Source organism: Mesoplodon bidens (assembly GCF_964165515.1).
Source record: "Mesoplodon bidens genome assembly, chromosome: 5".
NCBI lineage: Eukaryota > Metazoa > Chordata > Mammalia > Artiodactyla > Ziphiidae > Mesoplodon > Mesoplodon bidens.
The window spans coordinates 100,117,095-100,251,950 of record NC_138161.1 but is presented as its reverse complement, the minus strand read 5'-3'; the positions used below and the strand labels follow the sequence as shown (position 1 = coordinate 100,251,950).

The window sequence follows — 134,856 nt, the reverse complement described above, 5'->3', positions numbered from 1 at the left end:
AACGGGGAGAAGAAAGGGGCTGGCAGACCCATCCTGGAGGGGCAGGCTCCAGATGCTGGAGGACAAAAGGTGCCTCATTCTTCCCCAGAAGCTTCAACAGCTGGAACCAGACGAGCCCCATCTTATCCTCCCAGGGGAGCAGGGACCCCACTGAGGAGAGGGCAAGCGCCTAATTCAGGAGATCTAATTCAGGTGGACTAGATCTAATTTCAGGAACCCTGTTGGCAAACGTGTCTCTGCACCTACTGACCAAAGATCCAAAGGTGAGCAGATGGGGAAAGAGGGAAAGACACACAGCGCACAGGCTTCCAGCTAGCCTTGTGGGGAGCAAATTCGCACAGTTGGCCCTGTGTATCTTTGGTGGCCCTGCGGACAAGGAGCAGCTTTCTCTACACATCTGTGCTCTCACCCAGCTCAGCAGGGATCTGGCCAGGCAGACATATGACTCACACCAGCGGATTTCTCATGTGTTTTTGAGGCTTGAAAGAATGCCAGCTTCATTATAAAAGAAGCTCACTCCCAAATATCATAATTGAGATGTCACTCCATTGTGCTATTTCCATGGAGGAAAAAATAATATTGATTCATTTTTCTTCTGCTCACAAAAGTAATAAAAGTTCATCGGAAAACAGCTGAAATCTCAGGAATGTATGAAGAAGAAAATTAAACTCACTCACAGGCTGACCATTCGTTCAGTCAACAAACACGTACTGGGCTCAGACCTTTTTAATGCCAGGTCTGCTCTGGGCTGCGGAGATGAACAGAACTGACAGAGCCCTTGTTCTTGTGTCACGTCCATGCTAGCGGGGAAGGCAGAAAAGAGACAATTCAATAGGCATAAGATATATCAGGTCGTAATAAACAGCATGAAGAAGAGTAAACAGGGGAAGGGGAACAGGGAGACTGGGGGCGGGGGCGAGTGCAGACTTCATATTTGGAGAGTCAGGTGACATTCTACCCACAATGAAGCAAAGTGAACTTGGAGAGGTTTTTTCCTTCCCATCTTTTAAATATATGTTAACATTTTTATTATTGTTTACAAGTTTTCAGGTGAACATTTTCTAAAATCAACATTTTTTCCTTAAAAAAGTAATATTTGTTCACTGTAGAAAACCTGGAACATATGGAAAAGTAGAGAGAAGACAAATCTCCCACAATAGTACTACCCAGGATAATCCTTCTGGGTGTGTCGGTGCATTTCTCTCCTTCTGTGTCGATTGCTAAACTCACAATAGTATTCACATTATTGAATCCTGCTTTTCTTCTCTTAATTCTCTCTCGTAAACATTACCCCATGGTGGTCAGGGTCTTGAGAGGGAAAGTACCTCTGTGCAGGAAAAGGCCTTCATAGAAACCCAGGTTCCCGGCTCCCCTAGCTGGCTGCCAGGTGCCGCTCGGTCTCCGTCACCCTGGGCCCTCCATCCAACATGTCACTGAGAGAGCTGGACCCAAGTAATACGTCCCAGACGCCCAGAAGTCAAGTCTCAGGAAGATGGGCCACCTTGTGTCAGACTCAAGGGGAGCTGAGTTGCCAGCAGGGCTGAGGGAGTATTTGTTTCAGAGCTAGAGGTGAGGGAGGGTACAAATCCCCAGGGGGGTCAGGCAGGAGCCAGAGAGAGACAACAATGTGTGTCCCCAGAGCCAGAGTTGATAGTCCCTCTACCCCAGAGACTGGGCAGCCCCAGACTTCTCTCTAAGGCTCCTACGGGAGAGACGCCTTTGTCTTAGGAAGAAATGGGGATGTTATTGGCTATTGTGGTTCCCTCCCTCTCCGGCCGTCTCCACCCCTACCGCTTCCCTCTGGGTCTGAGCTCCCTCCTTCCTGCTTCTTTGCCTTAGGAGACCATCATTCTGGACCCCTCACACTCACCCCTCACCCTACCCAATCGGGTCATTAGAAGGTTTTATAAGCAACGTTGCTCTTCAAAAACCTTCGAGTATGTCTACTAAACCCTAAGAAGGGTTTGCTTATCTGTGAAGGGTGGAAGTGGCTGGTCAGAGGTGCTGGGACCTTCTCAGGATCTATGCTCATGTCCTGCCTATTTCACCACGGTCCAAATGGTCCAGTACTTTGAGCAGTCTTTGCTCATTCTCCTACAAAGTCTTGCTACTTTCTAGCTGTGTGTCAATAAGAAAATCACTTGCCCTTTCTGAGCCACTGGGGACTAGTAGGAATTGGTCCTAGCATTCCACAATTTCGCAGTTGCTTAAGGTCAGAGCCCAGGGTCATCAACAAAGAGCTTGGGAGCCCCAAAGAGGTGACACGGAAATCCTGCTTTGTGGAGAAGAGGCTGGGTGCAGGCAACAGGGATGGTTCCGTGTAGAAGGTGTTATGGGAGCTGAGCCTCAGAGTCCCTCTAGCATAGTTTTTAAGAGCATGAAGTTGAATCTTGGCTCTGCCACTTACTGTCTGGGTGCAACCTAACCACTTCTAGGCTTCAGTTTCATCTTGCAGCTTCAGTAATGATGCCTATCTCATAGGCTTGTTGTGAGCATTTACAGGTTAAGGACAGAGAGGTCAGCATCAGATCTAGACTCAAGGTGAGGGCTCAAAAAAGTGGTTCTAAGGGACTTCCCTGGTGGTCCAGTGGTAAAGAATCTGCCTTCCAATGCAGGGGATGCGGGTTCGATCCCTGGTCGGGGAACTAAGGTCCCACATGCCGCTGGGCAACTAAGCCCGCGTGCCACAACTACTGAGCTCGTGAGCCTAGAGCCCGCCTGCTGCAAACTACAGAGCCCACGCACTCTGGAGCCTGTGTGACACAACTAGAGAGAGAAAACCCTCACACTGCAACTAGAGAGAAGACTGTGCGCCACAATGACCCAATGCAGCCCCCAACCCAAAAAAAAAAGTGGTTCTAATTATTTTTATATTATGAACCATGATTATTATTGACCAGGTGAAGAAAGGTGAGCAGTGAGGGCGTGTCAGGCAGAAAGAACACCATTAGCAAAGGCTTGACAAGACAAGGTGTGTTTAGAGACAGAAGACCCGTCTGCAGGGCTGGGAAAGTACGCTGGGTGGGATCGGGGACCTGGGAGTAGGACGGAGGATGAGGCTCCAGCAAGCTGCCCCGCCCTGCTCCTTAGCTCACGTTTCTGATCCCCATCACCCGACCAGAAACGACAGCCACACCCCTTCTGCCCCACCAGCCTTCACCTGCCAGAGTGGGAAACGTCTCTCTAGCTCCCCCACTGCTGACAGAGCCTATGCCCTTGTCACCATCTGTGTGGACAGCGCAAGTCGCCTCAATGGTCCCCCTGGGCCACCACAGTGTTCCCACCCGCATGAGTCCAACACAGGCCCCGGAGCCAGCTTTGCAGAATGTCGGTGTGGTTCCACCTGCCCGCTGCCTGAGCAGAGAGTGCCTGTACAAAGCACTTCACGGGCTGCCTTTCCCCTCCATGTCACCCCCTCCTTCTCCAGAGTCTAGATGACAGAACCACCTGCCTCTACCCAAACATACCACAAACTTGTTTCTGGGCCTTTGCACGTGCTAGTCCCCCTGTCCAGGATGCCCGCCCCCAAATCTTCCCCTGAAAACATTTTTTGGATCATTTTGTACCCAGTCCACTCTCCCTTCTTAGGGCCGAGGGGCTCCAGAACAACCCTTGAGGCTGGAACTATGGTACCATGTGCTTCACCGATGCCCCAGTGCCCCACTGCCAGGCTGCGAGCTATCAGCTCATCTGTACATCTTCAACACAGTGCCTAGCTCTTAACAGAGGCTCCAGAGAAATGTGTGATTTCTTTGGAGGAGCGACTGAGATTGGAAAAATAGGGCCAGAGCATGGAGAGAGGGTTAGGTTATGGGGAAACACCAAAGATTTGGAGGCCAAGAAATGGCATCCTGATGTGTTTTAGGGAGATGATCGTGGGCAAGGAGAGGGCAGACTGCATGTGCCCAGGACACTGGGACTTCCCCACCTCCAGAGAGAAGCAGGAGGAGAGCAGTGGACATCGGCTAGGACAGTCAAATGGCCACGACGAGAGAGTAGGGTTGGTCCTCCACCACCCCTTTAGCAATGACCCACTTAGAGGGTTCTCTCCTGTACTGCAAAATGAGAGCCTCCCGGGCTTCCCTGGTGGCGCAGTGGTTGAGAGTTCGCCTGCCGATGCTGCCGATGCAGGGGACGACGGTTCGTGCCCCGGTCTGGGAGGATCCCACATGCCGCGGAGCGGCTGGGCCCGTGAGCCATGGCCGCTGAGCCTGCGCGTCCAGAGCCTGTGCTCTGCAGCGGGGCGGGGGGGGGCCACAGCAGTGAGAGGCCCGCGTACCGGAAAAATAAATAAATAACTAAACAAATAAATAAGTAAGCTACAAGGATATATTGTATAACACAGGGAATATAGCCAATATTTTTAAAAAAAGAAAAAAAAAAAATGAGAGCCTCCCTTGCAGAGTCATCCTGTCAAACCGGAAAAGGAGAAGCTGGAGTATCTCCATGCGCTGGGACATGGCTGCCTGGGAGGAGCAGCCGTGAGCCGTCTCCAGCTGCTCTCGTTCCTCGGAAGGTCCTGCGGCTGCCTCTTCCAGCAGAGAGCCTGCATCCTCAGGATGGAGGGGCTTCACTGTGGGGTGAGGGGGCAGGACAGGGCTCTCTGGGGGAGGGGCAGGAGGGAGGCGTCCAACCTTCTCCTGACCTCCGGGCCCCACACCCACCGTGTCCTTCACTCCTGCAGCCACTGCTGGGACCTGAGGCCCTTCCCCATCAATGCCCTCCTTGCTTTCCAAAAATCTCCCCAGCCCTTCCCCTGGCTCTCTCAGAGGAAGGAAGCCCACTCTGCTCTGTGACACCCCTCGTACCCTTTAGGGTGATTTCAGCTGCTGGTTAGAAAGCTCAAACCACACTGCTTCAAAGGAAAGGATTTACTAGCTCCCATAACAAAAAGTCTAGGGCAGGGAGCACTTCCAAAGGGCTTTGATCCGCAGGCCTCTACTCTGTTTTCTAGCATCTCCAGACAGCACGTGGCAGCCCCTGCCACTCATATTTTGAATAGAACAATTGAAAGGAAAAAAAATCCCTCTCTGTATTCCTGCATTGCACACCTCTGTCCCATAGCATTTGCCAGAGTTGGACCTGTGCATCCCTCTTTTGTATGTATACCTATCCTTCCCCCCTCCTGATATTTTGGTCTGATTCTCAGAAGAATCCGTGACCCAAAAGAGATTACAAACCATTACCTAGCAGAAAAAAAAATTAGTCCATAATAATTAATTCTAAATGTTGAGCAAATGTTCAAGTTCTGTTTGTAATTTTAAGCACCTTGTTGTGGCATAGGGTTCATTCTGACTCCCAAGGAGGCTGGAGAAATTCTCAGAGCATGGAAGAGGCAAGACAGAGGGCACTATAGCAGGAAAAAGACAGAAAAGCTAGAGCTGAACACATGACCAGGTAGATTTATCTCTCTTTGGCCTCATCTAGCTTCAAACGTGACTAAATGCTTAAAGAGGAAAGGTTGAAAGTAAATATCAAAGTTCATTTATTATTTGTGCCATATAATATACATAAGTCCATATATAAAACAGTATACCTAGTTATTTTTACCTGTTTGTTCTCAGGGCAGCTGTATGGACAGAACCATTCTCAATTCATCTTTCTTGTTATTTTTACGAAACCCTAAATTAAAAGAAGTCCACCCTGGACTTCCCTGGTGGTGCAGTGGTTGAGAATCCGCCTGCCAATGCAGGGGACACAGGTTCCGTCCCTGGTCTGGGAAGATCCCACATGCTGCGGAGCAACTAAGCCCGTGCACCACAACTACTGAGCCTGTGCTCTAGAGCCTGTGAGCTACAACTACTGAGCCCGTGTGCCACAACTACTTAAGCCCACGCTCCTAAAGCCCGTGCTCCACAACAAGAGAAGCCACCTCAATAAGAAGCCCACACACCACAACGAAGAGTGGTTCGTTGCAACGAACCAGCTCGATGCAATTAGAGAAAGCCTACGTGCAGCAACGAAGACCCAACACAGCCAAAAATAAATAAATTAAATTAAATTTAAAAAAGAACTCCACCTGAGAAAAGGGAACCCTCCTACACCATTGGTGGGAATGTAAATTGGTGCAGCCACTATGGAGAACAGTATGGAGGTTCCTCAAAAAACTAAAAATAGAGTTGTCATATGATCCAGCAATCCCACTCCTGGGCATATATTCAGACAAAACTATAATTTGAAAAGATACATACACCCCTATGTTCATAGCAGCACTGTTTACAATAGTTAAGACATGAAAACACCTAAACGTCCATCAACAGATGAATGGATAAAGATGTGGTACACATATACAATAGAATACTACTCAGCCATAGAAAAGAATGAAATAATGCCATTTGCAGCTACCTGGATGGGCCTAGAGATTATCATGCTAAGCAAAGTAAGTCAGAAAGAGACAGACAAATACCATATGATATCGCTTATATGTGGAATCTACAATATGACACAAATGAACTTATCTACAAAACAGAAACAGACTCACAGACATAGAGAACAGACTTCTGATTGCCAAGGGAGAAGGTTGGATTGGGAGTTTGGGACTAGCAGATGCAAACTATTACATAGAGAATGGATAAACAACAAGGTCCTATTGTATAGCACAGGAACTATATTCAATATGCTATAATAAACCATAACAGAAAAGAAAATGAAAAAGAATAAAAATAAATAAGTAAAGAAAACAACTCTACCTAAAATTAAAATCATGAGGATCTAGGTATAAAATAAATAAGATACAAAGATATGTTGTACAGCAGAGAGAATATAGCCAATATTTTTAAATAATTATAAATAATTATAAATTATAAATAATTATTATAAATGGGGTATAATCTAAAAATTGTGAATCACTATGTTGTATACCTAAAAATTATATAATAAATAAAAAGAAACACAAGGAGACACCCCTATACACCTATTAGAATATCTAAAAGTAAAGAGATCGACTATACCAAGTGTTATTGAGGATGTGGAGCAACTGGAATGCTCTACAATGCTGGTGGGGAAGCAAAATGAAACAACCACTTTGGAAAACAGCTTGGTAGTTCTTCTAAAAGTTAAACATATACCTACTATATGATCCAGCCATTCCACTCCCAGGTAGCTACCCAACAGAAATGAAAGCACATGCTGTACAAAGACTTATACACAAATATTCATAGCAGCTTTATTTGTGATAGCTAAAAACTGGAAATAAGTCAAATGCCTATCAACAGATGAAAGGATAAACAAATTGTGGTATGTCAATACGATAGAATACTATTCTACAATGAAAAGAAAAGAACTATTGGTACGCATACAACAGCATGAATGAATCTCAAACCAATAATGTTGAGTGAAATGTCAGAAAAAGAGTATATACGTATGATTTCATGTATATAAAATCTTAGAAAATTCAAGCTTCTCTATAGTGACAGAAAGCACATCCATTATTGCCGAGGCAGGGGAGACGAGGCAGAATTACAAGGAGACACAAGGACACTTTGGGGGGTAATGGATACATTCATCATCTTGATAGTAGTAACAGTATCGCAAGTATATACGTATGTCAAAGTTTATTGAATATCAACTACACATCAATAAAGCCACTTAGAAAAAAGAACCCCAAATGTTCACTACACCTTTCTCCTTTTCTTCCTGGAACCTTGTGCTTAGGGCCTTATTTTAAATTCCCCCCTTTCTTCCCTGTCTCTCCTTCAATTTCATAATCTGCCTAAATTAAGCAGGATTCTCCACTCTGGGCTGGGGAGTAATGTTATTATTTCATGACAGTGAGATTGATACTGGGAAAGCTTTATCCAAAGTCCAGGCTCTTATTCAACTCATCCAAAAGAATTTGGGCACAGAACACAAAACACAAAGGAATTAAAAAAAAAACACACACAAAGGAAGCAACACACACACACACACACACACACAGAGGCTGAGGAGCAAAGAACAAAGAAGCAGTTTATTGAGGTAAAAGCAAAGGACACAGTCAGAAAAGAGTGCAGTGTCCTCGAGAGTGAGGGGTGCCCCACAGGGTTTTTTCCTCCCCCATCTTATTTTCAGCCCTTTGAATAGGGGGGTCTTTTTGATTAGGGATGGAATATTCTTTGAGGGGAGGGTTGAGGTGTGGCCTGGATTGCACCAGGTTGCATCAGCTTCTGGTCCTGCGCATTTGTCTCCTGAAGCCACCGTTCATGCGCTCTAAGAGCTATTTTCCCTTAAATTTTCCCTTTCTAGTCGAGCACTACACGTGGGAGGTCATACTGGGTCATCAGCAACCTGTGCATATTTGCACACGCATGCTCCACTGTTTTCATGGTGAGAGTTTCTTGCTCAGATGCTACAAAGTTTCTGTTTTAGATGCCATTCCTCCATGTATCATGGCCTCATTAAGTGCAAAACAGGGAGGTGGTTTGCCTTCTGCCTAATGCCTATACATGAGGAGGCTGTCCTTGGACCTGGACCTGTCTTTCCTGCCTCAAGATGAAAGTGTCAGGGCTCAACTAATCAGAGTCCATTCACAGCATTAACCTACCCCGTATTTCCTCTCATGGTGCCAATCAATTCCCAGATGTTAACCCCACTGATCTGGCCCTATGCCAGAGGTCCGAGTTCTTTGCTAGTCTAGGCAGCTGTGGATCTCAGAGCTGGGATGGCTCTCCTGGAAGCAGAGTAAACAGAGAGGAGTCTTTTCTGAAGGGCATGGCCAAGCTCTGAGCAACAGCCACTTACCTGTTCCAAGGGCAGAAACTGTTGCTACACCTTTTATTACTTTCCCCAGGGTAAAAAGTGTGACACCTAATGCTCATATCTTGCATCAGTGACAAAATGGAAAACTGTTCATGAAAAGAAAGCCAAAAAGCAAACAAAGAAGGCTTCTAAACAGAGATGGATTTATAACAGGATATTACAAGTCTTTCTAAAATACCTCTTGCTGTGTACATTACACACAGAAATAATAATCAAAGCTGTTAATTCCATCTGCTTCCTACACCGAGGAGAACTTCCTTACGTGTGGGAGTCAGGAGGCCTCAGATCAATGGAGGGGATTTCCCGAGGGTCTCCCAGAACCCCCTCCTGGCTGGCTTTTTGCCTTCAAGATCCCCTCCACTTTCCCACTGCTGTCATAGAATGACACCCTCTGCCTCGGCTTTCTTCTCATCACCAGGCCCTTAACTCACTGCTGTTTGGCTTTGGCACCAGCCCTCCAGGGAGGCAGCCCTCGAAGGCCCCCAGCATCCTCAGTGTTGCTCTCACGACCTTTTCTCGGGGCTGTTGCTGTCGTCTCTCCGTAGTGCATGCCCTTCCTCTCTCTCCTGCCCTTACCTCTCCCACCACTGCTGCCCACTGTTCCTCGTTTTATCCCAACCTCTTAAGCATGGGTAAGTTCCTAAATTCTATCCTAGGTTGGCTTTTTTCCTCTCTCTCTGCACAGGCTCTCTCTGCGTATCTCTTACCCTTCCATGCTTCAAGTTTCATTTTATTCAAATGACTCCCAAATCTACATGGCTAGCCCTAAGTGCTCTCTCCAAGCTTGAGATTAACAGATGGTGGCCTATAAATAAGATATATTCCTAACAAATGAAAGGAAACATATTTTTTAAATCTGCAACTCAAAATTATGAAAGGGTCCCTTGGTGGATTAGAAACTGTGGAGATTTTCTAAAGATAAAGTGCTGATGAAATGATGATGGGATTGGATTGAAGAAAGAAAACACAGTCCAAAATGTGGATGGGAGAGCACCATGCCCAGAGGAAGGAGTGCCTGGGAGCTGGACAGGACCAGGGCAGCTCAAACAGAGAACCACCAAGAGGAGCAGTGTTTGGTCTCTATAAACCAAGCCCTGCCCACATTCACGCAAACACCAGCCAGTCAGAGGTGACTGGGACATCTCCCTCCTGGCAACACAGTGGATGTGGGCTGGAGTCAGAGAGAGAAGGCAGGGTCCCATGCACACCAGAGACTGGAGCACCCATGCCACAAGACCAGCCTAGGCCAATTCCCTGTTCTCAGCTGCCCAACCCTCCCCTTCCCCACTCACTCACATCCCACTCCTTCCCCAAGGAAGTAGCACAAACAGATACTAGAGAACCCAACTCAGCTCCAACGAAGACAAGCCCAGTCAACAGTCAGCAGTCTCTTGGGTAAGGCCAACACCATGAAAGAAGTGGAGCAGGCAACAAAAAGGAACTTACAGAGGCAAAGTGTATTCACAGCAAGACCTAAACATAATCCAAATCCTCAGAGGAATAAGTGAGGGTCTGGCATCCAAGAAACAAGAACAGGCAGGCTGTGCTGAAAAAGAACCAATGTGAACCCTTGAAAATAAAAAATACTATAAAAGAAATAAAAGAATAAGCAGATGAACTGATAACAAAATAATGACAGTTTATAAGAATTACTGAGCTGGAAAATTGACCTGAGGGCTTCTTTTAGAATGCAGCACAAGAGGAGGAAAATATGAATTGATTTATTTAAGAGATGTGGAAAATAAATTCTGAAGTTCCAGTATCTCTCTAATAGGTGTTCCAGAAAAAGAAAGTAGAATAGAGAGGGATTTTTTTAAGAAATATTAGAACTAAAAAATAGAATAAAAAATAATATAATGTTGTGTTCCCACCAATCAGTACTGACAATTTATAATGTTTAACCAGGTGCGCGTCGAGTAATATTTTTAGAGAACAAAACAACAGATAAAGCTGATGGTCTTTCTGACCCCCAATCCCCCTTCCCCCCTTTTTCCTTCAGGCAGCAACCACCATCATGAATTGGTGGATATCTTTCCAGTCCATTATTTATATATTTATATATTTATATATATATATATATATATATATATATATATATATGATGTGTATTATATAATATATATATAATACTGCATGTGGCTTTAAAGTTTACTTAAATAATAATATACTGTACATAGGGTGCTACAACCCAGGATTTTCACTCAGTAGTGTAAGTTTTAGCTTTCTCCTCATTTATGGAGAGACCAGTTAATTTCTCTGGACTGCTGTAGAATGTTTCATTGTATTCCTGACTATACCACATTTTTTTATACAGTACTTTATTTAATAGATGGATTTATGCAATAGTTCCAAATTTTTACCACCATGAAACAATGAAACAATGTAATAATATGTGCCTTATGCACTTGGGTGAAGGTTTTTCCAAGTGTATATCTAGAATTAGAATTGCAGGGTGATAGGATATGCACATTTCCAATTTTACTAGATTCTGGCAAACTGCTCTTCAATTTGTACTCCAACAAGTAGTGTATGTCTGTCCCCATTTTTCCTCAACCTCACCAATACTTAATATTTTCATACTTTTTAATTTTGCCAGTCTGATGGATGAGAAGTGATACCTTATTATAATTTTTATTTGCATGACCTTGATTTCTAGTCAGTTGGACCATTCTTTCATAGTCTACTGGCCATTTGGGATTCCTTTCCTATGAATTGTCTCTTTGCCTTTTTTTTCAATTGAGCTATAGTTGACATATAACATTATACTAGCTTCAGGTGTATAATATAATGATTCAATATATTGCAAAATGATCACCACAATAAGTCTAGTTAATATTCATCACCACACATAGTTATATATTTTTTTCTTTTGTTGGGTACTTTCAAGATCTACTCTCTCAGCAGCCTTCAAATATACAATACAGTATTACTAACCATAGTTACCATGCTGTACATTACATCCCCAGGAATTATTTATCTTACAACTGGAAGTTTATACTTTTTCACCCTTCACCCATTTCACCCACCCACCCCCTCCCTAAATCCTTTTTCAGTTGCATTTATAGTGTTTTTTCATACAAAAGTTTTAAATTTTTACATAGTCAAATGTATTCATCTGATGGGAGATACTTTTTTTTAAAGAATGGGTGTTTCTTGAACGTAAAAAAACTGAGTCCTCAGAATTGAGAGAACACACAGAGTACTGAGCAGAATAAATATAATAAATGCCCATTTAGACCCATAGTAGTGAAAGTTCAGCTGTTTGGGGTTGGGGGGGAATTGTTGTCTGTGCTACTGTTTGCAACGGGAGAAGAGAGAGGGGGAGCTCTGGGTACTGGGAGAAACAGGCAAAGAACTGAGGTCTTGCACATTCACTGGTTTCAGGCTGTCCTTCGTAGCCACTTCACAAATCCCCAGTTCCTTGAGACATTAAACAGAATTCTGGAGACTCATTAGGGAGCATGGATGGAAGGATTTTGTTGTTACTGTTACTTTGTTTTGTTTTGTTTTGTTTAAACACAAAAACTAACAATTCAGGGTTCACAAAGCATTGTTTACACATTAGGCTGAACCATCTGAAATTGCCGTTTCTGTAGAGTGAAAGAGCATTGAATGTTGGCAGTGTCCTAGAGTTCAGCCTAACACATGATTTCATTTCATACTGAACTCTGCGAGGTCTGCACTATTACTATCAATTTTTTTTTTTTAGAGATGAGCAGCCAGTGGGGCAGGGAGCTTAAGTCGGCCGACGGGGGCTTTATGGCAGAGGTGAGCCTGCCTGGCTCCAAAGCTCTTTGGGCAGGGCTTCCTCTGTCTGAGAAATGGGAAACACACTTCATGTTCCTCTCTCCCACAGGAAGATTGTGCCTGTCACGGATGTCACCTGTCTTCTGGGGAGATTAAGCTCAAGATAATCAGTGGCAAGAAATGGCCTTTGCCCGCAGCACTTGACCTCGACCTTCAGACAGACAACATGCTTCAGGCACGACATATGAGCTAGAGGAAAGTGTGTCAGGGCAAGAGTGGACTGCAAACCAGAGACAGTCAGGTGAGCAGGGGAAAAAGAATGATTGTTGTGCGCGTCCCAGCTGCTAAATGCTACATTCAGAACCCTAAGTAACTAGTGTGCAGTTTCCTTGCACCAACAGTATTCCAGGATAAAAGCCTCCAGGGCCTGGGTGACATCTTCAGCAGGTCTGAGATTTTCTGCTCATTTTTAGAACAGGATCTGCAGTCACCTTGGGTTGCAAACACAGTCTCAATTCAGTAATTGGAATGCTAATGCAAGGTATTCATCAAAACTCTCAACTTATTTTTACCTTAAATCCTCTCTCTTCCCCCAGCCTGGGCCTGCCCAGCTGGACCCCGCAGTGGGGACAGTAGAGAGGAGTTGGCTTCTTCCATCGTTTTCCACTGGGCCTCCCCAGCCAGTTGCCATGGCTACAACTCTGCTGCTCCATGGGAACAGGCGGGGAAGGGGCAGAAAGAGCTGGCAGTTGACTTCAGGCTTCCTTGCCAGGCAGATGTTAAATTCTACCTCTCTCATGGAGTGCTTTAATGCCCTCTCCACGAGGCTCCCCACTCAGCCTCTTTCTCCCGTAGTTCTCTCCAAGCTGTGGACGTATCTCAAGTCCAATCTCATTTCTGGTGGTCACCTGGGGCCCCTTCCTCAGCACCAACCTTTAGCTAGTGGGGTCCCTCCACACAGGACCCAAGACATGGAGCCCTCACAGGCTCGCTGCTGTGAGGCCCACCTCTTTCTAGCAGCAATTCCCATGCTTCCTGCACCCCCCAAAAAACTCTGGGAGTGCAGCGGGCCCTAGGGTGGTGGCAACAGCCCAACCAGCACAGCTAGTGAGCCCTCCTCTCACTTTCCAGATTCCCCAGGTAGGAACAGAGCCCAGGCCACCACGCCCCAGCTCTAGGGGTCACATGTTAAGCTCTTGGAATAGCGTCCCCACAGACAATCATCCTCAGTAGGTTTGAGGTGAGGAAGCAGGCACTCACCCTGCCCCCAAGACGGGACTCACAGCCCAGCTTTCTTCAAGGGAATCCTCCTCACAAAATCCTTCTGCCTCCTCTGTTTCTACTTTTTCAGAGTCTCAGTGGAGCCAAGGGGTTTCAAAAGTCTTGGAACAGATGTTGGCATTTCCTTAGAAAAATCTCGTAAGGTGACTTGGCATCACGCTTTGGATTTTCACATCTATGATACGTATTAGTACCTCGTGGAAAATTTAGTTTTAAGGCCCTGTTACATTTATATGCAGTGACTCTTTACGTTCATAGGTACAAATAACACTTTTTTCATTTTAAAGATGAGGAAAACTTGCGACTTGCCTGGCGGTCCAATGGTTGAGACTCCATGCTTCCATGGCAGGGGGCGCAGTTTCGATCCCTAGTCGGGGAAATAAGATCCCGCGTGCTGCGTGGCACAACTGGGAAAAAAAAAAAAGGTAGGAAAAAAAAAGGTGAGGAAAACTCATCTCCGCGGACTTAAAGAGGTAAGGCCAAGGTCACCCAACCAGTCAGTGATGGAGCTGGGATTCCAATCAGGTCTGTCTGGGGTCATCTGGGAGGTACATGCCCACTGGCCTTGAGCCCAAGGAAAGAATCTGAAGACCCAGAGGGGAAGTGCTTCCTTCATTTAAGACCCAGGCCCCAAGAGGCTCTGAGCTACTATAGAGCTGACATAGGGCAGCTCCTGTGGCTTGGTCCAGCCTACACCCGCACAGGACACATTCTGGGACCTAGTTGCAGAGAGAGGGATGGGAGGACCGGGTTGTGGGAAGAGCCGATAATTCTACTGATCTGGCAACAACCCCATCTAAATGTGACTTTCGACTCAGAGGAGGGTGACAGGAGGGCGCCAGGAGGGCTGACTCACCTAGTCCATCATCCAAGCCAAACACTGTGAGGAAAGGGCTCAGCTCAGCCAAGACTGTAACTGCAGGAGGATGGGGAGTCTGTGCTGGGATCCCAGCCATGCCTTTGCCTCAGCGTTTTCTCGGTGTGTTTGGGCCTCCTTTTCTCCATGACTTCTGTGAGCTTGGGAACAAGGCATGCTGGGACTTCAACAGGTGGTCCAGAACCATCACAGGAAGGTGCTGAGAGGTGAGAGATGGGGGAACTGACTAAGCTGGTCCTTATAGGAGGGGGAAGATATGGCACTGGCCAGATCCCAAGATGGGCTTAGTTTGGTCTCCAGTGAGGTCCAGTCTGGTGGGCGTTTCCAACACAGCAGCTAAGAAACCATGTTGTATCCACAATGGAATGACTATTGAACACCATGGCACAGAACGCCTAATTATATGGAGAGATATTTACAATATATTATTAAGTGAAGACTATGTAGAGTAGGATCCTATCTTTATGAAAGCAGTGTTCTTGCTTGAACAAGTGTTTCTGGAGGACAAGCCTAAAAGGTGCAATCTGAGTTCTTGGCTTTGTTGATCACTGTGGGTCCCGAGATTACACCCCTTCAAATAAGTTTCTTATTTATCCTCAGGCTGACCCAAAGGCTTGAGGTCAGTACAGGGTCCAGCCCCTTCCACTTCCTACGGTCAGAGCCACTCACCTCTCTCTCTCCTACAGCCCCTTTCAAGGATCTGCTGGCCGGTCTTCTGTACCCTCCAAATATGAAGGGAGCTGTCATACCCCCATGTCATTTCCGCAGACAACTGGGCCACTCATTGGGCACCCATCTGTTGAATGATCCCTTCAGGGATTCCAGGAAGCCCCTCTCAATCCTACCCCCAGTTTCTGATGGGGGCTGCATCCCTGAGGCCAGAATGTGTTTTGGGCACTTTCTCAATGAAGAACACACATGTGCGCGTGCACGCGCACACACACACACACACACACGTTTAATCTAGGACAATCTACCTTGAAACAAAAACACAAACACACATATAAATGTTTTGTTTTTATATGCAACAGGCTGATAATAGGTATATTGTCCTGCCTCTAGGATTGAGCTAAATTCATACATAGGTCTGAAACATTTCTCCAAGGAAACAGTCTGCAGAGATGCAAATCTGCTGTTCCACTACAAAGATGATCTTTCAATACGTTGTGCAAGACAGCCTGGCTTCTCCAGGTCACAGTGTCTCAAACCTCTGGGTGCCAGAAGAGGGTCTTTGAATGACTTGCACAACTAAAGACCTATAGGGAGATTGCTCAGGACAAGAGGGTGAGGTCACACAGCTATCTCCTTACACTGAGAACTGTTCTTCTTGCAGCTCCAAAATTAAAAGGTGTAGATTCTATTGGGTTGGTTTGTTCTTATTCTTTCAATCAGAAGGAAGGACTGGCTTCTTCTGTTATGTATTTATGCCTATATATGTATGCTTAGAGAAAATTCTAGAAGGAAATACAACAAAATATTAGAAGTGGTTATGGCAAGGGCTTGGAATTGTTCTTATTTTCTTTTATTGTTACCTGTGTTTTCCATAATAAATGTTCCTTCTCTACTTTGCCAAATAAGTCAAAGCCATTGTCTTTCTTTCTTTTTTTTTTTTTTTTTTTTTTTTGCGGTACGCTGGCCTCTCACTGTTGTGGCCTCTCCCATTGCGGAGCACAGGCTCCAGACGCGCAGCCTCAGCGGCCATGGCCCATGGGCCACGGGCCCAGCCGCTCCGCAGCATGTGGGATCTTCCCGGACCGGGGCACGAACCCGCGTCCCCTGCATCGGCAGGCGGACTCAACCACTGAGCCACCTGGGAAGCCCAAAGCCATTTTCTTGAACTGCCTCAAAGTTCTGTTGCCTTCTCTCTACCCCTCCCTTATGTCTATACCCACCTCTGTGTCCACATTCATCCTTCTCTCCTTCCCTTGAAAACCAGAGACCAAGGCAGACTTTCCTTCTGTGTCCTTACTGCTTCTCACTATGTTGTTACTATGCCTAATATGTAAGACTGATCTATTAATACATTACAGACGTGTTGTCAGTAGTCATACCCCTAATAACTAAGAGCTCAATAAATAATAATGATGATCATTGTTTTGACTCTTGGTATCTCAGTTTACCTCATCTGTAAAATGGGGTACAGTACCTACCTCATAGGTTTGTTTTAAGGATTAAATGAGTTAAATATATGTTAAGCACTTAGAAGAGCACCTGTACATAGTAGGTGCTCTGTAAGTGTTTGCTAGTCTTGGTGTTACTAGTACTAATTAGCATTGTTAGTATTAGTATTAGTGCATTCATCCATTTCTGCCAAAACCTTGACTCATTAGTTATCTCCCTCTCTCTCCCATATTTAAGCCTCTTTCTGTCTTCAAATTCCTTCCCTTAGTTTATTCAGAGTCAACTATGTCCCACCCCCCAAATTCATCCTGTGATATTACTGACCTATCTCTGTCCACCCTTCAAGTCCAGGCATCTGGGAAAAGAGGGTTTGGAGATTCACTCTTCCACTTGTGCTCACGTTCAGCTTACCATCGCTCATGACACAATGCAATCTGCTTCCCCCTCACCTCTCCAATGAAACTCCTCCAGCGAAGACCACAAGTAGCCTTCCTTTGCCAAACTCAAAGGACACCATTCAGTTTTTATCTTTCTGGACCTTTCTTCCTTGTCTGACCTCACCGAACTGCACTCTTTCCTGAAACTGTTTTTCTTGGCGCCCCTGTTCTCCTCCTTCTCTGGACTCGGCCTCCTTACCTGGGTTCTTTCTCTTCCCTCAGTCCTTAAATGCTGTTGCTCCCCAGGGTCCATCTGCAGCCACCCGCCTCCCCAGGGAAGCTCGTCACTGCCTCACTACTCATCTCCTTCTCCTGGAATAACCAACTCTGCACTTCTAGCTCTGGTGTCTCCCCTAAGCTGTAGACCCATATATCCTAGTACACACTGGATACTTACACCTGGAGGTCTCACATCACTGTCCGAAATTATACTCATCATCTCCTTAAACCTATGTGCCCTTCAGGGTTCCTATCTAAACAGATAAAATGTCAGGTGGTGACTCCACCACCACTATCCCCCAGTGAGAGGCTCAGGAAACCTGCTAGGCTTCCCTCTAATCATGCGTCCACCAGCACAGCTCATTTCTCTAGCTTTCTCAAGCCTGTCTACATCTCTCCACAGTCCATGTCAGAGAGCGGCAGTGAAAGCCTCAGTCTCTCTCTCCATCCTCCTCCTAACCTTCCTCTTTCCCCATTCCCCTCTTTCTCTGTTTACTTATTCAGTCAGTCAGTCAGTCAGTCAACAAGCACGGGTTGGAATATCTACACTATGCCAGGCTCTAGGAATATGGAAAGGAAAAAGACCACACCCCTGAGGGAGCTCAGGATTTAGTGGGAGAGGCCACCATCAACCCCAGTGTCACGAAATATGGACACACAGGGAGCTTAGGAGTCCTTCTGTCTGAACTGACGGTTATACAGTTCTGGATTATGATGATTTTTACTACAATCTTTCAAAGAAGTAAAGACACTTAACATCTAAGTATCCAACACCCAGCTCTATGGGATTCTGATATTTATCTTTCCCCTGTGTGTTTATACTGCATACTATATGTACGTAACTATATATAATATCCATGTTTTCAAATTTCATGCAAAATGTATCACACTCTATATGTCATTTCACAAAGTGATTTTTTTCTCAACATTATGTTTTTGAGATTTATCCATATTTATATATGTATATTTTCACTGCTTTGTAGTATTCCATTTATTTATTCATTCTCTCATTGGTGGATATGTAGATGATTTCCAGTTTTTCCCTATTATGAGCAATGTTATAGTGGATTCTTATACATGTACTGTTTCCTAGTGCATATGTGAGGATTTCTCTAGAAGTCAATTGCAGAACTGAAGGACATGCACGTCTGAAGTTTATCAGACGTTGCCAAATTGCTCTTCAAAGTGGTTGTATCAATTTATTTTCCCACTAGCTGCCTATGAGGGTTTCTGTTTATCTACTCTACATCCTTGTAAATACTTGGTAGTATCCCTTTTTAATTACTTCACCAGTCTGATGGGAGTGAAATGTTATCTCATGTAGTTTAAATTTTTATTTCCTTGATTATTAATGAAGTAGCCCATTCAGATTTCTTTTTCTCTTAATTGCCCTTTCATACTTTATGCATATTTTTCTATTCTATTTTTTATCTCTTTCCTATTTCATTTGTAGAATTTTTTTTACAAATTGTAGATACTAATCTTTTGTCAGTTCTCTGAGTAGCAAATACCTTCCCCTAGTCTGAGTCTTATCTTCAAGTTTCTTTAAGATGTCTTTTTTGAACAGAAGTAGTTCATTTAAAACAGGTAAGGGCTTCCCTGGTGGCACAGTGGTTGAGAGTCCGCCTGCCGATGCAGGGGACGAGGGTTTGTGCCCCGGTCTGGGAAGATCCCACACACCGCAGAGCGGCTGGGCCCGTGAGCCATGGCCGCTAAGCCTGAGCATCCGGAGCCTGTGCTCCACAATGAGAGAGGCCACAACAGTGAGAGGCCCGCATACCGCAAAAAAAAAAAAAAAAAAAGTAAGACATCATCCATTCCTTTTGTGATCTATTTTTCTGTCCTGTTTAAGAAATCATTACCTGCCCAAAAGTCATCTCTCCTTATTTATTCTAAAAGCTTTAAAGATTCGTTTTTTAGTTCTTTATTTTGGAGTATGGAACTAGGAGCCTAATTTGATATTCTTCCACGTGGATAACCAATTTTCCAAGCATCATTTATTTTTAAAAGTAATTTCTTTCCCCTACTGATTTGAAATATCAGCTGTTGTATATCTTTTCCATATGTGTGTGGGTCTCTTCCTGGGCTCTCTGTTCTGCCTCACCACCCCACTCTCTAATTACTATTCCTTTACGATACCACTAAGTCTTCTTATCTAATAGGTTAAGTCTTCCTTCCATCCCACCTCCTCGTGTTCTTTTCCAAAATTATCTAGCTCTTGCTCTTCCATGTGAATTTTAAGATCACTTAGTCAAATTCCATCAAAAAAACACTTCATTGGAATTTTGATTGAAATTTAATTAAATTTATAGATTGTTTGAGAGAAATTGGCATGAACATTGAGTCTTCTGATCCATGAACATATGTCTCTTCATTTATTTTCAGATCATTTTTGGCTTCTTCCCACAATATTTTGTCATTCTTTTCCATAAAAAACTTTCCTATCTTCTGTTAGATTAATCACTGAGCACTTCACAACTTCGTCTTGTCATTATGAATGAGATCTTTGTTTTTTCTATTACATTTTCTAACTGGTCATGATTGATGAGTAGGAAGACTAGTAATTTGGGGGGAATTCCCTGGCAGTCCAGTGGTTAGGACTTGGCGCCTTCAATTCCTGGTCGGGAAACTATGATTCTACAAGCCATGTGGCATGGCTGAGGGGGGGAGAAAGAAAGTCAAGACTAGTAATTTTTCTATGTTGACCTTGTGTCAAGCAATATAGCTGAATTAATTTAATACTCTAATAGTTTATCTGTAAATTCTTTTGAATTATCTATGTAGACAATTGTATTCTGCAAAAGAGAACACTTGCATTTCTTCCTTTCCAATTCTTCTACCTCTTCTTTTTTCCCTTGGGTGGTTGCATGGGCAAGGTTCTCCAATGTGAAAAAGAAGTGACGATAGTAAGCATCCTTGTCTTACTCCCGAGTTTAAAAGAAATGCTTCTGAAATTGTGCTATGTGAGTATGCTTGCTGCTGATTATTGATAACTTTGCCAAGTTCAAAAAGCTTCCTTCTAAGCCCAGTCTGGTAAGTTTTATCCTGAATGGATTTAAAATTTCATCAAACGCTTTCTGTGCATCTGTTAAGATGAACATATATTTTCTCCTTTAATTTTTTGATATAGTGAGTCACATTAATAAATTTTCCTAAGTGAAATATTCTTGAATTCTGGGATAAACTTTAATTATACACCACTTAATTCATTTTGCTAGTATTTAATTTCTAACTTTTGCATCTAGATGCTCAAGTGAGTGTATCAGTTCTCCATTGCAATAATAACAATTGTCCCAAACTCACTGATTAAAACAACAATAAACATTTATTACATCTCGGTTCCGTGTGTCAGGAATACGGGAGCAATGTAGCTGGGTGGTTCTGTCTTGTGGTCTCTCATGAGTTGCAGTTAAGACATTGGCCAATGCTACAGCCATCTGTAGGCTTGACTATGGCTGGAAGAAACATTTCTAAGATGACCCACTCACATGACTGGCAAACTGGTGCTGGCTGGCTATTGGCAGAAGGCTCAGTTCCTCATCACGTGGCTCTCCTCAGGGATGCTTGAGTGTGTCTATGACATGGCAGCTGGCTTCCTCTAGAGCGACCTACCCAAAGAGTAAGGCAGAGAAGCTCTAGTGACTTTTATGGATTAGCCTCCAACGTCATATACTGTCACTCCTGCAGCACTCTAGTGGACACACAGACAAGCCACGATTCAATGTGGAAATCTACACAAGGATTCAGTGTGGGAATCTACACAAGGATGTGAATATCAGGAGATGAGGGTCCTTGGGGGCCATCTTAGAGGATGGCTACCAGTGAGATTGGTTTATAATTTTCTTTTCTTGAACTGACCTTGTTTGGTTTGTATCAAGAATATACCAGCCTCAAAAACTAATTTCCCTGGGCTTCCCTGGTGGCGCAGTGGTTGAGAGTCCCCCTGCCGATTCAGGGGACACGGGATCGTGCCCCGGTCCGGGAAGATCCCACATGCCACGGAGCAGCTGGGCCCGTGAGCCATGGCCGCTGAGCCTGCGCATCCAGAGCCTGTGCTCTGCAACGGGAGAGGCACAACAGTGAGAGGCCTGCATACTGCAAAAAAAAAAAAAAAAAAAAAAAAATTAATTTCCCTCGTTCAATTCTCTGAAGCAGTTCTTTGAAGGTTCAATAAAACTCATGTCTTTTGAAGACAGAGATGTTTGATAAGTTGTACGATTATTATTGGTTAATTCAAACTTTCTATATATTCTTGCGTTAAGTCTGACTATTCATATTTTTTAGAAAAGTAGCCATTTTCTCTGTTTTCAATTTCATTGACTTGAGTTGTTCTATCATCCTCTTACTATTTTTTAAATTTTCTGGGACTTCCCTGGTGACACAGTGGTTAAGAATCCGCCTGCCAATGCAGGGGACACAGGTTTGAGCCCTAGTCTGGGAAGATCCCACATGCCACAGAGCAACTAAGCCCGTGAGCCACAACTACTGAGCCTGCATGCCACAACTACTAAAGCCCAAGCGCCTAGAGCCCGTGCTCCGCAACAAGAGAAGCCACCACAATGAAGAGTAGTCCCGCTTGCTGCAACTGGAGAAAGCTCACGCGCAGCAGTGAAGACACAACTCAGCCTAAATAAATAAATAAATAAATAAAAATAAATAATAAATAAAATGTCTACTTCATTTCTAGCTATGCCTATTTTTTGTTTCTAATATTGTTCATTTATGACTTTTTCCTTTTTTTTCCTTGATGAGTCTTGCTAAAAGTTTGTTTGTTTTGTTTTTTCACGGAACTGCTTTTGTGTTTTGTTTCTTTGTGTTCTACTTTGTTAACTTCCATTATTTTTACTATTCTCCTCCCCTACTTTCCTTGGGTACTCAGTTATACTTTTTCTAGCTCCTTGTACTGAGTGCTTAATTTTAAATCTGTCTTGTTTGTAATAAATGCCTGAAAAATTAGAATTGTTTTGGCTTCATCCTACAAATTTTATTATGTAGTATTTTCGTTATCATTCAGTTCTAAGTACTTGGTAATTTCCATTGTGATAACTTCTTTAACTTGCTTTAGAAGTGACTCCTTACAGTTCTAAACATGGGGGAGATTTAATGTTATTTCTATTGTTAATTTACAATTTACTTGTTTTGTAGTTGGAGAACACAATTTTCATGATGTTGACTGACATCATTTTTCACCTGGTATGCAGTTAATATTTCACAATTGTTCCATGTGTTTACATTCTTTTGTTCATTCTAAGTCTCAGAAATCCAATTCATGGGCCCATGAGAAAATGGTCCAGCCAGACAGTCCTACAGTGAAACCCACCTTGGACAAACCCCACCCGTGTACACAGAGCTGACAGTCAGCTTTTTATGCTTTATCCTAAATATTAACAAGCAAATATCATCAAACATTTGAACTTCCTGTGTGAAGAAACAAAAATAAACAAGTAAATAAAAAAGAATTTTGAGGAGACAAAGACAATTTGAGAACAGGAAAAAAGCTGCTTTAAAAATCTATAATTAATATCATCAGAGAGATAGGCAGAAACGTGGATAATAAAAATATGAGAAAAGAAATGAAAATTTTAGAAGCAGGTTTAGAAATAAAGCTAAGGAATCTGAAGGTGAGAAAGTGAGAGAGCAAGAGAGATTAAAAATAGAAGAGAAAAAGTAAGACCTTTAAATGATCAATCCAGAAGGTCCAACACCCAAATAATAAAAAATCTACAAAAAGTAAATGGAGAGAGAAAAGATCAAAAAAATAATTTAAGAGGATCATTTGTAGAGATGTGGATGGACCCGAAGACTGTCATTCAGAGTGAAGCAAGTCAGAAAGAGAAAAACAAATATTGTATATTAACACATATATGTGGAATCTAGAAAAATGGTATAGATGATCTTATTTGCAAAGCAGAAATAGAGACACAAACATAGAGAACAAAGGTATGGATACCACAGGGGAAAGGGGAACTGGGAGATTGGGATTGACATAAATACACTATTGATACTATGTATAAAATAGACAACTAATGAGAACCTACTGTATAGCACAGGGAACTCCACTCAGTGCTCTGTGGTGACCTAAATGGGAAGGAAATCCAAAAAAGTTATATGTACACATATAGCTGATTCACTTTGCTGTACAGCAGAAACTAACACAACATTGTAAAGCAACTATACTCCAATAAAAATTAATTTTTAAAAAATAATAATTTAAGAAAAACTTCTAAGAAGAAAGGACATGAGTTTCTAGAGTAAGAGAGTCTCCACCTTCTCAGGGCAATTAATTTTGAAAAGATCCCACCAAACATATAATCATTAAATAGCAGAACAATAAGGATAAAAGAAAGGGCCTAAAATTTTTCCAGGAGAAGAAAGAGTCCTTATATAGGACCTGGAATCAAAATATCAATGGACTTCTAAACAGTAACACCGGAAGCTAAAAGGTAATAGAGCAGTGTCTTCAAATTCTGAGAAAATTAATTCTGACCAAGAATTACATGTTCAGCCTAACCATCACTCAAATGTGATGGTGGAAGTGACATTTTCAGAGATGAAAGTGCTCAAAAAAAATGTGCCTAAGTCTTACACACTCTTGTGTAGGAAGCCACTGAAGAATATACTCCATAAAAATGAGGGAATACATCAAGAAAGAGGAAGACACAAGACACAAGGTGTAGGCAAAGGGAATCCCCATGGTGACAGAGAAGGGATGTCCCAGGAAGACAGCTGGACAACAGGCCTAGGCACAGCCACCTGCAACAGAAACAGGAGGACAGACGGTTCTAGGAGGAAATGTCCTCAAGGAAAACATGAAATTAATAGATTACCTAAAATGTTAACCAAAAAAATAGATTGCCTAACATGTTCAGACATATTGAGAGATGAGTCACTCATAGGAATAGAAATCTAATCAAAAAAACAAAACAGATCATTATTATCACCAAGGAAAAAAAAAGTGATAAAAGAAAGGAAATGTAATCATATCACAATACAAAGTTTAGCTGTGAATAGTACTGATATAGTAATACTAATATGAGCATTGAATAACTAGAAAATATGATGTAATTACTTTGAAAGGGAAGGGGTGGAGAATTTGGGAAGGAGAAAAATAATATCTTTCATAATAGAAAATCAATATATAATACCTAATGAAAAATAAGAAAAATATAAACAAGGTATATAGAAACATAGATGCAAAAACAACAAAACACTAGCTAAAGGGAGTTGAAAGTGTTTGCCTTTAGGGGTTGGGAACTGGGATGGGGTAAGAAGGGACAAGGGGCTGCAATTTTTCGTTAGAATTTATCCACGTGTACCTTGGAGATATTGTGGGTTTGGTTCCAGGCTACCATAGTAATGCGAGTATTGCAATAAAGCAATAAATATTGCTTTAAATTTTGCAATAAATAAGTAAATATTGCAATAAATTTTTTGGTTTCCCAGTAAATATAAAAGTTATGCATGGGGGCTTCCCTGGTGGCGCAGTGGTTGAGAGTCCGCCTGCTGATGCAGGGGACGCGGGTCCGTGCCCCGGTCCGGGAAGATCCCACATGCCGCAGAGCAGCTGGGCCCGTGAGCCATGGCCACTGAGGCTGCGCGTCCGGAGCCTGTGCTCCGCAACGGGAGAGGCCACAACAGTGAGAGGTCCGCACACCGAAAAAAAAAAAAAAATGTTGTGCTTACAGGGACTCCCCTGGCAGTCCAGTGGTAGAGACTTCTCCTTCCAATGAAGGACGTGCGGGTTCGATCCCTGGTCAGGGAGCTAAGATCCCACATGCCTCGTGGCCAAAAAACCAGAACATAAAACAAGCAATATTGTAACAAATTCAGTAACGACTTTAAAAATGGTCCATATCAAAAAATCTTTTTAAAAAATTCTTCTTACACTATACTGTAGTCTATTAAATACACAGTAGCATTATGTCTAAAAAACCATGTGCATAACATAATTTAAAAATAATTTATTGCTAAAAAATGCTAATTATCGGGCTTCCGTGGTGGCGCAGTGGTTGAGAGTCCGCCTGCCGATGCAGGGGATATGGGTTCGTGCCCCGGTCTGGGAGGATCCCACGTGCCGCGGAGCGGCTGGGCCCGTGAGCCATGGGCCATGGCCACTGAGCCTGCGCGTCCGGAGCCTGTGCTCCGCAATGGGAGAGGCCACTACAGTGAGAGGCCCGCGTACCGCAAAAAAAAAAAAAAAAAAAAAAAAAAAAATGCTAATTATCATCTGAGCCTTCAACGAGTTGTAAATTTTTGAAACAGTAACATCAAAGATCACTGATCGGGGCTTCCCTGGTGGCGCAATGGTTGGGAATCCGCCTGCCGATGCGGGGGACACGGGTTCGTGCCCCGATCCGCGAGGATCCCACATGCCGCGGAGCAGCTGGGCCCGTGGGCCATGGCCACTGAGCCTGCGCTTCCGGAGCCTGTGCTCCGCAACGGGAGAGGCTGCGGAAGTGAGAGGCCCACGTACCGCAAAAAAAAAAAAAAAAAAGATCACTGATCACAGATCACCATAATAACCATAATAATAATGAAAAAACTTAAAATACTGCTAGAATAAACAAAATGTGACACAGACATGAAATGAGCAAATACTGTTGGGAAAATGGTGCTGATAGACTTGCTCAATGCAGGATTGCCATAAATCTTCGATTTGTAAAAAACACAAGATCTGCGAAGCACAATAAGGCAAAATGCAATAAAATGAGGTACGCCTGTATTAATTATCTATTGTTGTATAACAAATCACCCAAAACTAATCAACTTAAAGTAACAATAAACATTTGTTATCTCATTTAGTATCTGTGTGTCAGAAATTCAGGAGTGTAGCTAGGTGGTTCTGGCTGAGAACCTCTCATAAGATCACGGTCAAGATCCCAGCCAGGGCCATAATCATCTGAAAGCTTGACTGAGGCTGGATGACTCCTTTCCAAAGTGGTCCACTGACATTCCTGGCATTTAGTGCTGGTTGTTAGCATAAGGCCTCAGTTCCTTGCCACATAGACATTTCCTTGGGGCTGCTTGAGTGTCCTTCCCACATGGCAGTTTCCTTCCCCCAGAGCAAGTGAGCTTAGAGAAAACCAGGTGGAAGCTGCAATGTCTTTCATCACTTAAACCGAGATATCACACACCATTATGTTCTACAATATCCTTCTGGTTACACAAGTCAGCTCTATTCAGTGTGGGAGGGTAGAACACAAGGGTATGGCTAGGAGGCATGGATCATTGGGGACCATCCTTAGAATCTTTGAGAATTTTAAAATTTTTAAATATGTATATTTAAAAATAAGTATATGTATAACTTTAACAAAAATAATAATTTTTAAAATTTTGTTTATAGTCAATGCTCATTTAGATTTATCAACATATCTTTATCACTTTCTGTGGTTAACACTGTTTCTTGTACCCTTCCCTTTCTTTCTAGGGAGCCATGGCCACTGAGTCTGCGTGGTTCATTTTTTCTTCTTGAAGTACATCCTATAATAATTCTTTCAATGTGGGTATGTATGGAAATGTCCCTTTTTCCTTTAATTTTAACTATAAGTTAGCTGGGCATAAAAGTCCAGTTGGCACTTTGAAGCTAATACTCCAACATCTCTGGCCTTGGTTTTTGCTGAGGCCAGAAGTTCCTTTATAAGTAATCTTTTTTTCAGGTCTACTGTAAGGTCTTTTTCTCTTTGCATTTGTTTGTCTGCAATTTCCCCCAAAATATTCTCTGCTACTACTTCCTCATGTGTTACTTCACTGTGGTTCCATTCACTTTCTTCTTCCAAAACTCCTGTTGGACATACATTGTCCTTCATACAAACTATCCATCACGTCTCATAACTGCTCTTACATTTTTTAATCTTTGTCCGCGTGTACTGTATTGGTGTTAATTCCTAAGTAATGTCTTCTAACTCACTAACTCTCTCTTCATATCTAGTCTACGTTTATTCTGTCTACTATGTTTTTTAATGATCAGTGTTTTCATTTCCAAGATCTCTAATTGATTCTTTTTGTATCTCCTTGTTCTCATTTCATTTCTATCTGCCTCCATTCATTTCTTGTTAATGTTAAGCTTTCATTTGCTTTTTTAGGCATCCTAAACACTAGTTTTAATTCTTTATAAGATTTTCACAAAATTAAATTAATCTGGAATGAATTCAAATTCCAAATGTTGATTCTGTTGACTGTTTTTCTTACCATTAAGTTTTTTTCCTTGTATTTTGGTTTGAACCTCAGTGAGCTGGAGAATTTTTGAATTTTGTTTTTATATCTATTTTTCACACTGTCTCTGTCCTGAGCTGGGACTCCAGGCCCAGCTGAAAACCAGGTCCTAGAATAGCACTTTAGGGCTCCCACTCTGCTGTGGTATGAGGACATCACACACCCAGGCATGTAGCCAGAGGGTGGCTTGGCTCAGCTCCTAGTCAAGAGTCTGTCTTCATCTTCCCACATTTCAAGCCCCAGGCTGTACATGGACAGCTGGCTTTTTTTTTTTCCCTTGCCTCTTTTCACAAGCAGAGAGAGCCTCACCTCACCCCTGGCTTCAAGGAGCCTGGCTGTTGTCCCCTGTCTCACACAGAACTTGTAACCAGGAGCTAGACCTCTGGCAGCTACTGCTTCTTCTAGACCCCGAGGCTACCAGGCCCTCAGCCCCACTCATCACACTGCACTTCTGATCTGCTTCTCGTACACAAAGATATCTATCTTGGTTTAGGGCCCAACTATGTCCTTTTGTTTATCATTTTTTCTATTTTATTTATTATTGCTCTCTATTTGGAACAGAGGCCGTAGGCCACAGAATGAACTCACTATGCCATCTTGGCTGGAAGTTGGGAACAGAATTGTGTGGTTGCCATACCTATAGAGAAGTCCTGTGTTTCCTTTTATTAAATGTAAAAGAGGAAAGATCATTTTATAAAAATTCAGTAGGCTTTTATACATGGGCTTTGCTATGAGTGCTATCTGTGGTTCTGACAGAACATGTTCCTTCCTCAGGATAAAGGAGGTAGAGTTCGCGTGTCCCCAAGTTACTCACAAGCCCACTTACTCCACACACACTCTGTGAGTTGTTCTTTGACAGGGGAGGCCACAGGACACAGACGAGGCTTCAGCAGCATCCATTCCTCTCTCCTCAGAGCAGAACAGGGCCTGCCTGAGCATAACAGCAGGGAGTGGCCCTGGGACCCCAGTGGCCACAAGAAGAAGCTGCGGCACCCACAGCCAAGGAAATGCCCACCGGATTAAGATTTTCCATGCACGTCCAATCCCAGCTGACCTGGGGCCTGTGGAGATGGCACAGGCAGCCTGAAGGTCTCACTTACACAGGCCCCAAGGTGGAATTCTCTCTACTGTCTCTCCTGCTCTACCAGAACCTAGCCCACCCAACTTGGGCCAGTTCTGTGAAGGCAGCTACTTCCTGCCTGGCGCTTCTGAGCGTCAGAACCTTGATTCTAGGGACCACTTGGTCCAGAGAGCTATTTGAATGGGTTCCTTAACACACAAATATCCAGAGGATCCCCACCCCCATCGAAGCCACCCAGAGGACTGTGGAAAGGCAGTCTGTGTACAGGTCCAACATGGGTTTGGGGATTAGGTAGACCTGAGTCTGAATCCCACCTCTGTCACTCACTAGCTGTGTGTCTCTGGGCAAGTTACTTAACCTCTCTGTGCCTCTGCTTCTTCATCTATGAATAAGGGTAGTACTTTCTTATTTTAATGGGCTGCTGTGAGGATAGAAGTAGATAATCAGATAACTCCATCTCCCATATACGTGACCCCTATTTTGGATATGCCTAGGCTCTTATAGCCCCTTCCTATCCTATTCCTGGGACCTATAAGCTTCAATCAGCCTCTTCTTGGCCTTGGGTAGCTGTGATGGGGGGATTTTTTTGAGGAGGAACCAGGCCCAGATGGAGTCCATACAGTAGAGGCCCCACATGAGGGCCAAAGTCCTCCAGACTAAGCTGTCCCTGAGAATCACAAATTCACAAACATACCCTCTGACTGCTGGTGCCTGGGTGGCTCCTGTTTAACTATTTCCCACCCAGTGGCCTGCAGACCATACTCTCAGAACACACGCCTGCCAGAGGTACGATTCAAGCGCAGCCAAGCTGGGCTTTCAGCTGGTCAGTCAGTGAATTATTAGGCACCTGCTCTTTGCTCACACCGGGGTTCTAAGGGAAAGGTGATCTCTGCCCTCAAGGCATTCACAGCAGGGTGGGAAGGCTGACTGCAGACCCTCTCTGCAGGACTCTTTCAGGACTGCTGTAAAGAGAGGTGCAGTGCACAGGAGAGGTGCTGTGCACAGGAGAAGCACAGATCAGGGTCAGCCTGGGATTATCAAGGCCACTTCCCAGAGGAGAGGTTGATGGCTGGGCGCTTGAATGTGGAGTTAGAATGTACTGAGGACAAACTTCATCAATTCTTTGAACACTTTTTTTTCTAACATCTGCCGCCCTCTCCTCCAGCATCTGTCCTGTGCACTGGGGATTCCATAACGCTAAAGAGAACAGCAGTCGCGGCTGTCCAGGTCTTGGCCTGGCACTCACAGCTAGGCTGTGGTGCTCTCCTGTGGAATATAAACAATTCCACAGAACATCAACCTCAGACAAGGCCACTCTGTGACCCTGATGGATCTAGATAGAAACAAGCCCAAGCCCCATAAGTCCTTTCTGACACCCCACACTGAGACCTCGCGGCTCCCCATGGTATGCGTTCTCCTCCACTGCAACAAGCAATAAACCCAACTGGCTCCACTGCAGGTGAGTTCCTGGTGGTCTCTGGGTGGAGAGTGTTACAGTGATGACCAAGAGGTAGGACTTGAGTGGAGACAATTAAATTATGGGCAAGCCACTTTTGGAGACATGGGGGAGGAACGTTCCAGGCAGATAGAATAGCCAGTGCAAATGCTCTGAGGCGAGATGCCAGGCATGTTTGAAAAATAGCAAGTAGGCCAACCTAGCTGGAGTAGAAAAGTCAGAGTAGGTATTCCAGGCAGAGGGAATAAACTGTACAAAACTTCACGTAAAAGAAAGTAGGCCCTTGCCTGGCAAGCGTGGGTAGTTCTCTGTGGTTGAACAGGAAAATCAATGTGTCTTTGGTGGGCTGCACCCTCAGGCCTACAAGCCCAGTGCTTACCCAGCTTCAAGACCAAAGAAAGAGCCCAGAATCAGAGACAGAGACATCAGCGGTCTAATGGATGGGGGAGCTTACATGTCTGAAGCAAGGTCCTGGAGAGACACCCCACCGTGTGCAGCAGACAGCAGGCAGGACAGTTTTAGGTATTTTTTGGTTCAGTTTCTAAATAGCTAATTCAGTTTAAACAAATAACAGGAATAGACAATAATACATATCATTCACTCATATGCACATGCCTCACTTTCAGAGGAACATGAATCAGCATTCAAGTTAACCTTTGCCTCCGCTGTTAGCTCAGCCTCTGTGGCCTTTCTTAATATAAAAAACAATGGCCGGGCTTCCCTGGTGGCGCAGTGGTTGAGAGTCTGCCTGCCGATGCAGGGGACATGGGTTCGTGCCCCGGTCCGGGAAGATCCCACATGCCGCGGAGCAGCTGGGCCCGTGAGCCATGGCCGCTGAGCCTGCGCGTCCGGAGCCTGTGCTCCGCAACGGGAGAGGCCACAACAGTGAGAGGCCCACATACCGCAAAAAAAAAAAAAAAACAATGGCCAGGGACTTCCCTGGTGGCGCAGTGGTTGAGAATCTGCCTTGCCAATGCAAGGGACACAGGTTTGATCCCTGGTCCGGGAAGATTCCACATGCCGCGGAGCAACTAAGCCCATGCGCCACAACTACTGAGCCTGCTCTCTAGAGCCCGTGAACCACAACTACTGAGCCTGCATGGCTAGAGCCTGTGCTCCACAGCAAGAGAAGCCACCTCAATGAGAAGCCCACACACTGCAACAAAGACCCAACGCAGCCAAAAAATAAATTTAAAAAAAAAATCACAGAAAAAACAATGGCCAGGCACAGCTGGGGCCACCACCTTATTGTCTAACTTCTTTTTCCCACAGTAATGACAGCCAATATCTCCACAACAGCCTTAGGGGTCTATGAGTTCTCCATACTCTCTAGGCGGCCTCCATTCATCAAGGACAGCCACCACAGGGATTACCACATACCAGTGGACAGCCACCCAAGGATTACCCCTGCAACTTTCAGGATCACCCCAGGAACTTTTGAAACCGAGTCTCCATAAAACTAAGTTCCTCTGACGAGTTTATGATTAACCACTGTATCCAAAATGATATTCTCTGTCTTGTCCAACACCTGTTCTCATCAGGATTAAGGAGTATCAAAGTAAAGGGGGGATTGAAACCAAGCAGGACCCTGTGGGGCCCTCCTGGGCACGAAAGCCTTTCCAAGTCCCCTGTTTCTTATTTGCAGGGAGGGGGGATGGGAGACTTCAGCCTCCTAGACCTTCCTGAATACCAAAGAGCAGATTCAAACAGTTGCTAATCAGGGAAGTAAGGAATGCAGAAACAAAGGTGGAGCAATCAAGAAACTCTAGGACAGGACTTCCCTGGTGGTGCAGTGGTTAAGAATCCACCTGCCAATACAGGGGACATGGGTTCGAGCCCTGGTCCGGGAAGATCCCACATGCCACTAAGCAACTAAGCCCGTGCACCACAACTACTGAGCCTGCGCTCTAGAGCCTGCGAGCCACAACTACTGAGCCCGCATGCCACAACTACTGAAGCCCCTGCGCCTACAGCCCGTGCTCTGCAACAAGAGAAGTCACCCTAATGAGAAGCCCACGCACCGCAATGAGGAGTAGCCCCTGCTCACCACAACTAGAGAAAGCCCACAGGCAGCAACAAAGACCCAGCGCAGCCAAAATAAATAAAATAAAATAAGTAAAAAAAATAAAAAAGAAACTCTAGGGCAGTGATTAATTCAGGGTCCTTGTTACTCCTCAAGGAATTTACAGAACAATATCTTTGAATTCTTCTGCTGAAACTAAGGCCCCCACTCAGGTGGAGGATGGTAACTTCAGGCTGAACACAAGATTCCTGGAACATGGCCCTGTTACCTCACCACAAGCCAATCAGAAGAAAGTCACACACCCTGCAACCCTCACCCGAAATTTTGCCAATAAAAACTTCTCCTTGAGAACCATCGGAGAGTTTGGGGTTTTTGAGCATGAGCCACCCATTCTCCTTGCTTGGCCCTACAATAAACCTTTCTCTGCTGCAAACTCCAACGTTTCAATTTGTTTGGCCTCACTGTGCATGGGGCACATGAACTTGTGTTCTCTAACACTTTGGGGCTCCACATGTTAGTGGATGGCCACCTGAGGATTACCGCTGAAACAGCCGGGCCCCACATTAGTGGCCAGGCCTCCCCACAACTCTCCATTCCCCGTCCCTATTTCCCAACATCTCGGCGCTCACAGAAGTGTTCTACGTCTCCTGGCTGCTCTGCCAATTGTTGGGCTGCACTCGGCAGGCCTATAAACCACGTGTTTGCCCAGCTTCAACGCCAAAGAAAGAGCCTGGAGTCAGTGACGGAGACACCAATGATTTAATGGATGCGGGAGGTTACGCATCTAAAGCAGGGTCTTGGAGTGACAGACACCCCACTGGGTGCGGCAGACGGAAGGCAGGACATGGCGGCAGGCTACGCTCCCAGGGGCAGGGGGAGATTACCAGTTATGGGGGAATTGACTTCAGGTTGGCTCATCGGTTACCAGGAAAACTAGCAGAAGGGCACGCCCCTCACTGCCCCTTTGATAAGCTGTCAGGTGGAGATGTTCTGATCTAAAGTTAGAACAACCATTAGCTGAGGTGAGGTTAAGAATGTAGGAAGGTCAGTCGTGGACAGCGTGTGGATGAAACAGGCACTGGCAGGGCAGGGATGTATAGAGAGCAAAAGAACAACCATCTCGCGTGGCCGGATCATACAGTCTTGTTTTGAGGAAGAGGGACAAGAGCCTTTATTGTCTTCTTAAAGAGATTTTTAGCAAAGTCACCATGGGTCCTAGCGCTCTGTTGGAGCCTCTCATGATGGCATTCTTCTTTGATATGGTAATAGAGTAAATAAATCAGTACTTTCTATCTTTGAGCACCATCTACCAAAGGCAGACACCCACCTTTTGGATGATCCTGCCAGCTCACCCTGTGGATGTATGTCTCTCTAGCCATCTGGGGAAAAGCCTGTCCCTTTGATGTAGGTCTAATGGGATAACATAGGCCAAGCATTTGTGTGGTCCAATGTGATATAAGAGTAAGGTGGATTGAATAAATTTTATCACCAGCTGCAATTTATGCCCCGGAAAAAATACAAAAAAAGAGTCTGCCTTCTCGTTGCTGGCAACATAAACCGGAAATTCCCTGCACCAACTCAGGGCTGCAGGCCGCAGGTGTGAACACACACACACACACACACTATACCATCATTGAGCCCCAAGCGCAGCCAGCTCAGGACTCAGTACCACTCAGCAATTAACTTTTCCCAGAGAAAAAGTTATGCAGGTGACAGCCAAGTACTCTTTTAGCATTGGCATTTAACAGAGAACAAAAGTGAACTTTTAACTCTTTCTTTCTCTAGGCATCCTAAAATTTCTGTTTCATTAAAATTAATGGAATCAAGTACAGTCTGGTCCATGAAAAGAGTAAACTCTGACTTGAGGTAGAGCCTTAAAAACACCATACACTAGGGACTTCCCTGGCGGTCCAGTGGTTAAGAGTTTGCCTTCCAATGCAGGGGGTGCGGGTTCAATCCCTGGTCGCGGGGCTGGGATCCCACATGCCTCACGGCCAAAAAACCAGAACATAAAACAGAAGCAATATTGTAACAAATTCAATGAAGAGTTTGAAAATGGTCCACATAAAAAAAAAAAGCCTTTAAAAAAACAAAAAACACCATGTACCAGATTTCTATTTCTTATCCTGCTGCCAGTCAGGAGCCATGGAAGTGTTTTAGAACAGAAGGGAGATATCATCACATTTAAACTTTTGAAAGATCACTCTGGTAGCTTAATGATGGTACACTGGGCCATGCCTTCATCTCCACTGCTTTCTGAAATCCTTTTTTTTTTAATGTTTTTAATATTAAAATCCATAAGGAAAGAGAGAACAGGAGAGATGTCAAAAGCAACATTTTGGAAGGTGGAAAGCAACTAGACAGACGGTAACCACTGTACCAGAACCAAGAAAGTTCAATCCTGAGCTGTGGGGCAGTAAAGAAAAAGATCCTATTTATACCCCAGAAATGCCAAATGGTTCAGGAATCGGTGGCACCAGGTACCTCTGAAAGTGGAGAGGGAGGAGAAATGCTGGTGAAGCTGGAGCCAAAAACAGGAGAACTGAGGACTGATCCCTGCCCCACCCCACCCCATCGTTTCCCTCATTCCAACAGACACTGGAGGTGTTTTTTTCTGAAAGGGTAAAATTGAGGGTCTCTGGACTGGCATGCCAGGCAGAGTGAGGGCAGGGGCCCACACTGAAAGCGGGATCAAATGCGGGGTTACATGCTGAATACTGAGGTGCGCTCCATCCATAGCCTCCTCACCCATCTGTTCCCCAAAACTGGCAGCCACATTCCTAACCCCCAGCCGCAACACTGGATGAGCCATCTGCAGAAATCTGAGCAGCCCAAGAAGAAAACCCCAAAGATCCTGATGGCCACACTCCCTGGGAAGCAGCTCCACCAGCCCAGCCCATCCTGCAGCACAGCTTGCAGCAAACTGGCTGGACCTGGTGACCACCCCCTACTAGGGGGTAAGGGATGGAGGAGTCCATATGATGGCTGGCTTCTGTTCACCTGGTTCCAAAAGAGACTGACCCACGTGCCTTCCCTCACCAATCTCCTCCTCCTGGCCTGTGACCTTTTCCTCCCCCACTCCAGGTCTCTTATGCCATCACACATCTCTTGTCCCCTGTGTCCACCCAGTACATAGGGCCAGGCAGGCACTCAGGCCCAGGATGCAGGCCTTTGGTCCCAAGGGAAGACAGTAACCATTCCCTCAAGACCAGGATAGATGCAGCTGCCCACAGGGGTGAGGGGTCAGGCCCTGCAGTCTCTCAAGTACTGCCCACGGCAGGCCCTCCCCTAGGGAATGCAGGCCCCAGGCAAAAGTTTTTTGTGGCACTGTCAACATAAACAATTTGATTTGATAATGTATTACCAAAGTTCATGGGCTCACATGAGCCACGCTGATGGATTGAAGAGGTACTTAATTATTTGTTTATTGTCCAGTCAGAGCACTAAAGACTCTCTGTAATATACAGGCCCCATCTCTTCCTGTCTAGTCCAGGAACCATCTTTTCATGTTGTTTATGGCCAAGGTTGTCATTCTCAGCAAACTTCATAAATCTCACCTCAAGGAAAAGGTAGCAAGGCTGTTATTACTCACAATGCTGTGGCTCTTCGGAACCTGTTTATATTGAAACGACATAGACCTCCCTGCCTCTGTGGTTCTCTAATACTATTTATTTAATGTCCATCCCATCACTGCATCATCCTTTTCTTTTTTAATTAATTAATTAATTAATTTTGGCTGCATTGGGTCTTCGTTGCTGTGTGCGGGCTTTCTCTAGTTGCGGCGAGCGGGGGTTACTCTTCGTTGCAGTGCACGGGACTCTCACTGTGGTGGCTTCTCTTGTTGCAGAGCACAGGCTCTAGGCGTGCGGGCTTCAGTAGTTGTGGCACGTGGGCTCAGTAGTCGCGGCTCACAGGCTCTAGAGCACAGGCTCAGTAGCTGTGTCGCACAGGCTTAGTTGCTCCGCAGCATGTGGGATCTTCCCGGACCAGGGCTCGAACCCATGTCCCCTGCATTGGCAGGCGGATTCTTAACCCCTGGGCCACCAGGGAAGTCCCACTGCATCATCCTTGGTGCGGCTTCAGTGATTCTCGCAAAGGTTGTAACAGTGCTTCCTTGATAATGATCACAAATGCAAGTCTTACCCAAAGTATGAAAAAAAAGAAAAAGCACTTATTTATTTTCAGATTATGTTAAATTTACCACTGGGGATTTTACAGTGTGAACATAGAAGAGCACATCTTCCAACCGTGACCCCTCAGGAACGCTTTAGGTCACAGTCATGGAATTTTTAGAATGTGACCTCTTTCCCTGTTGACCACACCCCCGCCCTCCCACACCATGGAAGGAAAGGCGAGGGAGACCATGGCCAGAGTGAAAGGAACAGTGTCGTTCACACTCCCCATCACCTCACAGCAAGTGCAGACACCCGTGGGAAAGGCCTCTTGCTGCCGAGCTGGTCTGAAAGTCCTTGGAAGAGATGGGAGTGCCCAGAGGACGGCCGGACAGGTGGTGTGGAGGCCCCCGGCAGGGTGGGGAGGGCACACAGGGACCGCTCGCTACCACCCCTGCCCTTCTAGGGTGCTGTGGCCCCAGGGCAGCGCTGTGGTTAGAGCACCGCCGGGCCAGAGCTGAAACGTGGACACACACATGCAGGCTCCAGAGCTGGCAGCAGCCCAGAGCCTTGAACTTGTCCTGAGTCCCGCGTGACTCAAGCTCATGTGATCCCACACAAAAATACTGTGCCGGCCAGCAGGACCAATCCACTCACCAGGCTGCCCTCTGGGAAGTGGAGCCCAGGCACGAGTCCCAGGACGACACCACTGGTATGAGTTCCAGAACTCCTCAGGGCATGCGGCTCACCCCAGCAGAGAGTTGGAGACACCACAGAGGAGACTGACAGAACCCGGGGCCTATGTGAGTCCTGATCCTGGCTTGGGGGCTCTGCCAGGAGGGGAGCTCTGGCTGCTCTAGGTCATCCGAGTGGGACTTGGAAAATTTTGAGGAACAGGCTTCTGGAGACCATCACCCTCACAGGCCCAGTTCAGGCTCTGGGCACCCGGCCCAGCTGGTGCTGCCAGCCCAGCCCAGCCCAGACATCCAAGTGGGTTTAGGATATTCTAAGGAGGTCACTCAAAAGCACTGGGCCCTCTGAGGCCCAGCCCAGGGCAGAGACCTCCTTGCCCACATCTGAGGACTATACTGGCCCAGGGAACCAGTTGACCTCCAAGCTATCATCTCAGCCCTGAGCTTTGGGGGCCCTTGGTTCTTCTGGCAAAGATAGGACATCCAAGGCCCTCCCCAGGCTGTCCCAGCCTGTCTGTCCAACCTCATGCCCCCACCTCATATTCCTTCTCTCCCCCCACCGAACCCACACTCTCCCCTTGATATCTCCCACCCCAGGGCCCAGGGTCTTCCCTCCACAGGCAATGCCTACAGCTTAGGGACCCTCCATGGCTCGGCTCAAATGCCACCTCCTCTGTGAGGTCTGCTCTGTTGCCCCAGCTGGGAGTGTGTCTCTCCCCAGATCTCTGCTGGCCTCAGGGATCATCCTCATCACTCCCTACTCAGTGTCACAGGACTTTATGCATGTCAGGTCTCTCATACCAGACAGTAAGAACCCGGAAAGCAAGGTCTCTACTGAGAGATTAATTAGTTGATTAATTAGAGTGGAGAGTGGGGAGGAGGACCCAGGAAAGGAACACAAGGGCCCAGAGGAGGAGACGGGAGGGAGGGGCCCATAGTGAAAGGCAGGTCCTGGCATCTGCAGAGCAAGAGAAACCAAGTTATTGGTAGCACCAGTACCACTGCAGCCCACACAAAAATGTACCCATCGCATAAGGATAATTTGGCCCCTAGGAAATGCCTCAGGGTACCTGCCTAGCTCACAATCGTTCTCTCTGTCTGTGAATTCTTCTGCCCTCCTACTTACCCACACCTCCACACAGGTGGGACCAGGCGGCCACTGTTCTCCTGTGTGACTCCATTCTCTGGCCAAATTCCCTCTCCAGGGATTTGGGGATTGATCACAGCCAGGGAATCTCTGAACACAGCTGGGACTGAGTATCTAAAACCCACCCCTCACCCTGCCACTGTGGGTAGACCACCCTATACTTGGAAAGGTAGCAAAGACCTGTGTCCAAAAGAGGGAACTACAGCGGATGAGCCACGATCAGGGGTATTGGTCAGGTCTCGTTCAGAAACAAGGGACAGAAGCCCAGATCAAACCAATTTGAGCAGAAGGGACAGCTGTGATCAGCAGTGGCCAAGCACAAGGGTGCCGTGTCCATGTGGCAGAGCTTTGTCCTTCTCTCCACTTCTTGACTCTACTTGGATCTAGTTCTTTCCCATCGTAGGTATAAAGGCCTTTAAAAATGCCAGGAAAGAAATTAACACAACATTGTAAATCAACTATCCTTCAATCAAATAAATTTTTTTAAAAAAGGAAATGCCAGGGAAATGAGAATTTCTCCCCTCATGTTCACAGCTGTGCCCACTGGAGACTCTAACTGACCTTGGACCACATGCTAGCTCTGAGGGAAGAGGAGGGCCAAAGAAGGTGATGGACGCCCTCCCCTGCATGTCTGCGTGAACCAGGGGTGGAGGGGTGAGAGAGGAGACCCCAAAGGCACTAGAAGATGGACAAGCACGGTGAGACGTCCAGAAGTCCATTGACCTCAGTGCCGTTCAGAGCAGAGAGAAGTGCCCGGCTCCAGCCTCAGAAGGCCGAGCACCCGTGTTTGGGTGGAATCCCCTCCATCTTCCAAACACATTTTTCCCTTTTTGGTTAATCTTACTGAGGATGATTTCTGTTATTTGTGAGCAGAAGAGCAAGACAACCCCAATCACGTGTGTCTATAACAACACAGGAAAAAGTCTAGGTGGTGTACCAAAGCCTTAACAGTAGTTATTTCTAGGTATTGAGGTGGTAGATTATTTCAGTTTTCTTCTTTACATGCTTTTAAAATTTTTTTGCAGATTACATTAATTTTACTTTTATTTTACAAGTACTAAATACCTGATGTAGCAAAAATTGTAAAGAAAAATAACAGTCATTTTTTTTCAGCAAGAATCCTGATACTCAAGGATTGAGATTATTGACATTTTGGCTTCTTACCTTAGACACACACACACACACTGTGGCCTATGGAGTTGAGTGACATCACCCTGTAGGTACCCGTGTGCCAATGAAGTTGTCACAAAATGTTTGGCAATGGGCTTCCCTGGTGGCGTAGTGGTTGAGGGTCCGCCTGCCGATGCACAGGACACGGGTTCGTGCCCCGGTCTGGGAAGATCCCACATGCTGCGGAGCGGCTGGGCCCATGAGCCATGGCTGCTGAGCCTGCGCGTCCGGAGCCTGTGCTCCGCAACGGGAGAGGCCACAACAGTGAGAGGCCCGTGTACCGCAAAAAAGAAAAAAAAAAAGTTTGGCAACATTAAAGTAGTGTTTGGTACCCCATGGAAAAATAACTTGAACTCTAGTCACATTTGAGCTTCACAGATGTATAGGCAGAGGTAATGCACAGTTGGGTGGATGGTGAAGAGATCAAATGGAAGCCCATAACACGAGCAGCACCTGGAACCCCAGGAAAGTAATCACCGTGAGGGAGGAAGTGGGCCAGACTCACCACCACGGTGTGAAGGTCAGGGGCAGTAGCGAGATCAAGGTGTCTGGGAGACAGCTCCTGAATATTCCAAACTCACCTCCTCCTGGAATGCAAGGATCTGAGGTTAAAGGGGTAGGGAGAGGTGTATCACGAGGAACTCACCCCGCTCCGTTACTTTGGAAAATTACTTCTATGTACCTTGTTTTCCTTATCTGCACAATGGAGATGGGATGATAATACCAAGGACCTCACTTGGTTGTTTGGAGGACCACATGTATGTTTAGCTCTTATCATAGTGCCCCTAGCTTCAAGGTAAATATTCAGTAAATGGTCATGATGGTGATGATGAAGGAGGCATGCCTCATCCCAGAGGGCTACAGAGTCAAACCAGTGCCAGGGCGGTGTGGGGAGGAACCACCATTAGGAACTCAAGCATGGGACACAGATATACATGCCCCCCCCCGACTAAAAAGCTAAACTGAGGGCTTCCCTGGTGGCGCAGTGGTTGAGAGTCTGCCTGCCGATGCAGGGGACACGTGTTCGTGCCCCGGTCCGGGAAGATCCCACATGCCGCGGAGCGGCTGGGCCTGTGAGCCATGACCGCTGAGCCTGTGCGTCTGGAGCCTGTGCTCCGCAATGGGAAAGGCCACAACGGTGAGAGGCCCGCGTACCGCAAAAAAAAAAAAAAAAAAAAAGCTAAACTGAAATAGGAGGACTGTGAGCTCCGGAGATCTGGGGACAGGTGGGAAGGCACGCTTAGGTGTAGGAGGAAGAGTGAGCGGTGCCCCATGACTCAAGGCCAGAGGATGAGGGTGGCCATCATCTCCGTGCGGGCAACCGGCACCAAGGGGCAGGTGTACAAGTAGCCAGAGATCAGTGGTCCCAGCCAACAGCAGGGACAGAGGCCCTTGGCAGGGAGACGGGAGGCAAGGGACAATGGAGCAGAGACATGGTGAGAACAGCAGCTGAGAAGAGGGAGTCCAAGCTTCAGGAAGCTGCCCTCATTTAAGTGAGACTCCCCAGCCCCCATCTCTGTCTCCATTCCCATCCTTGATCCCAGGATACCTAGAGAAACACGATACCAGGAAAGGCATTGGCCCGACAATTTGGCAGGTGACAGCAACTGACCCAGCACACTGAGGGGGAAACCAGTGACTTTACCCAGAACCCACAAGTGTGGGGGGCTTAGGAGCCTCCGATGGGAGATCTCTGAGCCCTCTGGCACCAGCTTAGAACAGTCTTCTCAGGGGCACATATAACATTACGACCACAGCTCTTGACCACGGACGCATCCCGAAGTTGCTGCACCCTTCCAAGGCTGGCTGCTCTGCGGGAGAGCTCTGTGCTGAGGAAGGGCCAGTCACAGCTCCTGCCCGTGCCTCTGAGGCCTGCCTTTGTCCTCATCCCTCTCCTGCATCAAAATCTCCTGGGGCTTTTAAAATCTGTTGCTACCAGGACCCCAACCCCCGAAACTCTGGTTTAGGGGCTGGGCATGGGTGCTTGTAAAAGCCCCCAGGTCAGAAATACTGCTCTACATAATCTGTACCTTGCAGACCTCTTTTTTTTTTTTTCACTTTTTTTGAATTTTATTTTATTTATTCTTTTATACAGCAGGTTCTTCTTAGTTATCCATTTTATACATATTAGTGTGTGTATGTCAATCCCAATCTCCCAATTCATCCCACCACCACCACCCCGGCCACTTTCCCCCCTTGGTGTCCATATGTTTGTTCTCTACATCTGTGTCTCTATTTCTGCCCTTGCAGACCTCTTAAAGACCTATGGTGAAACAGACACAACTTGCTAGAGAATGCTGTAAACCGGATGAGGCCCCGTGAAACCTTCCTCAAGGGCACCTGGATTCTGGGCACCGTGTCTGTGGACACTTGGACAGCCTGTCCCCTCACTTAAAACTGAAATGACCCATTGAATCCATGGTCCGAGTCAAACCTGCATTTGAATCCTTGCTCAGCCACTTATACAGAGTGTGTCTTTGTATGCCTTGCCCAATCTCTCTAAGCCTCAGTTTACTCTTCTATAAAGTGGGGATAATTGTACCTACCCCAGGACATTGTGGATGAAATTAAGAGTGCATGGCACACGGCAGGCACCTAATAAATGACAGCCGTTATTACTCACCGTATCATTACCCCAGACCAGGAAGGACAGAATGAGCACGTTAACACACCTGCCATAATAAACCCCCAAGCACACCACCAACTCCACAAAGCACAGCGGCGGAGGGGCCAGGTAACACTGCCTGCAATGGAGCAGCATCAGGACCATATTAGACACCCTCCCTTTGTACCAGTGACTGGCCTCCCTAATGCGGGCTTGTCCTGGATTCATTCCTCAGCTTTGTCCACCTGCCTCTACTTACCTTTCTTTTCTCATTCCTCCTTCCCATCTTTACTTCTATTTTCTCCAGTCTCCTCATTTCCACCTCTTCTTACCCTATTTGTATCATCGAGTTTCATGAGTGGCAAACAACAGAAACTAACTCTTGCCATTGTAAGCAAAATAGGAATTGGTAGGTTAAGGAGGAGGAAGCAGGGAAATTCTCCAGAGCAGTAAGAAGAATGCCAAGGTCTCAGCACAGGACCACCTGTCCACGCACCACTGATATGGACACAACAGAATTCACCCGCCACCATCCTCAAACCTTTGGTCATGAATTCTATAGATTCACAATCCCAGGAGAGGGTATCTGATTGGTTGAGCTCAACTCACCTGCCCACTCACTGCTGTCTCAGAGAGAGAGACAAGTTGTCCCTCTGGTTTACACAATGGACCATGAGTCAGCCTCTTTTCAAGACCCCTCAGAGTGGAGAACTCAGACGTAGTGGGTGATCTCTGAACTGGATAATCAATCACCAGCTAATTTAGGAGCTAACAGGACTGGAAGATTTGATTGGCAGTCACAAAATGACAAGTGATCATGACACTGTTGTCTTTCCCCCAGTTTGTATTAAGGTACAATTTACATACAATGAAATTCACCCTTTTCAGTATTTAGTTCTGAGAGTTTTTGCCAAATGCATATAGTCATGTAAACACCACAACAACCAAGATACAGAATTGTTCCGTCGCCCATAAAAACTTCCCTGTGCTCCTGTGTAGTCAACCTCTCCCCCAGCCCCAGTCTCTGAGAACCACTGATCTCTTTTCTGTCCATGCAGTGTTGCTTTTTCTAGAATATCATATGAGTGGAATCATATAGTATGTAGCCTTTGGGGACTGGCTTCTTTCGCTGAGCATAATGAATTTGAGATTCATCTATGTTGTGGCACGTATTCATAGTTCATGACTTTTTATTGTCGTGTAGTGTTGTTTCATCGATGATGTAGCTCAGTTTGTTCATCTTGTTCACCTGTTGAAAACATTTGGGTTGTTCTCAGTTGCTGACAAGTTTTTTTGTTTGTTTGTTTGTTTTTTGCGGTACGCGGGCCTCTCACTGCTGTGGCCCCTCCCGTTGAGGAGCACAGGCTCCGGACGCGCAGGCTCAGCGGCCATGGCTCACGGGCCCAGCCTCTCCGCGGCATGTGGGATCTTCCCGGACCGGGGCACGAACCCGTGCCCCTGCATCGGCAGGCGGACTCTCAACCACTGCGCCACCAGGGAAGCCCTGCTGACAAGTTTTAATAAAGCTTCCATAAACATTCACCTACAAAGGTTTTGTGTGAACTTAGTTTTCATCTCACTAGGTAAATACCTAAGGGTGGAACTGCTCGAATGTATGATAAACACGTGTTTAACTTTACAAGAAACTACCAAACTGTTTTCCAAAGCGGCAGTACCATTTTGCATTCCCACCAGCAACGTATGAGAGTTCTAGTTCCTCCACATCCTCACCAGCATTTGTCTGAAATATCTTTTTCCTTCTTTCCTCACTTCATCCATAGACCATCATCACTATAGACAAATATTCCCTGGGCATCAGCTGACTACAAAGCCCAAAGATAGGCATGGGGCCCTCTCTCCTCACCCCTTACTTTCCCCCTCTGTCCATGGTGCAGATATCCCCCCTCCAGTCCCACCAGCTAAGCTACAAAAGCTTCATTTCAGAGTCCTGGGCCAGGCCAGGTCCTAAAGGATGCTTGGGTGGGAGAGGGGACACTCTTTCCAGGGAAGCTGAAGAAGGAGCACTGCAGCTGCTGACGGTTACATCCTAACCCCACTCCTTTCACATGAAATGCAGCTCCAAGAACTCTAATCCTCATAAGCCATGTACCTGGGTTGTTCCTTCTCAGAGTAGATTTATATTGAAGAAGTAGAATTTGTGCCTCCTGATACGATCCAATGGGAAACGTAAAGAACCCCTATGAAATGTTCCTGTGGAAAATGAACCAGAACCAGAATCTAATCAAGACTCTATATTTAACTTTCAGTTTGCAGGAAATATAGGGGATGGAGGAGCAAATTAAATGGCACCACCAGGAGACAATACATAAATCTAGAAGGTGGATCATTCTCTAGAGACAAATAATCCAGTTTCTCCAACAAATCAAAGAAATGAAATGAAAGAAAGAGGGGGAGGGACTCTAACCGAAAGAGAGGATTTGAGAAACATAGTAAGACCAAAAGATGCACAGCCAAAGGCACTTAAAGAGGTATTCCAAAGTTAAACATTAGATTCATCATATAACTACTAAATCCAGCAATTCCACTTCTAGACAGATGCCCAAAGAATTGAAAGCAGGGACTCAACCAGATGCTTGTACACCAATGTTGATAGCAGCATCATCCACGATAGCCAGAAAGTGGAAACAACCCAAATACCCATCATCCAGTAAATGAATAAACAAAATGTAAAATATACATACAATGAAATATTATTCAGTCTTAAAAAGGAATGAAATTCTGATTCATGCTACTACATGGATGAACCTTGAAAACATTACGCTAAGTGAAATAAGACTGACACAGAAGGCAAATATTGTATGATTCCACTTCTATAAGGTACCTAGAGTAGAAAAATTCATAGAGACAGAAAGCAAAGTGAAGGTTACCAGGGGCTGGGGTGAATGGGGAGTTATTGTTCAATGGGTACAAAGTTTTTGTTTGGGATGATGAAAAAGTTTTGGAAATGGATAGTGGTGATGGTTGCACAACATTGTGAATGTACTTAATGCCACTGAATTGTACACCTAAAAATGGTTAAAATGGTAAAATTTATGTTATATGTATTTTACCACAAAAAAAGGAATTCGATCTCTATTCATATCTTGAAAAAACATTAAGAGAAACCCATAATGTTTCCCACAGCCCACAGCAACATGTTAGAATCTCTTCGCTCTGGTGCCCTCTTCCCTCTCACCCCACGTACACGGCTGCACTCTCCTCCACATTCACCTTACCACCTGCCCCCGACTCTCTCACCACTTGATTAGGTAGATTGGCTTAGCCTCACTCTCAGCAAGAAAGAATGCTTCCTTTGGGCTGGGAAAGGAGAGGGAGAATGAGGTTGGCTATGAACAACTCTTTGACAGTGGAAGGCCTGTGGTCACGTCCACAGTAATCATTTTCTTTCGTCCCATCACACAATGGAGACCTAAGTACTCAGTTTCCTCTAACCCAGAATAACCTCACCCTTGCATGGTCACGCCTAGCACTTTCCACCCCCCTAATGATCCTCACACCCGTCAGATCCAAGTACAGTGAAGTCACTGAGTACCAGCTATATGCCAAGCACATTACAGACCTTTCCTATAGTCCTTATAACAATCATGCAGCTAAGCATTATTATCACCATTTTTCAGGAAACTGAGGCTCAGATATGTCAAATGACTTGCCCAAGGTCACATAGCCAAAAAGCGTCAGGCCTTGGATTCAAACCACTATACTAAGTTGCTGCTAATTCAATACTGGCCATATTTCTGGGAAGTTTTCCAAAGCAAGGAAACTGAGGTGATGGAGGTCAAGCGACCAGAAGGGTTACTAGCAAAGCAGGCTTTTCTGGTTCCCCAGGTCCCTCCTCCTTCACTCACCCCCGTCAACTGTCTCCCTTCTCCTCACAAAATATCATCTACTGAGCCCCAAACGCTCAGCTGAGTCTTCTTGGCAACTAAAATGAATACACACGTTGCAAACTATTAAGGTGACCACAGCTATGCGGGGAGAGCTCAGTCCAGCTTTGGAGCCACTTTTGACTGACCCCGGGGAAGAGGCCCCTCCCCACCAGTGGTGCATCCCTGCCTCCCTCTGACTGCCACTTCCCAGCGCCCTCATGGCTCCCACTGGCCCCGACTGTGTGCCACTGTAGGTGTCCAAACTCACTCTTTCTTCATCCAAGGCGCCAAGCAGCTGCCCTGCAGTTATCTCGCTGGACCTGGACCGAGGGCCGAGTTTATCCCACGGACGAGGCTCTCAGGCCGCGGGATTTTCAGCTCGTCCCTTGGTCTCCGTGTCTGGCTGCACCCAGATGTGGCAAAAACAGGCACTGTCTCTCTTCAAACTCCGACAATCCACGGCCAAAGCTCATGAGATGTGTGACAATAGAGCCAAGTGAAGAAAAGAGGGATCTAAAACTATAAACACAGGGTAAACTCGACAAAACCCACAGAGGGAAGAAAATACTTCAAAAAACTTTGGATTCTCTGCAAAGAATTTTTCCTGGGTTTTTTCTTTAACCAAATTTTCTACTTCAAGCAAACATTATTTTTATAATTAAAAAAGATGGTTCACTAGAAATATCATTAGAAATGTTCAAGGAAGTCACGGTCTATTCATGTGCAGAAGAAAAGATCAGGGAAAAAATCAGAGATAAACGAGGATTACTTCTGAGTTGGCAATTTAATTTTATTAAGTAATTAACATTGAATTTCCTTCATTTTATGCTGTTCTGTTTGCCAAAACAGAACATTACATTTATAAAGAATGTGGACTCATTCTTGAAGAGTCATTACATTTATGATCAGACAAAAATAAAACCCTACTTCTTTTATTCCTGTCAGGAAATCCTCTCATTCATCTCTCTCTGGAGGAGGGGAGGGAGAACTTAAAAGCGACTTCTGAAGGTCTTCCCTGGTGCCATTTCCAGTGGTACCTCGGTTGGAACCTATGAGAAAAAGTTCCTTCATAATGACGTCAACCTTGCTTTTTAAAAAAAGCCTCTAAAACTTATGAAAAACACAGTTGATGTGAATCATATGTCTGAGTGGCTGAGTTCCCGCTAAGCTGGGAGAGCACACAGATGTGCAGGACAGAAATTCCGCACAGCAACTATTCCTCCCCAAAGCTGTTGAAGGTAAATAGCCCGGCCCTTGTGGATGTCTCTGCCTGAAGTGTGGGCTGCAAAATCCCCGTTTCCCTCCATCCTCCCGCTTCAGTCTACCTTTTTTCTAACCCACCCTCTTGTCAAAAAGGAACAGGATATGACGCTAATTATTTACATTTGTTGACTGGTAGTTCTACTTTAGCATGTGACCTAATATCTTAACCACTTGTTTTCATTTTAAAGCTCCCATCTTCCAGTTGTGTTAGGAATTTCAGGCATCAGCCAGCAGGTGCAGTAATATTTGTGTTGGGGGATAAGGGGATGAGTCCTGGAAGTAAATGTGATTTAGACCTCCTGGGACCTGGTGGGCTGGTCAGAAGGAGAGGTGCTGGGCCTGTAACCGGGTAGGCTCCCCACTCCTCTGGAAGACAAGCTGAAGCTGGTCTGGTTCCAGCTGCTTGGGGAGAATGAGGCATCTTTTGTCCAGCATCTGGAGCCCACCCTTCCAGGATGAGTCCACCAGGTACCACCCCCACCACCTTCCCTCTGCTCCCCTTCTCCCACATTAACCCCTTTCCTCAGAGTTTCCCAGCATGGTGCTTCTTTAGGTGGCATTCAGTGAGATGTCAAACTACAGCCTGACTTGTCTGCCAACCTGAAAACCTCTTCATGTTTCATGTGGCATTTTGGCCTCTAACGTTTCCAACCACAAAATATGTGCTTAAATTGCAGCCTCTTCCTTGGTAGAGATTTTGCCATAAGGTACCTTCCCCGTTGTGAATAGAACCTCTTCCCTTATTCCTTTTCCAGACTCAAAAGTGCCTGGATGGGTTGTATCTTGTAAGCAAACACTTGCAGGCAGAACTGACACGTTAAGGTATGTAACCTAATTGTACCCGCTGGTAGATAGTTCTTTTACCCTTACTCTAGTCATACTTCACCTTTATATAGTATATAATTCAAGTGTTAGAAGAGATTTCATACGATTGAATCAAGACCTCATCCTCTGTTCTTGTGGAGGTCCACTTCTCTCCCTAATATTCCAGGGGGCTCCTTTTCTCAGAATCTGCTCTCTGAGTTTAGATATCTACTGACATATTGATTTCACATGTACCTCACAATTATGGCAGGTCTCTTCCCTTCTCTCCTGATAAGGAAATTAGGCCCACTCACAATTCTCTTAAAAAATCATTGCATATCCCTATGGTTCATTCTCTCCCCTCGTTCCTAGTCTTTAATCCAATGTCTCCTCACCAGAGCATTCTGTGGTCATCCTTGTTAAAACTACACTCAGATCCTCTCCTCCCCCAGAGCTCCCAGTTCCCCTGTTCCTGCTTTATTTTTTCCATAGCTCCATCTGTTTCTGGCACACTATATACTTACTATATGTATTGTCTGTCTTCCCTCACTAGACTATAAACTCGACACGGACAGGACTTTTAGCCAGCTTAACTGACTACTGAGTCCCCATCACCAAGAACAGTGCCTGGCACCAGAAAAGATGCTCAATAAATATTAGCTGAGTGACTAAACTTACAGTAGCATGGCACATTGGCTGAAAATGTGGAGTGATTGCTACTCACAATGTGTTTCTGGACCAGCAGCATCGTATCACCTGGGAACTTGTCAGCAATGCAGAATCTCAGGCCCACCCTAGACCTTCTGAATCAGAGTCTGCATTGAAACAAGACTCCCAGCTAACGCATATGCACATCAAAGTTTGAAAAGCACTGATCTGTATCACAACAATGCAAACAACTTAAACTTGGATCTTGGACAACCCTGTTCTTAAAAGACATTCTTATACACAAGAAATAAGTAACAGGGAGTCTCTGGGGAGGGGACCTGGTTGGCCAATGGGATAGGGATGGAAGGAAGAAACTATTCCCTAGGAATCATTTTGTGCCTTTTGCATGCAATTAGTAGCTATTGATAAGTGATTAAATTGATTACTTGTGAGATAAATAGTACATAATAAAAGGCCCTCTGCTCTTCCTCCACGGGATGTTTCTCCCCGGCCTTCCTTCTCTGAGGCCGCGTGTCTTGCTGCTTACTATCATCTGCCACCCCAACTCTCCCTCCAGACCCGTATAAAGAATATGTCTCTGGGGGCTTCCCTGGTGGCGCAGTGGTTGAGAGTCTGCCTGCTGATGCAGGGGACATGGGTTCGTGCCCCGGTCCGGGAAGATCCCACATGCCGCGGAGCGGCTGGGCCCGTGAGCCATGGCTGCTGAGCCTGCGCGTCCGGAGCCTGTGCTCTGCAACGGGAGAGGCCACAACAGTGGGAGGCCCGCGTACCGTAAAAAAAAACAAAAAAAGAATATGTCTCTGCTGCTACCCACTTAGAAGGCAGAAAGGACTACAGAAGGTCGGGTTTTAAGGAACAAGTTCATTGTTTTGTTTTTTTTTAGATTCATATAAGGGAGAATAAAACAGAAATGAAGGAAGCTGAAAACTTCACATTCTAACAAACATGGATAAACATAACAGATATGGGGCTTCCCTGGTGGCGCAGTGGTTGAGATTCCGCCTGCCGATGCAGGGGACACGGGTTCGTGCCCCGGTCCGGGAAGATCCCCCATGCCGCGGAGCGGCTGGGCCCCCGCGCCATGTCCGTTGAGCCTGCGCGTCCGGAGCCTGTGCTCCACAACGGGAGAGGTCACAGCAGTGAGAGGCCCGCGTAACGCAAAAAAAATAAAAATAAAAAAAATAACAGATGCAGTGTGGATGCTCTGCTCTCTCTCACATAACACACTTCAGACGTGTGTGCGTGCGCGCATGTATACAAACACCAGTGCTCCCAAAAAGCACCCAAAAAAGACACAAACTTTCCTCTGCTTTCCTGTCATCTTCCCTCATCTCCCCTCAGAGTGGGGGCTGGTCAGGACCCCAGGACTCCATGGTAAGCACCAGGGCCACCAGGAAGAGTGGCAGCAACAACAGGCAGGTTCATGAGGTCCACCAGCTACTTGGCAGTTGTCGCCCCAGTACCCGGACAGCAGCCTCACCACCCCCTGCATGGAGAAGGACTCAGTGGGATCCCTGTTGCAACTCTCCTCCCGCTGGCACCTGCTACCTCCGCCTGTCCCCCCTCTTGTCCCACTGCACAAATGGAGAATGAGGAGTCTCTGTCCCCACAGTAGGGCCAGGGACTCAGCCAGGCATGGGGGACTCCAAAAGAGGAGGAAAAGGCGTGGCGTCTCACAAGAAGGCTGTATCTCAGCCCAGGATCCAGCCCAGCCAAGGTGGACAAGAAGAGACGTGAATGACTCGTCCCAAGGGACAGCTGGGGCCCTGGCCCACCAGGAGACAGCCCCACCAGACGATGTCTACTGCCCCCAGACGATGGGACAACTCGCAGCCCTGCCCAACACCCATCAGCTGAGGAGCTCGGCCCCCACTGGTGGGCTCCGGTCAATTCTCTGAAAATCAAATCACTGAATATCAACTTGCCAAGTTCCCTGATTTGGTGAGGATTTTTTCAGACTTTCTGGGAGTTTGCCTCCCCTGCCACTTTAAATGCAAAGGATCAGATTTCCCTTAAATGCAATCTCCTGCTTTCCTTATCTGTGCAGATTTACATGTGTTCCGGCTCCTGAGTTGATCATACAAATACCCTCAACTGGGTCAAGGAAGGCATCACAGCCCCTTCACAAGCGGGAACAGAGGTGCTACAGGGGCAGGACCCAGAGTGGGGCTCCAGCTGGGCAAAGGAAAACTCAGAAAAATACTCAGTGATTTCTTAATAGTGGTTATCTAGGGGTTGGAATTCCTTCTTTCTAACAGGTGAGTTTTTCTCTTTCTCACACATTTGTGTATTACCGTAATTATTCACAGTGATTTACTTTTATGATGAGCAGAAATAATTCTGGCAGCTCCCTTTGTTCATGAGATCATATATCAAGGCCAAAACAATGTTATAAGGGCGACTCCATTCTCAGACCACCATGATCATTTCACGATCCCTAAGAATTTTTCCACTTTTATCATCTGCAACCGTGTCTCTCCAGTATTCCAGAATTTGCTCTATGTTTTTTCCGTCACTCATCCTCTTTGACTACCTAAAATCTGATGAGCTAAAATGTGCCCCTTCCAGCATGCCTGGTGAACACGCTCCTTGTCCCAATTGTGTTACTTTATGAAATTACCCCCTCCTGTCCCTTTTGTTCTGTCAGAGGTGTCACACTTTTGTTTCTCTATCTCCCATTATTTTCATAAAAGACTAAGGGTGAAATGCAATGAAACAGTTGTTCAGAAACTTTTTTGAAAGCAACAAGCTCTTGTTTAGAATGCAAACTCTTGTTTAGGCTTTCCCACAAGTTGAGAAGCTGATGTGTGTTTTAGAGTGGCGGACCCTGGACTCCCCACTCCCAGTAAGCACCTGGGCTGCCTCTCTCCAGCCCCCATTTCTCCCTCAGCCCTGAGAAGGCATCTTCTGCAGTCTGTAGTCATAAATTACTCAAATACCCGCATGGACACTGACTTGGCCCAAAGTGAACTGGCAGCTGCCAGCAGCGCCACCATGCGATGGCTCCGAGTGGCTGTTCATCGTGTGACATACCCAAAATCCGATGTGGCATATAAAAGATGGCCAAGGGAAGTCACTGGAGAATGCTGAAAGGTGACTCTCAAGTAAAAAGTGGCAAAGTGGAGGGCTGTACGTGAGGGAGTTTTCTCTTCAAAACCCAGGTGTATCAGAACCACCCCATTTCTCCTCTGACCAGAGCCCCTGTTTTACCTTCTGTCTCTTTCTGCCGGAGAAGCTCAGAAACCCAGTCAAACTCTCTGCAAAGCAGAAGGCCTGACTGACCCCAGGGTAACAGATCAAATTTTAAATCCTACCAGCAACAGTTCTGAGACACTATAATACTCAGCAAAAATGCCAGCCCGGGCAGGTCACTGGAAACTAGTGTCCAAATCCTGCTTCAGGTTGCCTGAGTTCTTGAAGCTCTATTCCATCTCAAGGACGGCCCAAGCCCCTCTGCGGAATCCAGGCCTGCCAGTCCACTGCTGTGCCATCCTGTCCCCTTCCCCGGGTCTCTTGCCGCTCCCCAAGGGTCAGAGGGAAGCCCCAGGAGCCGGTGGCCCTCTCTCTCCCTGCCTACCCTCAGACCCTTCTCCACTGGGGCTCACTCAGGCCCCTGGTCACAAAGAAACAACCACTAGCCCAAAGACTGGAAAAAAACGTTTTAATAAATACAAAAATCTCCAATAATGACTCTGCTCAGCTCAGGGGCAGCAGGAGTGAAGTGGGGGGACCCTTGGTGCTGAGTGAGGATAAATTAAAAATCCCAACAAGCCAGTGACATTATGTACAGAATGAAAGGGGTTGGGCTTCCAAGGCAGAGGCGAGAGGGTGACAAGGCCGAAGTTGGAGTGGACATGGCATTGGTCGGCCCTGGCTACCCCTTCCCCTTGTGGAGTTGTGGTTCCCAGAGGTAGTGGGGGAGGGAGAAGAGGCAGAAAAGAGGGGCCAAAGGCACTGGATTTCCCGCAGGAGGATGCGGGGTCCTCGGCGCCCCTCCTCCCCCAGCCCAGGCCCCATCCTCTTGGTCACGCGGCCTTCTGACTGCTCCCTAGGAGCCTTCAGCTTCTTTCTCCAGCTCTGCAACTGTCCTGGTGTCTGCAACTGCTGGAGACAGAGGGAGTGAACTTTAGAAGAGGAGTGAGGGAGTAGGGTGGCAGGGAGGGCACAGCAGAGCTCCTCTGTTCTGGTCCCAGAAAGATCAGAATTTTTTAAGCAAGTCAGCACACACCAGTTGCATGACTTTAGCCTAGTTGCCTGATTCCTCTGAGCGGCAGAAATCTCATTCCTAAAGAAAAGGTAATCAAGAACAAGTCCACAAGTTTGCTGTGACGGGGGGGACGGGGTGGCACTTGTGCAGCAGTGGGTGCTATTCCCGCCACATGGCAGGGGCTCCCTTCCCTCCCCAGGCGTCCCACAGGCAGCCCGGAGCTGCTGCCCCAGGCCCCTCACTTACACCGCCGCCGGGCTGTGCAGTGGGAACAGCAGCGGCTCTCCTTCCCTGGGCCGCAGGACAGTGGCAGTGAACAGTCATCCCGCTCACAGTGGGGCACCCCTGCCTGGTGCAGGACAGACCAGATCCTGAGGGTCCCTGAGGCGCTGGGGCACAGCGGCCTTCAGCCTCTTGGGGGAAGCCCGCCCCCAGGAGTCTGCCCTCCCTGGGAAGTTCCCCTCCCCCAGGCCAGACCCCCAGTGCCCGCCTCATACAAGCCCTCACTTACCCCACATCTGCAGGTGATACAGCTCATCTCCCCAAAGGGGGGCACCGAAGGGTGCCAGCTCTGGCTCTCCGGGAACCACTGCCCTGCAAAACGGCAGCCCCGGGGCCCATCAGCCTGCATGGGGTCCCCCAGTTGGGGGTGGGCCCCTGACCCCACTGTTGGCAGGGAGAGAAGGAGGGAAGGAGGAAGAGGTCAGTAGATGTGAGCTCTGTGAGGGCCATCCAGGTTTTATTTGTCACCCAGCAGTTTCTGGCACTTAGTAGGTGATAAATTTGGATGGATGGATGGATGGATGGATGGATGGATGGATGGATGGATGGATGGATGGATGGAAGGATGGATGGATGGATGGATGGATGGATGGATGGATGGATGGGTAGACGGATGGGACAGGAACTGGATCCCATCACAGCCCACTAACACATGCACATTCTTTCCAGCGCATGTAGATCCCTGGCTCCAGGCTAGGCACAGAGCAATGCTGGGTAAATACTGATTTAGCTGAGACATCCCTTCCATCCACCCTCACTAGGCATCCCCTCACCATGCATCACCACCCCCCCCGACCCAGGACAAGGACGAAAAGCCTTATCTGCCCCAAGAAGCCTCAGTGCCCACCCCCCTCACCTGGACACTGTTTGCAGCAGTCAGTGGGGTTGGCACGGACAGGCTGGGCACAGGCCAGCCGGGGACACTGCACCTTCTCACAGTGCACCTCTCCAGTGCCCCCCTGTAGGGATCCATTGAGTGAGGGGTATCAGGGAAAAGGAGAAGCACATAAGCCTCCTGCTTCCTCCCTCTCCTTTCCCGTACCTCAAAAGTAATACACCCACGGCCTTTGACTCAGAGGCCCTGGGCTGGGGCTTTTTATGTACCTGAACTCAAATCCTCATTGTGGCCCTGCAAGGTAGGTGCTAACACATCTGCTTACGGGAGAGGAAAGTGAGACTCAGGGACACACAGAAAGTGCCCAGGGTTACATGGAGCTAGTCAGCTGGCAGAGCCAGAGTTCACACCCAAATCAGCCCGCGCCCTTTTCCTTTATAGGACGCCAGCTCTCGGAGCCCAGGGAACTCTTCTCATGTTATTTTGATCCTTGAGCCCTCCTCACCAAGACTGGGCTTTCCTCTCCTACCAGCCCCCTCCCCAGCTCTGCAGACCCGCTGGGTCCCAGCACCAGAGAAGACTGGGTGGCCCTACCTTGCAGGTGCAGACAGCACACTTAATTAAGCCAAATGGGGGCACGACAGGGTGCCACCGGGTGCCCGCTGCCCGCCAGCTCCGGTCGCCATCAAAATAGCAGCCTGGTGGGGGATAGTGCCCAGCTGCCATTAGCACTGAGTTCATTGGCTGGGCCCACAACCAAGGATTGAGCCTCAGGCCAACCCCACAGTAGTCTAACCGCAGGGCCCACTTGTGGGCCAGTGAATCTGATGAAGCCTGTCAGGTGTCACTTGTAACCTGTGCCCCTCAGCCTCCCTCCACCCCCATAAACACTCTCCCCCTCCCACCCAGCCCCCCCACCCGGTCCCACCCAACAGCTCCTCTGGATTCCCTACCCCTCCACACCCACTTCTGCTCACCCTCTCCAGGGTCCCTGTTCTTCGGCAGCCCCGGCAGGTCTCCAACATCTTGCTTCTCTGTGGATCCAAAGAAGTAGTGAAAGCAGACGGTGGCCCCCTCCTTCCCTCCGCAGAGGCCTCATGCCCGCACGGTGGACCCTCCATTACCCTCTCCGCTCCTGCAGGGCACTCACCCGGGCACACAGGGCAGCACTGGTCCGGCGCCTGCACCGGGCTTGGGCAGCTGGGTGGCGGGCACACCATGGGGTCACAGATCACCGTGCGTCTCTACAGGGAGAGGTTGGGGGTTGACTGCGATCCTGACCCAGAACCCAGGCCCCAGTGTGCCCTTCCAGGGCCTCCTACCTGGCAGGTGCAGAGCGAGCAGAGCGGGTCATAGTTAGGAGCCCAGCGAGCCCCATGGGGGCGCTGCTGCCCCTCGAAGAAGCAGGTGTTGGGGTCTCGGAGCCGCCCAGGGCCACCAGGTTTGGCTGGCGCTGGGGCATCTGGGCCTAGCACAGCGGGCAGCGCGGCCGCCTCGGCCACCACTGCATCCAGAGCCCCGGGCACCCGTACTTCTTCGGCCCCTGCTGCCGCCAGGCGCAGGCCGCCCGCCTCGCACTGGTTGGCGACGTGCACCTGAGAGGAGAGGCAGGTTGAGGCAGCGCCCGGGCTCCCCCTTGCGTCTCCACCAGCAGCAGCCAGTCAGCCCAAGACACCCTGAGCGCCCCTGCGCCCCAGGAGGATGCTATTATCCACGGCAATCATCCCAGCTGCCAAGGACAGGTGGTCAGCTACCAGCCTCATTAAGTACCTCGTCTGGCTTCAGCCTCCCGACCTGCCAGGAGGGAGTGTGTGTGATTCTACCAGCCCCGGGGTTCAGAGAAAGCAAGCGACAGACTAAGGCACACAGTGCTAGCCCAACCCTGGACCATCCCCACCGGCCCGCACTGCCTGCCTACCTGCCCTCGCAGCTCCCCTTGGGGGCTCCCCTTGGTGGTGATCAGCAAGGAGGCAGAGCCCTGTGCCAGGTGCCGCAGCAGCTCAGGCTCCAGATCCTTCACCACGCCCTGGGCCTGTGAGTAGACAGAATCAGGGACGGGAACAAGGCACTCTAGGGCTGAGCCTACCACTCCCAATTCGCGGGTAAGGACACTGAGGCCCAGGGAGATTAAGGAAGGCCTCCAGGATAGCAAAGCCCAGCAGCCATGGTGTAGAGCTCAGAAGCCAGGTCTCTCTAGCCCCGATTCCATGGCAACCCACCCCACGCCAGGGGCTTGGTCCATCCCACATACCCCTCTGGAGGTTCAGGATATTACATACTATCCAAGGGATCCCACCAGAGTAGGATGCAGGAGAGAGGATGGATAATAAAAGGCTGAGTCAGATTCATACCCAGGTCTGTCTGACTCCTGAGGCTGCCTGCTCTCTGCTTCTCCTGCCAAAGGCCCACACAGCCTTTCATGTGAGAAAGTAGATCTTTTCCAAACTGCCTCCCACCATCACGTCCTCACCTCTGGGCCATAGAATCCCTTCAGCAGCCGCCGGGGCCCTGGCATCCCAGGAGGCCCGAGGAGGTGGGCAGTGATGGTGCCCTGTTCTGAGCCACCAAGCCCAGCCAGCAGCACTTCATAGTGCAGGTGACAGTGGGTATCCAGGGAGAGCCAGGCATGCCCTGCCGCCTGGCTCTGCACGGGGGGCAACACCAGGGCTCCTGCCAGGGGCACAGGTAGTGCTGGATCCAGACAGAGGAGAGGTGACAGATGAGAAGGTGGCCTAGAGCAGCGACTCCATCCCGGCATTCCCCATCTCCCCCAACACGGACTCCACAAGCTGCCCGGCACTGTCCACAGGCCCAGGGCTGGGGCAGCAGCAAGTGAGAGCCCTGCACTGTGTGTGGTAACAGGGAGGGTCTCCCGGCAGGGCCACCCTATACATCCCCACCTTCTCCAGATGCCAACTGGAGCTCAGGCACAGAGAAAGACACCACGCCAGGCTCTGGCCCTCTGGCACCATCCCTCACATGCTTGAGTCACAGGTTAGATGACACCAAAGGGCAGGCAGACCCCCGGAGCACTCACTATCATGGCGTGCGCTGTGCCCACTGTAGGGCAGGGCAGCCACGTGCCCCCGCAGCTCTCCATCTGGGAAGTCCTTCGTGCCCACGTTCAGGAACAGCTCATTCTGCAGCAGCATATGAGCCCCCCGGGCTCCCAGCCCAGGGCAGACACCCACAGCCTGGGGGGCAGGGAAGGGTGAGCCCCAGCTGTAGCCTGCCAGGTCCCAGATGAACCCCTCCTCAGCTTTCACACAAGCCCAAGATTCTGAACCCTTTCCATGTTTTGTGCCCCCACTAAACCCATACACACTTCCACACACCAGTAACACTGGCTAAGAACCTGGCAGGCCCAGGTTCAAGTCCCTTCCCTGCCACTTCCTACCTATGCAACCATCGTGAGGAGTTATTTAATCTCTCTGATCCTTCACTTCACCATCTAGTAAATGAGTACTGTGAGGGCCAAAAATAACAGAAGCAAGACAACCAGTACAGTTTGTGACACGTAGAAAGGCTCAATAAATAGCAGCCACTGCGATCACGTTTACTATTACGTGATCTGCTGCACTGGTCTCCCTGTGTAACTCCTTCCACTTGACATGAGCTTTCTGAAGACAGGGGCCACATCTGATCTTCTTTGTACTGCAGTCTTTAGCCTGAGGCTCACTAAAAATGTGTCCAGTGAATCAGTGCATCAGTGAGAGAGCCTGTGAGTGAGTGAATGATGCGGAACATCCCTGCTCGTCCAGCATGGCTTCCCACAGCCCCCTGCACTGTCAGCTCTGGTGCCTGGGACCTGCAGCTCTGCTCTGCCTGAAGCACTCACCGTGTATCCTCCTGGCTGGAGTCCAGCCATGTGGCACAGGACAGTGTGCTGGTTCCTCCGCTGAGGCTTGGTCTCCAGCGTCATGGCCACCACCTCGCTGCCTGTACCTACCACCTGTACCTGGAGGGCAGGGTCAGGGAGGGCAAACTGGAGTAGCAGAGAAGGCCTGGGCCCTGAACCGTTGCAGGCTAAAGCCCCGCCCTGCCCTGCTGCCCTGCCCTGCTGCCCTCCCACCTCCTCCATCCCCCAACTCTTACTTGGTAGATCAGGGAGCCGTTTCCTAGCAGTGTAAGGCTGGCTGAGCCGGCTGCACCTGTCTGAACGGGGATCAGGGCATCGGCCCCACAAAGGACACTTTGCAGAACTGCAGAGGGGCAAGACAGGTGGAAGGAGGTTCGCTGCATGGCCATTCACAGCCCCAGCCCCCAGGATCCCTCCTATACCCACCCGGCCCCTCCTCTGGCACTTCTCTGTGCCTCTCACTTGTGTGTACCCGGCGTGCCAGGCTTCGCCCTGCCTCACCATCACAGCTCTGCCTGGCAGCAATGTGTCCACTGATGCGCAGCCCTGGCCCACTTGCCCTCTCCAGGGCCATCTGCAGCTCCCCCAGCACCAGCCAGTCCATCTCCTGGGCCGTCAGGTTGGGCAGCACTTCAGCAAAGCCTGGCTCCTGGGGGCAGAGCAGGGTATGGTGGGCACAGCAATAGGCCAGAGCCGGTGGCAGTAAGAGCCAGACCCTTGCTCACCTGGGCTGAGGCATTGGCCTGGAGCTCTCGCAGTAGCTTCCCCTGGTGTAGAATCTGGAGCCGCAAGGGAACCTGGGTTGGTCCTGCAACAGCCGCACATGTGGACACCTCTGAAACATAGGTGATCTCCCTACCCTCCTCACATGTGCTGCCCCCATCCCACTTACCCCCACTCCTGGCTTCCAGCAGCCCACGGAAGAGCAGCAAAAAATGCAAGGAGTCCTCTGTGTCACTGAGCGTGAGGAGGGCAATGCCCCCTATGCCCTGCTGTGGGGGGCCTTCCAGGGTCAGGATGGCACTGAAGGTCTCTGGGGGAGAAAGGACCATGAGAGCCCACCAGAAAGTCCCCTCCTCAGCCCACTCCATTCCTGGGGGTAGAGAAGACTCCAAACTTCACGTCCAGGAGCTGTTTGCTCCCCTCACCTGCGGCCAGGGCCCGATGCCGGATGAGAGGCCCCCAGACCTCCCCTGAAGGGTGACTGGGTGTCACGAGTGCCACATGCAGCTGTTCTGCCCTAAGGAGCCGCAGAGACAACCGAGGCACTGCTCGCCACACCCCACAGACCTGGAGCAGAGAGACAAGAAGACTCTACTCAGAATGCAGGACAGGCCTGCTGAGAGGCCCATGTCTGGTGAGGAAGGAATATGGGAAGCTGCCCCCAGGCCCTCCTAGGAAGTTTGAGAAGGGGCCCTGGAGCCAGATGCCAGGGTCCAAATCCTGGCTCCACCACTTACTAGCTGTGTGACCTTGAGCAAGTCACATTCTGCTACTGAGCCTCAGTTCCCTCATCTGTAAAATGGGCATCATAATGTCAGTGCCTTTCTCCCACTGGGCTGTTGTGAGGACCCAAGCAGGTAATGCAGAACATGCTCTCAGCACAGCGCCCAGACTGGATAAGCACTCATAAACGGCATCATCTCACCAGGCCATCTTGGGTAGGGGCTGCAGGGTGTTCAAACAGGATGCTGCCAGTGGAGTCTGAGAAGCGGATTCGGGTAGGGCGGTCCAGCCTGGTAATGAGAGTCCCCTGAGCACGGACTCCGAGCCTGGGCCAGAAGCAGCCCCTCCAGCCTCTCCCAATTCTCCCTCCCTGGCCCCCAGCTGACCCCTCCTCCCTCCTTCCCCTTTCTCACTGCCGGTAGGAGATGGAGAACCGCAGACTAGAGCGCAGCAGTGACACTCGGGCCCGTGCCACCGCTTGCGACCTTGGCCCTGTCAGCAGCGCCACGAAGTCTGTGAGGGAAGGAAGATATCCCTAGTACTGTCACCCGCTGCTGCAGCCCGGCCCCAGCCATGACCCCGGTCCTCACTTGCGTAGCCCCTGCCTACCCGTGTGGCCGTCTCCACGCCCCCGATCCTCAGCTCCAGGCTCCCCGCGGTCGCTGTAGCTTCGGTGCTCTGGGTCCCGCGGATACTCGAAGGCCAGGCCCGTTGGCTGCTTTTCTGGACCGCTGCGCTCTGCACCGGGGGTGGGGGACGCGGGTTTCAGCTGGGCACGAGGAGGGCCAGTTGGCCGCTCCATTCGCTCCATCCGCGTGGCCCAGGACTAAGCATCGCGGCCCTGCTGCCCTCCTCTCACCGCGGAGCGGGCCTTACCCTGGGGGCAGGTCTGGCAGCAGTGTCCGGGCAGCTGGCGCGGCTGCCCGCAGGCCAGGGTTGGGCACTCGGGTTTGATGTTCTTGCAGCTGACCCTGCCCGCGCCCCTTGCGCGGCGACCCCACTGAGGCTGCTCGCAGAGAAGACGGGAAAACCGAGTGAGGGCAAGACGCTGTTGGTGAGACTCAAAGGCGAGCCGGGAGGAGGCACGGGACCAGGGCAAGGTCTTCCCACGGGGTGAGACTGCTCTGCTACATACAAGCTGCATAACTCTAGACAAGTTACTTAACCTCTCTGGGCCGTAGGATCCCTATCTGAAAAATGGGAGTAATGATAGTATCTACCTAGCATGGTTGTACTAGGAGTTAAGCGAGAGACAGATGAAATGGAGTTGGCAAAGAGCCTGACACACAGTGGGTGATCAATAATAGGCAACACCTGAGACTTGAAGGGGGCTCTTCCTCCCCGCTTCCTCCGTCAGAAAAATATCCCAAATATCTACAGACTGACTTCTCTTTCTTCAGCAACTCCGAGTCCCTCCGACGTCCCAAGACCCCAGCGGTCCCCGACCCGCGAGGGCCCCGGCCACGGCCATTGGGTCCACTCACCGCCTCGCAGGCACACAACACGCAGCGCATCACCCCGAAGGGCTCCCCCAGGTCTGGGTGCCACGTCTCGTCCAAGGCATAGACCTTCCCGCCGAAGGAGCAGCCTACGGGGACGGACTTGGCTGGCGGCAGCTGTCCCGCTCCTACCGTGTACCCGCCCCGGGCGCTGCCGGCCGGGACCCGGGGCCGCGAGGCGCGTCCCGGGGCCCCGGGCGCGACGCGCCTCGCGGCCCCCGCCCACCCCTCCGGGCCGCCCGCCGCACCGAGCCACCTGCGCCCGGCGCCCCCTCCGGGCGGGCGCAGACTTGCCCCGAGCAGGACTCCCCGCCCGCGCCTCCCCAGGGGCGTCCACCTACCTGCTGCTCCCCGAATGGGCAGCGGCTCCTTCTCGGGCCGGATGGGCAGCGCTGGGTGCTCGGGGCCGGCGCCGCGGGCCGGCCGGGAGCAGAGCAGCAGCAGCCCGAGGAGCAGCAGCGGGGCCGGCGGGGCCGGGAGGCTCGGCATGACGCGAACGGGACAGCTGGGGAGGCGGGAGGGAGGAGGGAGCTGGAGAGGGAGGAGGGAGGTGGGAGGAGGGCCGGGCCGGGGGCGGTACGGCGGGAGGGGGCCGGGGCCAGGGCCCGAGCTGTGCGGCTAGGGGCTCGTCGGGCGGCCGCGGAGTCGGCGCCGGGCCGGGCGGGGCGGGAGGAGCGGCCGGGAGGAGCGCGGGCGGGCGGGCGGCCGCTGACCCGGGCCGTACGCGGCTCTAGTGCCCCGGACGACGGCTCTGGCCCGTTTTATGCCCCGCGCCCGGCGCCCCGGCCGGGGGCCTCCTCCTCAGCAAACGGGGCGGCGGCGGCGGCTCGGCGAGGGGCCGGGCTGAGCCCGGGGGGTCCGGCCCAGCAGCAGCGGCCCGGATCGCGAATGGGGGATGGGAGGGAGGGGCTGGAACCGGGCAGGGTAGGAGGGAGGGGCTGTAGGGGAAGGGGGAGGGGGAGGGGAGGGGAGGGGAGGGACCAGGGGGCGCAAAGAGGGGAGGAGAGGCGGGTCTGGAGCGCCCCCCACCAAGCTGGACCAGGAGGTGCGTGTCCGGCCCAGGATGGGAGCCCCAGACCAGGGAGGGGCAGAGACTGCCCGAGGCCTGGGCCGGCCACTGAGCTAGGACTGGGTTCCTGCAGGAAGGATGAAGAGTTGTCTTTAAGGATGACTACGTGCAGAAAAGTCCCGTCAACTCCTCTTCGCCTGACGCTGGGCCCACAGCACCTCTCAAAGCCCACACCACTCTCACTGCCTAGCCTGTGTCCTACCTCTTCTCTGAGCTCTCCTCATTCTACTGTTCCCCAGGATAGGAACTTAGCCAGAAACAGATAGTATCCCCTTTCTGTCTGGTGACAGTGTTTCTCTCCCTACAGTTACCTGTGCTCAGGCCCATCCAACCATCATCATCCCCAACCTGACGCACTTTCCCACCCTCTCCCTTCACCCTGGGGACCCTCTGTCTCTCCACCCTACCCACAACCTCTTTTGTCTTGGTTTCCTGGTCATGACAGCCTCCCTGCCCCCTCCCACCCCCCACTCTCCCACCATCCTCCCAACCATCCCGGCACCCTCCTTCCTAATCTTGGGAGGCATCTCGTCTGGCTGAACTGGAGAATTCCGGGATCTAGGCCATACTCTTTAGCAGACAGCCCCATCCTGGGGAGGAGGAGCAGGAGACAGCCTGAGGAAGAACTAGGGGGGAGGGGGGGATGGGAACAAGGTCAGGCCAGGAGGCCCCTGAGGACGGACTGTGGGGAGAGTGGGACTGAGGGGAAAGCAAAGGAACTAGAGCCAGGGCCAAAGGAAGAGGGGGGCCAGCGGGAGGTATTTGCGGGGGAGGTTCAGCAGCTGTCTTTCCTAAGACAGGGACACATGGGCCTGGTTATTCCTCTTGTCACATGTGGAGTGGTAGGAGATGGAAGAGGGAGAAAGACCGGGCAGGCAAAGAGGGCACCGGCACAGAGATAAGTGGGCTTAGCCATCGGAGCCACTGGGCCCCAACAGAGTGGCACCTGAGCACAGCTTAATCCAGCACAGGCACCCCCTCAGCTTGAAGGCCTCTCAAACTGTCCAAACTGCTTCCTGGTAACACCGACCCCTGACAGGGTCTTCTGTAATACAGGCGACACCCACGTTCCCACTTGCAAAGGGGGCATAAGACATGACCCCCAGAGGGTGATTGGCGAGAAAAGCAGGAAAGCAAGAGTCCTAGTAGATTTTAGCAGCAGGTGTGGTGTCCAGGGAAAAGAAATTTGGACAGCCAGGAACTGAGAGACCCACCAGTCTAAAGCCAGACCTCCGTGCCTCTTCCTCAGGGACAAAAGTGTCCTGCCAGAATCCTCCTGGAAAAAACCCGTTTCTCTCCCATCTTCTCCCCCAACCAGGTCCCAGATTTCCCATCTCCTAGGGAAAGACAGATCCCCCTGTTCAAATCCTCTGTGTGGTGTGCGTGGGTGGAGGAGCTGGGGCTCCGCTAGTGAACCATGGTCCAGGCAGGGGCTCCAGGTCCTACGCGGGTGGGAGGAGAAGGCGTCACTTCCGGGGGCCATTGCCAGTGTCTAGTGGCTCCCTGCTCTCTGATTGGGCAGAAGTGGCCTGGGCAGGCGTGTGACCCCACTGCCCTGGAGGGGCTATGCCCCAACGCCACCTGTTTTCCTACCCATCTGCTCCCCAGAGTGCCGCCTGCTCCGCACCTGGGTCCTGGAGCCCTTCTCCACCCGGTGAGTGGCAAGCAAGGTTTGGAGTTCAGTGAGGGTGGGAAGGACAGGAAAGAAGAACTGGGCTCTCTGCTGGGGGAGGGGCAGGCAAACTGGAACCTGCAGGCACTGACCTTTGTCGAGAAGAGTGTAGCCTTCCCAGAATGGGAGGAGCAGGACAGAGCAGGGGTAGGGGGTGGGGTGCTGGGTTCTGAGGGACTGATCACAGACTTGGTGGAATACAGCACAGTCGCGGCTGGCCCTAAGGAAAGGGGACATGGGCCCGGGGGGAAAATAAGGAGGTGTTTTTTTGGACTTAGGGAACATAGCACCAAGCTGGACACAGCCCCAGTCCCCATTCTTACCCAGTCATTCCTAGTTAGCTCACGAGGTTCTGAATCCTGGGGCTGGGGAAGCTGGGCCAGGCAAGCCAGGGCACAAGGAGAGGGTAATGGGAGGAGGGCTCATGCATGTTGACAGACCTACAGGAAATCCCAATATTGAATCAGGTGCAGGCCTCTTTGCACAACTTGTGAAAGAAGGAGGAAGCCATGTGTGGGGTCCTGCAAAGGAACCGGAAGGGGTCTGCAGAGGGGGCAGGGAGGAAGGTGCAGGCTAGGAGACAGATATGGTGGGTGTCTAAGGCGAGGTAAGCCCTGCAAGGTGGGCATCATCTCACCCAGCCTGTGCTCATTCCTGGGCAACTTGCTTCAGGAAGGAAGTTCCAGGACTGTTAGCCCATCTCTTCACCTTGGATAACCCAGTATTTCAGAACTTAGAGTACAAAGAAAAACTCCAAGAGGCTTTGTATGTTGGGGTAAATAGAAAAAGAATGAGAGGTTAATTTCTCCTACACCACCTTCTCAATCTTTTAATCACCGACCTTTAGTAGTTAAGTTTCATTTTTGCCCAATTTCCCTCCTCAACCCCACTCCCCAAGCTACCCCTGAGCACACTGTACATGTTTGCTAGCTCCTTGTCCTGGCCCTGTATCCCATTTCCAATCTCTTCTCCAGGCTTGTGCCACAATACTTCCCTTCTCTGTCCCCATCCCAGATTTTCTCCAACCAAACAGGGTTGCTCAGACTTTGAGGCCAATTAGATGTGTGTGTATACATCCTGTCCTGCAGCTCTCGGCAGGGGGCAGGGGCACCAGAGCCGCCTCAGACGTCCTGAGGAACCCTGACAAAGAGGAGATGCCGTATGCTAACATCACAAGATGATATGGGAGCAGTCCGAGCTTTAGCAGTCCTAGGCTGGTCAGCATCTCACACCCTCCCAGCATCTGTTCCACCAGCCAGGCAGAGTGTTTTCCTGGAAACTCGATAATGTTCATTATTCCTGTCACTTGCAGGATAGATTCTAGACCCTCCTCCTTGGCCCACCTGTGCCCCACCTGTGCCCCACCCCACTCTGCCCAGAAGTGCAAGAGCCCAAGCCGCCTCCATGGCCCCAGGACGGATTCAGGGGAGAGGCCCCATACAGGGAGCCACTCCAACCAGACAGCCTGGCCAGAATGGAGCTGACTGGTAAGAAAACCCTTGAGAGACCTAGGGCCAAATCAAAACTTGGTAGAGGGGAAAGAGAAAGGAGATGTGCTGTGGTGCGGGGGCAGGGGGACCTCAATCTCCCAGGAATAAGGCCTCTGAGAGGCAGATTCCCTGGATTTCAGGTCTGGGTCCTAAGTGGGAATTCCTGGACCACCACCCAACAATGATTTCTTCCTTATCCGCCCCTTTCAACCTCACCTCTCCTCATCTAAGAATTGCTCCTCGTGGTCATGCCTCTCCTAACTGCAAGACTAACTCTGTCCAGCCCGGCTCCTCCTGCCTGTGACCCCCGACTCCTAAATAAACTGCTTCGTGACTCCCATGTCCTTCACAGCAGACTGGTGAGAATCCCCAAGCACTCTCCCCACTATCCACCTAACTGGTGAGATACCCTGACTCCCATCACTTCCTCTCATTCCCTCCAATCACCACTCTTCTAATATTGTCTTCGGTAAGGCCACCCCGCCCCACCCCCCTGATTACCACCCCTTTACAAGGATTATGGTTTACAATCAAACCCTCTCTTAAAAGCTCTAGTCTTGTTATATTTCATGGAAGCCTGTCCTGGTAATTGGGCCACCATGACCCCCTCTATTTCAGCGCCCTCTCCATCATCCCCCCACCAATCTTTTTCAACAGAGCCAGTGCCCAGACGTTAACCCTTTGTCCACACCCGTCCTGCTGCCTGCTGTGGACTTCAGCTTGGGAGAATGGAAAACCCAGACAGTAAGAAAGCCATCCTTTCCCTTGGTTTCCCGAATCCTGTCTTCATGTGTTTCCTACTGATTCCCATGGATTTTTCAAAATTCCTGAGCTCCCTAAAAAGATCTCACCTTCAGTTTGGCCACCCTAACCCAACGTACAATCTACTATGGGGATATCCTCTGGACAAGATGATGGCTTGTGGTCCAGTATGTAAAATAGAGTCAAAGTTGACCACCATGAAAAGCTGGATAGAAGTCTCTCATGGCCATGCTTTTGACCTATTTCTGTTCAGCCTTCTTAAGTTGGTGTGAAGAAGACTGATCTGTCATCCTCAGATGACACAAAACTGGGACGCACAGCTAAAATAACAAAAAACAGAATTAAGGTTCAAACTGCTAGAAGGCTAGGTCAAAAACAAGGTGAAATTTAACAGAGATGTATATAAAGTTCTAGATGTGAAAAGTAATTGAATAAAGTCCTATTCCAGCTTTCAGGCCACAGTGTCCCTACTTCCCTCATATAAACTTCTAGCCCTAGTACTTACTGTGTAAAGGACCGGGGAGGGGTGGATTGACCCCAAACTTAGCATTGTAACAACATTATGGAAGTAGCTACTTAAAAAGGTAGGGCTCATAGGTGGCTTTAGATGTTTAACATCCACATGGTAGAAATCTTCCGAAAAAACTCTATTCTGAGTGGACTGCAGTTAAACTACTGCACTGAGTACTAGCCATCCTCCTTTAGAAACATGCTAATTTACTCAGAGGGACCATATTAAACTAGCATGTTTCCAAAAGGAGGAAAGCAACCTGAACAGTGAGAGGTTAGAAAATATGTTATGCAAGGAATGGTTTAAAACAATAATAAAGCTTGTGTGATTAGCTTGGAGAAGAGTGTCAGTCTTGTGGTAGAGCATGAAGTGCTTCAGTCTGAGACTCACTCAGGAAACCTACCAGGAGGGAGCACTGCTTAGAAGGTCAGCTCCTCTCCCCTCAAGATCCCTAGAACTAACTCCCTTGCTTCCCTCAGGTCTTCTGGGGGACTGGGCCAGGGAGGAAGGGTAATTGCTAGTGATCCCATGTAGTTCTAGCTCTGCCATTTATCAGCAAGCCCCTTCCCTTCATCTTTATAATCTTTATGATGGTCTTATATCTACATTAATTTTTTTTAAAGCATATGATCCTGGTTTTGTAGCAGAAAGAGTAGATTTGCAGCACTAGAACCAAGAGGTAAAAGCTCTAATAGGGCAGATTTCAGCATAATGTAAGAAAAAAAAAAAAAGAGCTTTCCTCACTGAAATTACATGTGAGACCAGGCTGCGTTACTGGACACTGGCGTTATTCAAGCAGAGGCTGATGACCAATTGTCGGGAGACTGAAGGAATTCCTGTACTGGGTGGGACCTAGGTCCTGTCCAATTCTCAGCTCCTATGATTCATTCTGCTGGCTACTCTTACAGGCTCCCCACCCGCTATTAGCATACCCTTTGAAGCTGTCTGCTTCTCTCTTCCATCTCTTTCCCAGGAGCAGACCAAGGCACAGGACGTTCTGGGAGCCGCGACCCTTCTGCTGGAGGCAGTGATGGCAGCGCGGGGACAACTGGGACCCACTTGCCTCTCATCCCTACTGGTGCAGCTTTCTGGACAGGTCCGCCTCCTCCTTGGGGCCCTGCAGGGCCTCCTAGGAACCCAGGTAAGTCCCCAGTCAAGGGAACTATAGAAGCTGTCTTTCTTTTCTGACTCGGTCCCCTCAGAAGACCTGAGGGAAGAAAGGGGAATTTTAGAAATCTTGAGGGTGGAAGAGCTGACCTGCGAAGGAGTGCTCCCTCCAGCCACAAAGCCTGGGTTCTGGTACCTTATCTTTCCCACATAGACAGGGAGGCATGATATCTGGCCCAGGTCTCTGGCCTCAGGCCCATCCTCTGCCCTCAGCTTTCTGCACAGGGAAGGACCACAGCTCACAAGGATCCAAGTGCCATCTTCCTGAGCTTCCAACGACTGCTCCGAGGAAAGGTGCGTTTCCTGCTGCTTGTAGTGGGACCCACCCTCTGTGCCAAGCGGGCCCCACCTACCACAGCTCTCCTGGGGAACACCTCTCCATTTCTCATACTGAACAAGCTCCCAAACAGGACTTCTGGATTGTTGGAGACAAACTCCAGTGTCTCAGCCAGAACTACTGGCTCTGGACTTCTGAACAGGCTGCAGGGATTCAGAGCCAAGATTCCTGGTCTGCTGAACCAAACCTCCAGGTCCCTAGACCAAACCCCTGGACACCTGAACAGGACACATGGACCCCTGAGTGGAATTCACGGACTCGTTCCTGGACCCACACCCAGGGCCCTAAGAGCCCCGGATATTCCTCCGGAAACTTCAGACATGGACTCCCTGCCACCCTACCTCCAGCCTGGAGAGTCTCCTTCCCCAGCCCATCCTCCTCCTGGACAGTACACACTCTTCTCTCCTTCACCCACCTTGCCCATCCCCACGGTCCAGCTCCAACCCCTGCTTCCTGACCCCTCTGCTATCACACCCAACTCTACCAGTCGTCTTCTAGTTGCAGCCCACTCTCACTTCCAGAATCTGTCTCAGGAAGAGTAAGGTACTCGGGCACTGCCGACATCAGCATCGCCTCCCAAGTACAATCCCCTTACTCGGAGGAGAGGCCCTGGGAGACAACTGCAGCTATACAGGCATACCTCATTTTATTGCGCTTCATTGTATTATGCTTTACAGATACTGCATTTTTTACAAATTGAAGGTTTGTGACAACCCTGTGTTGTCAGATGATGGTTAGCATTTTTTAGCAATAAAGTATTTTTGAATGAAGGTATGTACATTGCTTTTTTTTTTTAGACATAATACTATTACAGTTAATAGACTACAGTATCATGTAAACATAACTGGGAAACCAAAAAAAACCCCCCAAATTTGTGTGGCTCGCTTTATTGTGATATTCACTTTATTGTGATGGTCTGGAACTGAACCTGTAATATCTCCGAGGTATGCCTTTACCAGATTTCCTGCTTTCACCTGAAACCCAAAGCCCGGGTGAAGGGAGACATGCAGGACAGAAAAAGTATAATTTTTTACTACATGCCATAAAACTACAAAAGCGATTTTTTTAACTATTAATAATGTTCACCAGAGCAGTTAGTTATCTCTGGTCTATTTTCTGAACAAATTTATAACTTACTATTACTCTATAGACTCTTTTTTTTTTTTTTTTTTTTTTTGCGGTACGCGGGCCTCTCACTGTCGTGGCCTCTCCCATTGCGGAGCACAGGCTCCGGACGCGCAGGCTCAGCGGCCATGGCTCACGGGCCCAGCCGCTCCGCGGCACGTGGGATCTTCCCAGACCGGGGCACGAACCCGTGTCCCCTGCATCGGCAGGCGGACTCTCAACCACTGCGCCACCAGGGAAGCCCTCTATATACTCTTTTTCATATGATAATTCTGCAAAGGCCTGGCCTGGCCTAGCTTCTGAACGGGAGGTAGGGCTTATAACAGAAAAAAGCTTTGGTTTTCTGCTCAGAACTAAGGTTAGTCTCTTTACCGCCTTTATTACCATTCTTAATGGGGCTCTGATCTCCTTTTCTTAGGAGATCCTTACCCTTGAAAAATGAATGAGAAGTCTCTCAGAAAAGCAGTTCCTACGCAATAGACAAAACTGAGACTGTATAAAGACAGAATAAACGAGAGGAACCAAAAGCTACCTGCAAAGCGAGGGGAAGATGTTCTTCTCATGGGCAACAGATCCCCCCTCCCTGAGAAAAAGCTAACAGGAAGCTTTGGAGAGCCTTACACCCCAGGTAAGGCTGTGCAGAGGGGTCAGTCGGACAAGATGAGACCTGGAGGTGACAGCTGAGCAAACAGCCAGCACTTCAGCAGCTCAGCAGGAAGCTTCACCAGGCGTGGGTTCCTGCCTCCCTCCTGTGGAGGTCAGGGGGAAATGCAGGAAGTGGCTTGAGTCAGTCTCCTAGAGCTCAAACAGCAGGAGGGACAAGCACAAGTCAAGTGCAAGTTGAAGGCTCATTTCCCAATTCCCAGAAGTGTACATTATCTAAAAAGCAACCCTGTGTGACACCATAAACTCTGCCAGGGGATCTCTAGAAAAGAAGTCAGGCTTATGGGGCTTTCTGAATAAATGCCACCATGGTGCTTGGGAAGCAGAGGTTTATATTGCCCCAAGCACTCCACTGCAAGGTCAACACTACCTCCAGTTGTCTGTAGGAAAACTAATGGAAGCTTTTTCCTCTCCCACCTCAACTCCCCAAAGGACAGGAAAAGTTAGCATGTAGGTAGAGGAGCCAGAAACCTAGGGTTCCAAACACTACCATAAAACCCCAGGGTCATTAAAGGCATTCCAAAACAGTAGAATGGAAGCCAGTATGTCAGGAAACTTATGCACATTATCTTTTTTAACACTCACACATCTCTATAAGGTAGGTATTATCATCTCTGCTTTACGGATGAGGAAACAGGCTCAGAGAAGCCCGGCAAGTTCCCAGTGGTTTCACAGCCTGTGAACAGGAGAAGAAACACCCTAGGTTGACTTAGTCTGGAGCCCATACATTCCCCAGTGTGGTGCACTGTCCAGTATATCAGTCAGTGACTCTATTTATTGGAAAAAATTTCCAAGTCCTTAGGGAGTACACATCAACAGTTAAAGAGTTCTGAGTAGAAAACCAAAGCTCTTGGTGGAGTGACCAATTTAGGCATCTCCAGGTGTCTCCCCCCACCACCCCATGGACAGAACAGTTGCCATGGAGAAAAAGTCAACAAACGCACAAAGCTCAGAAGTGCCGTCCAAATCTCGGATGGTGTCAGTTTCCGCATGGTAGAAAATCAGTTCATCCACACTACAAATTCCAGCATGGAGTCAAGAGAATAGTAAGTGGAAATTTTAACTTACTGAAATATTAAAGTAGGTTAACTTTAATGAACAAATGAAACATTTTATGGCACATGAAAGCCAGCACCCAGTACAAGAGATGCCAAAGGGACCAGAGACAAAGAATTAAGGGGTTTTCAGACAGTCAGCTGAGAGACAAAGATGGCAAAACTGCAAGAAGTACGTAGCCAGAAAGTTCCAGGCATCCAGTACTGGCATTTGACTTACCCTAGGGCAAACGTAAATAACCCATGGGCTTCTCCAGTGGGAACTAACTTGCCTCTACTGAGCATCTAACCAATTCCCAAATCATTCTATCTGGCTGATTCAGTCCCTTCTTCCCTTTACAGAAAAGACAAAAAACTGTTACAACGAGGACGCTCTTCTCTCTATTCAACTGTACACCAGTTCTCTTTCTTCTGCCACCCCAGGGCAGCTAGGACAGTCTGCTACACTACCCTGCAAACTATTAGCTACCCCGCAAACTGTTATCGGTAATTAGGTTCTCCCTCTCCAAGCTAAATCCATCCTTCTCCAACCCCTACAAAAAAATTTAACTGCACGTCAGAGGTTCTAGGATTCTATAAAAATTCATCCCAACTCCCACTTCACCTCCTACTTCCCTCTCCCCTCACCCCCACCCCACAGTAAAGCAAAAGAAACACCTTTTCCTCCCCCCTACAGAGGCCATTCATTTTCAACCCATTTCCCTAAATACTATTTCTAACACCTCCTGTGAAGACCTGAAAATGATGGGGAAGGAAATACCCCAGGCATCCCAGCAGGAGGACCAACTCTCACGGCAAAACCGGGAGATCAAAAGAGACAACTACTGGGCTTCCCTGGTGGCGCAGTGGTTGAGAGTCCGCCTGCCAATGCAGGGGACACGGGTTCGTGCCCCGGTCGGGGAGGATCCCACATGCCACGGAGCTGCTGGGCCCGTGAGCCATGGCCACTGAGCCTGTGCGTCCGGAGCCTGTGCTCCACAACAGGAGAGGCCACAACAGTGAGAGGCCCGTGTAACCGCAAAAAAAAAAAAAAAGAGAGACAACTTAATACACACTTATGATCTTTCTGGATTGTTACCCTGAACTTCCCAGGGGAAATGAGTCTCATGTACTGTCTGAGACCTCAAATGCCAGGCTGAAGACCCAGCTCCAATGCTGGAGTCCTTGTAAGCATCACCATTTCCTCAATTTTGCTCTTCCCCCACTGATAAATTAGATTAGTGACTGCAGTCAGACTGCTGTATTGTCCCAGGCACTGGCACTGAACTGCCAAACCTCATTGGTATTGCTGCCCTGTCCACTTCACTGGTCTGTGAGGCAGCTCCCTGTTGAGTGTCACTGGTAAAAACCACCACCACTTACCCTCCCTCCGGGTCACCACTAGAATGTAAAGCAGAGAGCTAACTCCTCCACCTGCTTCCACAACCACCAAATCGTTCTTCCTCTCCTCTTCAGAGTTGTGTCCCATGCGTGTGTCGAAAAGCCTCATCTCAAAGCTTCCATAAAAATGACGAACATTTCCAGGCTATGCAAGCAACTCATTCAAGTCAACGTGATCTGACTTCCTGAGACACTGAAAGTGTTGGAAGAACACGAGCAGAGCTCCTTGCCTATTCAGGGTTCTATGCCAAATGGGTGGTGCCCTCAGGAGCCAAAAGCACAACACTCTCTCCCAGACAGAAAACCACACTGGAGGATAAATATTGGGGGTAGTCAGCCAGGAGACGGAGATAACCCTGAACCCAGATACCAAAATGTTGGGATAGATCCTAACATTGACATGTGATCATCTGGCTGTGGGTCAGAAACATAATATACCATAGGCAAACTGGAAAACATGGTTTTAAAATAAATGGAAAAAACTTTGCTAAAAAAGAGGGGAAAAGAGTCTGAAAAAGTAAAGTTTAATTTAAAAAATCATATACATAAAACAACTTCTGATTCATTTTAAGCTCTCCCACTGGGTCTTTTGCAGGCAAGTCAGTTTCCCATTGAGTCCAGACCTCCTAAAGAGGCACCCACAGTGGACAGAGAGCCAGCCCCTCCTGAACAGGTGAACAACAGCAACTGCTACTCGGGCTTGAACGAACGTCCATGACCTGCGTGACTAAGCAGCAAGGCTGGCTCCCTAGGTGGTTCAGAAGGCCAGTTTCTTCATCAGCAGATAAACTCGGGAATCCACTTCAAATCCATGCAGATTGTTGGCATCACCCTGCAGCCTCATGAGCAGGCCCCCATAGGACACGTAGGCAGAGCTGAAACAGAAGACCCAGTCCCATGAGTCTGAGCTCCATAGCCACTGTTACTCAGCAGCTCTCCAACCCAACCTAAGAAAAAAAAGGCATCCTTCTAGAGCTTTGTCATCAGGAACCAAATTGTTCTTTATATCGGCAAAGGTGGAAGATACTCCATGCCCAGAATAAAGGAAATGGTCAAATCAATTAAGATATATCCGTTTACTAGAATGTTACATAGCTATTAAAATGTTTAGGAATAGCTTAAAATTGACATGGGGAAACATGTTTTACATAACATTAAGCAAAAAGAACAGAACAAAACATTGTAATAAACAACACGAGCTCAAAGAAAAGTACACAGAAAAAAAAACCCTACAACATTCAAGAATGTTTATGTAAAAGATTCCCTCTGTTTATAGAACTATAGGTGACTTTTTTCCTTCTTCACATTACTTCTCTGCTTTTCAAATTTCTTACAAAGGGCACATGTTGTTTTAATAAGATTTTAAAGAAAAGAAAAAAAAATTGGGCAGAGAAACCAAAGAACTAGGGATTGGATTGCAGAGTGGCAAAACATACACACACACACACACACACACACACACACACACACACAGGCCTAGCAGTTTAATCACTTATGCTGCATTTAGTTCTTGGAGAAGTAACCTTCCTTGGCATTTCACACAGCTAGATTACCAGTTTCTCATTTGGACCACCAGGCCCTGAGGTCCTGACAGAGGGCAAAGTGAGCAATCTACATTTCAGACTGAAAATTGTTCCCAAAACAGTTTCTTCCCGGGTCCCACCTAGGTCTGAGGTGCTTGGGGAAAGAAACCCAGGAAGCCTGAGCATGGTCCAAATTTTCAGAGCATAGTCCAAATTCTCACAAAAGGGAGGGGGCGAGGGCTCTCACAAGACTGCGGAACTTACAGGCGTGTTGCTGCTTCAGTAGAAGTTTCATCTCCCTCAATCCTGTACACTTTCCCATACATTACATACTCAAATTGGTCAGCCCTGTGGAACAATAGTGGCAGTTATTCTTAAATGTAGTTAACAACAAGAAGAGGCCCTTTAAAAATGGTAACTGGTAACTAAGTGCCAGCATCATAACAGGCACTTTCCAAACATAATGTCATTTAGTCCTCAGAGTAACCCTGTGAGCTGGGTATGACCATCGATATTTTACTGATGAGAAAACTAAGGTTGAAAGAGGTTAAGGTTGGACTTCCCTGGTGGCACAGTGGTTAAGGATCCCCCACCAATGCAAGGGACACGGGTTCGATCCCTGGTCCAGGAAGATCCCACATGCTGCGGAGCAACAAAGCCCCATGCGCCACAACAACTGAGCCTGCGCTCTAGTGCCCACACGCTGCAACTACTAGGCCCCCGCTCCCTGCAACTAGAGAAAGCCCAGGCGCAGCAACAAAGACCCAACGCAGCCAAAAAGAAAAAAGAAAAAAAGAAAGAGGTTAAGGTTATTCAACAAATAAGTGGTAGAGCTGAGATGTGAACTGAGTGGGGCTCAAAAGCCTCTGCATCACACCAAACTCCCTCCCAAGACACAAGGCCCACAGAGCCTAGGTCATTCAGTGGTCATTTCCTCTGCCATCAAAAAGCTACAACTCACACTGTAATCACTGCTTTGGATAAACACCTGAATGTCTGAATTCTTAAGTGCAGCAATTTCCTTAAGGTTACATAGATTCTGCTGATAATCATTTATTTTATGAATTAAGTAAGGGTCTTTCTATACCACTTTATCTACTTAGTCCTCAGGCATATTTCAAGTTCTCCCTGCTCCACTCCCTCACCTGGAAGGCCTATCATCTGTAGGGTTGTATTCACCATCATCCAGAGTACCATCTTCATACAAAGTACTGGCTATGACCAACCGGAACTTGTCACCTGAAAAATAACAGCAGCATCAGAGGGTGAAGAATAGCTGAAATGGCAAAAAGCCTCCTGCTGTTGTTTATGTTCAATACTTACCCAAGTCTACCGGGTAAATCTGAATGTTTACATCTAATATGAGGTCCATCTTGAAAGATTCACTCTCACAATGCAGTCGAGACACTGGAGGGAAATAGGGAAAGAGTGGCAGAGGTCATTGCCTGGCCCAGGGCAGACCCTACAGCACAGGGCAGACTCCTACTTTGTGGGGGCTGGATGCAATAGAATACTCAATCTAACCCAACCTGTATCCACTGGCCTCAGCACAGGGCAGACTCCTACTTTGTGGGGGCTGGATGCAATAGAATACTCAATCTAACCCAACCTGTATCCACTGGCCTCTCATAGACGTGCAGGCTCAATCAGAACCACATATGCAGGGACTTCCCTGGTGGCGCAGTGGTTAAGAATCCACCTGCCAATGCAGGGACACGGGTTCGAGCCCTGGTCTGGGAAGATCCCACATGCCACAGAGCAACTAAGCCCGTGTGCCACAACTACCGAGCCTGTGCTCTAGAGCCCACGAGCTACAACTACTGAGCCCACATGCCACAACTACTGAGCCCTCGTGCCTAGAGCCCGTGCTCCGCAACAAGAGAAGCCACTGCAATGAGAAGCCCGCGTGCAGCAACGGAGACCCAAGGCAGCCAAAAATAAATAATTTTTTTAAAAAAAGAACCACATATGCAAGAAGGAAAGGGGACACAACCTATGGCAAGTGGATAGAATCCCCAGAAAAGAATCAAAGATCCTCTGGCAACAAATAATATCCAGGTTCTAGGCCTACCTAGGTGGTTAAGAAACAACCTGATTTGGGGCAAGTTATTCATTCATCCAAAGGTTTTGTCTCTCTGTGCCAGGTGCTCTGCTAAGTGGATTATCAACTTGTGTAAGAACTGCGTTTTGTCCCAAAAAACATCTCAGTCTCTAGGCAAAAGAAGAGACACCAAGGACAATTATTGATCAATGACAGAATAAAGACTTGTACACCAAGCAGTCAACTCTGACTCCGAGAGGATTTCACAAAGAGCTAAAGACTCTGAGGGCAATGGGCTCTGAGGTCGGATTATTCGCTGTACAGCCTTGGGTGGGTTGCTTAGTCTCTCAGAGCAAAATGGGTAAGACACAACCTCCCTCATGGAGGCTCTTGAAAGGAATAAGTAAGATAAAGTGTGTGTAACGTGCACAGTACAGCGCCTAGCACTGAGTGGGTAGCGATTAGAAAGATGCCCGGAGAAAAGGCCATCCAGGCACCGGGCACAGCTTGTGCCAGGGAGAGCCAGGAGAGCCAGGGAGAGCGCGAAGCCTCCGTTTCCTCTGTAAAATGTTTCCTGAGAAAGGTCCCTACACCAAGACCTGCCGGTAGGGGTCGGCTACGTCAAATGGGTGGACTAGAGGCCCAGGGGCGTGTTCCCGAGAGGATTAGCCCCTTCCCCCAACAGCCCCTCCAAATCTTACTTACCTCGGTCAAACTTTTTGCCCTCCGGATCAATGTCTTTTACATCAAAAATATCCTCAAACAGGATGCCCGCCATGGTGAGGGGGCCACGAAAATAGCGGAGGGGCTGAGAGCGCGACCACGACGACTAGGGGTACGCGCACCCCCTCGCGTGGAGGTAAAGAGGAGAAAGGAAAAGGAAGCGCTTGAAGAGCGGCGGCTAAGAAATAGAATAACGCATGCGCACGGACAAGCAGGAACGCGGCCACTTCCGCCACCTAGCTCTCGGGGCTTCTTAACTTCCGCCCCGAACGGTTCTTTCCGAGAGGCTGCAGTATTAAGGGCGGGTCTCAGGTCCAAATAACTCCGCCCCGGGCGGCAACACGATAGGTCCCACCTCCGGCCGAGGCGGCGTCTTGTCCGGCTCTCTCCAGTGGTTCTACTGCGCCCTCTTCAGAAGCCAGGTCAGGAAGACTGGAATGGTTGGGGGCCTACCCCAGCCAGGGACCTTGATCCTTGGCCCAGAGAAGCCCGGCCCGAGCCCTACCGTGCCAGTCTGCCTGCCCGCCGAGGGCACAGTCCGTGCGAAGGGAGAGCGGAGAAGAACCCCGCCCCCAGGGCGCTGGCCCGGCAGGGCTCAGGACCCAGCCCCTCCAGCTGGCACCCAGGCCGGCCCGGGCCGGCTCGGCCCATATGGCTGTCACCTGAGCCGGGTCCGTCCAGTTTGGGAATTTGCCATGATGTCACCATGGGAAAGAGGAAAGCCTGCACCGTCCCCACCCCTACTCTCTTCCCTCACACCGCCCCTTCAGCAGGCATTAACCCCCACGCACTGCCCTCCTTGAGCACTGCCCCTTAAGCTCGGTTCTGCCCTTTCCCCCCGCCACGACCCTCTCCTGGACAAGCTCTCCTATGTGTTCCTTCATCCTGACACTATCCTCTCCTACGGATACCACCTCTTCGTTTACATTGCCCCTTCCTCTAGGGTGCCGGCTCTCACACTGCCCCCTTCCTGGACACTGCTCCCTCCTCCCGGGAACCCCCGCTGCTCCCACGTGCCCCTACACCCTCGTGCTGCCTCCTCCGGCACACTGCCTGTTTCCTGGGCGCACGCCTTTCCCCTGACACTATCTCTGACACTGCCCATCCACCTGTGCTCACCCCACCCTCTGCTCTATCCTTCTTCGGACCCTTACAGAGAACGCAGAGCGCAGAGCGCCAGCAGGCCGTTCCCCCTTGGCGGCTAGACGTCAGCAGCTACTCGGATTTCTCCTTGGGCCCTGCCAGGGAGAAGCAACCTCTGTCCCCCCACGCCCAACTCCCAGGCACCTAGACCTCCCTCCCCTCTGGCCTCACCCCTTCCCGTTCCCTCTCCACCTCCACCCCCGCACAAGCGGAAGGCCAAGTTGCTCCAAGTGCACCTCCCTCGGGGAGCCGAGAAGAAGGCAAGGAGAAAGGAAGGGGATGAGAGAGACCGAGGGTCCCAGTTCCAAGCACCCCCCTTCTGGGCCTAGCGTCCCCCTCCGAGTCCCCCCAGCTTTGTTTCTCACCCCCGACGGAGTGGAGGGGCCCTGCCAGGCCGGTCTGAGCCCTTGGCCCCAGCGGAAAAGCAAGAGAGGACGCCGCTCCTGAGGGATTGGGCCTGAAAGTCTGATTTAGACGGCTCGGCAGCCCCCGGCCCCAGGCCCTACAGAGCCCCGGCGAGTCCGGCCCCTCCCGGCCGGACGCGGAGAGCCACAGACCCCGTCCGGCCCCTCCACGTGCCAGTGGACCCGCCCCCGCCCTGGCCCGGGCGCCGCTCTCAGCCACCCGCCTCGGCAGAGACTGGGCCCGGGCTCGCGCGTTTCAAGCGCCCCCTGCCGCCTCTCCCGAGCCCGGGAGGCGGCCCCAACGCGGACCCCGGCCGCGTTGGGGCCGGCTCCCTTAGATGGGCCGGCGGGCGGAGCAGCACGGAGGGCACCGCCCTCGGCCCGCCCGCCGAGGAGGGGACGCGAGCGGGAGGCTGCGCCAGCGGCGCCCGCCCGGGGCCCGCCGCACTCTGCACTCGATCGCCCGGGCTGCGGGGACGGGACGGGTGTGGGCGCGGGCTCTGCGGGCCGGGAGGCGAGTCCGGGCCAGAGCCCGAGCCGCGGCGGGAGGCCAGAGGGCTGTGAGCGGAGATGGCGGCGGCGGCGGGGGCGGCGGCGGCGGAGGAAGGGATGGAGCCACGGGCGCTGCAGTACGAGCAGACCCTGGTAAGTGAAGCCAGCAGATCCCTGAGGAGTGTGCTCCCGGACCGCTGCTCCTGGTTACCCGTGGAAGCGCGAGGACGGGACGGGGGCGGGGGGTGGGGGGCTACCCTAACCCCGCCCCAGCCCTCTGAGCTGGGGAAACTGAGGCTCGAGGGCCTGAGAGCCTGGAGTGCTAAATGGTGGAACGCTGCATGCAGGTTTCTGGCTGAGGCTGGGGGCCTGCAGACGACAGGGACTTAAGGTGCCTGTTCCAGGTGTCCTTCCCTTTACTCCCCCCACCAACGTTTTCTTTGCTCCTCCCCACTGGCACTTGGGTCCAAGTCTCAGCACCCTACTACCCCTTCCCAGCACCACTCACATGCTTGAACTTTCTCTCTCTGCACTGTATCTCCACCATCTGAGACATTCCTTCTGTCTCCACTATGTGCATGGCACTGCTAGGAAGATGATCAGACCCAAACCCAGCCCTGGCCCTTACCCCTGGGAGCTGGCAATCCAGCACTGGCAGGAACCCCTCAGTGTATTCTCTGGAAAAATGTGGCCTGCCACCCTGGGGCACAGGAGCCTTACGGGAGTATGGGTCAAGCAGGAGTTGGGACCTTTGCTCCTCTGACTCTGGGTGTCCAGCCCCACCCCCACCCCCACCCCCACCCCAGGGCTGTCCCTCAGTGTCATTAGAAGCAGGGGTTCTGGGGATCTGCGCTGACTCACAGCCACCACTGCAACTTAGTGTTTGAGAAACCTTTTGCCTCTGCTTGTGTCACAGGGGTGGGGGACCCAAACTCTAGGGAAGGGAGTGGGCCTTGTAACTTTTTTATCAGCGTGGGCTGGAATTTGCCCAGGAAGGAGGCAAGGAAGGAACTTCTCCAGGAGAAGGGGGCCCGGGCTGTATCTGAGGCTAGGAGGTGCCCAGTTACAAGAAAGAGTGACTGGATGAAACATGATGACAGGGAGAGGTGGCAAAGGTGAGGGTGGAGCGAGGGTAGAGGGGTAAGCCTCTGCACAGAGTGGGATGTGTCTGTCAATCTGCGTGGGACACTGGTCTAGCAAGCCAGGCACCAGCTACCTCTCCATCTCCTTCACCCGGTCTCTATCTCTGGAATGAGTTCTCAGGGTCAAGCTCTCTCCCTGGCACTCTCTGCTCCAGCCTCTCTCTCTTGTCCTTCCGATCCCTTTGTCTTTCACTCACTCACCTCCCCCTCCTGCTCTGTCTGCCTCTTTATACTCTACTCTCTCTCTTTCCCTCCTCCCTTCTTCCCCTCTGGTTTCCTTCTCTCTCTTCTCTGCCCTGTCCCCTGGACTCTCTTTCCCCCCTCTTTCTCCTCCCGCTGGTTCCCTCTCGTCCCTTTCCTGCGCTCGCGCGCTCTCTCTCTCCCTCTCTCTTTCCCTCCCTCCACCCCCCCCAGCCCCAACAGGAGCCCTTTGTGTCCCGAAGCTCTGCGGGTGGCAGCCGGAATCTACTCCTCCCTGCCCCCCAACACACACCCAGCTTGGCAGGTCTAGCCACTGCTCAGCCACTATCCGATCCCATCACCCCAGCATTCACGGTCACACTCCAGCCATCAGCTTCTGCTATCCCCCAACCCACCACTGGTCTCAGGGCAGCTCCAGAATGGGGCTGAGGCCACTAAGTACTCTCTCCCCATCCAGAGAGGCTTTCCACTCCCAGCTGGGCTGGCAGGCTGGTGAGGGGTGGGTGTGGAGAATGGGGACAAGGGGATTAGGGTGGGTGGGAGGGTGCAGCTGAGTCGGTTCCAGGCCAGAGGCCCAGCAGGAACGTGATAAGGATTGGGGCCCCGCCTGTTCCTAGGCCCAACGCAGCTGCCCCCGGTTCCATGAGGCCCTTATTGTTACCCATATGCCCTTGACCATCCCCTATTCTCTGACCTTCCCTCCTCCCACTTGCAGACTGCCGTAGGATTTTCCATCTTTTCCTCCTCTGGGGCCTTCCCTCCCACTCCTCCTCAGTGCTCCGCGCCTCCCCAGGCGTGTGAGAAGGGGACCGATTATTCTGCCACCCCCAGAGCTGTGTCCCTGTACCATGGCTGTCCCCATCACTCCAGCCAGCACAGCCCCCACCATCTGCAGTGTGCATTGTTCCCACACGCCAAGCCCAAGTGGGAAGTGTGGGTTCAAGAAGGGGTATATGATGTGAGGACTGGGAGAAGGGGAGTTGAGGCCCCAGGAACCCTCCCTGCATCCCCACTCGGCCCATGTCTGCTGACTCCCATCTTCCCTGTTGCTCAGATGTATGGCCGGTATACTCAGGACCTTGGGGCCTTTGCCAAAGAGGAAGCTGCTCGGATCCGTCTGGGAGGGCCTGAGCCCTGGAGGGGTCCACCTTCCCCTCGGGCTGCCCCAGAGCTTCTGGAATACGGACAGAGCCATTGCACCCGATGCCGTAGTGAGACCTGGGTTGGGGCAGGGGACTTGGCTGTGCGGTGCTGAGGGGGTCCGAGACCATTAGAGCTGCCTGGGGGTGGGGTGGGGACAGGGGTAGGAGCACTTCGGTGCCAGCCTCCCCTTCTTCCCTTCCCTGCTCCCAGTCTGTACTGTACACTGCCATAAGTTCCTAGTGTCCAGGGTTGGTGAAGACTGGATCTTCCTGGTCCTGCTGGGGCTCCTCATGGCACTGGTCAGCTGGGCCATGGACTATGCCATCGCTGCCTGCCTGCAGGGTGAGGACAGGGGCTGGTGGGGAAGGGCTAGGGAGAACCAACCTGCCTCCTCTATGCCACACTTGTCCATTGACTACTTCCCCCGGCCAGCCTGACTGCCCCATCTTCAGGCATAATCACTGCCACTCCCATAGGCCACAACTTGTTGCCACGCCTGTCCAACTGACCCTCTTACCTATAGTGATCTTTGTCTCCATGCATGCCCTCTAGCCCCCTCCCTACCCCTTGTGCCTGTGCTCTGTGTGATATTCCCTGGGACACCTTGTCACACCAGTATGTCCAGTGGCCAGGCGGGGACTGGGTGTGCGCTTCGGAGCTCCAATGGCACATCCTCTCCCCACAGCTCAACAGTGGATGTCCCGGGGCTTGAACACTAACCTCTTACTCCAGTATCTGGCCTGGGTCACCTACCCCGTCGTCCTCATCACTTTCTCTGCCGGATTCACACAGATCCTGGCTCCTCAGGCTGTCGGTACAATAGAAGAGAAAGAGAGGGCGGAGATGGGACCTCCTGAAACCAGCACATCAAATGACTCTCCTGGGATTGTGCCTTTCCAGGGTCCGGCATCCCCGAGATGAAGACCATCTTGCGGGGAGTGGTGCTCAAGGAATACCTCACCCTCAAGACCTTCGTAGCTAAGGTTATCGGGCTGACCTGTGCCCTCGGCAGTGGGATGCCCCTTGGCAAAGAAGTAAGTGCAGGTTGGGGAATAAAGGAGACCATCAAGTGGAGGAAGAAGCCAGGCCAAGGTCAGGGTGTGCCCCTTCCCCACTCACCACCTGCCCCCACCTCCCAGGGCCCTTTTGTGCATATCGCAAGCATGTGTGCTGCTCTTCTCAGCAAGTTCCTCTCCCTGTTCGGGGGCATCTATGAGGTAAGGGGGACCTTGGGAGAAGGCGGGGGGGGGGGGATGGGCTGCTGAGCCCACACTGACGTCAACTCCCCTTTCCACCGCTCTCGCCAGAACGAATCCCGGAACACAGAGATGCTGGCCGCCGCCTGTGCCGTGGGAGTGGGCTGCTGCTTTGCGGCACCCATTGGAGGTGGGCAGTCAGGTCAGCCCCAGCCCTGCCCTTGGGTCTGAGACGATGGGCCAGGCCCAGGCCTCAAGGCGCGCTCTCCTTGTCCACACCCCGCCCCCGCAGGTGTGCTCTTCAGCATCGAGGTCACCTCTACCTTCTTCGCTGTGCGGAACTACTGGCGGGGCTTCTTTGCCGCCACCTTCAGCGCCTTCATCTTCCGGGTCCTGGCAGTCTGGAACCGTGATGAAGGTGGGGGGACCTGGGGCCTGAGAGGAGCCCTGAAATGGCTGAGGTGGGGACCGTGGGGACCTCCGAGGCTACAGCCACCTCCCTCTGCTACTCTGCTTCCCTTCAGAGACCATTACGGCTCTCTTCAAAACCCGGTTCCGGCTTGACTTCCCCTTCGACCTCCAGGAGCTGCCGGCCTTTGCCGTCATTGGGTGAGGAGCTGAGGGAGCTGAGGTGGGTCAGAGAGGAGGAGGTGAGAGAGGGGAGACCTCCTTTCACCCAGGTGCTTGTTCCCTCTCCAGTATTGCAAGTGGCTTCGGGGGAGCGCTCTTTGTCTACCTGAACCGGAAGATTGTCCAGGTGATGAGGAAGCAGAAGACCATCAACCGTTTCCTCATGAAGAAGTGAGTTGATTCTGGGGCACTTTGGGTTGTGTGAGGGTCATGGCCTGGGGGCAGGGGGGTGACAGGTGAGATGGCAGATAGTGGCCCAGTCAAAAATAGGCACTCAGTGGTGTTTTCCAGACTGACTGAACATTTTGACTTTTATTTGAATTACCTGAAAATTGGCACTTTTGGATTTTTAGTCAGTGGCAGAGGGCATTTTAGATCAAAGGCTAAGGCTTCCTGTAGGCCCTTGGCCTGGCCCAGATAGCAGTGCTCCCTGGAGAATGTTTGAGTCTTAGTTCTTCCCTCATGGAGCACAGCTCTCTCAGTTGTGACCCTGAGGATTGGGAGTGGGGAGGCCTGAGACATGACTTCTGTTGGGACTGACGTCCTTCAGGGAAGGGGCAACCAACTGAACCTGCTCCCTTTGGCACCTTCGGTCAACTTCATGAGTGACCCCGGCTTCCCCTAACACCGACCTTCACTCTTTTTTTTTTTTTAACCTCTTTATTGGAGTATATGTTGTGTGACCTTCCCTGTTAAGTCACCTCAGAGAAACAGAGGCAGAAGAAACTTGAGCGTAAGGGGAGGCGTCACGGCTTAGAGGTGTCCAAAGAGGGCTGGGGGAATGAATTTTCTGCTGGTGCTACCCACTTAGGGAGTCAGGAGCCAACAGAAAGACATTTGGGTTCATTATAACCCTGGATGGCCATCACCCTCAGAGACACCGTATCATGAACGGCGAAGGGGGCCTTCTTTCAGAACTGTGTGCTTTTCTGTAAGAGCCAAGGCCCTGCTGTGACCTCAGCCCTGAGGTATGTGAGGGCACCCAAGCCTATCACCAGCCTGTAGTAAGTATTTGATGCTATGAAATCTACATCTCTAGACGCCTGCTCTTCCCGGCTCTGGTGACCCTGCTCATCTCTACTCTGACCTTCCCCCCTGGCTTTGGACAGTTCATGGCCGGACAGGTAACCCCAGGCAGAACAGGAACTTGTACTTTCTCTTGGGATGCATCCCTTCTAAAGCCAACAGTCCCTGCTCTCCTGTGGGCCCCTTCCCTTCATCCTGTTTGTCCCCCAGCCTGAGGCACCCTGTTCACCTACAGCTCTCACAGAAAGAGACACTGGTCACCCTGTTTGACAACCGGACGTGGGTCCGCCAGGGCCTGATGGAGGAGCTTGAGCCACCCGGAACCTCACAGGCCTGGAACCCACCACGTGCCAATGTCTTCCTCACCCTGGTCATCTTCATTCTCATGAAGGTGGGGCTCCTTACATATGTATAGCCAACGTAAACTTCCTAGGTGTGGGGCACTGTTCTAAGCGCTTTCCGTATGTTGACTCCTTTAAGCCTCACAACAATTCTGTGAGAAAGGTACTATTCGTACCCCTGTTTTAAAGATGGGAAGTCGAGGCACAAAGAGGTTAAGTAACTGGCCCAAAGTCACACAGCTAGATGGCAGGGTGAGGATTTGAACCCAAGCCACCTGGTTCCTGAGTCCTCCTTTCCTTCACCTCTGGGGGATTCCAAGATAGCTGGGAAGTTTGTGCCTGACTGATAAGCAAGGTAGGCTTCTGGGGTGGAGCTGGGAGCTGCCTGGGGCCTGGAGGCGCCTCTACCTGTTTGAACGACCTCCTGCCTGCAGTTCTGGATGTCTGCACTGGCCACCACCATCCCAGTGCCCTGCGGGGCCTTCATGCCTGTCTTTGTCATTGGTGAGTCCTCAGCTGCGGTTCTCCCAGCTTGCACCCTCTGGCCGCCCCCTGGCCGCCCCCTGTCTGCCTGGGCGTGGGTTTGGGTCCAGCCCCCGCCCCCGCCGCCACCCCCACAGGGCAGTCCCCTGCACTGAATGACCCACCAGCCCCCTCCCCTACCCTCTGACCCTCTCTCTTCCTAGTGTCCCTGCCCACCCCCTCCACTACCTGTTTCAATTCCCACCCCCCTCCCTGAAGGAGCAGCATTTGGGCGTCTGGTGGGCGAAAGCATGGCTGCCTGGTTCCCAGACGGGATTCACACAGACGGCAGCACTTACCGGATCGTGCCAGGAGGCTATGCAGTGGTGGGTGAGTGCAGCAGGTCCCCTTCTGTCTCGGAAAACCCCTGGCTGAGCCACAGGGCCAGAGGCTCTGGCGCCCCCTGCTGGCAGAAACCAGGCTTCTCTCGGCGGCAGAAGCCCACTCCCCAGGATTGTACTGGGCAGCCCAGAGGGTCCCTACAGGACTGGGGGGTGGGGTCATCTGGGGCCTGGGCACCCTGAGGAGACTGAGGGTGGCTGTCCCCAGGGGCGGCTGCGCTGGCAGGAGCAGTGACGCACACAGTGTCCACGGCCGTGATCGTGTTCGAGCTCACAGGCCAGATCGCCCACATCCTGCCTGTCATGATCGCCGTCATCCTGGCCAACGCGGTTGCCCAGAGCCTACAGCCCTCGCTCTACGACAGCATCATCCGAATCAAGAAGCTGCCCTACCTGCCTGAGCTGGGCTGGGGCCGCCACCGGTACGGAGGGCTGGGCGACGGCGGGGGGGGAGCGGCTGAGGGGCAGAAGCCACCCTAGGACTCCCTCCACCCACCTTCAGCAAGGTCTTCAGCCAGTGAGGCTGGGAGACCAGCCACCCTGCTCCCTCCTGGCCAGAGCGCCCTTGTCCACTCCCTGGGGGAGCTGTGGCTGACCCACCCCATCAGAACGAAGGCAGTAGGTACACCTCGGCCCTTAGCCCTTGTCCCCATAGCCTCTGGGGCCTTCCTCACGGCCCTGGGCTAGTAGTGCTCCGGGCTCCCCTCCCCATGCTGACGGCAAACCACGTGCCTCTCTCTGCCCTCAGGCAGTACCGGGTGCGAGTGGAGGACATCATGGTGCGGGATGTTCCCCACGTGGCCCTCAGCTGCACCTTCCGGGACCTGCGGTTGGCACTGCACAGGACCAAGGGCCGCGTGCTGGCCCTAGTAGAGTCCCCTGGTGAGACCAGGGGAGGGCCCAGGTGCTAGGGTCATCTGCCCGGGTCGCTGCTCAGGAAGGGGGCGGGGCAGGAGCTCAGGACCAGTCTCCTTGGTTCCGAAGGCAGTAGGCTAGCAAACCCAGCCAGGGTTTCCCTCGGGAGTGTGGTCTGTGTCCAAGGCCCCACACTGGGTGTGAGAGAAGGTCAGGGGGGTAGGAGGGCCTCACCCCCAGCTCCTGAGTCCTCCCACCTGCTCTATCCAGAGTCCATGATCCTCCTGGGCTCCATCGAGTGCTCACAGGTGGTGGCATTGCTGGGGGCTCAGCTGAGCCCAGCCCGCCGGCGGCAGTACATGCAGGAGCGTCGAGCTGCCCGGACCTCTTCCCCCTCCGATCAGGAGAGTCCCCCCAGCCCTGAGACCTCCCTCCTCTTCCAGGTGAGGGGAAAAGCCCCACGGCAGGGGCACCCAGACTTCCTAAATGTCATTGTGTAGACTGCTTGGGAGGGCGACTTAGAGGTGGTCCGAGGCCATGGGCTCCCCAACCCCCTCCTGCCTGTGCAGGTGAACACAGAAGACTCGGGCTTCCCTGCAGCACGGGGGGAGACTCACAAGCCCCTGAAGCCTGCTCTCAAGAGGGGGCCCAGCAACACCATGAACCTCAAGGAGAGTCCCACAGGTGAGCCCATCTGCTAGCACAACGGAGCCAGAGACCAGCCCCGGAGACGCACTAGGGTCCCTGCCCAGCCTTTTTACTGGAGCACATCCCAGCTAAGAGGCTGCCCAGGTGGGCCAGGAGTAGAACCAGGACGCCTCTCCCCTTGGCCTCCTCACCTCTCCTGGTCCTCTCCAGCAAGGATGACATTGCCCTCAGGGCCTTGTGTTTGGGAACACAGGGAACATGGAGCAGGCAGGCATCGCCCTCAGAAGCCTCTTCTGTGGCAGTCCGCCCCCTGAGCCTGCTTCAGAGGTGAGTGGCTCGAGCCTCTCCATCTGGCTCTTTCTCTCCAGCTCTCTCTCTGACGCTGAGACCACCTGTCCGTTAACCCTGCAGTGCCTGCCTCCACTCTCCCTGCCCTTCTGCCCTCCTGGATATCAGCTGTCCCTGCGTCATGCCCTTCCTCCCAGCCCCACCACTGTCCCTCACCTCCCTCCTCCCTATAACGTCAACTCCTCTTCTCTCTGGTTTGGCGCTAACAAAGTTGGAGAAGTCGGAAAAATGTGACAAACGCAAGCCGAAGCGGGTCCGAATTTCCTTGGCGGTAAGTGCTCCCTTTCTTCCTGCAGCTCAGGAGCACTAGACAGGGAGGGCCGGGTTCTAGGCAGGGTAAGCTTCCCCTGAGCTGGTGAGATACACCACCTCCCCCAAGCCCCTAGCTGCCAACCTTCCTTCCTCTCTCCTAGAGTGACTCAGACCTGGAAGGCGAGATGACCCCTGAGGAGGTAAGGTGTGACTGGACTCTGAACTCTTCTTCCTGAGTGTGTTCAGTCATCATGTTGGCTGCTGTCCCCATGGGAGGGACCATGGGGTAGGAAAAAGGGCAGGCCAACTTTCAAGGAGGTGAGAGCAGCTGTTGGCACTTTCTCCCTAACCCTGCTAGTCTTGTCCCCTCAGATTCTAGAGTGGGAGGAGCAGCAACTAGATGAACCTGTCAACTTCAGCGACTGCAAAATTGACCCTGCCCCCTTCCAGCTGGTGGAGCGGACCTCTTTGCACAAGGTAGGGCCAGAGGCCCGGGGCCACCTGGGCTCTCAGGAGCACAGGGTGGGGAGCTAAGTCCTCCCACAAGTTTGGACTCAAGCCAGTGGGGAAAAAAGAGACAGCAGAGAGTGGGCTCTGTGCTGAGATGTTTTTCAAACACATTGCTTCAAACGATGGGAGGCCAGGAGCAGGGCCCCTTAGCCTCTTCCTGCCTATGGTGAAGCCAAGCATCATTTTTCTTCTGCTCAGCCTTGCCCCCAGGGAACTCTGGACCAAAGCGGCAACAAAGACAGGGCTGGAGCTGGGTGGAAGCCAGAAGGCCTCTGACCCTCTAGAGTCAGAGCTAGGCAGGAGGCTGCCAGCGCCTGACAAGGCTGATACACCCACGCTGAAAAAAATGGGTGAGAAATAGGCAGGATAAGAAAATCTAATAAACAAGCGAACAAACATCCAAGTAGGATTGGGGACACTGCAGAGAAGAGATAAACAAAGATGAGAAGGGCCTAGTGGGGGGCTTGGAATGTCAGACCCCAGAAAGTCTGACTCAGTGTAGGCCAAAGGAAAACTGGTAGAGACAGGAAGATAGCTCAGCAGAAGGGCACAATGGCCTGCATAAATGCAGAGAAAACTGGACTGCAGACAGGTTGGCGGTGGGTGAGGCTGACGCTAACAGAGGGCGGGGGCTCTCTTTGCAGGACTGCCTCGGGTCCCCCCCAGAATGGTGCAGCCGGCATCACTGGGCACCTTCAGGCCTCTAAGCGAAGGCAGGGAGTACAGGCACACCCAGCAGGCTGCTTGGGCAAAAACCAGGGGGGGTTAGCTAAACTCTTGAGAGATTTAACGTGCAAGCCTCTGAGCACATTAGACGGGGGGAAGGGGAGGAATTTTCCCAAGGTCTGCAGCTTGGGCAGCTAGCTTAGACACAAACTGTGCCCAAGAGCCAGCCTAGTGCAGACAAGCAGGGCAGGAAAAACGGGGGACAAAAACAAAAAAGCAAAAGGTAATAAAGGAACATATAAGCCTTTGGGTAAAGACCTCAGATCAAAATGAGTGGGGAACTGCAGTGCAATTGCAAGAAAAAAAGAAGATAGGCCTGTGAATAATATATTTGGCTTTTATTTAAAGCCTTTCTTCCTAAGACCTCTAAAGCGTTTCCATCACCTTACTTAATCCTCAGACATCACACGATGATGATGATAATGCTGACGTGTTTTTTTTTAGTGCCTGCTACATGCCAGGCAGTGGGCTAAGCTCTTCACATGTTTAATTTAATCCTCACAACCACCCTGTAAGATGGGTATTGTGATATTCTAGTTTTTCTATTCTAGTTTTTATGAGGACATTGAGATTCAGAGAGGTTAAGCACGTTGCCCAAGGTCACACAGCTAGTAAGTAGCAGAACTAGGCCTGGAATCCAAGGTGGTCTGACCCAAAAGCCTGTGGATTTAACCATTTTAATACACAGGGAAGCTGAGGCAGTGAGGAGGTTACTTGCCCGAGTCAATATAGCAGAGTCAGGCCCAGAGGCCAGATTTCCTGGCCCCAATCCCAGGATTCTTTCGGAAGGCAAAACTGACCCTCTCCCTGTCAATTCACTGTTTCCAAGCCCAAGAAGTATGGGCCCGCCAATGGGCTCCCTGGTGTCTAATTAAATGAAAATGAAAAAGAACAAAGTAGGCGTTTGTTGCAAACTTAAAAATCAGAGGAAGACGGGCTTCCCTGGTGGCGCAGTGGTTGAGAGTCCGCCTGCTGATGCAGGGGACACGGGTTCGTGCCCCGGTCCGGGAAGATCCCACATGCCGCGGAGTGGCTAGGCCCTTGAGCCATGGCCGCTGGGCCTGCGCGTCCGGAGCCTGTGCTCCGCAACGGGAGAGGCCACAACAGTGAGAGGCCCACGTACCGCAAAAAAAAAAAAAAAAAAAAAAATCAGAGGAAGAAATGAAGCCTTTGAGGAACCAACTAACAAAAGTACAAAGAACTGAAAGTGATAAGAACATACAAGATGAGAATTCAAAATGTCCTTGTAGGCCTGAGGAGTCAGTAAGTAGTAGCCCAGTGAAGTCCAGGAAAGGAACATGCAGAGGGAAGAGGAATACACTGGAGACTATTTAGGAACCTGTGCAACTGGACGTCCCCGTACCATCAGAGTGCCTCATTCATTCAGGGCCGCCTGCAGAGCAGCAGTGGGTGGAGGGGGGAAGCTAGAGTGCCAGTGGGCTGAACCCGAAACCTTGTCACATTTCTTAGCCTCTGTGCCTCACTTTCTTTCTCTGTAAAATGGGATCGTTGTGCCAACATAGGTTTTTCTGAGGATTAAAGTTGATAACATGTGAAGCACTTAGAACAGTGCCCAGCACATAGCAAGTATTCGATATACGTTAGGAATTACTGCTACTACTTATACTGAGAGGTGAACAACAGGAGACTTTAAAAGATGGTATCGTGAGGGAAGGGCTGAAGTGTGGAAGAAATGGATGTTCTCAGAAAAGGATGAGTGATTATCTGAGGCTGGAAGCTGGGGTGCCTGGCAGCACCTGAGGCTGGAAAGACAGGCTGAGGCGAGTTTGGGAAGGGTCTTAATGGGCCATTCTGGGGAGTCTGGGGTCTAACTCAAGTTTGAGAAAGCTCTTAGGATGGCAGAGCCAAGTTGGAGGGAAGGGAGGCAGAAAGCAGAACCCATTAGGATGTTGCAGCCCTGTCTGGTGAGGATGGTGAGGAGGTTGGGGGGAATGACGAGGATGTTCAGAAAGTCAATCAGTAAGGCTTAGTGGGACAAGTGGTTTGCAAATCTAAAAAGCATATAGTCTGCCAGAAGCTCACTCTGATTAGGATGGTGGAGAACAGAAAATCAATGGGAACTATTTAATAGGATCCTTGGGAGAAGCTGAGAGGGATTATTAAATGATAAGAAGGCAAGGCTAAGGGATTATTGAAACAGGAAATATAACGATATGTTTCCCTCTGAAGTCTTATGAAGAAATTAAAGATAACTTGTAGCACATAGGATTCAAGTTAGATATGAGGAGGAACTTGCTAACCACATGACAGTTAGGACGTAGGCATGGAAGGAGCACAGAAAAGTGTATTCTAAAACTGAACTTCTGTCTATCTCCTTTTATAATGACTGTCATGTCTTAGATGGAGAATTTAGCACTGTATAATAAAACATTTTTAAAGTGTTAAGATGATAACAGTGAATTCTGAGTGAGTGGTACTCAGAAAGCTGGGTTATTAATGCCCATTTTGATTCAAATATTAAGCCAAAAGGCTTACAAGTAAACTCAAAACAGTGCGATAAATGATGGGCCAAAAATTCCAGGAACTGCTGAGTCAGTAGAGTGTTTTTGAAGACATCTGGCCCAAGAAAATCCACTTAGAGCACAAGGGGAACTGCCTGACAATTTCTGAACCCTTGGTGATTACATTCGAAAGCCTGGGGGGAGGGCCCGAAGCAAGAAAAACGTGGGGGGATGGGTGTGACTGTTGTCCCCCTGGACCCGGGATGCTACTTGGGCCCCAGAAGAGACAAACTGAGAGATGTAGAGTGCTGCAGGCCAAGATTGGAGGGGTACCAAAACTGGCCAGCCAACTGAGAGCCAATGGGAAGCGTGTATCAGCCGCAGAGGTGAGTTAGGGGCAGAGGATTCAGGGCCAATACCCCTAAGGGGGAGTGGGGTGCATGTGGAACTTCGGTCCATGACTAATTAGACAGCTGCATGGGATGACGGGCTGTGCTTCCTCCTTCTATAATGTGATGAAAAGTGAGCTCGGGCTGCAAGGCCACTTCTTCCTGATGACCTTGAGCGAGTCACTTCAGCTCTGACCCTCATGTTGCCTCTCCTGTAGAATGGGTATCATACTTACTTCTCAGGACACTACTGAAATTAAATGTTAATGTAGGAAAGACCTAGCCCGGTGCCTGGCCAATCATCTGATGTCGTATTTCAACAGTTGTTCTCTCCTCTGTCCTCCTTCCTAACGTGGAACAAAGAAGCCTTCCTCTGTCCCTTGCTCCATCAATGTAAGCAACATAAAGATTCCCACTATCAAGTTTCTGAGGCCTGGTTACAGAAACATTCTATTGTTCTTTTTCCTCCAGTGGTTCTGTCCCCTTCCTCACCATCCATCCTCACCCCTTCTACTGCCCCCCACCACCTTGTTCTGGGTTCCTCTGGCCTATAATCTAGAGCTGTCCCCTCACACATCAAGTCCAATGTGTTTTCTCCCCACCCCGCAGACTCACACCATCTTCTCACTGCTGGGAGTGGACCATGTTTACGTCACCAGTATTGGCAGACTCATTGGAATTGTCACCCTAAAGGAGGTGAGATGAGAGTGACCACTTCCACTTGCAAAAAGGCTCAGAGGCTTATGTCCAGCTACCTGGGGAAGTGCTGGGGAGGAGGAGTCTGAGCAGGGAGCTCCGAGTCCATGCATCTGATCGTCTCACCTTTCCAGCTCCGGAAGGCTATCGAGGGCTCTGTCACAGCGCAGGGTGTGAAAGTCCGGCCGCCCCTTGCCAGCTTCCGAGACAGTGCCACCAGCAGCAGTGACACAGAGACCACCGAGGTGCATGCACTCTGGGGGCCCCGCTCCCGCCACGGCCTCCCCCGGGAGGGCAGTCCTTCTGACAGTGACGACAAGTGCCAGTGATCCCCTCAAGGGGTGGCCTGGGATGGCAGTGGCCATGGCTGTCGGCCCAGACCCTGCAGCTCTCCTGTTCCTTCTGCCTTGGGGAAACAGGAGCTCCAGCCCCACTTCAGACCTAGCTTCTCCTGGCTCATCCTACCTGAAACCTGGCCCAGTGCCCACCTGCAGCAAGTGTTCCAAGGGCAGGAAGGTCGGCACCGCCCTGACAGGGTGGGGGTGGGTTCACTTGACCCCTGCTCCCCCTTTGAGGGAAGGGGTAGAACTAATATGGGTTTATACTGGAACCTCCCGTGACCAGATGTATATAGAGATTTACAAAGATTTTTATATTAATTTAATAAAACAAATTCTTAAATAGAACAAAATAAACTCCTAATGAGCCACTTCTCTGTAGAATGCCTGTGCCCACCGGCTCTTGTTCTTACCTTGGGCCCTCTCACCTGCCAAAGCCTACAAGGCTCCAGATTCAGCAGCCACCCACCCCCTGACAGCCATACAACTCCAGAGCCTGCTGTCCGTGGAATGCAGGGTCTGCAGAGGCCACCACCACCGCTTGCTCATCAACACCCTGGTTGGGGCGCAGTCCCCCGGTAAGGTGGCTTTGGCCTTTTGTTCAGCCAAGAAAGGCACTACCCTCTTTCCTCCCCAAGGAGAGACACTCCCTCATGACTGTCACTCAGTTGGCACCATTCCTGCTGACAGCTGCCCGGCCACCTGTGTGGCCCCCTTGTGGCCCTCTCTGGAAGAACATCCAAATCACGGCTCCGTGGCAACCTGAGCCATCCCTTCTTCCAGCTCCACCCTAAAGAGAACTCTCGAGTGAATGGGGCAGCCCCCGGGCTGAGAGCCACCAGGACCCTGCCCACATGTCCTACAAGTAGCTGGGAAAGGGCCCAGACCCCGCCAGGGGGGCCAGGGAAAGGGCCGACAGTACAGGCTTTCATCATTCCAGTGCCTCCCAGAGAAGATCCGACTGAAAGAACAGACCAAGACCCCTCTTTAGGAAAAAGAAGATTTAGAGATGATGGACAGGTGAAGCACAGCACGAGCCCAGCTGGGCGAGGGGACCTTGGGGGGACAGCTCAATCCAGAGGCTCCAGGAGGGTCAGAGCCAGCCCCCCACCCCGGGCGGGGGCAATTCTGTCAAGCACTACACATGGACTCGGAGGTGAGGAGAGAAGCAGAGGAGAGGCAGGGGGCGGGGGCGGCGAGGCAGGGCTCCCTCCCGCTCCACCCCCCGCAGCCCAGTCACAGCTGCCCCCGTAGGGGTTCACATCACCCGAGGGGGAAATGTGCACGTGGTGGTTTTGATTTAAGAACATGAACATCACTGTCTGCCACAGCTGTAGCCATGCCCCAGGGGCCCCGGGCAACCCCCGGCAAACCCCAGGAGTGGGGGCAGGACATGCGCCCCCAGCCTGGCCCCTGCCTCCTCTGAACACTTTCATGCAAACACACAATGGAGGAGTGAGTGCTCCCAGGAGCCCTCCAGGCTTTGGAGCTCTGCTGGAAGCCTCGCCCGTGCTTGGGCACAGAGGCTCTGCCCCCAGCCGCGGCCAGGGGACACATGCCACCACCGGGCATGATTTGGGTCACTGTTCCTCTGGCTCCACCTCATCCTCGTCTAAGGACACCACCCCAGAAGAAGCTACGTCAGAGGCTTGCCGCTGCCGTTCCCAGCTGCTCGCTGGCGGCAGGCAGAGCGGCTGGCAGTCCTTGCAGGGGGCTGGCTCCTCCTCAGCGGGAGAAAGGCAGGACTCTGTGAGGGGCGAGTTGTAGAGCGAGTCCTGGGCCTCCAATGGGCCCAGGCTGCGGAAGGCACTTTCCCGGCTGTGGGGCAGTTTGGCGAGGAGCAGCTCGTCGCCCAGCAGCTGGGAAGCCAAGCGGGCCGGGGAGCCCAACAGCCCGTCCTCCAGGCTGCACAGACTAGAGCACAGGGTCTCTGGGGACACGGTCTGCGAGCAGTCGCTCTCGGGTTCCACGGAGCCCTGGCGCATAGGCCGGGAGAATCGGTGGCCGGTGAAGAGGTCCTGCAGGTGGGGCCCCAGGGGCAGCTGCCCAGCCATGTCTGCAGGGGGAGAGAAAGAAGACAGCCCTGCTAGCCCCACTTCAATTGGCCGACCTGGAATGGAAGCCGCAACCTCTCAGCTCCACCCTCACAGGAGCTGAGTAACCTGGAGCAAGTCACTTAACCTCTCAGTGCCTCGATTCCCTTAATGGTGAATTGGGAGTTATAAATTTACAGGGTTCTTGAGAGAACAACAGACTCTGGTACACCGTCTAAGACCAAATATACAGGGATACCATACATGGTGCAGGTTGTTCACTGCACGAGGGGAGCCTGTCCAAGGCAGTGAGTGAGGGCTGAAGTTCAGCCCTCACTCTACCCACCAAGCAACATGCCCTAGCATGGGTCTGTGCCCACCAGATAAAGACATGCCTTTTTCTAATTTGCACAAAGATTCCACATAGGCTAGTAGTGGCCTTGGATAAATGTTAGTTATTATCATTATACCAGGAGTCAAAGCAGGCCTGAAACTCAATTAAACAAAAACGCTTGTGGTCCAGGCATCCAAATCAGTCCCCTCTAGACCACAGCCGCAGTCTCCAATCTGCTCTAATGTATTGCCCACCTTGGAGAACTTGTTAATTAGCCGGAGGGGTCGGGGTGGGTGGAGGCAATCTTCAAAGGCAAAGAGGTGGTGGTGGGGGGGAAGGTGGCCTGTGAGGTTTGAGCCCAGAAGCTACAGAGAAAGTCAGCCATGTGGTTCAGAGAATGGAAGATGAAAGGAGGGCCTCTGCACAGCTGCACGGCCCCCCGCAGGGTCCCCTCTGCACGCCCTGGCCCAGAGAAAGGTCCACAGGCAGGCCTTGGCTGGAAGGCAAGGATGCTGAGCTGGAGCCAGCGGCCCTGTGGGCAGTCCAGGCCCAGCAAGGCTTCCTGTTTGCCTGGGGCCCCAGCCCTGTGAGGAGCTGTGCTGCTGCACTGCAGCTCCTCTGCGCTGCCACAGCCAGCCAGAAGCGGACCCTCTCAGAGAGCAGCTGCTGAGAACGTATCAGTGAGGTCTCTGGGCCTTTTTTTTTTTTCAGGACTGCAAAGCCCAACTGCACAGACAAGCAGAGAAGGCTCAGCACCTGTGGAAGAGGAACCACTCCATTTCCAACTGCTGACTGCCCATCCACAAGCGTAGATAGCCTGCCTACCCCTTGAATGTCAAGGACTGCCTGGACAGAGTCTGTCCCTCTCCTCTCCCCTTCCACAGCTTGAGGACATTCTGGATCTCCCCTTCCAAAACAAAGGCCAAGCTCTGAATCACAAGACCTATCAGGCAGTTCCAGCCCAGCTGGCAGCACTAGCAATGGGATGTCCCCTCACCTGAGTCAGTTCCCCCAGCAAAGTCCTCATCATAGGATTCATCGGTGGAGTCCTCCCCATCCACTGATGACCATGCCCGGAGCTTGGCTTCTGCAATGGCGAATTGCTCGGCCACTCCTGAGAGGAAGGACACAGAATTCGTTTAGCAGAGAGGATGAACTAAGACTAGGGCTCAGCTTGGACACAGGAGAGGGTAGACACAGGGGTGTAGAAAGAGTCCAACCCCCACATCAGGCCCAAGGAGAGGCACACGAGCATCCCTACGATAAACCCACCTGCTGCAAAGCGAGCCTCTTGTTCACCCTCACTGAGGTCTGAGTAGGAGGAAAAGGCTGATTCTAGGGCAGCGGGCGAGTCACTTGGCTTGCTCCAGCCCTTCCACTCAATGAGGTGAGCCACTCGGCCCTGGGCCATGGCAGTGGGCTTGGTCACGTGGTCCTTCACTACCTGGGAAATACCTGAAGGTGGGGCAGAGTGAGGAAAGCTGGTAAGGGGAAAGACCAGGGAGCACCTGGGAGGGAAGTGGTAGGGTCCGCATGTGCCCTTGGATGGGAGGAGGGGGCTGGGATTCATCTGAGAAAGAGAGGAAAAGGGAGATCCCAGCAAGAGCTCACAGGATACAGGCCCCAAGGTCATGTGCAAAAGGGCAAAGAAAGGACCCAATGGCCAGAGGCGCGGGAGGGGGTGCATACCATGCAGGGAGGATCTGGCCAGCGCAGCGATCTCCTGGATAGTTAGGGCTCTTCGGGACTTGGGCAGCATCGCGACTGTGTCTCCAACATTCACCTTGGGCGACAGCATCAGAGGGTGAGTGCCCCTCTGACAGCAGTGTCCCCAGATGCCCATGCTCCACCCAAGGCATCAAGCGGGTGTGGGCGCCAAGAAGAGATGCCAGAGCATCTCAGATGTCCCAGTGGCTGCTGGGATATGTAAGAGGGTAAGAAGCCAGGATCAGCAAACCGTGTCCTCCCAGGGAGCAACAGAGACTCCGGCAGGCCCAAAGAAGCAGAACTGCAGCTAACCCTCCACCGTCCCAGCTTGCAGAGGGGAGGGAAGCAGGTTGGCAAGTAAACGGAGTGGGGCCTTTGAGAAGAGCAAAGAGGAGGGGACAAGGGTATGGGAAGAGGGACTTGCCTTCAGGTCCTCTCCCCCTCGCCCCTCTCCTCCTCTCAGTCTTCTGACCCCCATTCTAGCTGTTTCTAGAGCCTACAGCATGACCAAAACCAAGCCCAACACCTTCTCCCCATATCTGGCCCTGCTTCCAGACTTCCTGACTTTGCATCACCCCACCATTCGCCCATTCAGCCTGGCTCCAAACCTCAGCTCTCCCCTAAGCCTTGCTTACCCATATCTGTTGTTAAAGACCTAATGATTCCATCGCCAAACTGTCTCTTATACTACCCTCAACCTTTCCACTCCCACTGCCACTGCCCTTCCTCAAGGGCAAGCCCTCAGTGCCCCTTGCCCAGATTAGCACAAGTGGTGGTCCCCCAAGTTCCGACTCATGCTGAGACTTGGAACACACTGTTTTCTCAGCCCAGAATGTTGTATATGTAAGTGTTCCCCCACCCCTTCCCATGACTGTCTGGCTCTTTCTCATCTTTGGCGTCTTGGCTGAAATATTACTCTCTCAGAGAGGACTTCCTGGCCACCCTACCAGTAGTCCATCTTCTCTCTGTAGTCTGTAACAAGTCACCATCCTCAATCAACGTGTGTGTCATTATGGTCTATTTCCTGTGTTTCCTTATTTCTTGTCGATCTTTAGCTCTTTGAGGAATTTGGTCTCTCTTGGTCACTGCTGCACCCTTGTGTTTAACACAGCGCCTGGTACACAGTAATCTCTCAAAATACATAGGCTGAATGAATGAGGCAAAGTATAAATGTAAACAAATAATTTTCCTGGAGTGCAACTGGTCACAATATGTCCCTATTTAAAATCTTTCCTGGACTCCTCCAAGGCCCAGTGAAGCGCAAGCTTCACAGTCAGGCACTGAAGGAACCCACTCCGTGAGGCCCCGGCCTCCTTCCAGGCCTGTTTGGAATCCACCACTGATCTCCTCTGCCCAGTAAAAGTCCACTTCCCCGTCTTCCCTCTAGGCAAAGGAACGCAGCTTCCCCCTGGGCGAAGAATGCCATCCTTGCCTGACAAAATGCTCCCTACCATTTAAGGCCTGACCCTCAAATGCCACCTCCCATTATGTTTTCAGTCCAGTTTCTCTCTCTGTCCTCTTGGATGCCTGCAGCCCCACCTCAGCGATGCCCTTGCATCTCTCCTGAGGGATCCTGGGATGGCAAAGCCTGAGTCTGATTCACCTGGGTTCCTACCTCCACCCTACCCCTGGCTCAGCGCTCCTTGGCAGCCCGGGGAAACGTTTCCCTCAATGAATGAATGAAGTCAGAGGCACACGCCCCCTCCTCGGCATTGCCTAGCTCTCCTCCATTACGTTCCCACCCCTCAGAAGAGGGACTCCACCTGCCCCTTGACCTCAGGCCCACCCTGTCCCTCCCCTTCAGTACCTGGCTGACAGGGCCCCCAGGGTGGTGCCGGCAGCTTCCGGCCAGGCCTGGGGGGAGGAGCACCTGGTGGGTGTTTCCTGGCTCGCCCCCCTCCCACCCATCACTCCCCCCAGCCACCGCCATCCTTGCCTGCGCTCGCGCAGCTGCGGCCCAGGCCCAGAGAAAAGGTGTATGTCTCCCTGGCAACCCATCACCATGCAACAGGGTCTCCAGGGATACGGCCCGGGATGCGCTGACGTCAGGGCCCAAGGCGCAAGCAAGCCCGCCCGCCGGCACAGCGCCAAGCAGAGCAGACCGGCATGGGGGCGGCCTTGGGGCCCCGCCGGCCGGCCGGATAGCGCCTCCGCTCGCTCGCAGGAAAAGGGAGCCAGGAGTAGGCTGGCGAAGCGGGGGTGGGGCACACCCTCCCCACTACCAACACCAGGGGCCCAGCACCTCTGGCAAGTCCTGGCTGTCCACTGAGGAAGGGCGGGAGGACCGGCTCCAGCCTCGGAGGGTCCGAACAGATCCCAAGGAAGATAGAGAGAGGCCCCGAGGAAGTTCGATCCACTCCACAGCCCACGCCGGATCCGAGGCCACTGAGGGGTGGAGGGAAGGCTTTTCAGCGGGGCTCCCACTTCTGCCAAGATCCCCATTTTCATCCGGGGTTGCCGTTCCATTTCTCCACACCACCTCCCCCACCTCCCAGAATATAAGCATCCACTGGAGCGCTCCGCAAGTCTGAAAGCCCCCATCCCACAGCCCTGAACTTCAGGCCTCCAGGGCCCTTTTGTGGCAGCCACTACCCACCATCCTCCTCAAGATACATCGTGCCATCAAAGCCCTAGGTATGAAACCTAGACTTTGATAAATTCGGAATCTTCTCAGGTTTCTCAGCCTACCCATTCCTCTTGGAAAGCACACCACAGTCTTCCACCACCATCACCACCACCACCACCACCACCACCACCAACTTGGACCCTTTACAGGCTTGCTCTGGTTCCTTCCTCTCGCCAGCCACAGCTTGTGCGCAGCCCTTTACTCTTCTTTTCTGACAAACCCGTGATTTTTTCTGACTTTCGCCCCAGTCCCCTAAGGCTTTTTCCTAATGCCCTGTTTGGCCCCAACTTGGTTGCTCCTATTTCAGCCTGGTTCCCAAAATCTAAGCCAGAGTAATTTTCCTCTTGCCACATAAGCATCCTACTCCTCAGCTTCCCATCACCTCCCAAATCACATCTGCGTCCCTGATCTCACCTCTGCGACTTGTCTGACAAGTCCATCGTCCTCCAGGCCCTTCACGCTGCCACAGAAACATTTTGCCCAGCACAGAAATCATAGGCATGCTGGCTGTGTTGATGCAGAGAACCAAAAGCCCAGAACTGCTCCAGGCTCAGCTCCCAGTTCTATTCCTATTTTGGCTCCGGATGCTGAGCCAGTCCCCTCCCCACTTGGAACCTGTGCCTAGTCACATAAGGAGAACACTTCTGCCTCATGGCTTTGAGGAGGTGGGAGTGCCAGGGCCCAGCTGAGCTCTCTGGAGCTCAGGGAGATGAGGCTCATCCCCTAGACCGTGCCAACAGGCAATGTACATAACAACTGACCTTTAGCTGGAGCAGCCGTCTCTGTCCCTGAGCCTCAGCCAGCTGGTGGTCCCCAGAAATGCTACCAACCAGAAGGAAGACACAAAGTTACAGGCCATCCCTGGCCGCCAGCTGGTACCTAATCAGGGCTCTTGAGGCTAGTCATGAGGTCAGCCAAACTCTCCTGACTAAAGGAGGGATGACTTCCTGAACTCTAAGCCTTAGCAGGGCCAGAGGAATCAGAGCAGCCTGCTGCTTCTCAGCTTCAAAAGTCGTGAGATTAATTTAGGACTACAAATCCCAGAGTTCCTCATGGGAACCCAAGTAAAGTACAAATCTCAGCTAGTCTTAGCTCCAAAGAACCTCAAGTACCACACATACTAAGGCCTGTGTGACTGACCACCTGCCCTGAAAGCCCAGGACCCATTCCAAACCCAGCCCTCAATGTCACAAGCTCCTGCCTGGCCTAAGGCGTGGAGAAATCCATTACACTGGAGTTAAGTAGGCTGGCCCACCTCAGACACTAGAACTAAGGCCAGGCCCCAGTGTGCGCCACCATCTGTGGGAACCAAGGCCCAAGCAGGGATCAGCAGTTGTGGGAAGGATGCCTTGATAGCCTTGGGAGACTTGGGCTCCTGTTTCCCTCCACAGGGTAGGGTGATTTTTGTTTCCGTTGGAAGTGGGGTAAGGGAACTAAAACAGTTTTAAGAGGTGAGAGGTGATCGGGTGCTCACAGGTGCCCCCAAATGGGGCCGCGGTCCACTTGATCAACCTGCAGACTCTAAAGCGGGTAATAAGTTTAGTCAAAAACTCCGTGGTAGGGAGCATGGCCAGCGTTTCCAGACTACCTCCTGAAGGGGGTTGGGACACAGCTCGGAGAGGCAGGTTCCCAGCACAGGGCCACTCCCAGGACAGTGAGAGGAGAGATGTAGGCAGAGGGGGGTGATCGTGAGTGGGCGTGCAAGGCCAGTCGCCACGGGCTGGAGAGGGTTGACCAGCCCCTCTCTAGGCTGTGCGCCTCCTGCCACCCTCAGCGGTGGGGAGGCAGGCGGAAAGACCACGAGTCCACCCCGCAAAGCCCAGAGGCAGGCAGCAGGCCTTTAGGAGCGAGCCCGAGTCGGCTTAGCCCCCGCCCGGCTCGGCCCGCTCCCTCCTCTTGCCGGGCCCGCCTCCCCAGTGCAGGCTCCTCCCTCTCCCAACACCAGCCCCCTCCTCAAGGCCCCCACCCCCCCGCGGCCCGCGCACCGGGCAGCCGCAGCCAGACTCCCCAACACCGGCCCGGCCTCCGCCTCTTACCCTGACCCGCCGGGCTCCGAGAGCCGATACAGCCCATGGCCGGGCACCCAGGCACGCTAGCCCGCGCTCGGGGCCCGGGCCATCGCCTTGCAGAGGGTCGGGCCGCGGCCGCCACCGGGGAGGGGAGAGCCCGTGAGAGGGGAGGGGGTGGGAGCCGCGCGTCCGCCAACGCTCCCGGGAGAGGGAACCGGGCTGGTGACGTAAGCGCGGGGGCGTGTCCACCCCCGCGTCACCACCCAATGCGGGCGGGGCGAAGCGGACGTCACAGCTACACAGAGGGGGTCTGGGGCCGAGTCCGGCGAGAAATGCTCGTCCTCTGCTCCCAGACCCGACTGCGGAGTGACCTGAAGGCAGGAGGGGTGGGAACCGAAGGGACGGGGCACAGACGAAGACTCACTGGGGCCGTGCTACCGGTCATACTGCGTGGGGACAGAAAACCTCATTGTGTCCAGGGTTCTCTTTTCAAGATGAGACCTTGAAGCCATAGGTTTCAGCTATAGACGGCCTGAAACCCAGGGCATTCACACACAGGAGTCTGCATCACATTCTGGTAGGAGCCGAGACAGGCGTGTGTTCTACGAAGTACCCCACAGCTGTGTCCCCCTTCTCCCCTCCTAATCAACAGTGAGCCTTACCATGTCCACTTTGAGGGCCAACCCTCCAGGAGAGAGACTCCCTAGCCCTCCCAATCATGGACAGGGGAAGAGGCAAGAGGGGTGCCAAGTTACAGGGAACATGCTACAGTGCCAGCTCTGGAAAGGAGGCTGCCCACCTACCCAGACCCCTTCTCCAGAGGGAGCAGGCCATAAAGCAGAGAGGCAGTGAGCTTAATTGAATTCATGTTTAATAATTACAGGCACCGTGCCCCCCCTTCCCCCTGCCCAGGCAGCAGCAGGGGTGGTGCAGGGGCTGGGGCGTATGCCCCCAGCAGCGAGGACGGCAGTCCCAAGAGTGATTTTTCAGAAAATAAAAAAGGACCAGGGGCAGGCGGTGGTGCCCCCCCCAAGACACACCAAATTTCAAGACTTTATATATAATATATCTCTGTGCCCCAGGGGCAGGAGAGGGACACCTGGCAGCATCCTGGAGGGGAGCCCCACGCAGCCCCAAGCCATCCTGCCTCTTCAGCCACTTTATTAGCTCAGACAACATCGCACTACAGGAACCCACTGCCACTGCCGCCGCTGCTGCCGCCCCCCCCTTGCAGTCCGGGCGGCTGGCTTGGCCATCCGAGTGTCCATGGGGCTCCAAGTCCCCGGCCCCACCCGCCCTCAGTTGTGGTCAGACTCCTCCTCCTCCGCCTCACGAAGCCACTTGAAGAAAGCTGTGACAGATTTAAGGGCCACACCCTTGCCCTGCTGTTCAGCGGGGTCCTTGCTACTCTCCCAACTATAGAAGGCGTCCTCCTTCACCACGTCCTCATCGTACAGCGCATCAAAGAACATCCGAAGCAGGTCTGCAAGCAGGCAGGACAGCAGTTACAGGCACGCTGCCCACAACCACTCCATCCCCCCTCCCAGGGATCCCTCCCCTAAGCTCCACTGCTGAGACAAGGCCCTAACCCACCGTGCTGACATTTGTGTGTCTGGCCATTCCAGAGTAACTAGGTCTCTGACAGGATGCTTATCTCATGATCTAAGAGACTGATGTGCAAGAGTGAGTCATTTGGCCAAAACTGGGAAACCTGCACGCACACCCTCAGATCCACAACCGCTGCCTGCTGACAGCCTCCCACCCCCATCCCACAGCGATGGCAGCAACAGATTATTTACCCCAAGCTTGTTCTCCAAATCCCACGCACACCCATCCTGGGGACCCTATACAATCAATTATCCACTCTGCCCTGTATTTTCAAGCCCAAGTTTCTCCCATCTAAACACAAAAGGCCTCCTTTACAACTGCTCTCTTTACAGCCAAAAAGATCTCTTTTGACAAGAGATTAGTTGAATTCAAAGATTTTTGTCTACACTTGCTGTTTTCTTTTCCTCCTGATTCAGGTATTACTCTGTCCTTTCCAATCCAGATCCTGCCCCCTGCTGTACCAAATACTGTCTCTGCCAGGGTGGCCTCCATGTTTTCACACTCCAGAGGCCCTAATTTTCAGATCTGCTCCTATGGAACCCGGGCACATCTAGCATTACTGACCACTTCCCTCTCCTGAAATCACTCTGTCCTTTGCTCACAGGGTCCTATCCTCCTTTGGTCCCTACCTGTGGGACCTCTACCTCCTCAAGGCTGTATCCCTTGGGCAATCCTATACCCTCTTGTGACTTGCACACGTGTTGCCCTGTGCCAGCAGTTCAAGAGATGGGCCTCCAGCCCTCACCTCTTCCTCTGCAAATGAAACCAGACACCCAGTTGTCTACCTGACTGACATCTCTGATCGCCCCCACCAGGACCACAAACCCAACTTGACCCAGTGCTCCCTGCCCCGCCCAGTGGACGGCATCCCCCACTATCACCCCACCTGCTGAAACTATCCTGGGAGTCACATACGACCCCCAATCTCTCACCACCCGTCCCCCAGGCCAGTGTGTGTCTTGCATCTGCCCACTCCTCTCCCATCTCCATTGCCACCAGTGAGGCTGAGTCACTACCAACACACCCCTCATCTGCTGATCCGGCCACATTCACATTCACCCCACTCCAAAACACTCTTCCCACTAATGGCCAGGATGATCTAAAAACTAAAAAAGAATGTTTAAAATCCTTGCTTAAAATCCCACAAAGGCCTTTTCCTATCCATAGATTAAAGCCCAAAACTCATCCCATGGCTTACACAGCCCTGTATGACCTGGCCACATCCATCCCTCCACCCAACTTGCCTCACATACAACTGGTTGCTGTGCTCTCCCACACTGGTATTCCTTCAGCGGTTTTTACCTTGCATCATGTTTTCTACCTCAGGGCTTCCCTTAAGGCACAGTTCCTTCTTGTCAAGTCTCCCCCTCCCATTTGTCATTTAGCTCCCATGTATCAATTCCCACTCATTCTCTGACTAGGTAGATTCTCCCAGAGAGTACCCTTGCAGGACCCATTTTCCAACATTCACCTTGACTCCATGCCAACATGGGAACTATGCTTGACTTAATCACTGGTAATACCCCAATGTCCTGGCACATACCTGTTTGCTAAATGCATTAACCTCAGGCATGTTAACCTAAGCCTCAGCCCCCCAATATGGAAAAGGGGGGAACACCATCTACCCTAAACAATAGTTGTGAGGATTAACTGAGGCAAAGAAAAGCAGCTCAGCCCTGTACCAGGCAGAGGGAGCACAGGATACTTGGAAAACGTTACCATTTATCACCTCTGCACTCCTGGCATCTAACAGTTGGCTAGGCACAAAACAGGTAGTCAATTAACCTTCAAGGCCGAGTCTTGCACTTGTAGGTAAGGAAACAAACAAATGTTTGTTTCAGGGGGAAGGACTCAACCATCAGGATATTTTGCTCTCCAGTGACTACCCACTTCTCCTGGATTGAGACCCTTTCCACAAGTGCCCCTACTATCTGGTAGTTCCTCCAGCCCACCCCATCCCTGTGGCCTGGATCTTACTGGGGGGCTGTTCTAAGGTCACTACAAGGGCCTGGAGGGCATAGAGCGCCTGCAGTTCCTTCTGCTCGTCACATAGGTACTTCTGTAGCAGTTTCGCTCGCGTTTTCAGCACCGCAACATCCACTCGGAGAGGGGTCTCAACTACAGGGAGGAAGACAGGGATAAGTGGAATAATGCACCCTCAGCCTGGTTCAGAACTGGAGACAAAGACCAAAACCTCCCTCCCTCCATATCTGTTGGGCCCACCCTTGCCCCACCAACTCCCTGGCTCCTCTTACAGAAAATTGCAGAATAGCAGACCGTTGTCATGAGAGCTCGAACTAATGTGTTGGATGCTACCTGCTGCTCATTCACGTTGGCCTGTGAAGAAGAAAGACAAATGGCCCATAAGTTCTGAATTATGCCTGGAAGGCTCCATTCTTGCTGCCCTCACTTGCACTGCCTTCTCCCTTCTCTCTCTCCCCCAATATCCAGGAGAAATATACCTCTATCCAGTCAAACACCCGCTGGTTACTGCTGCCCTCCTTCAGCAGCTTCTCCAGCTGCTTGCTCAGCTCCTCAGGGGACAGCAACCTCTGGCCAGGGGCTTCTGACTCCTCTCCCAAGGTATACTCCACCTTCTGCAAGCAAAAAGGCCCACAGTTGGGAGGTAAGCGTGTCACGTGAGATGAGGGAAGAGGAAAGGACTGGCTGACCCCAACTGCTAGAGGTAACTTAAGTCCAGCTGCAAACCTGTGCAGTGACAAAGGCACCGACATCGTGGCCTTCAGGTAAAAATTCCTTCCAGCTGAGTCCAGCCTCTCGCCACAGCGTCCCCACCTTCTTGGGACCCTGGAAAACATAAGACCAACCTAGCAACTCTCCCTCTCTCCGGGAAGCTAGCAGCCCCGCCAATGTCACCCAGCCAATGCCTGCTGAAAGCCCACTAGGTGCCTGCTACCAGCTCCGCTGAATGGGAACAGTGCGTCACACCTAGGGGCCAGGAACGGGCACAAACGTCACTCAGATAACCACCCCAAGTCTGAGAGCTGTCACAGGACTCTCAAAGAATTACTGGGCCACAAAAGGTAAACAACCAAATCCAGGTATCTCATCCTAGCCTTCCACGCTCATCTACATTGTTTCTAAAATACCTTAGTTTCTCATTATTGCAAGTAACAAATGCTTAGGGGAGAGAAAAACTTCTAACAAGTACGCTTATTTGGTTCCCAAGTCCAGAAAATTTTAGAAGCAGATGTTAAGTCCCCATCCCCAACCCAACACAAATCAGAAATCTTCACGTAAACGGCAGTTTGAGCTCATCTTCTGTAAAGGGCAAGAGATTCTGAAGCCATCACTGTTTTACCATAACAGATATTCAGGATGACGCCATCAACCCTTGACAAAATTACTGTACTGCATGGATTTTAAAAACGCCCATTTTAACACCACTAAAACTGAGTTGTCTCACAGTTGGCATATTACCACATTTTAAAAATATGACCATGGGCTTCCCTGGTGGCGCAGTGGTCGAGAGTCCGCCTGCCGATGCAGGGGACACGGGTTCATGCCCCGGTCCGGGAAGATCCCACAGGCTGCGGAGCGGCTGGGCCCGTGAGCCATGGCCGCTGAACCTGCGCATCCGGAGCCTGTGCTCCACAACAGGAGAGACCACGACAGTGAGAGGCCCACGTACCGCAAAAAAAAAAAAAAAAAAATGTATATATATATATATATATATATTTATCTATGACCATGTCTTTTCTTTCTCAGCAGTGCATAGATAAGCTGTTGTAGAATCTATGGCACCTTAGAGTCAATGACATACATCAATAGTTCCATATGCTTTTTCTTTTAAATTTCTCAGAAACTATCCTGGTACATATTTCTACCTAAAACAAGTAATATTATGCTGAAAGAACAATTCCTCTCAATTCAAAGACTTACTCCTCTAAGTTCCAGATAGCTGAACTCTTTTAAAAAACTGCACTTCCCAACATCTCACCACTACTAAGTACCACACCCAACTTGCCTTTCCCATCATTTCACCGTTCTCCTTGCTAATCAAAATTAATTTTAACAAAGCAGTTTCTGTCGTGAACGTTACCAAATAGACACCACTTTGCAACTTCACGGTACTTAAGGCACTCCATTTTAGCTATTTTATTTCACACTTTACTTCACACTGTTGTTTTCATTAAGCTGCCGTTTCTTGTTTCTTTTCCAACTTGTTTCCTAACTGTGTTTTTATTCACTGCTGTGTTCCCAGTGCCTAGTATACGGTAAATGTTCTAAAAGATGCCAGTTAAATGAATGAGTGAATCAATCAAGGGCCTAGGGCCTTAGATTCTCATTCTCCTCCAGCCTTGGCCAGATCCTACAACAGGCACTGGTCTGAGGGAGAATGCCAGCCTCGACATTTCCTCTCCCAGGTACCCACACAGCACTACCATCCCACCAAAGGACCATGAGGCTTCAGGGTCACTGCCAGCACCCAAAACCACATGGTGGGAAGAGAAGTTCTCAACACACCACCTCTGAAAGGCTCTCTCACTCACCATGCTTTTGCATAGGAGCCCCAGGATCTCCAGCAACAGGGAAGCAGCTTTGCCCAGGGGTCTCAGAGGTTTTGTAATCTCCCTACAAGAGAAAAATCCAGTGTTGATAGCCTTCCACGCCCTCTCAACACACTATCCCATCCCTCCCTAAATCCGGGGGTCTAAGTTGCCACACCTCCCCTCCCTCTCCCCTCTTCTTCCTGTTTTTACCTCCCCTGAATTCCACCAAAGGGGACTAACCTGAACAGCTCCCCCATGGGCACCCCACCTTCACGCAGAATGGGCGTTACCAGTTCTGCTAGGTAGAGCCACACATGAGGGATATCAATTTCCATGTCTTCAGCCAATTCCAGGATTTCATAGAGCCTGCAAAGAAAATTCAAAGTCATCTAGGAGAGACAACCTGCACTCCTACCCTCCTGCTTGAGCAACAAAGGCACGGCTAAAGGATCAACCATGGAGCACTTCAGGAACACTTCCTAAACATGGGGCAATTATCTCAAACTAAGGCCATCTTCTTCTCCTTAGATGGCTCACCCCCAACTCTGCCGAAAGTTACGTTGACCAGGATGGCTGAGGAGCCTACATTCTTATCTAAGGTTCCACGGGTCCTACAAAGGAGGGAAATTAGTGGGTATGTGAAAGTGGGAGGCCCATCAAGTCAGTCATACCCTTGGTAGTACTGAGCAGTGGAGAGGTGCCCGGCACAGAGCAGCTGGTGCAGCAGTCGCCCCATGTGCTCACGGGCAATGGCGCTGCGCTCCAGTGTGGACTCGATGCCGTGCCGCACAAAGATGAAGAGCAGCGAGGGCGAGGCCAGCTCCTGCACACACTGAACTGCCTCCTGCAGGGGCGCAGCACACAGAAGAGAGACCAGTCACTGTCTGGCCCAGACCCTACACCCATGCCTGTTGGCACAGGCCCCTTCCCGCCCACCCTGCCATCACTCAGACCACTCCCACTGCTTACCTTCATGTCATTGAGATGGAGGTATTCCTCAATGATGGCCCTGGATTTCTTCTCCAGCTCCTCTTCAGAGAGCGCAGCCTTCGGGGGACTCACAGGGGGCAGGGCGGCTTCTCGCTTCACTGAGCGAAGAAAAACAGATCAGAGATTCTTCAGTTCCAGTCTTCCTAGCAAGCAGGGTCTGGAGCCCTGAAGACGCTGTCTGGGTACTAGCTAGTCCCAAACCAGCCCACACCCTTCCCTTCCCCACCCCCCCAGCCCCTTACCAGCATCCCGCCCGCGGTCCCGATCCTCCGTGAGGCTAGCTGCCTTGCGCAGTCCCTCGGGCTGAGAGGGCCGCTCTCTACTCCGCTCCTCCACTTCTTTGCTGAAGCTCCGCTTGGTGGCGGGTGTCCGTGCGCGATCAAGCCGGTCACCACGGTCACCTCCCCGTTCACTTCGCTCTAGGCGGTCTCCCCGGTCCCCAGCTTTCTCACCTCGTTCCCGGCTCAAGCTACTCCTGGAAGAAAGACAGGCACATCGTCTCTCACCTATACTACCCACATGCCCTCTTGTTTAACTATCCAACATGCTGAGCAACTGTCAGGCCTTGTTCTTGTCATCAGGTATATGCCCAATCTCAGCCAGGAGCTCTGAGAATTACAGGTGTAAGGATTCCTATGGCAGCAGTCAAAACCCAATCAGTACTCCCAGCGTGAAAACAAAAACACCGAGGAAACCTCACCTCTGTACCACACGTCTGTTATCTGTGCTTTCTGTAGGTACTGCTTGTTGAAGGGCTGAGAAGCGATTCAAGGTACTAGTAGCTGCACGAGCAGCTTCTGATGCTGGGGAGGGAGAAAACCCAGATTAAAACCTATTTCCGTACATCCTGTCCCCTACTCGCCAATTTAGGACACTTGGTCCTAGTCCTGACACTAGAGTAGTTCAGTCCCTAGTGCCAAGTACACACTGCCTGTATTACCTAACTAACCACTCTGTAATGAAAGCCCCCGGTACAGAGAAGACGCTGCCCTCAGGAGAGCTGATTCCGAACCACCCAGCTCTTTACAGTGGCCTCCATACCTGCATCGGAGGGCTTGGCTCCTGAGCCTCCACTGCTACCCTTGCCCCAGCTCAATCGCCCTCCAGGTGCAAACAGCTGGTTGTTAGAATCAATGGAGCCAGGCTGAGGAAGGAAAGGGAGTGAGGGTCACGGGTCTGATCCAGCCAAAGCCCCCGCCAGCCCTCACCACACACAGCCGTAAGGGGCCCAGACCAGGGTCCAGACAAACTTTCCCTGTAAAGGGCCAGACAGTAAATATTCACTACAGACCAGGCAGTTTGAACTACTCAACTCTGCCACTGTAGCACAAGAGCAGTCACAGACAAAACATAACCACACTGTGCACACTGAAATTTAAACTTTATGTAATTCCTTAACACAAAGCATCATTCACTTTTTGATTCTTTTCAACCATTAAACAATATAGAAAACTCTCATTCTTAGCTTGTGGGCTGTACAGGAGGAGGGAATGGCTGGATTTGGTGTGTATATCAGGGTGCTGACCACTGGTCCAGACCAATGTGAATACATCCCCTAGAGTTGGCACTCCCATCTCCAGCAATCTAACCAGCTAGTCTAAGGGGGGAAACTGAGCTGTCACCTTCCCAACCTCAGACAAGTGAGGGGATTAAGATCCAAACCTGGGCTTAAGGCCCATCTGACCTCTCTTTATCCTCCCAGCACTGACATCAGCCCTTCCAACACACACACCCCTACCTTCGTGATCTTAGTGAGTCGTGAGGTGTCAATAGGGCGGCTGCCCTTGCTGATGGGCACTGTGTTCCAGCCACCATCATCCACAAGTGGAAGGCCACGGCCTGGGACAAAAAGGGAAGCATACTGGAATGACGGGTAAGTCCCAAGAACCCCGTTCCCGAGGGCTGCCCCCAGCCTCCCTTCCTCAGATCCTCAGTTCCATCATGGGGTCTCAGTGGCCCAGACACGTGGCACTAACAAGAAGTCATCAGTGGAAAGCACAACCCCTCACATTGTCCCTCCTCAGTCCCAGCCTCAAACTCACTGATGGGTGGGCCTGGAGGGCCACCTCGACGCTTGTCGCTGCCCTTGGCCATTAACTGCTGCACTTTTATGTGCTCCCGATGCTCCTCCATCTCAGCTTCCTTGTGGATTTGGTCAATCGTCTTGGGACCCTGGTCCCCTCGACGCGGTACCCAATTACTCTGTGGGGACAGGCCAGTCACAAGGTAATAACATCAGACAGGGCCAGACAAAAGTGTCGGGAACTGGGACTGTGGGGTCAGAGGCAGCAAACAGTGGGAAAGAGGGGACACACACCCGTCGCAGATCCAGCACATCTTGCAGCATAAAACGGATTCGGGATGAAGTCTTCTTTTCCTTAATGATTTTTTCCATCTGGTTGAAATACTGATCCATCCGGGGCTAACAAGAAGCAAAGGGATCAAGTTCAGGAATTTCTAAAACTTCACCTCCAACTACAGGCCCTGCCCCTCCTCAGGCCTTCAGCTCCGCCACTGTAGCTCAGTGGCACACAACAGCTGGGAAGGGTGTCTGCCAGTGGACCGCAGACCCCACGCGCTTCAGCCTGTCCTCTCCCGTACCCCAGGACCCCCTACCTTGGCCTTTTCAAAGTCCAGGTCTTTGCCAATGGTGGTGAGCAGACGACAAAGGCATTCGAGGGACTCTTCATCATGGTTCTTAAGTAGTTTAACCACACAGTCGTGCATGATCGCCTCTGTTAACATCTTCAGCTTGAACAACTCCCCGATAAACTTGATATTCCCTAAAGAGCGCCGCCGGGCTATGTCTCGAGCCTCTTCCAGCTCTTCCTTCAGGCGTCCCCGTTCCTCTGCCTGCCGGTCATGGGACAGGGACCACATCAAAAAGACAGCCAGCCACTCAGCTAAAACTGTTCTCTCTTCCACTATCTAGATCCTAAACCTAGCAGCAAGCACTCACGTCCTAAGGCAGAGAAACCCCCAAAACACCAATATCCCCACCCCCACTTCTGCAGCTGAGTAGCATCTGGGTGAGCAGCAGAACTGGGAATGGAGTTTCTCTCACCGTAGCAGCTTCATCCATCTCTTTTTGCTTCTTCTCAAAAACCTCATCATCATCTTTGTCTTTTTCAAACTCCTTCTGACATCGATTTAACAACAGTTTTCGGAAATTCACAGTCACTGTTGGCTTTTCTGTAGTGGGCACTTTCAGCTGTATGTCAAAGAGAATGCCACATTCAGACCAGTCCAGGGAAGGGAAAACCCTCCAAAAGTCTTCAACTACCTGACCCAGGAAGACCTCTGGCCCTGGCTCTGCCACCAACAGCACAGGATAGAGGAGAACCAAGAAGCTGGACTCAGAGTCTTAGGAAGAGAAGTGGGAGGCTAAACCACAAGGTTTAGAAAACAGTGGACACTAACCGCCATGAGGCAGCGGCACATGTTGGCATAGGCCACGGAGAAGTTGGGTTCTGAAATGGCCTTCTCGAAGATGAGGTCAATGACCCCTTTGAGGCGCTCCTCGGTGTCGATGGCTAGCTGCGTCACCTGCTTCATCAGCTGCTGGAACATCTGGGGTGTCAGCTTATTCAGGATGGAGCGCACCCTGCGGAACAGGTCCTGGAGAGGAGAGGAGACAGAGAAGACATAGAATCCAGTGAAGTTTTCAGAAGAACAGGGGCTGCTGGGAGGGATGGGGAACGTAGATACCAGTAATGAGAACGGACAGAGGCAAAGAGGGCAAGGCTGGCTCAGAGGGCAGACTTTGCAAAGAAGGAATGGAGACCAAACCACGACGTGCAGGTACCTGGGTTTTGCTGCCATCAGTGTCCTCCTCCCCTCGGTCCTTATCAGCCACTGTCCGCTTGCTACTCGGTTTCCAGGCCTTCTCTGCTTTGTTCAGCTTTATATCTTCGGTCATTGACACCGTGGCAATGATCTTGCGTGGTTCCTTTCGGGGGCCCTGCTGAGATCGCCGGGGTCCCAGACCAGCCTGCTAAGCAAGGAGCAGGGACAAGAGAAGCCACGGAACTAGTCAGCACGACCTACCACCGCTACCACACATATCCAGGGCAGACTTCTCCCCACCCCCACAACGAGATACAGGAAGCCAACATCCCCAACTCCCCTTGCCAGTCCCACTCACCGGCCCTCGGGGCAGCTCCCCACCTGGCCCACCCCTTGGGGGCCCACGGGTGTTAAGCGCTGGTCGGCCAAGGTTGGCAAAGGACGGAGTGAAGTCTGGGCCACAATTTATGCCTGGAAGTCTAGCGGGATCCACTGGCCGCAATGGTGTTTTATTGGCCTGCGAAAAGGACAGGGAAGGTATGAGAAACAGGCTAGGGCTAGCTACTGACCACTCTTTCAAGACCTCTGGCTCCTCCCCAGCCAGCCAACCTGCCCAAACTTACCCTCTCCCTTAAGCCCACCAACCTTATCCAATACCACATCACTGATATGGGGCAATCCCTCTGGCTTCTGCATACTGGCAAAGATGAACTGAAAGCCAAGCAGGAACTCACGGTCATAACGCTTTTTCTCCTCAAGGTTTAGAGGCTTCCACTGATCTGCAAGGAAAACAGGATGAACCAATCACACTGCTTTCTCCTGGGGCCCTGGTAAGCATACTCAACCCTTTTCAACCCTTCCTTCTGCATACCTGACTTATATTCATACTTCTGTTCCCCCGGCTGGATGTTCTCAGCATTTTCAATCTTGTCGTCCTTTGAGTCCCAGGTCTCATCTGCTTCCTCAGGTCGCGGGGGCACACTGCTGCCCTCAGGCTCTGGGCTGGGATTGTTGCCTACAGGAGGCTGATTTTCTACCTCTGGTACTCCTGGGTTCACCTGTAACCATTGGACATTCCGTTTTGGTTGCAGTGTGACCGCTGTTCCATACCCAAACTTTGCCCTTCTCCCTCCACTTTCTGCTCCCTTACCTCCTTGAAGGCATCTAGAAGGTCTCCTACAGCCTCCTTCTTATTGAGCTCCTTAATTTTCCGTCTCCTCTTTGGCACAGATACTGCCACTATTTGGGGGGGAGGAGTGAGAATAACTTAAGGAGTACCCTCAATCCCTCAGGAAAACAAAAAGCAGCCACTGTACAATATTCCCTTTTTTCATCACACCCTCTCGACTTAAAATTCCTTAATCTAACCCTTAAGAGTTCCATTACAGAGCTTCTATGACCCAGACACAATGGCACGGAGAGGTCATCAATGAAGAAAAAGAACCACACCCAGCGTGCCCCACCTCTACCATCCAGCCACACCTTACCTTGGGTGGCTGATGCCACCTCCAAATTCTGGGACAGGTGGGCTGGGACAGGGGTGCTCTCTAGGGGGAGCGGTTCCTCTCCTCCCTTCTCACCCTCAGCTTCTCCTTCCTCTTCCTCTTCTTCCTCTTCCTCCATGTCCTCCTCCTGAGCAGGGGAAGCAGCTGGAGGAGCCACAGCTGGAGTGGCAGAAAGGATGGTGGGGGGAGCCACCGATGCTGTAGCCTCCTTGGCCTGCTCCTCTGGTTCACTGACTGGGCTTAAGTCCACAGCTGGTGGCGAGGGGGCTCCGTTGAGCAGTTCCTCAGGTTGGGCAGTTGGAGCAATGGGCATGGGGGATTCAGAGGGACAAGCCGGGGGAGGGAGAGGGGCAAGCTCCGGGCTCGACTCCAACTCTGGTTCCAAATTCTCAGATAGGACCGTGCCATTAGGCTCAGGAAGAATTTCCACCTTGTGGGATGCCAGGGGGGTGGGAACCTGGAGAGGACTGGAAGAGAACTCAGATTCTGGAACTGGTTTGCTAAGTGTCACTTCTACTTCCAGTATGGGTTCAGCGAGGGGAGTGGGTTCTGGAGAGAGGCAATATGGCTCCCCAGTTTCAGGGGGCATGGGGGTTGATTCTTCTACAGACGTTTGTATCATCCCCGTTGTCATAGTGTCCCCAGGAATAGGGAGGACTGTGAGATTAGGCTCAGACCCCGGTTCCAAGACTGGGGGTGGTGATGGGGTCGGAGAAGGTGATGAAGGCTGGGATTCTGAAGGGCTGTGCTCTGGGCCAGGCAGCCCTGGCCGCTCCCCAATGATTGCTCCCTGCGACCGGTCATCTGCACCATAGGAAGAACGAGTAATTAGAGGCAAGTCCTTCACTGCTACTGCTCTTCCTCCTCCCAGTCAAGCATTCCCAACCTAACAGCCCCCTACACACACACCCGTCTTCTCCCACCTAGGTCTTTTCCATTCTCACTCAAAATCCAATCTACCCTAAAATCCGACTACCTGACACCTAAGTCATTCTGCTCTGACACCCAGTTCAAGTCACTCCACTTCCCTGGCATTTTAAATGTTCACACTCCTTTTCCCCATAAAGGCTCTGCCCCACCCGCTTACTTACCTGGCCGGACAGCAACAGCAACCTGGGGTGTCTCCCCATTAGCCTGAGGCTCCAGACCACCTCCCGTCTGCAGGACACAAAGGGTTACCAAGTTTGCCCTGAAGAGTCCCACAACCCTTCTTTACTAGAGCCATTTCTACTTTAGCCGCCTAGAAATCCAGGAAAGCAGGGAAATCAATCCCTTAGTTGAAGAAAAAGATCCAGGGACCTAGGAGTCCGGGGCAGAACAGCCATCCCAGCCAGGGCATCACTCAAAGAACAGTACCTGGGGAGGGGTGGGTGTGGAGGCAGTGCGGGCCCCAGACATGATCTCCTCTGTGATATCCTTCCCTCCTTGGTTTGGGTCTCGAATTCGGATCTGGGGGAAGAAAAGCTACAGGATGAGTGGGAAGCAGGAGGAACCCACCTCTCCACCCTGCCCCACTCCTAGGACTCCAGGCCAACCCCCTACCCCTCACTGAGAAGCAGGCAGGTGGGTGCCAGAAACCCCATGAGTTCTACTGTCAACCCATCTAGCTGCTCTTACAGTCTCGTCTTGGCCCCCACCCCTAAGACACCCTTGACCTCACAGCAGCCACGTACATCACAATGCCCCTCCCTCCCTCATCCCTGCCCAACCAGAAGTCCTCAAGAAGTGGCTGCATGCCCTGGGGCCCAGGACCCCCATCTAGCACCCATCCGGCTCACTTGTGGCTAGTCTGCTTGATCTCTGGGGGCAGGGACCAGATCCAGTGGGTGGAGCCAGGGTGACTCAGCGGCTTCCCCAGCCCTGGCACCCTATTCTGGGCACCACGCCCAGGGCTTGAGGACCGAGCAGAGGCGGAGGCCTCGAGAGCTTCCAGGACTGGGGGGTGGGGCCACAAAAAGCAAACCATTTCCAAGGCAAGCCACCAGAAACCCAAAACCAAACTTAGATGTTACGGACCCAGGACCCAGGTCTCTAATGAATTTCCCCACCAGACACTCCAATCTTCCAGTAAGCTTCTTCTGCACGGAAATCTTAGCACCTTACAAAGAACCTAAGCACTTCACAGATTCCCATTCTCTGCCTACTCTCAGCTGAAGATCTCCCTCAATTTCCTGCTCCCTGACCCACAACGTGCCTGACCTTGATTCTCCCTTTCCCAGATATCCTAGAGCCCCCTGCTGCTACTCACCGTCTTCCGCTCCCTCTTAGGAGCAATCTGGGGTGGCTGGTTCATCAAAACCGGCGGGGGAGCCACACCAGTGGGAAATTGCTGCACACCCTGAGCTGGGTAGTAGGCGCCAGCTTGGGGGACGGGAGGGACACGGAAAGGAAGAACAGTGGCAGGGTCAGAGCCCAACCACATACAAATGCCTGCTTGAACACCTCCCACCCCCTGGAGAACCTCTCATCACCCAGAGCTGGCCCCTCGCCCTGCCCCACCCTCCTCCCCAAGGGAATGAGGTGTCTATCAAAGCTGGGGAACCAGTCTGAACTGCGTTTACAAGAATTCCTAACACTGACACACACACGCCTTGTAGGCAGGCACTTCTTCCCCACCATACACCAGCTACCAGGACTATGTCTGCTCCTCTTCTGCCCCGTAAGGTAACACGTATGCACCCCACCCCCAGCAACACACACACATATACTCTGAGAGAGCAGCAACTACTTAACCTGAAACAGAATCAGGTCTTTGGCTGGGAATGATAAAAACAGATTTGCCACCCCTGTTCCATTCAACCTGAGTCCAATTCCAGTCTCCAGCCCTTTGCTAAGGGGCAAGGAAACAAAAAGTAACATTATGAACCAGGCCCAGGATGAGAAAAATTCCTTAAAGCAATGGTCTCCAAAATGGGATACATTCTTTAATATCATCCATAACCTCCACTTGTTTGTTTCTGACAAGCAACATTAAGTGCTATTTGTCTAAATTATGCATACGTATAACAAACAAAAACATACATTAAAAGTACATACTCAAAATTTTTCCTGATGGTCAAAAAATTTTGGAAACCACTGCCATAAAGAACAGACTAATCCTTTCCTAGAATATAAATGAAAAACAGCTACAGAAACCTCTCAGATCCATGTCACATGGGCTCCCCCCAACCATGGAACGAGTGTCACAGGGAATATTTACTAACAGGCCTTCAAACTAGTGCTTGAACTGTATTCCTTGACGTGGGGAGGACTCCAACTCTCAGCAACAGTATAAAATCCTCTCCGTACCACCCCCAACACCAGTTACATATTAAGCACCAATCCCTGCTACCCCTGTCATTTTTAGACCAAGAAACAAGCCTGGGAAGGGTCTTGGCAATTAGTAGGTGAGTTTAGATGCTCCCTGGGACTCACTCTCACCTGACTCCCTCCCCTGCTTACCGTAGGTCCCAAACTCTGTAGGGCTTGCACCCGGATAGAAGCTTGGGGCTCCCGGCTGCACAGGATACTGCTGTGTCGGGACAACATATGTGGAACGCCCCTGGTGGAGGGGAAGGGGGGAGAAGGAGGGGAGAGGAGTTGACGGAGCTACAAATACCGTATCAGACTACAAAGAGAATATAAGGCAAGACACGACAAGCCAACTCTAGGCAATGACCAGAAGAAAGTCCCACCTCTGGAGAAGAGATGGGACTGGGGGGTCAGGGTAAGGAAAGTAGGAGTTGGGGTACAAGGTTGTGTGGCCTCCAGCCCCCAAGCCTCCAGCCTCACCTGTCCAGGGATGTAGTAGGCCCCCTGGGAGGCTGGGTAGGAGATCTGGGAAGGGATCATCATTACTTGGGATCCAGCAGGGTAGACATGGGCAGCTGGGCCAGGGCGGGCGGGGGCTGCACTCTGCACTCGGGAGGCTGCACTGCTCGGGGGCTGGGCCCGGCTAGGGTAGAAGTGCTGTCAGGAGGGAGGAAGGCAGTTGGCACTGGGAAGGGGAGGAAGTGGACGGCAAAATGGCCATTCTGCTATGTCTCTAGTCTGGTGAGAAGTGCCAGGGGCTTTGGAGCATGGGGACCAACACTTCCAAGATTCACCTGACCAAGTGATGTTTAAGTGGCCTCTTGTACTCACAATGTGCCCTCCAAACTCCGATACACATTTTGCACTCTGCATATTTACTCCCTCCCTGCCATGCATACTCATGTCACCTCCTCCGGTCTATCCTTCAGCAGAGGCTTCCTAACACCCAGATGCATCATGCCTAAGTAAAGCCTTTTTCAGCAACATACTCCCCAGCATGCACTGCTCCACCCTAAGGTACTGAGGAGCTAACCGCTAACATGCAAGTCTCCCAGTTCCCAGATACGCGCTATGCAAGATTTAGCCCCTAACATGCATTGGTCAGCCTCAGAATGAGGACCTGAACAGCAAACAAGTCCCCACCCTGAGGAACCCAGTCCCTGTCTCTAGTCCCTGACTAGGGTGGAGGGTAACGGTGAGACCAGGAGAGAGTCCAGGATTAGCAAAGGGGTATTACCTGCAGAGACCTGAATCCTCCCTGAGAGCACATGGGGACAGGAAAGAAGAGAATTATCCCCAAGGTGAGGGGAAAAGATGAAGGAAAATATGAAGGACGCAGGACAAGAATCCTCTCCCACTTAGTGAGGAAGAATTTAGGGAATAGAGAAAGGCAAGAACCAGCTGGAGTGTTTATCTTCCCACAGTCCAAAGAGAAAGAAGGGATGGGGAATGGAGCAACGGCAACCTCCCAGTAAAAGGAGGAAATAGGAAAGCAGGGCCCAAAGAGTTGGCAGCAGGGCCCAACACTGCCCCCAATTCTTAAGGCACCAGGACCCCTAGTAATGCCGTCCCCACCGACTACATACTAACCGAGGGGCCAGCCACCGTAAGTAATCAACAGTGAGAAGTGCAGAGCCCCATGAAAGAACACATAGCAACTGTCAGGAAACTGGGGCAGGTACAGGGCCTCCATAGTTTCCATCCTAGGCCCAAACTGGCCTAAGCTTTACGTGGCCCCCACCCATGCCCCCTACTCCCCTCCCCACAGCCCCTCACCTGGCGGGGCTGAGAAGGCGTGTTCATTTGTGTCGCTTGAGGCGTACTGAACACCACCGGTGCTGTCTGCCCCGGGGGAAACGCTGGCTGAAGGGGGGAGACCAGATTTCAGCAAGAGGGGAAACCCAGGTGGGGCAGAAACTCAAGCTGGTGAAGGGGGCAGATCTGTGGCAAGAGCCTCAACAGTCCACATATACCCTCCCCATGACAGCCCCTGGGAACAGCCCAGGGGCCGTGTCTCAATTTGGCAGCAGGAAGCTGCACTTTGCCCTGACACAGAAAGGGGTGGGAAAATCCAGAGGCTGGAACCTGTTCCTGACCCGGCTGCCTGGTCTCCCCAACCTGCACCCCAGTCACTGCTAATTCCTCCCTAATTACCTGTGGGAGTCCAGGGGATGGGGCAGGTGGGGGGCCTGTGGGCTGTGGAGCTTTGTTCATTTCATTTGGTGCCACATCAGGGTCCCCCCAGCACCTGTTGGGAAAGAGAGGAGCTCAGAAAGGGGAAGGGACCCAAGCTGAAGGCAAATGGAGTGGGGGAAGGGATGAAGCAAGGGCTGGGGCCCACAGCGAGCCCCGGAGGCGCCAAGCGGGTGAAGGAGCATTAAAGACCCAGCTTACGTCCCCACCAACACCCTGTCAAACCCACACCGCCTCCAACCACCCCCCTGACCTGCTGAAACAGCCCCTCACTCACCCCCTCGGTTAAGAATAAATCCACGGTGCGGCCTACAGGTTCTGGGCATCCGAGGGCCTGGGGTTGGGAGGTGAGGGGTATCAACCTGGCTCCGCGGGGCCCAAGACCAACCAGACCGGAAATTCCAGGTCTCGCTGGCACCAGGCTCCCGGATCACAAACGGAGCTAGCAGCTTCGGCCGTGGTGTCCCCACCCCCCACCCGGGGACACCGGGTTCGGGGCCTGGCCCGGGGGAACACGAGGCACGCCTGCCGCGGGTGACCACGGGGGCACCCGCGCGGGGCCAGAGACGAGGCCTGCCGCTGCCCAGGAGTGGAGGCCAGGAAGGGCGGCAGTCGGGCCGTAAAAGGCCAGGCGGGCGGCGGCCGAAGAGGAGCCGGTTTGAAGCAAGTGAGGGTCGGCCCGGAGGGCGGGCGGGACCGGGGGCTCCTCCCTGCCCGCCGCCGCCGCCTCCTTCCCCTGCGCCCTCCCTGCGCAGCGCCGGCCAGTGCCAAAGAACAACGTGTCACTTCCCGGCGGCCGGGCCGCAAAGGGGGGAGGGGGCGGCGGGCCGGGAGCCGCGGTGCCTGCGCCCGCGGGGCCTCCTCGGGTCGGACCGAGGTGGCACTTAGCGGCCGGGGAACCCGGCGCCCTCCCAGCCCGCGGGGACCGCATATTCCGGCCCCGCGCTCCCCCACCCCCACCCAGCAGCCAGGCCGGGCCAGGCCGGGCACACGTGGGCCGGGGATCAGGCCCTGGCGGGCCGGGGCCCGGGCTTGGGCCACGGGGCCAGGGCGCCGGGGCGGCGGCGCAGGGTAGCCGGTCCGGGCCCGGATGGCGGCGGATGCGGGGGGAGGGGGTGGGGGGGCCGGGTCGGGCCCGGACATGGCGGCTTTACCTTCAGTCTCCTTCAGTCCGCGCGGCCGAGCCCCACGCAGCCGCACAGACGTAGTCCACAACCATTTCCGGCTCCCCGCACGGATCCCGCTCGGCGGCCACCGCTTCTCCGCAGGCGCAGCCGGCGCCCACACGTGACCGGCGCAGAAGGCGGAGCTTCGCCCGGCGCCGCGGAGCACATGGGATTTGCCCCGCCTCATCATGTGACAGCCACTGCCCGCCCCGTGTCCCCTCCCGAACTTTGGAACTCCCCAGACCGAGTCCCCTCTGCGTCTCTGTTCCGCGGTTCTTTAGTTCATTCATAATTCGAGCAAGCATTTATTGACTGCATATTGTGTGCTAGGCGAAGTGCTGGCTGAGGGCTGAGAACACTGAAATTAAAGATTCAGTCCTGCGGAAGTAAATCATGGACAAATACGGAAAGAAATACGAATTAGGCAGCTTTGAAACAATGTAAATTTGATCATTGAAAGACCGATTAAACTGAATGTTACACTAAAAGGATTGAAACATTCTAAGTAGGGAATTAGTAGATTTGTCTTTTATAGAGATCGGCCACTCCCAGGGAGGGATTAAAACCAATCACGGAAAGTTCAAATAGTGATGGAAGAAGTAATCCAAGACCTCTCCCTGCCCGATAGCCAAGATTTTGAACCGCCTGAAGGGACACACTAGAGCCACATCTAGTTACTCAGAGTCAGCCTGGATTTTAATCCAAACTCTGCCACTTACTCCCCTGGCGATGTACCTACTATCTACCTACTTAATACCTGTTGTAAAATGGGGATATTTGAAACGAGGCAGTCTGACTCAGTTCTGGGCTTTTACCCACCGTGCTTTCACGCTATTGGATTGTGAGGATTAAAGGAATTAATTTTTGTGAAGGTGCTTAAAACTGTGCCTAGGTATCTAGCTCTGTTTTCTCTCTCTCCTCCCCAACCCCCTCTCTGTATACAAACACATATAATCTCAAAAGAAAACATTTTCTTTGCACCAATGATGAACTGGTCACTCAATATATGACCTTTGTGATCTCACTTAATCCTCACAATTTCCTACAAAATGGGTTGTATTATTATTCCCACTGTATCTGAGTAACTGAAACTCCAAAGAAAGGAGAGCAAAATAGACACACAGAGGAGGAACCGTAAAGAGAATGAAAATGCAGATCTAGAGTGTTCTGTTACACTCTTCACTTGACTTCTGTGACTTTATCATGTATGGCTGGCTCCCTTCTCTACTCTTCTCATTTCTCTTTCTCCCTAAGCAAACTAATAAATAAAAATCAGTTACTGCCTGCATGCCAATTCGTTTCTAGCTCAGAAATCACACTCAAATTCCAGTCAGAACAAGGTACTACCTAAAAGACATCTTCACCTAGTCACCCCACAGGCGTCTTAAGTTGTGTATGCCCAGATAGAAATGTGTCATCTCTCCCCACTGGATAGAGTCCTCCTTTTGCCCCCAAACATGTTTTGCTCATATATTCCTTTTTATGAATAAGTGCCTAACCAGAAAATTTGGGATTCATCCTACATTCCTTCCCGTACACATGTCTCATCAGACATCAGGTCCTCTTGGTGTTTGAATCAAAATCAAGTCCTGTTGATTTTGTCTTTAAAAGCACTTCTGCCCTTCCCCCCTCCCCATTTCTACTGCCATAATTCAGTTCATTTCCCTTGCCTGGCCTCCAGGCCTCCATGGTGAGCTTTCTCACCCAGATAGCTAGCTGACCATGTCACTTTCCTGCTCTCATTCATTGGTCCCCATTGAGAGACACTGTCAATTTCTTAGCACAACAAAGCTCTTCTAAACCTCATCAGCCTGTGTCTCTTATCTCCTACCACAGTTTCCCGTAGCTCTATACACAGCCAAACCAAACTATCCATGGTTTCTGAAAACAAATAGCTTGTCTGCCTCTTGCTTTTCCTACTCCTTTAGCTATATCCTGCCTTCTTTTCCTCTGGATAAACTCATCTTTCTCCAAGAATCAGTTTCCTCAAAAATCTCCCCTCACTTACCTGGGCACTTAGGCCCTATTTCAGTGATCCTAGAATAACTTGTTCACACTCCAGTACAACACAATTGTTTTCTTTTTCATTATATAAGCTTTGTGAGGATTTGCTTTTCTATATTTTCTATATTTGCATATCCACAAACTAATGTCCAATGCAGAATAAGTAAGTCTCCATTGATATTTATTGTTGAATGACATTAAATGTGAAAGGTTAAGAGCCACTGTGAAAATTTCTTACTCTAAAGTACAATCACTGACTTGGATAGAGAACTATCCTTTTATTTATGTTTTTCTGTTTACAATCACTTTCTAATTTTGTTTCATGTTTTAAAACTTTATTTAGGTATGTTATAAACTGCACGTTTAAAATGTACAGGGAACTCCCTGGCAGTCCAGTGGTTAGGACTCTGTGCTCTCACTGCTGAGGGCCTGGGTTCAATCCCTGGCTGGGGAACTAAGATCCCACAAGCCACGCAGCCAAAAAAACAAGAAAAAGTACAAGTTGATGAGTTGTTGTTGTTTTTTATTTTATTTTATTTATTTATTTATGGCTGTGTTGGGTCTTCGTTTCTGTGCGAGGGCTTTCTCTAGTTGCGGCATGTGGGGGCCACTCCTCATCGCGGTGCGCGGGCCTCTCATTATCGCAGCCTCTCCTGTTGCGGAGCACAGGCTCCAGACGCGCAGGCTCAGTAATTGTGGCTCACGGGGCTAGCCGCTCCGTGGCATGTGGGATCCTCCCAGACCAGGGCTCGAACCCATGTCCCCTGCATTGGCAGGCAGACTCTCAACCACTGCACCACCAGGGAAGGGAAGCCCCCAAGTTGATGAGTTTTGACAGAGATGTTGAATATCATCACCACCACTACCACAATCAAGATACTGACCAATTCCATCACTCTCAGAAGTTTTCTTCCTTTGGAATCATCTTTCTCTTCACTCCAATCCACAGATAACCACTGATCTGCTTTCTGTCACTAGAATTGTATATAAATGAACTGATAGAGTATGTACTCCTTGTTCTTTTGTTTTTATTTTTGTACTTTTTTTTTTTTTTTGCGGTACGCGGGCCTCTCACTGTTGTGGCCTCTCCCGTTGCGGAGCACTGGCTCCGGACGCGCAGGCTCAGTGGCCATGGCTCACGGGCCCAGCCGCTCCGCAGCATGTGGGATCTTCCCGGACCGGGGCACGAACCCGTGTCCCCTGCATCGGCAGGCGGACTCTCAACCACTGCGCCACCAGGGAAGCACTATTTTTGTACTTTTTAAAAATCTGGATTCTTTCATGCAAAATAATAAATTTGACATTCATTCATGTTGTTACTTGTGTCACTTTTTTTTTTGGCTGCCCTGTGCGGCTTGTGGGAGTTTAGTTCCCCCAACCAGGGATTGAACCTGGGCCTTCAGCAATGAGAACACAGAGTCCTAACCACTGGACCGCCAGGGAATTTCCCTTGTGTCACTTTTTATTGTTGAGGAATGTTCTACTGGATGGAAATACTTTCTAATTTCTTAACATCACCACCATTAGAAAATCAGGTAAGACAATTACTATATCCCCAATGTAGAGATAATAGAGACTTATCACACTGATTTGCTTAAGACAGTTCCCATTAAAGGGGCTTTACAGGTCTGCTGACTCCCAAGTCCAGCATTTCCACCTTTTATACAGCTTTTACACAGGCTGCTAAGTGAGACTAGAGAGAAGACTATGGAGATACTCCATCCAAAGCTGCTGCTTCTCCAGCCTAGCCAAGAGCTTGGACTACTATGGGGTCCACATGTCTCCAAGGCTACAGAGACTGATTAACAGTGAAAAGGGCATGGGCCTTGGAGTCAGACGGACTTAGATTCCAATCCTGGCTCTACTACTTACTATGTGATCCTGAACAAGTTACTGAACCTCTCTGAACTTTACATTCCTCACCAAAACACAGGGATAATACCTACCTCTCAAAGTTGTTGTGAGGTATGTAGAACAATTATTCTTTCAACATTTATTGATGATCTGTTAGGTGCTGGTCACTATTTGGAGGTTAAACCCACAGTAAGTGTTTTCACAATAAGTATTGGATAAATGCTAGCAATTATCTGACAGGGCCACATGTTCTCCTCCACTGCATCCACAGGGATCTAGGCCCCCACCGGCAGTGTAGCTATACTCATACCAGTCCCACCAGGAAGGAGGACTACAGATCAAGAGTGATTACATTCCAGGAAGGAGGCCATTTCTTTCCCATTTCTCTACTAAGAGGAAGGTCAGGATCAAGCTTTCTTGCACCGTTCCCGCAAGGACAGCCTAGGGGTAGATGTTAACATGATCTTATCTCTCAAATAGCAGCCTCCCCAAAAGGACAAGCAGGTCATACGAGGTAAAGATGTCCATTTCATTCAGTAGCACAGAAGTCAAGTTAGGAAGAGTGGAACTAACTCTGCTGCCTCTGAAGAGAAGGGATCCTTAGTCCAAAGCCAGGGAATGATGGGCTTGAGGTGGGTGTGCGTTGGCAGGTGGGAATAGGGGGGATGTTTGGGATCTACAAGCCCCTTGGAAAGTTATTTGTAAAAGTTTAAGTAAAAATGTGTGTACATACATCTCTTAGGAAGAAGATCCATTACATTTATCAGCTTCTCAACGGTTCATGCCTCTAAAGATGAACCACTGTTCTAAGATGATTAGGAAGGAGGGGAGAAGGAAAAGGGGCTTAGTTTTTTCCATTCTTGGCAGCCTCCCTGCTAGCCCAGGCTCAGAGTTGCTACAAACAATACCCTCTCACATCCACTCCCCACCCCAGTCTGGCCTCCAGCCACAATACCCCAGAAAACAGACACAGAGGGACCTCGGGGATAAAGGTCTTTATTCAACAAAGTTATCTCACTCAGTAACAAAAGAACAGGAGGTAACAATTCCCCCAAAGGTCTGGAGCAGTGTCCACCCCTGACGGAAGGAAGCATGACCCGCTGACATATCAGCTGCAGCTCAGAGCCTCTGGTGGCCACTTAGAGATCATAGTTTGGGTTCTTCCGAAGGATAACAAAACCTTCTAGAATAGGGGTGACGGGAAGGAACTCCTCAGTGGCCAATTCTGCCCGCTCCCCGTGAGCCAGCAATACTGGGGTTGTGTGTGTCTGGAACCCTGTGATGGTCTTGGGCTTGCCGGCCTGGCCCACCACATCCACTGCCTGTGGGATGAGAAGACTGAGATAGGGACTCTGGATAGGAGTACAGCAGCAATCCAGTGCCCATTCAAGTTTCAGAGAAATGGTATCTCTGCATTCTACAAGCTCTAGAATACAGCCTGAGCCCTCCCCTCTGCTCAGCCCCTCACCTGGCCCACACGGACAGACACTGGCAATGGCCGCAGCTCCTCATCGAATGTGACCAGCATTCGGGGCTGCATGGCAGCCACCAGCCCATATAATACATAGTGCGACTTGCCTAAGATGACTTAAGAGCACAGGACAAATATAGTTAGAGGCATGCCTGAACCTTGGGACCCCACTCCAGCCCTGACTCTTTAACCCCTCAGTTATACAGCTGAACCCACAACCCTCCCCTCATACACCCTACTACTGGAGATGCCACCCCCATACTCTGCCTACAGGTTGCGGACTTGATCATCAATTTCCCCCAGTCACTCAGAGGCAAAAACTGGGCTCAGTTCTTCATCTTCAAAAGAAAATCTTTATGGGTCAAATCAAAAGTGTGGGAGATGAAAGTCTCAATGAGGCCCAAAGAACCTCAGGAACCCAGAGCAGCAGAGTTAACTCAGAGTCTTGCCCCTAAATTACCAAGGAGGCCCTGGTAGGGGTGCGGAGAGGGTGCCATGTGCCACCATGCAAGATTCCTGACAGGGACTCACTGTTGCGGACATCCAGGAAAGAGACAAGCACGGTGAGCAGCCCAGCCACGGCCACTTGACTCATAAGCTGCCGGTCACTGTGGTAGGGGCAGAGGGTGAGTGTGCCCTTCCCTAAATGGGTCAGGCCCTGGGGAAAAGAAAACAAAACAAAATGGAGAGAAGTGGACGTGGGGAGTCACAAGTCACATCTAAGGAGAAATCACCTAACCCGGCCACACAGAAACCTCACAGCTCGTTCACACTCTCCTTTCCAGGCCAAACTCAAGGTCCCCTTCACGAAGCGTCACATCTCCCTCCCATCACACAGACACTTCCTCTGGCACACTCACTCTAAGGAGAAGAGTTCTATTCTCTACCTGTGCCAAGCGCACCATGAAGAGGTTGTTGGGGTCCTTGGCATGATACTGGGCTAACTGGCGCAGCATCGCAGCCAGACGGGCATTGTTGGTACCTGGAAATGTTAAGCATTACAAAGGCTTGAAAAAAGGGCCTCAACAACCCTTCCCCCAAGATGCTTATGATCTCTTTCTGACCAATACTCACCACTGCCCACCATGCCCATGGCAAAGATGGAGTTATAGGAAACTTCTGGGTCAGCATCATGAGAGAACTTGCTTAGGGTATCCAAGATGTTGAGTCGTGGATTTGAAACGGAGATTAAGGCCAGTGCTAAAGGCACAGCCCTTCGGAGTGTAGGCTCCCCATATCTCAGCTGGTGATAAAAGTAAGTAACAAGGGTTATCACAGAAAGCAGAAAGAATAAGCTCGGTTACAGGAACAGATGGGTAGACAGGGTCTTAATTTTTGTAGAAAGAGTACAGCAAAAAGACCATTTCTCCACCGAGAAAACCCATCAGGGAAATCTCCTGGGGAAACCCCAGGCATCAAAACTAATATACTTCAATCTTCTCCACGGGATACTCACCAGGTGGCCAAAGGTTCGTAGTGCCATCTCTGCACCAATCTCCTCCCCCATAGCAATAAGGGCAATCCCCAGCACAGCTACTCCCTGCAATTGAAGAGGCAGCAGAGCCCAATAAGCTCAGGGAACAAAACACTCACCCCTGACTCAAGTCCCATGTAAGGAGAAAAAGCCATCCTGTGGGGCACACCCTGACCCCTCATGTATGGAACCCAGTCTCATGCTATTTCAATACACAGTGATACCCAGAGAGACTCTAAAACAAACAAACCCACAGTTATCTTTTCTCAGAGCTTCCCTCGGAGTATGCCCAGCTGCCCACAGAACCTGATGTGCTCCCATGTCGGTAGGGGCTTCCTTCTTGTCCTTGTCCTTCTTTTCCTTTTTGTCTTTGTCTTCCTCCTTTTCCTTGGAGTCAAAGTGTTCGCTGCAAATGTGGAGCAGCTGCTGCACCTTCAGTACATTACCAGAGCCTGGGGCAGGGTGGTAAGGGAGAGAAAGGGTAGAAATGAGAAGACACCAAGGAAAAGCTTGCTCTAGGAACAGAAGCTAAAGAATCTAAGGCAATTCAGAATGACTTAAGAAAGGAAGTCCAAGAGAGAAGTGAAGAGTCACTGAGGAAGAACAAAGACACAGACCTGCATAGGCACACACATCCACCAGTGTGTTGGCAAAACTGCGGAATGGCTCTGACACAACCTCCAGCGCGGCCAGGATGGCCTCAATGGCCTCTCCCTTCCCTAACGGAGAGATTCGAGGGGTCAGAGGACATGTACTCCCTTCCAGCACAGCCTGACTCATAAACTCTCCCTGTTGTATCCAGTTACTACTAGCCTTTTGCCCAAATAGAGAGACATCCCCTCACCTAGGTGGTTGAGGCCCAGTCCAAGAGGAAGCCAACGGGCATAAGTGTCCTTGAGCTCAGTCTCTGACTTCTCCATGATGGTCTGAAGGATAGTGGAAGTGACATCGCCATTGCAGGATCCCACTGCTATCATTCCACAGGCTACAGCTGTCACACCTGCCACCTAGCAATAGGAAAATCGACATCAAGTTATTAAAATAAGGTATTAAAATAGTTGTTTACCTATCTTGATTCAAGATAGCCAATTCCTACAGTCCACTGAAATCACATGAGGTAATAACCCCTTTCTGATGGTAGGTCAAAATAACAGTAGCATCAACCATTCACTGAATACTTACTACAGGTTAGCCACTATGCCAACTCGTTTGCATACTATTAACATTTAATCCTCACAACCCCATGAAACAGGTCCTACTGTTATTCCTCTTTTATTGATGAGAAAAATGATGCCTAAGGAGACTGAGTTACGTGTCCAAGATCACATTGTTTGTAAGCAGAGGTGGCAGGATCTGAACTGAAGCCTATCTGACTAAAACCTATGCTTTTAGCCACCATATTATATTTATCCATCACTAAAATGATTCTGCACAAGTAAGAAAATTTAAAGTTGGCTCATGACTAAAACAGTGTACCACCCCAAGCTGGGTTAAGTTACTCCCCACTCTATTCTGGTACTTCCTCATGGATCCCAAGGGCTGGAACTCAATACTAAAATGTTAACTCTTGAGCCTCAGTATCTCCTGAGGCTTAGAAGCCCAATTCCAAGCAGTTTCACTGAAACGATACATATCTCTCTCTCTCTCTCACACTCACTCACACACAGACACAGACACACACACACACACACATTTTTTCACCATTTATCAGAGACTGGCAAGACTCAGAGCACCTTCCCTACTATCTCCCCTAAGTGATGAACAAACTCTACTCACCTCCATACTGGACTTGGAATCTCCCATCACAGGTAGCAGCAGTGTTAGAACATCTTCGCGATTGGAGCCAGCATAGGCCAAGCCAAGCCTGCAAAAGCCAGGGAGAGGCAGTCCCCGACACACACCCGAGGATAGGACAAGGAAGAAACAAAAAGAGGATTGGTCATTTCAACAAATAGTCACCAAGAGCCACATACTCAACAGGCACAGTGGTTCTCTTTGGCAATACAAAGGTGAAAGGGCCTGATTCTGTTTTCACAGAGCTTACAGGCTAAGCACTACCAAAAGGAGAAGCAAGAAGCCTTACCCAAAGATGGAACCAAGTCTCATTGTGTTACTGTTGTGGAGGACATAGTCTGAGAGGAGTGCCAGAGCAGGGTCACACTCGTTTCGGACGCCAGAGTTCACGATGCCACAGGCCAGGAGGGCTCCTGACTGCAAAATGCAAATAGATTCTTCACTCGGGCTACTCTACCTTCCTCACCACAAAGGATGCAACATGGGCCTTATTATAGCACCCGCCTTAACTGGAGTTAAAAACAGGGTAGACCTTACCAGTGAAAGGGAGGTCCTGAGAGGGCTCTAGAACATGGGAAGGGATGTCTGCATTAGTGGGCTGTACCCAGACCAACCTTGATATAGTCCTCAGAAGAGTACAGGTACTTGTCAATCTGGGTAAGGCCACCATCCACATCCCACAGCAGAATCATGCCAAGGGATGCAGCTGCACTCAACATTCCTATACCAAGGAAAAATCTATCAGTCTTAAAATGGCCCTGCCCTGAGAAAACTGTTATAAAGAAGCTCTCCAAAGAACTGCCTTAGGGATCTGCCATTGTAACACATGAACCTAGGAGAACAACAAGATTGACCAAAATTATACAAAGATAGAGTAGGAACAGAATTATACCATGATCCTTGTTCTTGTAAAGCCATTTGTTGCCATCATCAGTCAGCAGCTTGTCCTGGCCAAAGGCTGCATTCACAAAGCCATTCACAAAAGAGGAGGCCAGGTTCATGCGGGCAGAGTCCACCTGAGAGCCACTGCCCCCAAACCCTGTAAAGGAGGGAAGGAGGAAATGAAGGTTTAGAGTAGGACAAGAAAAGAACACAGTATGGCAGCTGGTCTCTGATTCTAGGCTGGCCCCTTGGAATCCTCTATCTATAACCCCAACAGTGACCTAGGGAAAAAGTATGTGGGAATTCTGAGCTCTATAGGATAAGTATGTTGGGCCAAGCCATCACTCTCAATACAAGGGGCATAATTAACAATCCTCCAATCCCCACACATGGAGATGTTTACTCACTGTTGTTCTCTAGGTGGGTTTTATAGATGTCATCAGGCACCTTGGGTTCCATGATGTCCAGCTGAAGAGAAGTCAGAGGATCACAACTGCTCCCCCAGTCCTCCCCTAGCTGTCCCTTCTGTTACCCCATTGAATGGCAATTCTAACCAAGGAGAGTCTAGTCAGAGGCATATCATTAGGGAAGTGAAATGCCAGGTATCATCACAACCAAAAAACCTTGTTGGAAAAGGGCAAAGAGTCTCACCTCCCGAGCTAAAGCCAAGAAGTTGCTGTTGAGCTGCACATTGGACATGATCTCTGTCAGATCCTCATACTCCTCCACATCTTCACTCAGCTCCAAAAACACCCCATGTCGGCCTAGCATGAATGCCATTTGCTTCTGTACAACCCTGTGGGAGGGAGCCATCACATCTGCTCAGCCCCCATCCACTAAGGGCACAGAAAAGCCCTTCAAGCCCTAACCAGAAACTACATGTCCCAGCACTTCATGCAAATGTCCCACCCATGAGCTTATGGCTTTGCCAACTTTTTCCTTTACATACACGTCCTTGCAGGAGGTGAAAATATCTTCTACCAGCTCCATGTCATTGAGCATCAATGCCAATCTCAGTGCTTCAGGGAAGCGACTGAACTTTCGGAACACACCCAGGGCACAACGCAGTAGGGCGGAGTTCTCAGGCTCGGGCACGTAATTCACACAACTACAAAGGTAAAAATAATAAAGCTATCAGGCATTCATTTACCCCATTTAATTCACTTACCCAACACTGAATGCCCACTACATACCAGGCAGTATACTAGTTACTGGGACTACTAAGGAGACATGCCGTCTCTGACCTCAAGAAGTTCACAGATGTTAACAAATTCACTACAGATTGACTGCGACCTTTGAAGCAGATACTCTTGGAGAATAAAGGAGTCACAGTTGAGAAGAAGTGCTGGGGAGGGCAGGCCTGCCACCATTCCCCATCCTGCTCACTCACCTGGTGAGATAGAGGCAGACCTTTGCATATGCATTCTCATCAATGTCTTTCTCCAGCATATCCACCTGCTCAATTTCCATAAGCAGGTCGCAGGCCTCATGCTCTGCATTGTGGGCCATGTTGTAGGGGACAATCTCCTTCACCAGGGTCAGCAGTGGCTCCCGCTGCGTCTTCTCTGCATCATCCAGCTCCTGCCACTCCTTAGCCACTTCTCCTGCCAGATGCCTACGGACAGGCCCAGACTATTAGAGGAGCAGACCTTCATGGGAAGCATTTCCCTGTGGGTCAAGGAATTCACTATCTGGGAAACTCAATACACTGGTACTCCAAGACAGAACTCAGAACTGTATCTCAGAACCCCTTCAGATTCCCAAGAAGAAAAGGTCTTACCTGACGTACTCATGACCCCATGATGCCAATTCCTCCTGGGAGCCCACTAGACGATATTTGAGGCACTCACGCTCCCCGCTCATGGTCATGGCCAAAACAGAGATGATGTCAGCGGCAAAACGCTATAAAGAAACCAGTCCTTTGAAGTCAAATCCAGGGTAAGGGGAATGTTACATTATGGAATCAAGATCACTGTCACTACCCCCAAAATTAAATGTTAATTATATCACCAGCCTCCATACTAAAAACTTAAAACATGTTATATCAGCTAAGCCTCATAATAATCCTAAGGTTAGTGTTGCAATCTCCCTTTTGAACCAACATGACTGAAGGGTGATAACAAGTGGAGAGTGGAGAAAAATGGAGACTCTGAATTTTATTCCAATCGTAATAATAAACTATTAAAAGGTTTTAAGCAGAAAAGATTCACACTCTAGAAAAATCACTATGGCTGCTGTATGAAAGACAAACTGTGTAGGAGGTCGCAGACAAAAGGAAGAGGGCCAGTTAGGAGGCTGCTGCAGTAGTTCTGGTGAGAACTGAAAACTTGGATTAGGGTTGTGCCAATAGGCAAGAAAGTTACTGAACTGGGAATATATTTTAGAGGTAAAACAAATGAAGGTGCATGTGATAAAAAGAAAAAAAAATTAAGGTTAAAAGTAAGTTCATAATAAATCATGATAATAAAATCCTAAGGTCCAACATAAATGACAGAAACACTGTCCTTTCTGAAGACAATCTTCCTGTCAGCTCTTATGTGACCATTTCGATTACGACGAGCACTGTTTTGTTGTTTTAATTTTTAAATTTAATTTAATTTTTATTTATTTATTTTGGGTTGCATCGGGTCTCTGTTGCTGTGCATGGGCTTTCTCTAGTTGTGGCGAGCGGGGGCTACTCTTTGTTGTGGTGCATGGGTTTCTCACTGCGGTGGCTTCTCTTGTTGTGGAGCACGGGCTCTAGGCGTGCAGGCTTCAGTAGTTGTGGCACGTGGGCTCTAGGCGCGCGGGCTTCAGTAGTTGTGGCGCACGGGCTTAGTTGCTCCGTGGCATGTGAGATCTTCCCGGACCAGGGCTCAAACCCCTGTCCCCTGCATTGGCAGGTGGATTCTTAACCACTGCGCCACCAGGGAAGTCCCGGGCACTGTTCAACTAGCTCAGATCTCAGGTCTATCAGGCTTCCTGAGATTCACCATGAGCCCCATGGTCTAGACGAAAAGGAATTCCTAAACTAGGTCTCCACCAGCTTCTGCAATAGTTTTACCTTATTCTCCCCAGGGGTCATGTTCTCATAGATCTCCTTCAGTTTGCCATAGTGTGGACGCAGAAATTTGAGAGGCTTGGGCACTGAAGTCATGGAAGTTGTAGAAGAACGAATCTGCCTCCGCAGTTCCTCCAGGGCTGGTCGGTACAGGGCCGTGTCCTTCTCCTGATCAGGAGATGTTAGGGCTCAGACAAAAGGAGTCTCATACCTTAACTCATAATACATAAGTGTTCAACAACCTCCTAGGAAAGTAACTGTGTCTTATCCATCTGTGATTGCCCAACTCCCTGCACACACACTGCCTGACACAAAAACAAATGTCCCAGGTTAAGAGTTCAAGAACTGCTTCTCCCACGAAACAAAGCTACAAAATCTTTCAATTATCTTTTTTTATTCCCCTTCCTCACAACATGGCTGTAATATGACTCCAAAATACAGTCTCTCTTTCCCTATACCTCATATAGGAGTTGTTGCCCCAAGTGGAATAAAGAAAACAAGTGGGAAAGATCCATATATGCACCGGCTCTTGTTAACATCGTGACTCACCCCCAGTCGTTCCACGAGCATCTCCAGTTCATCCTGAAGTTGTTTGTCCTCCTCAGACTGGAGGGTTGGGGGAAGAAGCTCATCAAGACAAGGAATCTCAAACACATCCTCCTCCCATTCACCCTGGGGCAGGTGGAGAGTGAGCCTGCCTCCTTAGGAAGGACCAGATGAGACAAGGAAAGAGAGAGGGAATGGGAAGCCCTGGTGGGAAGGCAGCCTGGCTTCTGGGCCAGGCTCTGCTTGAACGCCGTTCTGAAAAACGAGGGTGACAATGACCCGCCCGGGCCCACCTCACGAGTCGGTGGTGAGGACTAGTAGGGGCGGCGGCGGTGACAGCGCGGAATGGAGGATGAGGGGCAGAGAGGCGGGTGCCGGGAGCCCCGAGGGTCGCCCCATCCGCCCTCTCCCGGGCGCGGCGGGGCCACTGGGAGTCGGGCCCGAGGCCTGCGCTCGGAGCCGCCGTGACTCAGCCCGCGGCCTCCTCCGCCGGCTCCCGGGGCCGCGCCTCACCAGCTCCTGCTCTTTGTCCTTGTCTCCGGCATCCCGCCGTTCCTTGCCGCTCGGCTTCTCATCCCCGCCGCCGGGGGACGTCACTGGGGGCTGCTGGGGCTGCAGCGGTGCCTTCTCCCGGCCACCCTCCTCCATCGCCGCCGCCACTGCCGGCCCGTTGCGCGCGCACCGCCCCGTTTCCCAGATGTCCTCGCGCGCGTGGCCCACGGCGCCCCTCCTTCTCCAGAGCCCGCCTGCGACCGGAAACGCCGCGGCAACCCACCCACCCCCGCGGCCTGGGAGTTCCATCCCTCGGACCTCGCCCTCCGAAACCGCACGAAAACTCCAATTCCCAGCTTCCCGCGTGCCATAGGCACCTCCCCGGTTCGGACCTGGAGTTTCCTGAACGCCGTCTGGGGTTGGGGGCGCCAGCTGCAGTAGGAGTTGAGCTGGCTGCGAGCCGAGACCGCCCCTCGGTTCCCCCAAAGCAGTGTGAATACTACACCCCAGTGACACCTCCGTTAGCCGCGTGGTGGGACAAACGGAAGAGATGCTTGAAATCCTGGACGCTTGATTGCCGTCTTTGTGAAGCCTGTGTAACCTATGTTTAGCCCCACACTACTGTGGCATATTCATCTCCCCAGCTGAAGAATAGTGCTCTACTATTACCATAAGGATGTGGATACCATCTTAAATCCACTTGCGGAGCCAGATGGAGTAGAAATGAATACATCAAGGCCTATACCCTAATGCGAAGTTCTGGAGCTAAAAACGGGACATGATAAGGCCTTTGTCCTCAGTGTGTCTTTTGGTCTTCCTCTCCCTCTTATGACTTAGAGGGGATGTGACCGACACTTTATGCCAGGACTTATTTTAAATTATATATATTGTTCGCACAACTTTTTGAGTTTGGTAGGATTGTGTCCACTTTACAGCGGAAATCATATAGTAAGTAGTAGAATCAGGGTATGAATCTCGATCTTTGAGTCTCCCAAGTTCTTGAGTGTTTCAGGCAAACCTCAAAGTTCTTCTGATCGGGCTATGTGTATATATCTAGAAGGTGAGAAAAGAGGAAGTAATTCTTCTCCCCTTCATCTGGTGGGAACACTCACCATTTGGCCTGGAGTCTTTATTTTATGGGTCCTGAGGCATTAAAGAATGCAGAAAATGTTTGTTTAAAAAAACAAACCACCTGTCACAGCACAGTTAGCATTGAATGAATGTTGGCTAAACATTTGTATAGGTATTGATGTAAGGGTCTGATGCCCATTTTAAAACTTGTTGCTCTTTTCCACTCAGTGTTTGGATTCTGGGGATGACCTTCCACTTGCATCACCGGTGATGGCCCCAGCCCTAGTCTACTGACAGAAATTGGATGGTCTATAGCTGGTGTGCCTACTCTGTTTTCTGGCTTCGTGATGTCCATACTTTGTCATGCTTTCTTCGGTCATCTGTAGAGGTATTTCTCCTAAATCTCTCCTATTTCCATGACTTCTTTCTATCCGATCTCAGATTTTGTCTTTTATACCAGACACATCCCCACCAGT

General features: G+C 50.8%; 7 protein-coding genes across 14 annotated transcripts; 2 read left to right on the top strand and 5 right to left on the bottom strand.

Moving 5' to 3' along the window:
- Positions 1-52,467: 52,467 nt before the first annotated feature.
- On the bottom strand, positions 52,468-63,095 carry CHRD (chordin). The gene is given in 26 exon segments (XM_081236056.1): positions 52,468-52,640; positions 52,993-53,095; positions 53,258-53,412; positions 53,885-53,987; positions 54,458-54,561; positions 54,841-54,897; positions 55,014-55,107; positions 55,186-55,458; positions 55,782-55,895; positions 56,334-56,554; positions 56,901-57,057; positions 57,702-57,821; positions 57,959-58,065; positions 58,224-58,371; positions 58,448-58,530; positions 58,615-58,755; positions 58,871-59,012; positions 59,371-59,458; positions 59,582-59,681; positions 59,778-59,906; positions 60,045-60,174; positions 60,653-60,867; positions 60,870-60,959; positions 60,962-60,994; positions 60,997-61,198; positions 62,951-63,095. Coding segments are annotated over 26 exon segments (3,282 nt in total). The 5' UTR covers positions 63,071-63,095; the 3' UTR covers positions 52,468-52,587.
- A 1,735-nt stretch (positions 63,096-64,830) lies between these two features.
- Positions 64,831-68,440, top strand: THPO (thrombopoietin). Of its 2 annotated transcripts, XM_081236057.1 has the most exons (6): positions 64,842-64,895; positions 65,130-65,257; positions 65,556-65,642; positions 67,145-67,312; positions 67,552-67,632; positions 67,749-68,213. In XM_081236057.1, the coding sequence occupies exons 1-6, from the start codon at positions 64,883-64,885 to the stop codon at positions 68,130-68,132; spliced, it is 861 nt and encodes a 286-aa protein (XP_081092183.1). In that variant the 5' UTR covers positions 64,842-64,882; the 3' UTR covers positions 68,133-68,213. The 2 variants fall into 2 exon arrangements, with proteins under 2 accessions (XP_081092184.1, XP_081092183.1); XM_081236058.1 differs by having other exon boundaries at positions 64,831-64,895; positions 67,552-68,440.
- Positions 68,441-72,393: 3,953 nt separating this feature from the next.
- Positions 72,394-77,940, bottom strand: POLR2H (RNA polymerase II, I and III subunit H). Of its 2 annotated transcripts, none has more exons than XM_081234398.1 (5): positions 77,694-77,940; positions 74,745-74,828; positions 74,567-74,660; positions 73,686-73,769; positions 72,394-72,773 (listed from the first exon to the last, which is right to left on the bottom strand). In XM_081234398.1, exons 2-5 carry the CDS (start codon positions 74,791-74,793, stop codon positions 72,656-72,658), a joined length of 345 nt encoding a protein of 114 aa, XP_081090524.1. In that variant the 5' UTR covers positions 74,794-74,828; positions 77,694-77,940; the 3' UTR covers positions 72,394-72,655. The 2 variants fall into 2 exon arrangements, with proteins under 2 accessions (XP_081090524.1, XP_081090523.1); XM_081234397.1 differs by lacking the exon at positions 77,694-77,940 and adding an exon at positions 76,168-76,897.
- A 216-nt stretch (positions 77,941-78,156) lies between these two features.
- On the top strand, positions 78,157-92,847 carry CLCN2 (chloride voltage-gated channel 2). Of its 2 annotated transcripts, XM_081234577.1 has the most exons (24): positions 78,157-78,377; positions 80,622-80,778; positions 80,921-81,052; positions 81,396-81,524; positions 81,611-81,744; positions 81,850-81,927; positions 82,018-82,108; positions 82,199-82,324; positions 82,431-82,515; positions 82,606-82,707; positions 83,576-83,660; positions 83,798-83,953; positions 84,338-84,407; positions 84,645-84,755; positions 84,975-85,188; positions 85,515-85,648; positions 85,892-86,064; positions 86,191-86,305; positions 86,523-86,596; positions 86,829-86,888; positions 87,031-87,069; positions 87,242-87,346; positions 91,566-91,652; positions 91,787-92,847. In XM_081234577.1, exons 1-24 carry the CDS (start codon positions 78,303-78,305, stop codon positions 91,979-91,981), a joined length of 2,727 nt encoding a protein of 908 aa, XP_081090703.1. In that variant the 5' UTR covers positions 78,157-78,302; the 3' UTR covers positions 91,982-92,847. The 2 variants fall into 2 exon arrangements, with proteins under 2 accessions (XP_081090703.1, XP_081090704.1); XM_081234578.1 differs by lacking the exon at positions 81,396-81,524.
- A 129-nt stretch (positions 92,848-92,976) lies between these two features.
- On the bottom strand, positions 92,977-101,449 carry FAM131A (family with sequence similarity 131 member A). 2 transcript variants are annotated; one of them, XM_081234579.1, is made up of 6 exons: positions 100,727-101,449; positions 98,307-98,449; positions 96,047-96,140; positions 95,630-95,812; positions 95,355-95,471; positions 92,977-94,046 (listed from the first exon to the last, which is right to left on the bottom strand). In XM_081234579.1, exons 1-6 carry the CDS (start codon positions 100,761-100,763, stop codon positions 93,571-93,573), a joined length of 1,050 nt encoding a protein of 349 aa, XP_081090705.1. In that variant the 5' UTR covers positions 100,764-101,449; the 3' UTR covers positions 92,977-93,570. The 2 variants fall into 2 exon arrangements, with proteins under 2 accessions (XP_081090705.1, XP_081090706.1); XM_081234580.1 differs by lacking the exon at positions 100,727-101,449 and adding an exon at positions 99,105-99,321.
- Positions 101,450-101,553: 104 nt separating this feature from the next.
- On the bottom strand, positions 101,554-119,883 carry EIF4G1 (eukaryotic translation initiation factor 4 gamma 1). 4 transcript variants are annotated; one of them, XM_081234573.1, is made up of 33 exons: positions 119,741-119,883; positions 118,864-118,920; positions 118,548-118,641; positions 118,170-118,256; positions 116,874-117,050; positions 116,544-116,643; positions 115,351-115,463; positions 114,459-114,551; positions 114,194-114,260; positions 113,085-113,906; positions 112,748-112,836; positions 112,469-112,655; positions 112,243-112,376; positions 111,956-112,114; positions 111,617-111,805; positions 111,232-111,429; positions 110,876-111,022; positions 110,428-110,664; positions 110,129-110,233; positions 109,854-110,013; positions 109,550-109,650; positions 108,853-108,955; positions 108,512-108,614; positions 108,054-108,286; positions 107,791-107,909; positions 107,493-107,665; positions 107,062-107,187; positions 106,822-106,903; positions 105,017-105,115; positions 104,770-104,904; positions 104,563-104,644; positions 104,285-104,425; positions 101,554-102,182 (listed from the first exon to the last, which is right to left on the bottom strand). In XM_081234573.1, exons 3-33 carry the CDS (start codon positions 118,605-118,607, stop codon positions 101,998-102,000), a joined length of 4,806 nt encoding a protein of 1,601 aa, XP_081090699.1. In that variant the 5' UTR covers positions 118,608-118,641; positions 118,864-118,920; positions 119,741-119,883; the 3' UTR covers positions 101,554-101,997. The 4 variants fall into 4 exon arrangements, with proteins under 4 accessions (XP_081090699.1, XP_081090700.1, XP_081090702.1 ...); XM_081234574.1 differs by having other exon boundaries at positions 111,617-111,802; XM_081234576.1 differs by lacking the exon at positions 116,874-117,050.
- A 4,707-nt stretch (positions 119,884-124,590) lies between these two features.
- On the bottom strand, positions 124,591-133,518 carry PSMD2 (proteasome 26S subunit ubiquitin receptor, non-ATPase 2). Its single transcript, XM_081235442.1, has 21 exons — positions 133,331-133,518; positions 132,821-132,877; positions 132,275-132,439; positions 131,012-131,133; positions 130,622-130,846; positions 130,181-130,339; positions 129,883-130,027; positions 129,639-129,699; positions 129,242-129,388; positions 128,964-129,070; positions 128,639-128,766; positions 128,332-128,419; positions 127,400-127,562; positions 127,173-127,274; positions 126,862-127,007; positions 126,538-126,621; positions 126,156-126,324; positions 125,969-126,063; positions 125,613-125,739; positions 125,079-125,197; positions 124,591-124,932 (listed from the first exon to the last, which is right to left on the bottom strand). Exons 1-21 carry the CDS (start codon positions 133,463-133,465, stop codon positions 124,750-124,752), a joined length of 2,727 nt encoding a protein of 908 aa, XP_081091568.1. The 5' UTR covers positions 133,466-133,518; the 3' UTR covers positions 124,591-124,749.
- Between the last annotated feature and the right edge of the window lie 1,338 nt (positions 133,519-134,856).

Excerpts from the sequence above, each read along its gene's own strand:
- THPO (XM_081236058.1), top strand. Across the intron at positions 65,643-67,144 it reads GAGAATGGAAAACCCAGACA|GAGCAGACCAAGGCACAGGA; the intron begins GTAAGAAAGCCA and ends TCTCTTTCCCAG. Across the intron at positions 67,313-67,551 it reads AGGGCCTCCTAGGAACCCAG|CTTTCTGCACAGGGAAGGAC; the intron begins GTAAGTCCCCAG and ends CTCTGCCCTCAG.
- POLR2H (XM_081234397.1), bottom strand. The coding sequence starts at position 76,240 with ATGGCGGGCATCCTGTTTGAGGATATTTTTGATGTAAAAGACATTGAT. Across the intron at positions 74,661-74,744 it reads GATTTACCCGGTAGACTTGG|GTGACAAGTTCCGGTTGGTC; the intron begins GTAAGTATTGAA and ends GTTATTTTTCAG. Across the intron at positions 72,774-73,685 it reads ACTGAAGCAGCAACACGCCT|CTCTGCCTACGTGTCCTATG; the intron begins GTAAGTTCCGCA and ends CTTCTGTTTCAG.
- CLCN2 (XM_081234577.1), top strand. The coding sequence starts at position 78,303 with ATGGCGGCGGCGGCGGGGGCGGCGGCGGCGGAGGAAGGGATGGAGCCA. Across the intron at positions 83,954-84,337 it reads TCATCTTCATTCTCATGAAG|TTCTGGATGTCTGCACTGGC; the intron begins GTGGGGCTCCTT and ends TCCTGCCTGCAG. Across the intron at positions 84,408-84,644 it reads CATGCCTGTCTTTGTCATTG|GAGCAGCATTTGGGCGTCTG; the intron begins GTGAGTCCTCAG and ends CCCTCCCTGAAG.
- FAM131A (XM_081234580.1), bottom strand. The coding sequence starts at position 99,192 with ATGCCTATGATTTCTGTGCTGGGCAAAATGTTTCTGTGGCAGCGTGAA. Across the intron at positions 95,813-96,046 it reads GGCCAGATCCTCCCTGCATG|GTATTTCCCAGGTAGTGAAG; the intron begins GTATGCACCCCC and ends CCCCACCTTCAG. Across the intron at positions 94,047-95,354 it reads TGCTGGGGGAACTGACTCAG|ACATGGCTGGGCAGCTGCCC; the intron begins GTGAGGGGACAT and ends CTCCCCCTGCAG.
- EIF4G1 (XM_081234573.1), bottom strand. The coding sequence starts at position 118,607 with ATGAACAAAGCTCCACAGCCCACAGGCCCCCCACCTGCCCCATCCCCT. Across the intron at positions 114,261-114,458 it reads CCACACCCACCCCTCCCCAG|ACGGGAGGTGGTCTGGAGCC; the intron begins GTACTGTTCTTT and ends TGTGTCCTGCAG. Across the intron at positions 113,907-114,193 it reads TGCTGTTGCTGTCCGGCCAG|ATGACCGGTCGCAGGGAGCA; the intron begins GTAAGTAAGCGG and ends CCTATGGTGCAG.
- PSMD2 (XM_081235442.1), bottom strand. The coding sequence starts at position 133,465 with ATGGAGGAGGGTGGCCGGGAGAAGGCACCGCTGCAGCCCCAGCAGCCC. Across the intron at positions 131,134-132,274 it reads TGACCCCTGGGGAGAATAAG|CGTTTTGCCGCTGACATCAT; the intron begins GTAAAACTATTG and ends GTTTCTTTATAG. Across the intron at positions 126,064-126,155 it reads CATGGGCATGGTGGGCAGTG|GTACCAACAATGCCCGTCTG; the intron begins GTGAGTATTGGT and ends TAACATTTCCAG.